This window comes from Anomaloglossus baeobatrachus, chromosome 6 (genome assembly GCF_048569485.1).
Source record: "Anomaloglossus baeobatrachus isolate aAnoBae1 chromosome 6, aAnoBae1.hap1, whole genome shotgun sequence".
NCBI lineage: Eukaryota > Metazoa > Chordata > Amphibia > Anura > Aromobatidae > Anomaloglossus > Anomaloglossus baeobatrachus.
The window spans coordinates 405,449,827-405,594,005 of record NC_134358.1 but is presented as its reverse complement, the minus strand read 5'-3'; the positions used below and the strand labels follow the sequence as shown (position 1 = coordinate 405,594,005).

At 50.9% G+C, this 144,179-nt stretch overlaps 1 protein-coding gene across 1 annotated transcript; it reads right to left on the bottom strand.

Annotated features, from left to right (window-relative positions):
* Positions 1-26,092: 26,092 nt before the first annotated feature.
* On the bottom strand, positions 26,093-142,394 carry CDK13 (cyclin dependent kinase 13). The gene is made up of 14 exons (XM_075315138.1): positions 141,112-142,394; positions 129,306-129,878; positions 107,168-107,332; positions 103,192-103,331; positions 74,780-74,950; positions 68,034-68,223; positions 60,276-60,332; positions 59,389-59,490; positions 34,286-34,363; positions 32,626-32,742; positions 32,374-32,505; positions 30,805-31,007; positions 29,734-30,183; positions 26,093-27,520 (listed from the first exon to the last, which is right to left on the bottom strand). The coding sequence occupies exons 1-14, from the start codon at positions 142,059-142,061 to the stop codon at positions 26,706-26,708; spliced, it is 4,143 nt and encodes a 1,380-aa protein (XP_075171253.1). The 5' UTR covers positions 142,062-142,394; the 3' UTR covers positions 26,093-26,705.
* Positions 142,395-144,179: the final 1,785 nt, after the last annotated feature.

The following is a 144,179-nucleotide window of genomic DNA, read 5'->3' as shown; positions in this document are numbered from 1 at the left end:
TGCCGTCATGACCTTGGCGAACACCCGTGGGGCTGTCGCCAGCCCGAATGGCAGAGCTACGAACTGAAGATGGTCGTTTCCTATCACGAAACGTAGAAAACATTGGTGCTCTGTAGCAATCGGCACGTGGAGATAAGCATCTTTGATGTCTATTGATGCTAGGAAATTTCCTTGAGACATTGAGGCAATGACGGACGCGGAGGGTATCATCCGGAACCGCCTGGCCTCCACGTGCTTGTTGAGCAGTTTTAGGTCCAGAACGGAACGGAAATAGCCATCCTTTTTTGGCACCACAACCAGATTGGAGGAAAACCGTGTCTTGTTCCTGAAGAGGAACCGGGATTACCACTCCTTCTGCCTGCAGAAGAGCATCTGCTCGGTGGGGAGGTGGGGACGTTCTGAAGAATCGAGTCGGAGGACGAGAACAGAACTCTGTCCTGTGCACGTGGGCACACTGTCCCTCACCCACCGGTCTGTGACCTGTGGCAGCTAAATGTCGCCAAAGGCGAGCGAGTCTGCCATCAACCGCGGATGCGGAGAGATGAGAGAGCTGAGAGTCATGAGGAGACCGCCTTGTAGCGGTTCCTCCGGCTGCCTTCCTTGGGCGTGATTGAGCCCGGCCGGAAGCTGAGCCCCTCTGAGGCTTTTCAGCCCTTTTGGACGAGAACAATTGGGACCTGCCCGAGCCTGGGAAGGACCGAAACCTCGACTGTCCTTCCAGGACAGCATTAATAGGGTAAGTCGCAATGCAGACATTGCGAGGTTAAGGACACCACCTGCGGCACAGATGTACATGTGCTCAAGACCAGCTGCGCAAGAACAGCTGAAAAGCTTAGGGTGCCCATACGGCTGTGAATGCCGGAGCAACCGACACGCCGATAGCCTCATAGACAGATTTCAACCAGAGTCCATCTGTCTGTCAATGGCATTTGTAAGTGAAGTCCCATCTCCACTGCAACTATGGCTCTAGCCGCAAGCCTGGAGATTGGAGAATCCACCTTTGGACCCTGGGTCCAACGCTTTACCACGTCAGGGGGAAAATGATAACGTGTATCCTTAATACGTTTGGAGAAAACGCTTATCTGGGAAGCGTGGTGTTCCTGGACTGCTTCTCTGAAGTCAGCGTGGCCAGAACAATACTCAATATACGTTTGAGCTACTGAAATGGGACTTCTCCTGCTGTGCTGACTCCTCCGCTGGGGGAGCTGAGGGAGAAAAGATCCAACATTCCATTGATGGACGCTATAGGATCATTCCTTATGGCGTCACCATCCGGTGTATCCGGAGTGAGAGCGGTGTCAGGATCAAAGTCCTGATGAGCTACGTCTGCCTCATCATACAGAGAGCCTCCTGGGACCCCCCCCCGGAGCACCGATTTTATTCCAAATGAGGGTGGCCAGGGAGCAATGATCCAGATTGCCCATGGCCTGTCCGGACTGCAAGTCTCTATCCCATTGCAACTCCGTCCCTGTCCTTGGACAGGGTTGAGAGGTGGTTCTTTTGGCCACGTCAAGTAGAGACCCCGGCTGACCAAGTGCTACAGGGGAGCATTGCACACAATGGAGTTCAGTGCCGTGGAACAGTATCACATGCAGTAAAAACAGCATCGAAAGCCTGTGTAGCTTATATGCTGCTGCCGACTTATAGAGCCAAGAATGGCGACCGTACAGTGCAATGTATATCATACAAGCATAAAGTACAAATGAACACAGCAGCACATGCAATACAAGCAGCATAGAAAGCCTGCTTTTCTGCTGCTGTAGACTAGCCATCTAGGGGAATATAGCCCAGAATAGCGACCATACAGTGCAATGTATAGCATACAAGCATAAGTACAAATGAACACTGCAACACCTGCAATACAAGCAGCATAGAAAAAAACCTGTGCCTCAGCACCCTTGCTTTTCTGCTGCTGTAGTCTAGCCATTCTATGGCGAATATAGCCAAGACTAGCGACCGTACAGTGCAGTGTATAGCATACAAGCATAAATACACATGAACACTTCAGTACGTGCAATACCCGCAGCCTAGAAAGCCTGTGCCTTAGCACCCATGCTTTCCTGCTGCTGATGTGTCGCCATCTAAGAGGGCATATAGCCAAAAATAGCGACCTATGCAGTGTAAGCACAAAATACAAATGGACAAAACTGCGGTATTTAGTGTCAGCCTATAAGCGGGTGTGTGGTCGCCCTAGTCCTGTACTGGTTGCCCAGAGTCCGAGTGTCGTCATCTAAGATCAGCTCGGCCTGCAGGAATGGCCGCCGGCGTCCTTCTCCAGCTCGTGTGAGTAGGGGCGGGCCGTGGGCGTGCCCCAAGTCAGAGCGGGAAACCGGCGTCCCACAGTGTCCAGTGAGAGGGCTGGAGCATGTAAATAAGGCTCCAGCCCTCGGCGCTGCTGATTGTACAGCGTCTCTCCCCTACCCTGATTGACAGGGTGGGGGCGGGAACGAAGCGGAGCTAGGCCGCAAAAGCCGGGGACTGGATTTATAAGCGCCGCCGCCGTAAAAGCGCGGTCGGCGCTAAGTCCCCGGCGCACTACAAGTCCCAGCCGCGCCGCCGCTCCCGGAGCGTCCGGCGCGGTAGTTCCCAATAAATAAAGTCACTCAGCTAGGCTGCAGTGACTGTAACCCTTTACTGTCCCCGGCGCACTAGCACACCCAGCAAGTCTGGAGTGTGCTGTGCCTGTGTGTACGGGGACACAGAGTACCTGAATGGTGCAGGGCCATGTCCCTGAACGGCACTCCCGCTCCACATCCAGCAGGTTCAATGGGTCTGTGGATGGAGCCCGGCCTCAGGGCTTTGGGGCCGGTAAGATCCCACTTCCTCAGAGCCCCTCAGGGGGATGGGGAAGGAAAACAGCATGTGGGCTCCAGCCGCCGTACCAGCAATAGGTACCTCAACCTTACAAACCACCAGTGGGGTGAGAAGGGAGCATGCTGGGGGCCCCATATGGGCCCTCTTTTCTTCCATCCGATATAGTCAGCAGCTACTGCTGACTAAACAGTGGAGCTATGCGTGGATGTCTGACCTCCTTCGCACAAAACCGAAAACTGGTGAGCCAGTGATCCCACTGGGGGTGTATAGCCAGAAGGGGAGGGGCCTTACACTTTTTAGTGTAATTGCTTTGTGTGGCCTCCGGAGGCAGTGCTATACACCCAATCGTCTGGGTCTCCCAATGGAGCGACGAAGAAATGGCCATCCATCAACGCTCACTATCCAACCTGATGGAACTAGAGAGGATCTGCAAGGAAGAATGACAAAGGATCCCCAAAAACTTGTTGCATCATTCCCAAGAAGATTCATGGCTGTACTAGCTCAAAAGGTGCTTCTACTCAATACAGAGCAAGGGTGTGAATAGTTATGACCAAGTGATATTTCAGGTTTTTCTTGTTAAATAAATTTGCAAAAATGTCTACATTTGTTTTTTTTCTGTCAAGATGGAGTGTAGAGTGTACATTAAAGAAAAAAAAATGAACTTTTTTTGAATTTACCAAATGGCTGCAATGAAACAATGAGTGAAACATTTAAAAGGGGTCTGAATACTTTCCGTACACACTGAATGACAAATGCATAATCTCTCCTGGGCTTCCAGTTACCTTGACACTTAACCTGTCTGGAATACTGCATCTCACAATGTGGAAATAAGAGGCATGGCACAGCACATTGGAAATGTTCGACCATTTTGTTAAGACCTCTTTTTGACAAGGTGTCCTACTGCTTCAAGATCCTCCACCTTTGTCAGGTATGAGAAAAACAAACAGTCTTCAATAGAAGAACAGCTTTCTTATATAAGGGGGTTTTACAACAGGAGGAGGCTGATTTCTGGTGGAAGAGGACCAGACCTATGAGACATTTTATGCACAGAAGTGCTAGTCAGTTTGTGGAGGAAAGCTGCAGTAACCAGAGAAAGTGGCCAACCTAGATACTGAAGAATCTGTCAGGAAGTTTGTTCTGACAGTCTTAACAAGAAAGTTTATAACTTTTTCCCTATCTTGTTCTGGGCTCTCTCTCAGTTGAGTTATGGCCACCTAAATTAAATTTGAACGTGTCAGTAAACAAGGAGCCGATAAAAGTAAAATGGTGAAAAACCTCTCATGAAACCCAATTGCAAAAATTATTTTTAACCAAAATGCATGCATGTAAGAAAAGCAAAAAATGTCTCAAAGGTGGTTAATCCTTTTAAAGGGTAACTGTACTTTCAAGTAACTTTTCACAATAAGCAGTCCTATGCGCGTACTTGAAAAATAACGCCATAAATGACCATAATATGATCGGTATCCTGCATTTTCACCAGTTTTCCCCCACTGTAGACTCTCTAATATTGCTATCTAATGCAGGCTGGTTGGAAGAGGCGAGCGGTTATAGCTTTTTTTTTTTTTTTTATTAAAAAAAACACAAATACCAACTGCAACAGCATAGAAGAAATTATATAGCGGAGCTGAGCTGTGAGGATGAGAGTCAGCTCTGAAGTGAGGTAAAACACTTGAGTGACTTGTGTGAGTCCGGCATTGCATCACCTGGCACAGCCGCACACTCTCCTGACAGGAGTGTCTCAGCCGCATAGAAATACCATATTTTTCGGACTATAAGATGCACTTCTTTTCCTCCAAATTTGGGGGGAAAGTGTGGGGTGCGTCTTATAGTCCAAATGTCAAAGCGGGGTACCTGCGGGTTAGGGAGCTGTGGGGGGAGGGAGCGGCTGTGGAGTGGGATCACAGGAGGCAGGGAAGGTCGCTGCTACAGGAAGCCGGCGGCTGGAGAAACCACGTGTGCCCACTGTTTAAAGTAAAGAAATATTCATTAGCTGCTCCCCGCCCACCTCTCTCCGCTCTCTTCAGTCAGTGACTAGAAAGCAGGAGTGAGGAGCAGCAAATCAATACTTGTTTATTTTAAACAGCGGACACACGTGGGTGCTCCAGCCGCCGGCTTCCTGCAGAGGCTGGGGAGACTGTGTCCGATGTTTAGGAGGCAGGAGCAGGGTGCCGCTGCAGTCATGTCTGGCCCGGAGGAAGTGCAGATCACTGCAGTGTCCGGGCTAGAGCACGGCATACCATCACAGCAGTCTCTGTGCTGAGTGCTCACATTGCTTTGGTCCTGCCTCTGCACTAGAAACAGTCTCCCGTAGCTGAACAAGGACCTGCAGTGATGTAATGAAGAGTTGGGGCCAGAGCAGCACAGAACAGCACAGTGCCCGCCTCTTCATTACATCACTGCAGGTCCTTGTTCAGCTACGGGAGACTGTTTCTAGTGCAGAGGCAGGCCAAACTGAAAGCTAGGTGAGCATCACATCTGTAAAAGTAAGGCAATAAATAATATAGTCTATAAAGGCATTACTGTACACCTGGATGGGGTTGGAGATATATATATTATATATATAAAATGACGTATCGGGTAGTCTAGAATGTGTATGTAGGTTAGCAGATTGAATAATAAAGGTAATGAATGGACTGGATGGGTTAGGTTTAATTTAGTATTCTTATAATTGTTTGTTTTAAAATGACAGACAACAGAAAGAACAGTTTTAATAGCTGAGTCTAATGTTTAATGATGTCCATGGCTTGTAATGAAAGAAGGCCATGAACAGTGTAAAGTTAAGTAAATATATGCTGATGCTGTGATGTGGTCCAATGCTGGTATGTGCCCCCATCGTGGTGCAGCCACCATCCTGACATGTGCCCCCATCCCGCGGGGTAATGTGTGCGGGGGGAAGGTGTATACATGCGGATGGCGGAGTGCGGGGGGGGTGTAGCTGAGTGGGGTAATGTGTGCGGGGGGTGGAGGCGAGCGGTGGGTATGTGTCGGCTGGGTTGCTGGTGTGGCCTCACAGGGGTGCAGCACTCACCGGGGAGTCAGGGCTCTGTGTGGGTGCGGGGAAAAGTGTCGGGCGTCGTCCTGTCAGCCCGTAGTTCGGGCTGTTCAGTTAGCCGAGCCGTTGGTCAAAGGCTCTTTAGCGCGACGGTTGTCACTGTAATGACGTCATTTTGGAGCAAGACATATGACATATGTTAATGTTTTGTAGTAGATTATTTTTGTTATGGGATATGTGTATGTAAATTAACTGTTTGTTTTGCAGAATTGTAAGAACATTGATGAGAACCTGATACCAATGGAAGACCTCTCGGATTTTCAAAGAGGCCAAATTGTTGGTGCTCGTATGGCAGGCGCTAGTGTAACAGAAAGCGCCCGAATCTTGGCGTGTCAAGAGGTACAGTCTCCAAAGTAATGACTGCATTAGAAAGAGAAGGAAAAACGTCCGCAGCAAAGTACAGGTCCGGCCGAAAGTCGAAGTTGACTGAGAAGAAGGGAATTTTGTTTACTTACCGTAAATTCCTTTTCTTCTAGCTCCAATTGGGAGACCCAGACAATTGGGTGTATAGCTTCTGCCTCCGGAGGCCACACAAAGTATTACACTTAAAAGTGTAAAGCCCCTCCCCTTCTGCCTATACACCCCCCGTGCCTCACGGGCTCCTCAGTTTTGGTGCAAAAGCAAGAAGGAGGAAAAGTTATAAATTGGTTTAAAGTAAATTCAATCCGAAAAAATTTCGGAGAACTGAAACCAATCAACATGAACAACATGTGTACACAAAGAACAACAGCCCGAAGGGAACAGGGGCGGGTGCTGGGTCTCCCAATTGGAGCTAGAAGAAAAGGAATTTACGGTAAGTAAACAAAATTCCCTTCTTCTTTGTCGCTCCATTGGGAGACCCAGACAATTGGGACGTCCAAAAGCAGTCCCTGGGTGGGTAAAATAATACCTCGTAATAGAGCCGTAAAACGGCCCCTTCCAACAGGTGGGCAACCGCCGCCTGAAGGACTCGCCTACCTAGGCTGGCATCTGCCGAAGCATAGGTATGCACCTGATAGTGTTTCGTGAAAGTGTGCAGGCTCGACCAGGTAGCCGCCTGACACACCTGCTGAGCCGTAGCCTGGTGCCGCAAAGCCCAGGACGCACCCCACGGCTCTGGTAGAATGGGCCTTCAGCCCTGAGGGAACCGGAAGCCCAGAAGAACGGTAGGCTTCGAGAATTGGTTCCTTGATCCACCGAGCCAGGGTTGATTTGGAAGCCTGTGACCCTTTACGCTGGCCAGCGACAAGGACAAAGAGTACATCCGAGCGGCGCAGGGGCGCCGTACGAGAAATGTAGAGTCTGAGTGCTCTCACCAGATCTAACAAGTGCAAATCCTTTTCACATTGGTGAACTGGATGAGGACAAAAAGAAGGTAAGGAGATATCCTGATTGAGATGAAAGGGGGATACCACCTTAGGGAGAAATTCCGGAACCGGACGCAGAACCACCTTGTCCTGGTGAAACACCAGGAAAGGGGCTTTGCATGACAGCGCTGCTAGCTCAGACACTCTCCGAAGTGATGTGACTGCTACTAGGAAGGCCACTTTCTGCGAAAGGCGTGAGAGAGAAATATCCCTCATTGGCTATTAAGGTGGTTTCTGAAGAGCCATCAGCACCCTGTTCAGATCCCAGGGTTCTAACGGCCGCTTGTAAGGAGGGACTATGTGACAAACCCCCTGCAGGAACGTGCGTACCTGTGGAAGTCTGGCTAGGCGCTTCTGAAAAAACACAGAGAGCGCTGAGACTTGTCCCTTAAGGGAGCCGAGCGACAAACCTTTTTCCAATCCGGATTGAAGGAAGGAAAGAAAAGTGGGCAAGGCAAATGGCCAGGGAGAAAAACCCTGATCAGAGCAAGAATATCCTCCACGTCCTGTGGTAGATCTTGGCGGACGTTGGTTTCCTAGCCTGTCTCATAGTGGCAATGACCTCTTGAGATAACCCTGAAGACGCTAGGATCCAGGACTCAATGGCCACACAGTCAGGTTGAGGGCCGCAGAATTCAGATGGAAAAACGGCCCTTGAGACAGCAAGTCTGGTCGGTCTGGTAGTGCCCACGGTTGGCCCACCGTGAGATGCCACAGATCCGGGTACCACGACCTCCTCGGCCAGTCTGGAGCGACGAGGATGGCGCGGCGGCAGTCGGACCTGATCTTGCGTAACACTCTGGGCAACAGTGCCAGAGGAGGAAACACATAAGGGAGTTGAAACTGCGACCAATCCTGAACTAAGGCGTCTGCCGCCAGAGCTCTGTGATCTTGAGACCGTGCCATGAATGTCGGGACCTTGTTGTTGTGCCGGGACGCCATTAGGTCGACGTCCGGCATCCCCCAGCGGCAACAGATCTCCTGAAACACGTCCGGGTGAAGGGACCATTCCCCTGCGTCCATGCCCTAGCGACTGAGAAAGTCTGCTTCCCAGTTTTCTACGCCCGGGATGTGAACTGCGGATATGGTGGAGGCTGTGGCTTCCACCCATAGCAGAATCCGCCGGACTTCCTGGAAGGCTTGCCGACTGCGTGTTCCGCCTTGGTGGTTGATGTATGCCACCGCTGTGGAGTTGTCCGACTGAATTCGGATCTGCTTGCCTTCCAGCCACGGCTGGAACGCCTTTAGGGCAAGATACACTGCCCTTATCTCCAGAACATTGATCTGAAGGGAGGACTCTGGCTGAGTCCAAGTACCCTGAGCCCTGTGGTGGAGAAAGACCGCTCCCCACCCTGACAGGCTCGCGTCCGTCGTGACCACAGCCCAGGATGGGGGCAGGAAGGATTTCCCCTTCGACAGAGAAGTGGGGAAGAAGCCACCACTGAAGGGAAGCCTTGGCTGCCCGAGAAAGGGAGACGTTCCTGTCGAGGGACGTCGACTTCCTGTCCCATTTGCGGAGAATGTCCCATTGAAGTGGACGCAGATGAAACTGCGCAAAAGGAACTGCCTCCATTGCTGCTACCATCTTCCCTAGGAAGTGCATGAGGCGCCTCAAGGGGTGTGACTGGCCTTGAAGGAGAGATTGCACCCCTGTCTGTAGTGAACGCTGTTTGTCCAGCGGAAGCTTCACTATCGCTGAGAGAGTATGAAACTCCATGCCAAGATATGTCAGTGATTGGGCCGGTGTCAGATTTGACTTTGGAAAATTGATGATCCACCCGAAACTCTGGAGAGTCTCCAGAGCAATGTTCAGGCTGTGTTGGCATGCCACTTGAGAGGGTGCCTTGACAAGCAGATCGTCTAAGTAAGGGATCACCGAGTGTCCCTGAGAGTGTAGGACTGCTACTACTGTTGCCATGACCTTGGTGAAGACCCGTGGGGCTGTCGCCAGGCCGAAGGGCAGTGCCACGAACTGAAGGTGTTCGTCCCCTATGGCGAAACGCAGGAAGCGCTGATGCTCTGGAGCAATCGGTACGTGGAGATAAGCATCTTTGATGTCGATTGATGCTAGGAAATCTCCTTGGGACATTGAGGCGATGACGGAGCGGAGCGATTCCATCCAGAACCGCCTGGTTTTTACGTGTTTGTTGAGCAGTTTTAGGTCCAGAACAGGACGGAAGGATCCGTCCTTTTTCGGCACCACGAACAAGTTGGAGTAAAAACCGTGACCCTGTTGCTGAAAAGGAACAGGGATCACCACTCCTTCTGCCTTCAGAGTGCACACCGCCTGAAGAAGAGCAGCGGCTCGCTCGGGGGGCGGAGATGTTCTGAAGAATCGAGTCGGAGGACGAGAGCTGAACTCTATCCTGTAACCGTGAGACAGAATGTCTCTCACCCAACGGTCTTTTACCTGTGGCAGCCAGGTGTCGCAAAAGCGGGAAAGCCTGCCACCGACCGAGGATGCGGTGTGAGGAGGCCGAAAGTCATGAGGAGGCCGCTTTGGGAGCGGTTCCTTCGGCGGTCTTTTTAGGACGTGACTTAGACCGCCATGAATCGGAGTTCCTCTGATCCTTCTGAGGCCTTTTGGACGAGGAGAATTGAGACCTGCCCGCGGACCGAAAGGACCGAAACCTCGATTGTACCTTCCGTGGTTGAGGTCTGTTTGGTTTGGACTGGGGCAAGGATGAGTCCTTCCCCTTGGATTGTTTAATGATTTCATCCAATCGCTCACCAAACAGGCGGTCGCCAGAAAATGGTAAACCGGTTAAGAACTTTTTGGAAGCAGAGTCTGCCTTCCATTCACGTAGCCACATGGCCCTGCGGACTGCCACCGAATTGGCGGATGCTACCGCCGTACGGCTCGCAGAGTCCAGGATAGCATTAATGGCGTAGGACACAAACGCCGACGCCTGAGAGGTTAAGGACACCACCTGCGGAGCAGAGGCACGTGTGACTGCATTAATCTGCGAGTGACAAGCTGAGATAGCTTGGAGTGCCCATACGGCTGCGAATGCTGGAGCAAAAGACGCGCCGATAGCTTCATAGATGGATTTCAACCAGAGCTCCATCTGTCTGTCAGTGGCATCTTTGAGTGAAGCCCCATCTTCCACTGCAACTATGGATCTAGCCGCCAGTCTGGAGACTGGAGGATCCACCTTGGGACACTGAGCCCAGCCCTTGACAACGTCAGGGGGGAAGGGATAACGTGTATCCTTAAGGCGCTTGGAAAAACGCTTATCTGGACAAGCTCGGTGTTTCTGGACTGCCTCTCTGAAGTCAGAGTGATCCAGAAACGTACTCAATGTACGCTTGGGAAACCTAAAACGGAATTTCTCCTGCTGAGAAGCTGACTCCTCAATTGGAGGAGCTGGGGGAGAAATATCCAACACCTGATTGATGGTCGCTATAAGGTCATTCACTATGGCGTCACCTTCAGGTGTATCTAGGTTGAGAGCGGCCTCAGGATCAGAATCCTGATCTGCCACCTCCGCTTCATCATCCAGAGAGTCCTCCTGCTGAGACCCTGAACAGTGTGATGAAGTCGAGGGAATTTCCCAGCGAGCCCGCTTAGGCGGTCTGGGACTGCGGTCCGTGTCAGAGAGCTCACCCTGGGACCTATGAGTCACCCCAGGAGCACTTTGCTGCTCCAACTGAGGGGGGCCTGGGGTCAATGATTCAACAGTGCCCGGGGCCCGAGTCACCGGTCTGGACTGTAAGGCTTCTAGTATCTTAGCAGACCATTTATCCATACTCTCAGACAGTTTGTCAGCAAATACTGCAAACTCCGTCCCTGTCACCTGGACAGTGGTAGCAGGTGGTTCCACCTGGGCCACCAGTAGCAGAGGCTCCGGCTGAGTAAGTGCCACAGGGGCCGAGCATTGCACACAATGAGGGTCGGTGGAACCTGCCGGTAGTATAGCCGCACATGAGGTACAGGTTGCAAAGTAAGCCTGTGCTTTGGCACCCTTGCTTTTTGCGGACGACATCCTGTTGTCTCCTCTGTCCAAGAGGGTATATAGCCAAAAATCAACAGTGCAACCGTACAGTGTAAATGTATAGCATATAAGCATATATATATATATATATGTACACTTCGGCACTCAGTGGGGCCAGCACCACAGGTGCTGCTTACCGACCGCTCAAAGCGGTTGTGTGATCACCAGATTCCCTGCCTGGGCCTCCCAGAGCCGTGTTGTCTCTCCTCTCCAGCGTCAGAAGTGCTGACAGGAATGGCTGCCGGCGTTCTGTGGGGAGGAGGGGGCCGTGGGCGTGCCCTAGAAAGTGCGGGAATCTGATGCCCCACTGTGCTGAGTGAGGGGGGAGGAGGATACAAAGTATGCTCCAGCCCTCAGCGCTGACGTCCTGTGCAGCGTCCCGCCCTTCCCCTGACTGGCAGGCCTGGGGGCGGGAATATGCGATACTAGGCCGCAAAAGCCGGGGACTAAAGTTATAAGCGCGGCCGGCAAATAAGCGCGGTCGGCGCGGTAGTCCCCGGTGCACTAACACACCCAGCAGTGCTGCAGTGTGTATGGCACAAGCGCTCCATGCGCGGTCCCCCACGGGGACACAGAGTACCTCATAGTAGCAGGGCCTTGTCCCTGACGATACCCGGCTCCTGTCCAGCAGATTCCCCAGGGGCTGCGGAGGGAGCACGGTCCCAGTGCCTGGAGACCGATTAGGATCCCACTTCACCCAGAGCCCATTAAGGGATGGGGAAGGAAAACAGCATGTGGCTCCTGCCTATGTACCCGCAATGGGTACCTCAACCTTAACAACACCGCCGACCAGAGTGGGGTGAGAAGGGAGCATGCCGGGGGCCCTGTTATGGGCCCTCTTTTCTTCCATCCGACATGGTCAGCAGCTGCTGCTGACTAAATTGTGGAGCTATGCGTGGATGTCAGCCTCCTTCGCACAAAGCATAAAAACTGAGGAGCCCGTGAGGCACGGGGGGTGTATAGGCAGAAGGGGAGGGGCTTTACACTTTTAAGTGTAATACTTTGTGTGGCCTCCGGAGGCAGAAGCTATACACCCAATTGTCTGGGTCTCCCAATGGAGCGACAAAGAAAGACCAGTCGGACTCTAAACCGAATTGTGAGAAAGCATCGCAAGACCATGGCTCCAAAAATCACTGCTGAGCTCAATGAACACCTACAGGGCCCAGTTTCCACGAAAACTGTTCGTCGGGAGCTGCACAAATCTGGATTCCACGTAAGAGCTGCAATTGGAAAACCGCTGCTCTCAATGACAAATGTGTCCAAGCGTTTAGAGTGGTGTAGAAACCTCAAGAATTTGTTTCTCGAGCAGTGGAAACGTGATATTTTCAGACGAATCATCGTTTACCCAATTTCCGACCTCCGGCCGAGTGTACGTTTGGAGACAGCCGAAAGAAGCCTTCCATCCAGACTGCCTTCTCCCAACCGTAAAACATGGCGGAGGTTCTGTGATGATCTGGGTTGCTATTTCGTGGAGATCCGCCGGGCCAATGATATCCCTTCATGGAAGAATTAACAGCCAAGATTATTTAGGTATTTTGGGCGACCAAGTGTATCCTATGGTTCAAGCACTATGCCCGGAGGGGTACGCCATCTTTTTGAGCATTTATGGTTGATTTCAGAGATTCAAGTTAGACATCGATTTCCGCCACCATCATCGCTCAAAGAACTGGAGGGTGTTTTAACAGCAGAATGGGCTAAAATTCCTTTGGAAACAATTCAGACCTTGTATGAATCCATACCTCGGAGAATTGAGGCTGTAATCGCCGCAAAAGGTGAACCTACACCTTATGAAACTAACTTTTGCTGATGTTTCCAGTTGTTTCCATTATTGTGTCCAACACACACACATATATATATTACACACACACATACACATATACATATATATTATACATATATATACACACCCCCATTCTGGGGGATATGGGTACAGAATTTGGGGATATTATTACCCCATAACAGTGTCAGCAGCAGACCCACCACCCACATAAGTGTGTCATGGCCACATTTTTCCACTTTAATTTTTCTTAGTTTTTTCCTCCTCAAAAGAAGGGAATTTTGTTTACTTACCGTAAATTCCTTTTCTTCTAGCTCTAATTGGGAGACCCAGACAATTGGGTGTATAGGCTATGCCTCCGGAGGCCGCACAAAGTATTACACTCAAAAGTGTTAAGCCCCTCCCCTTCTGCCTATACACCCCCCGTGCTCCCACGGGCTCCTCAGTTTTGGTGCAAAAGCAAGAAGGAGGAAAAAGAATTATAAACTGGTTAAAAGTAACTTCAATCCGAAGGAATATCGGAGAACTGAAACCATTCAACATGAACAACATGTGTACACAAAAAAACAGGGGCGGGCGCTGGGTCTCCCAATTAGAGCTAGAAGAAGAAGGGAATTTTGTTACTTACCGTAAATTCCTTTTCTTCTAGCTCCTATTGGGAGACCCAGACGATTGGGTGTATAGTACGTATAGTACTGCCTCCGGAGGCCACACAAAGCACTACACTAAAAAGTGTAAGGCCCCTCCCCTTCTGGCTATACACCCCCAGTGGGATCACTGGCTCACCAGTTTTAGTGCAAAAGCAAGAAGGAGGAAAGCCAATAACTGGTTTAAACAAATTCACTCCGAAGTAACATCGGAGAACTGAAAACCATTCAACATGAACAACATGTGTACCCGAAAAACAACCAAAAATCCCGAAGGACAACAGGGCGGGTGCTGGGTCTCCCAATAGGAGCTAGAAGAAAAGGAATTTACGGTAAGTAACAAAATTCCCTTCTTCTTCGGCGCTCCATTGGGAGACCCAGACGATTGGGACGTCCAAAAGCTGTCCCTGGGTGGGTAAAGAAATACCTCATGTTAGAGCTGTAAAACAGCCCTTCCCTACAAGGAGGCAACCGCCGCCTGCAGGACTCTTCTACCTAAGCTGGCATCCGCCTAAGCGTAGGTATGCACCTGACAATGCTTGGTGAAAGTGTGCAGACTCGACCAGGTAGCTGCCTGGCACACCTGCTGAGCCGTAGCCTGGTGCCGTAATGCCTAGGGCGCACCCACGGCTCCGGTAAAATGGGCTTTCAGCCCTGATGGAACCGGAAGCCCAGCAGAACAGTAGGCTTCAAGAATTGGTTCCTTGATCCATCGAGCCAGGGTGGATTTGGAAGCCTGCGACTCTTTACGCTGATTAGCGACAAGCACAGAGAGTGCATCCGAGCGGCGCAGAGGCGCCGTGCGGGAAATGTAGATTCTGAGTGCTCTCACCAGATCCAACAAATGCAAATCCATTTCATATCGATGAAATGGATGAGGCAAAAGGAAGGTAAGGAGATATCCTGATTGAGATGAAAGGGGGATACCACCTTAGGGAGAACTCCGGAATCGGGCGCAGCACTGCCTTGCCTTGGTGAAACACCAGGAAGGAAGCTTTTGGATGACAGCGCTGCTAGCTCGGACACTCTCCTAAGAGACGTGACCGCTACCAGAAAGGCCTCTTTCTGGGAAAGTCGAGAGAGTGAAACATCTCTCAGAGGCTCGAAGGGCGGCTTCTGGAGAGCAATTAGTACCCTGTTCAGATCCCATGGGTCCAACGGCCGTTTGTACAGAGGGGACAATGTGACAAACCTCCTGCAGGAACGTGTGTACCTGAGGAAGTGGTGCTAGGCGCTTCTGAAGAATACAGATAGCGCTGAGACTTGTCCTTTGAGGGAGCCGAGTGACAACCTTTTTCCAAACCAGATTGCAGGAAGGAAGGAAAAGTAGGGAATGCAAATGGGCAGGGAGAAACTCCCTGAGCCGAGCATTAAGAGAAGAATATCCTCCACATCCTGTGGTAGATCTTGGCAGACGTCGGTTTTCTAGTCTGTCTCATGGTGGCAATGACGTCCTGAGATAATCCTGAAGACGCTAGGATTCAGGACTCAAAGGCCATACCGTCAGGTTCAGGGCCGTAGAATTCAGATGGAAAAAACGGCCCTTGGGACAGTAAGTCTGGCCGGGCTGGTAGTGCCCACGGTTGGCAGACCGTGAGATGCCACAGATCCGGGGACTACGACCTCCTCGGCCAGTCTGTGGCGATGAGGGTGGCGCGGCGGCAAACGGACCTGATGTTGCGTAGCCCTCTGGGCAGCAGTGTCAGAGGGGGAAACACATAGGTAGCTGGAACTGCGACCAAACCTGAACTAAGGCGTCTGCCGCCAGAGCTCTTTGATCGTGATACCGCGCCATGAAAATCGGAACCTTGTTGTTGTGCCGAGACGCTATTAGGTCGACGTTCAGCATCCCCCAGCGTTGACAGATTTCCTGAAAACCGTCCGGGTGAAGATACCCTTCCCCTGCGTCCATACCCTGGCAACTGAGGAAGTCTGCTTCCCAGTTTTCCTGCGCCCGGGATGTGAACTGCGGATATGGTGGATGCTCTGTCTTCCACCCCCATCAGACTCCGCCGGACTTCCTGGGAGGCTTGCCGACTGCGTGTTCCGCCTTGGTGGTAGATGTATGCCACCGCTGTGGAGATGTCCGACTGAATTCGGATGTGTGTGCTTTCCAGCCACGGCTGGAAGGCTTGCAGGGCAAGATACACTGCCAGATTTCCAGCACATTGATTTGAAGGATGGACTCCTCTGAAGAGAGTCCTTTACCGTCTGAGAAGGGGGACGTTCCTTCTAGGGACGTCGACTTCCCATCCCATTGGCAAAGAATGCCACATTGGAGTGGACGCAGATGAAACTGCGCGAAAGTGACTGCCTCTGCATGAGTCGTGTTAAGGGGTGTGACTGGCCATGAAGGAGAGACTGCACCCCCGTCTGTAGTGAACGTGTCCAGCGGAAGCTTCACTATCGCTGAGGGAGCGTGACACTCCATGCCCAGATATGTCAGCGATTGGGTCGGTGTCAGATTTAACCTTGAGAAGATGATGATCCACCCGAAACTCTGGAGAGTCTCCAGCGCTACGCTCAGGCTGTGTTGGCATGCCTCTTGAGAGGGTGCCTTGACCAGTCGACCGTCCAAGGAAGGATCACCGAGTGACCCTGAGAGTGCAGGACTGCTCCCACTGCTGCCCTGAACTTGGTGAAAACCCGTAGGGCTGTCGCCAGACCGAAGGGCAGGGTTACGAACTGAAGATGCTCGTCTTCAATAACGAAACGTAGCAAACGTTGGTGCTCTGGAGCAATCGGCACGTGGAGATAAGCATCCTGTGTCTATTGATGCTAGGAAATCTCCTTGAGACATTGAGGCAATGACGGAGCGGAGGGATGCCATCCGGAACCGCCTGGCCTTCACGTGCTTGTTGAGCAGTTTTAGGTCCCCCACAATCAGATTGGAGGAAAAACCGTGTCTTGTTCCTGAAGAGGAACAGGAATTACCACTCCTTCTGCCTGCAGAAGAGCATCGGCTCGGTGGGTAGGTGGGGAAGTTCTGAAGAATCGAGCCGGAGGCCGAGAACAGAACTCTATCCTGTACACGTGAGACACAATGTCTCTCACCCACCGGTCTGTGACCTGTGGCAGCTAAATGTCGCCAAGGCGAGAGAGTCTGCCACCAACCGCGGATGCGGAGAGAGAGAGCTTAAAGTCATGAGGAGACCGCCTTGGAAGCGGTTCCTCTGGCTGCCTTCCTTGGGCGTGATTGAGCCCGCCTGGAATCTGAGCCCCTCTGAGCCTTTTGAGCCCTTTTGGACTAGGACAATTTGGACCTGCCCGAGCCTGGGAAGGACCGAAACCTCGACTGTCTCCCTCGGACAGCATTAATAGGGTAAGTCGCAATGCAGACATTGCGAGGATCAGGACGCTACCTGCGGCACAGATGTACCTGTGCTCAAGACCAGCTGCGCAAGACCAGCTGACATAGCTTAGAGTGCCCATACGGCTGCGAATGCCGGAGCAACCGACACACCAATAGCTTCATAGACAGATTTCAACCAGAGGTCTATCCGTCTGTCAATGGCATCTTTAAGTGAAGTCCCATCTCCACTGCAACTATGGATCTAGCCGCAAGCCTGGAGATTGGGGGATCCACCTTTGGACCCTGGGTCCAGCGCCTGACCACGTCAGGGGGAAAGGGATAACATGTATCCTTAATACATTTGGAGAACCGCTTATCTGGTAAGCGTGGTGATTCTGCACTGCTTCTCTGAAGTCAGCGTGGCCAGAAAAGTACTCAATGTACGCTTGAGATACTGAAATGGGATTTCTCCTGCTGGGAAGCTGACTCCTCCACTGAAGGAGCTGGGGGAGAGATATCCAACATGCCATTGCTGGACGCTATAAGATCAGTCACCATGGCGTCACCATCCGGTGTATCCGGATTGAGAGCGGTGTCAGGATCAAAGTCCTGATCAGCTACGTCTGCCTCATCATACAGAGAGTCCTCTGCTGTGACCCTGACTAGTGATGAGGCCGAGTGCCGCTCCCAGTGAGCTCGCTTAGGCTGTCTGGGACTGTCGTCCGTGTCAGAGCCTTCACCCTGGAATGCCTGGGACCCCCCCGGAGCACTGATTTTGTTCCAAATGAGGGTGGCCAGGGAGCAATGATCAAGATTGCCCATGGCCTGTCTGGACTGCAAGTCACTATCCCATGACAATCTATCAGCCGAAACTGCAACACCGTCCCTGTCCATGGACAGGGTTCACAGGTGGTTCCTTTGGCCACCTCTAGTAGAGACCCCGGCTGACCAAGTGCTACAGGGGAGCATTGCACACAACGGGGGTCAGTGGAACCTGCCGGTGGAACAGTATCACATGCAGTAAAAGCAGCATAGAAAGCCTGTGTTGCTTTTTTGCTGCTGCAGTCTAGCCATCTAGGAGCAAATAGCCGAGAATAGCGACCGCACAGTGCAATGTATAGCATACAAGCATAAAGTACAAATGAGCACTTCAGCACATGCAATATGAGCAGCTTAGAAAGCCTGTGCCTTGGCACCCTTGCTTTTTTGCTGCTGTAGACTAGCCATCTAGGAGAATATCGCCAAGAATAGCGACCGTACAGTGCAATGTATAGCATACAAGCATAAGTACAAATGAACACTTCAGCACATGCAATACAAGCAGCCTAGAAAAACTGTGCCTTAGCACCTTTGCTTTTTTGCTGCTGTAGTCTAGCCATTCTAGGAGAATATAGCCAAGAATAGCGACCGTACAGTGCAATGTATAGCATACAAGCATAAGTACAAATGAACACTTCAGCACATGCAATACAAGCAGCATAGAAAGCCTGTGCTTTAGCACCCTTGCTTTTTTGCTGCTGTTGTCTCGCCATCTAAGAGGGCATATAGCCAAAAATAGCGACCTACAGTGCAGTGTAAGCATAAAATACAAATGGACAACGTATTTAGTGGGGTCAGCACTTCAGGTGCTGCTTACCGCCCGCCCATAGGCGGGTGTGTGGTCGCCAGAGTCCTGTGACTGGCTGCCAGCTCGGACTGCAGGAATGGCTGCCGGCGTCCTTCTCCAGCTCGTGTGACGAGGGGCGGGCCGTGGGCGTGCCCCAGGCAAGAGCGGGAAACCGGCGTCCCACTGTGTCCAGTGAAGGGGGCTGGAGAATGCAAAGCAGACTCCAGCCCTCGGCGCTGACTTTCTGTACAGCGTCCCGCCTCTCCCCTGACTGGCAGGGCTGGGGGCGGGAACGAAGCGAAAACTAGGCCGCAAAGCCGGGGACTCGAGTAATAAGCGCGGCCGTCCTATGCACGGCCAGCGCGGAGTCCCCGGCGCACCACAAGTCCCAGCCGCGCCACAGTGTAAAAACACCTAGCAGCGGCCCGGCGCGGCAGTTCCCAATACATAAATTCACACAGCAAAGCTGCCGTGAATAATAGCACGAGCGCTCCGCGCTGTTGTCCCCGGCGCACTAGCACTCCCAGCAATGCTGGTGTGTGTGTGCGCGATGTGTACGGGGACACAGAGTACCTTAATGTAGCAGGGCCCTGTCCCTGACGATACTCAGCTCCATATCCAGCAGGTTCTCTGGGTCTGTGGATGGAGCCCGGTCTCAGTGCCTGGAGACCTGTAAGATCCCACTTCACCCAGAGCCCTGAGGGGGGATGGGGAAGGAAAACAGCATGTGGGCTCCAGCCTCCGTACCCGCAATGGGTACCTCAACCTTAACAAACACCCGACAAAAGTGGGGTGAGAAGGGAGCATGCTGGGGGCCCCATATGGGCCCACTTTTCTTCCATCCGACATAGTCAGCAGCTGCTGCTGACTAAAAACAGTGGAGCTATGCGTGGATGTCTGACCTCCTTCGCACAAAGCAGAAAACTGGTGAGCCAGTGATCCCACTGGGGGTGTATAGCCAGAAGGGGAGGGGCCTTACACTTTTTAGTGTAGTGCTTTGTGTGGCCTCCGGAGGCAGTACTATACGTACTATACACCCAATCGTCTGGGTCTCCCAATGGAGCGCCGAAGAAAAGGAATTTACGGTAAGTAAACAAAATTCCCTTCTTCTTTGTCGCTCCATTGGGAGACCCAGACAATTGGGACGTCCAAAAGCAGTCCCTGGGTGGGTAAAATAATACCTCATAATAGAGCCGTAAACGGCCTCTTCCTACAGGTGGGCAACCGCCGCCTGAAGGACTCGTCTACCTAGGCTGGCATCCGCCGAAGCATAGGTATGCACCTGATAGTGCTTCGTGAAAGTGTGCAGGCTCAACCAGGTAGCCGCCTGACACACCTGCTGAGCCGTAGCCTGGTGCCTCAAAGCCCAGGGCGCGCCCACGGCTCTGGTAGAATGGGCCTTCAGCCCTGAGGGAACCGGAAGCCCAGCCGAACGGTAAGCTTCGATAATTGGCTCCTTGATCCACAGAGCCAGGGTTGATTTGGGAGCCTGTGACCCTTTACGCTGGCCAGCGACAAGGACAAAGAGTGCATCCGAGCGGCGCAGGGGCGCCGTACTAGAAATGTAGAGTCTGAGTGCTCTCACCCAATCTAACAAGTGCCAATCCTTTTCACATTGGTGAACTGGATGAGGATAAAAAGAAGGTAAGGAGATATCCTGATTAAGATGAAAGGGGGATACCACCTTAGGGAGAAAATCCGGAACCGGACGTAGAACCACCTTGTCCTGGTGAAACACCAGGAAAGGGGCTTTGCACGACAATGCTGCTAGCTCAGACACTCTCCGAAGAGAAGTGACTGCTACTAGAAAAACCACTTTCTGCGAAAGTCGTGAGAGGGAAATATCTCTCATTGGCTCGAATGGTGGTTTCTGAAGAACCATCAGAACCCTGTTTAGATCCCAGGGTTCTAACGGCCGCTTGTAAGGAGGAACGATGTGACAAACCCCCTGCAGGAACGTGCGTACCTGTGGAAGCCTGGCTAGGCGCTTCTGGAAAAACACAGAGAGCGCTGAGACTTGTCCCTTAAGGGAGCCGAGCGACAAACCCTTTTCCAGTCCAGATTGAAGGAAGGACAGAAAAGTGGTCAAGTCAAAAGGCCAGGGAGAAAAACCCTGAGCAGAGCACCACGACAGGAAAATTTTCCACGTCCTGTGGTAGATCTTGGCGGACGTTGGTTTCCTAGCCTGTCTCATAGTGGCAATGACGTCTTGAGATAACCCTGAAGACGCTAGGGTCCAGGACTCAATAGCAACACAGTCAGGTTGCGGGCCGCAGAATTCAGATGGAAAAAAACGGCCCTCGAGATAGCAAGTCTGTTCGGTCTGGTAGTGTTCACGGTTGGCCGACCGTGAGATGCCACAGATCCGGGTACCACGACCTCCTTGGCCAGCCTGGAGCGACGAGGATGGCGTGGCGGCAGTCGGTCCTGATCTTGCGTAACACTCTGGGCAACAGTGCCAGCGGAGGAAACACATAAGGGAGCTGAAACTGCGACCATCCTGAACTAAGGCGTCTGCCGCCAGAGCTCTGGGATCTTGAGACCGTGCCATGAACATTGGAACCTTGTTGTTGTGCCGGGACGCCATGAGGTCGACGTCCGGCACCCCCCAGCAGCAACGGATCTCCTGAAATACGTCCGTGTGAAGGGACCATTCCCCTGCGTCCATGCCCTGGCAACTGAGATAATCTGCTTCCCAGTTTTCCACGCCTGGGATGTGAACTGCGGATATGGTGGATGCCGTGGCTTCCACCCACATCAAAATCCGCCTGACTTCCTGGAAGGCTTGCCGGCTGCGTGTGCCGCCTTGGTGGTTGATGTATGCCACTGCTGTGGAATTGTCCGACTGAATTCGGATCTGCTTGCCCTCCAGTCACTGCTGGAACGCTTTCTGGGCAAGATACACTGCCCGTAGTTCCAGAACGTTGATCTGAAGCGAGGACTCTTGCTGGGTCCACGTACCCTGAGCCCTGTGGTGGGGAAAAAAACCGCTCCCCACCCTGACAGACTCGCGTCCGTCGTGACTACTTCCCAGGATGGGGGTAGGAAGGATTTCCCTTTTGATAACGAAGTGGGAAGAAGCCACCACCGAAGGGAAGCTTTGGTCGCCTGAGAGAGGGAGACGGTCCTGTCGAGGGACGTCGGCTTCCTGTTCCATTTGCGTAGGATGTCCCATTGAAGGGGACGCAGGTGAAACTGCGCGAAAGGGACTGCCTCCATTGCTGCCACCATCTTCCCCAGGAAGTGCATGAGGCGCCTCAAGGGGTGTGACTGGGCTTGAAGGAGAGATTGTACCCCTTTCTGTAGTGACTGCTGCTTGATCAGCGGAAGCTTCACTATCGCTGAGAGGGTATGAAACTCCATGCCAAGATATGTCAGCGATTGGGCCGGTGTCAGATTTGACTTTGGAAAATTGATGATCCACCCGAAACCCTGGAGAGTCTCCAGGGTAGCGTCGAGGCTGCGTTGGCATGCCTCTTGAGAGGGTGCCTTGATCAGCAGATCGTCCAAATACGGAATCACCGAGTGACCCTGCGAGTGTAGGAGCGCTACTACAGTAGCCATCACCTTGGTAAAAACCCGTGGGGCTGTTGACAGGCCGAACGGCAGTGCCACGAACTGCAGGTGTTCGTTTCCTATGGCGAAGCGCAAGAAGCGCTGGTGCTCTGGAGCAATCGGTACGTGGAGATAAGCATCCTTGATATCGATCGATGCAAGGAAATCTCCTTGGGACATTGAGGCGATGACGGAGCGGAGGGATTCCATCCGGAACCGCCTGGTCTTTACGTGTTTGTTGAGCAGTTTCAGGTCCAGGACCGGGCGGAAAGACCCGTCCTTCTTTGGGACCACAAACAAGTTGGAGTAAAAACCGTGGCTCTGTTGCTGAAGAGGAACAGGGACCACCACTCCTTCCGCCTTCAGAGTGCCCAGCGCCTGCAGAAGAGCCTCGGCTCGCTCGGGAGGCGGGGATGACCTGAAGAATCGAGTCGGGGGACGAGAGGTGAACTCTATCTTGTAACCGTGAGACAGAATGTCTCTCACCCAGCGGTCTTTTATTTGTGGCAGCCAGGTGTCGCAAAAGCGGGAGAGCCTGCCACCGACCGAGGATGCTACTAGAGGAGGTCGAAAGTCATGAGGAAGCCGCTTTGTTAGCGGCGCCTCCGGTGGTCTTTTTAGGACGTGACTTAGACCGCCATGCATCAGAGTTCCTTTGCTCCTTCTGAGACCCTTTGGACGAGGAGAATTGGGAGCTGCCCGCGCCCCGAAAGGACCGAAACCTCGACTGCCCTCTCCTCTGTTGGGGTATGTTCTGTTTGGGCTGGGGTAAGGATGTATCCTTTCCCTTGGATTGTTTGATGATTTCATCCAGACGCTCGCCAAACAGCCTGTCGCTAGAAATTGGCAAACTGGTTAAGCGCTTTTTGGAAACAGAATCTGCCTTCCATTCCCGTAGCCACAAGGCCCTGCGGAGTACCACCGAATTGGCGGCCGCAACCGCCGTACGGCTCGCAGAGTCCAGGACAGCATTAATAGCGTAAGACGCAATTGCCGAGGTCTGGGTGGTAATGGATGCCACTTGTGACGCAGCCGCTTCAATTTGCGCCTGACCTGCTGAGATAGCTTGTAGCGCCCATACGGCTGCGAATGCTGGGGCAAAAGAAGCTCCGATAGCTTCATAGATGGATTTCAACCAGAGCTCCATCTGCCTGTCAGTGGCATCTTTGAGCGAGGCCCCATCTTCCACTGCAAGTATGGATCTAGCCGCCAGTCTGGAGATTGGAGGATCCACTTTGGGACACTGAGTCCAACCTTTAACCACGTCAGGGGGAAAAGGATAACGTGTATCCTTAAGGCGCTTAGAAAAACGCTTATCTGGACAAGCATGGTGATTCTGGACTGCCTCTCTGAAATCAGAGTGGTCTAGAAACATACTCGGTGTACGCTTGGGGAACCTGAAACGGAATTTCTCCTGCTGAGACACTGACTCCTCCGCCGGAGGAGCTGAGGGAGAGATATCCAGCATTTGATTGATGGACGCAATAAGATCGTTCACTATGGCGTCCCCGTCTGGAGTATTAAGATTGAGAGCGCCCTCAGGATCAGAATCCTGATCAGCTGTCTCCGCATCATCAACCAGAGATTCCCCCCGCTGAGACCCTGAACAATATGATGTCGAGGGAAATTCTAAGCGAGCCCGCTTATTCGGTCTGGGGCTGGGGTCTAAGTCATAACCCTCAGCCTGGGATGTATGAGATACCCCGGGAGGACATTGTTGGACCCACTGAGGGGGGTCAGGGGACAATGATTCAACAGAGTCCCTTTGCTGAGATACCGGCCTGGACTGCAAGGCTTCTAGTATCTTAGCCATAGTCTCAGAGAGTTTTGCAAACTCAGTCCCCGTCACCTGGACAGTGTCAACAGGTGGCTCCCCCTGGGCCCCTCTTAGCAGAGGCTCTGGCTGAATAAGTGCCACAGGGGCCGAACAGTGCACGCAATGAGGGTCAGTGGAACCTGCCGGTAGTGGGGTCATACATGCGGCGCAGGCAGCATAATAAGCCTGTGTTTTGGCACCCCTGCCTTTTGTGGGCGCCATGCTATTGTTTTCCCTGTGTAACACAATAGGGTATATAGCCAGAATGGACTGTGCTCATACAGTGTAGAGTATATACTATAAACAAATCATGTATCAATACACTACAGCACCATGGGGCTAGCACCAACAGGTGCTGCTTACCACCCGCTTTAAAACGGTTGTGAGGCCACCAGAGACCATGCCTGGGTCTCCCAGGGTTAATCCCTCTCTGCAGCGTCGGAGGAGCTGACAGGAATGGCTGCGGCGTCCTGACGAGAGGAGGGAGCCGTGGGCGTGGCCGAGAAAGTGCGGGAACTGGTGCCCGCACAGTGAGGGGGGGTGGAGTATGCAAATCATACTCCAGCCCTCAGTGCTGCTCGTTCCGTGCAGCGTCCCGCCCTTCCCCCTGCCTGTCAGGGCTGAGGGCGGGAGAAAGGGAAAACTAGGCCGCAAGTAAGCCGGGGACTCGAGTATAAGCGTGTCCGCCGTAAAAGCGCGGTACACGCCGAAGTCCCCGGCGAACTACAAGTCCCAGCCGCGCCACAGTTTCCCATGGCAGCGGCGGTTAGCGCGGTAGCCCCTACATATAAACACACTCAGCGACGCTGAGTGTGTAATGGCACATTTAACCCGGTCAGCGCCGCGGCCCGGTGCACTAGCACACCCATCAAAGCTGAGGTGTTGCCGTGCGCGGTCCCCACAGGGATACAGAGTACCTTCACGTAGCAGGGTCATGTCCCTGAACGGTACCCGGCTCCTATCCAGCAGTCTCCACAGGAGTTGTGGACGAAGCACGGTCTCAGTGCCTGGAGACCGATAAGATCCCACTTCGCCCAGAGCCCTGAGGGGGATGGGGAAGGAAAGCAGCATGTGGGCTCCAGCCTCCGTACCCGCAATGGATACCTCAACCTTAACAACACCGCCGACAAGAGTGGGGTGAGAAGGGAGCATGCTGGGGGCCCTATATGGGCCCACTTTTCTTCCATCCGACATGGTCAGCAGCTGCTGCTGACCAATCTGTGGAGCTGTGCTGTGCGTGTCTGACCTCCTTCGCACAAAGCAAAAAACTGAGGAGCCCGTGGGAGCACGGGGGGTGTATAGGCAGAAGGGGAAGGGCTTAACACTTTTAGTGTAATACTTTGTGCGGCCTCCGGAGGCATAGCCTATACACCCAATTGTCTGGGTCTCCCAATAGAGCGACAAAGAAACTAGGGTGTGTCTTATAGTCTGGTGCGTCTTATAGTCCGAAAAATACGTATATACAGCACACCCCCTCTTGTCAGGAGAGTGTGCGGCCGTGCCAGGTGATGCGATGCAAATCACTCCCAAGAGTGACTCCGGCCTTAGAAACATCATCGTAAAATTGACTTGTTTTTCTGCCTGTTTCCTCTCCCTGCTCCTCACTACTTTCAGAGTGTATGGTACGTTCAGGACACATGGAAAGACGTATCTGATAACTATGTGATGTCTGCTCAGAGAAATAGTCTTCCTTCCAAAGTTTAGATTCACCTGTACTATTGCTTTATGCAAAGTGTGTTGAAAGTACAGTTCCTTTTAATCTCATCTTAAAAAGAAAGAGTTGGCAAACTTAAGGGTATGTGCGCACGTGTGCGTATTACATGCAGTTACGCTGCGTTCTGCACCGCAGCGTAACTGCATGCGTCCTGCACCCCCTGCACAGTGTATGGAGATTGTGCAGGAGCAGTGCGCACATGGCATGTTAGAAGTCACTTCATTCGTGCGTTCTGCATGCTGTCTGTAGGGAGAGGCAGCATGCAGAGCGCACGAATCTGCCGGCACCATGCGCTTCAGAACGCAGCTTTTCAGCTGCGCTCTGAAGCGCACATTTTCGGTGCGGTGCAGAGCGCACACGTGCGCACATAGCCTAAAGGTGTGCAGGTATGCAGCCATTCATTACTCCACATTATGCGATTTTAAGAATGAATCACAGCTGAAGTGCAAGACTCATAACATTTCATGCAAGATCAGACTTATTAGCGTTTTACTCAACGTTTATTTCCTAATGCTTAATGGAAACCAAACAGTTGATAAAACGTTTGCATCACAAGGAAAATGTGTTAAGTTTGTTTTTTTTGTTGTTTTTTTTTGTCGGTAATGAGCACATTTCACAATGACACAGAAAGCTGTGAGAATTGACAGTGACCTTTGACTAAAGGTAGTACAAAGAAACAGATATCAAGGAAGTAAAGTACTGCCCTGGCGTTACCAAATATTGGTCCAAATGTACAAAAAATAAGCACGAATGTGCCAAATTCTTCAAAATTTCTGCAAGTGCGAGGGGACAAAACTAAAAGGATTTCCTTAAAATGAATATCCAACTAGAAATGAAGGTACAAAATAAAGATTTTCGCTAGCATGTGTAAATTATTCAGCTCTCAAACGCAGAATCAATTGCAGTTATCCCCATACCTCCCACTGTTTGCTGCTGTATTGCAAGACCATTTTTTACATAAAAATAAAGCTGTAGTCCAATTATCAAGTCTACTATACGGCTGCTGTAAAATGCAGCCATGATGAAAAGTAAAAAGTCATTCCAGATAGAAATATTTTGCCTGAGGGGGGAAAACGAAAAAAAAATAAAAATTAGAATGGTAAACCCCTCCCCCGACCTCTGACATAGGTGCCCATATGTCCTCCATGTCCTTGAGAGAAGGGGGGACCCTGGTGAGGAGACGCCCACGCCGGTCTGTGCATTATAGCGGGTAAACCAAGATGTTCTGGTACATTAGTGCTGAAGCCAAAATTAGGCATTTTTGTTGGCAAGTTACGATTGTCCAACCCTGCAGGGAGATTGCTTCCCAAAAGCATTGTTGGGCTCTGACTATACTCAAATCTGTGGTCTTTGTCACCACTGAACAACATGGAGCCAGCACTGAGGTAGCTGTCCCTGTAAGTGGTGGCAGAGTTACAAAAGGGCTCAGGAAAAGCCGGATGTGTCGGGAGCCGGTTACTGATGTGAGATGAAGTACTGTAGTTCTCGACAGGTTGATTTTCAAGATGTCCTTCCAAAACAGCTACACCAGGCACACTCGCAGCCATGTCGCTGCTGTATGTGGATGGCAGAAACGTTTGTCCAAAATTTTCAGTGCAGTCCGGTGCATTCAGAAAAGATGACCCCCCAGTGTAATCTGTACCAATGTTGTCCGGTTCCTGAGCCTGGTGATGAGCAATAATCTCTAAGAGTGCTGCCTTCACTTGTGCATGAGGGTCACCAGCAGGCATGCCGGCATTCGGTACCTGCTGCCTCTCTGTCCGGTAATCAAGGTCTTCCTCACACACAGGAGGGGGTTCTGGTGGCTCGGGAGGCCGCTGATCTGGAGGCAAGATGTGAGGAAGGTTTTGTTCATTTGGTAGATCTTTCAGAGTCGGCTCAAGACTGGCTTCACTGTCATCTTCAACTACATAAGAAAGGAAAACAAATTAGACACTTTTGTATGGAGATTTATCAAGCTAAAGCCAAGCGATTTGCATAAAAAATGGTCTTTCATGACTTACATGATATTTACTATGTGTTTTAGACACTGAGCATTTTTTTTTTTTTAAGTAAACCTAGACTAGACCATCTTCAGATGCACCAGATTTATCAAACATCAGGACTTTTTTTTAACCGATAAAAATGAAGGAAAATACATCCCAGCAAAGTCTATGAGAATCGTGACGTGCTGCGCACATGCGGCTTCATTTTTCCTTGCTTGTTTTGTTGCAGAAAAAAAAGAAGTTACATGTCAATTGTTTCTGCTTTCTTTCCCTATCTGAATACATAAGAAGCAGCATGGAAAGAAGCATGAAAGCATGAAAAGAAGCATGAAAAAAAAATTCACTGTGGGCACATAGCATAAATGTAGGACATTTTAAGAGTGTCTCGTTGATGCTTGCACGGCCTGAGAATTAGTGTTGATTAATATGCCAAGATATCGTATATCTAAAGCCATATTCAGACAAGGCAGAATTGCAGCATATATATGATTAAACACCACAAAGCCATGGCAATTCACAGTACTACAAACTACCCATGTGAATGAGGTAGTGAAAGGAGTTGTCCACTACTGGACTACCAAGCGTCCCAGTTAAAATAAAAAATAATTCCAGCCCTATTTCACGTGACTGCTTCAGCCAATCAGAGACCACTCACTGGCTGCAGCCTTTACAAAACCGTCAGAACAAACATGCTCTAACAGAATACTGAAGTGCTGCAGCCAATCTGTGTCCACTATTTGGCTGCAGTGGGAAAGTGACCACTAGGAAACATAGCGCCAACATCACAGGAATGGTGCCAGTCTGAGAGGAGGGTATATGTTTTTTATTTTACGTAAATGGAACCTGTCAGGTGCAGTATGCTCCCAGATCCACGAGCAATTCTAGGTGCATATTGCTAATCCCTGCCTAACTGTCCCAGCATCTAGTAGCATAGATAAAAAGATCTTTATTTCTAGTATTCTAAACATCCTTTAGAATATGCTAATGAGGCCAGCGACTAGTCGCAAGGGCATTACTTCCCTTGGCTAGTTGCCCCCCTTAGCATGTTAGCATGCCCATAGGGGAATACTAACATGCTAATGAATGTGCAGCGTCAGAGGCATGCTCGATCTCACCGCTCTCTGCTGCCACTGCGCCAGACGCTGGATTTCAGCTCAGTGCGCATGATCAGAAGTTTCGGACTTCCGGTATACCATGTGTACTATGAAACTGGGTGTACGCATTCCGGTTTCAAACTGGTGTAGCGGTGTAGGCATTCCGGCTTCAAACTGGCGCATGATCGGAAATCTGGAAATTTTCTGATCATGCGCACTGAGCCGAAAACCAGCAGTGGCAGCAGAGGTGAGCGACTATGCCTCTGACCCTGCGCATTTATTAGCATGTCAGCACCCTAACAGGGGCATACTAACTTGCTAAGGGGGCCGACTAGCCAAGGGAAGTAAGGCACTTGCGACTAGTCACTGGCCTCGTTAGCATATTATAAAGGATCTTTAGAAATACTTTTTCTATAGATCCCTTTATCTCTGCTAGTTTATACAGGGATGGTTAGGCAGGGATCAGCAATATACACCCAGAACTGCTCGTGGCTCTGGGTGCATATTACACCTGACAGGATCACTTTAATGCATAAATGCAGTTAAAAAGGGGCTGTCCGGTAGTGGAAAACTTCTTTACAACTCTATTCAAACTTAAACAAAAACAAAAGGATCTGCACAGAAATACTGATACAATGCCCATTTGAAAACGTGCAGAACGCTCACTATTTTGTAATAAAATAGATTTCTCAGGAGAATTCATGAGAATGTTCTGGAGAAAGCAGCCCAGGGAAAACCCTGTGGTAGCAGCATGTTATCCCTCAATTGGTGTGCCATCCCAGTGGGTTATATAGTGCACGTGAATATTTCTCCTGTTGCTGGGTATCCTGCTCTCTTACCTATCATACTGTAACAAACTCACAGAGTCTACCATGGGTGATCGCACTAGTCAGCTCATGGAACTGACCACTCAATCAGCAGGGCCTATATTTAGATATTAACAACGTACATAGTCTGAAAACTACATGATGTGTAGAGAAAAGGCTTGGCTTTAACCACATTTCTTCTATCATTACTGTACAAGTGGTCACATTACATACCAGTAGGCGATGGACTGGGAGGTCGTGGGGGCTTTAGGGTCTCCTCGTCTTCTTTATTCTCAGGAGCCACCTCTGCTACCTCCGCGCCATGTTTTAGCTCCTGATCTTTTAACAGCTGAGACAATAAGACTGCAAAGGTGCTTTGAACAGTTGTTTGAGACGCTTCTCCTGTCGTCTTGGGTAACGTCAATGCAGTTAAGGAGGCCAGCTCAGGAGCGGGTGCTGCAGATGGAAGAAGGGGCTCTTCTTTAGATTCGGATGCTTTATTACTTGAAGCTAGGATACCATCTGGAAGATTCAGATTACTCAGCTGCTGCTCAGTTTCAGGGTTCACCTTAATGTTCATAACCTGCGCAAACTGTGCCATACTGACACTGGTCTGAGACTGCAGTAAGTTCAGCAATATGGCCACTTGACTCTGAGTCAGCTGCTGACCACCACTTAAGAGACCTGGAAAAACAAGGCACAAATATCAATTATGATATAGTTTTAGTAACATGCTGACTCTCATCCTCTTCCACAATTTAATTCTTCAACATATATGTTATCTGCCCACAAAGTTACAAATACAATGTAATCCCCAAATCGAACGGTAGGCCAGATTTTTGTTTTAAGTACCACTTCCTTACTACATGCAAGTTTGCATTGGATTACAAATATTTTCTGCTAGCAATATCAAGCTACAGTAAGTGCTGAAGGAGGAAAAAAAACAGCAAACATTAGGCTATGTTCATATGTTACTTTTTTTCTGCAGCAAAAAAGCTGCTTTCAATAAAAGCAGGTTTGGCTGCCTTATTACTGCTTTTTTGGGGTCCTTTGTCTACGGTACAGGTTTAAAGTTCGTTTTGTTCCCCACAAAAGCAGCAAAAAAAAAAAAAAAAAGCAGCTAAGTTTTTGCATTCTCCTCCGAGAACTTCCAGCTGACGTCAGTAACACAAGATAGGCCAACAATAAAGAAAGAAGTGGACAATTTCTTTAAATTTCTTTATGATAAGGGTTATATAATTTTTTTTTTTAAGCATCTATATTGATCCATGTTGTTCCCACAAATACAGAACATCTTGTTCTTACCTAATCCAACACCAGGAAATCCCTGAGTTTTTTGAGAAGATGCCTGTGCGCCTTGGGGTGTGCTATTTCTGCTGTCATCCAGACCCACAGATAAGTCCTTTCTTGGTAGTTTTGGTGCTATTGCATCATCAACCAGGCCCATTTGTTTCTGCCTTCTTCGCTTCTTACTCCATAATTCATGGCAATCTTGCCAAAGTGGAAGGCTGCATATATATAAAAAATATAAAATAGTCACTATACAAATATACAACATTTTAATCTGAATTATGTATGAAATAAATGATAAAAGTTTAACTCCTTAATGACCGATAATTTTACAGCAATTATAAAAAAAAAGGCCTATTTTCTCAGTGCCACCGTTAGTAAAATGTTCCAGCAAGGCTCCCTCAGAGCTTAATGTGGCCCGTGACCCTCCCTCAGAGCTGAATGTGGCCCGTGACCCTCCCTCAGAGCTGAATGTGGCCCGTGACCCTCCCTCAGAGCTGAATGTGGCCCGTGACCCTCCCTCAGAGCTGAATGTGGCCCGTGACCCTCCCTCAGAGCTGAATGTGGCCCGTGATCCTCCCTCAGAGCTGAATGTGGCCCGTGACCCTCCCTCAGAGCTGAATGTGGCCCGTGACCCTCCCTCAGAGCTGAATGTGGCCCGTGACCCTCCCTCAGAGCTGAATGTGGCCCGTGACCCTCCCTCAGAGCTGAATGTGGCCCGTGACCCTCCCTCAGAGCTGAATGTGGCCCGTGACCCTCCCTCAGAGCTGAATGTGGCGCTTAAGGTTAGAAAGATTGGAGATCATGGAGCATGGTATAACTTTGTGGGGGAAGGGTATATAAGCCCATCAATATCACTTCAAAATACTGTAGAAGTGTTCTCCAAAACATTGCAGTTGTAAAATTCCATGATCAAATAAAATTTGCTGCTAAAAGGTTTATGGCTTCTAATAAAATAAAAAGACATTTGAAAAATAGTGCAGACAAAAACGAGACAGATGGGAAACGTTATTTTATTAACTTGTGTGGTACGAATATCTGGTGTAAGCGCACAAGAACTCAGGTGGAAAATTGCTTATTTTTATAATTTTTGGGTATTTTTCTATAGAAAAATATAATGACCTAAATTTACCACTAACCTAAAGTTATAATGGGTCACAAAAAAAAAGCAAATCTCAGAATCAGGACACGAAGAAGCTTTGCAGAATTAGTACCACAAAGTGATAAGTCAGTTTTGAAAAAAGGGGCTTGGGCAATGGCTAAATGGTGACTGGAAAAGTCTCAAAATGTGTTGGTTTTTTCAGTCACTTGTCACAAATTATTGCAGCTCACTTGTCAGACTGTGACTGGTCTATGATTTAGCTGCTCTGAAATAGCTGAATGATCGCACACTTTTGGTCATGTGAGATGTCCAAGAATTGCTGTTGGGACATTTCCACACAGGATTTATCCACTGCAAAGTTTCTACAAGAGCAGAATTCAATCTAAAGTGTGCAGATTTGATTTCAATAATGCTGTGGGTTTATAGGTTTTAACCTTTTAATTGCATCGCAATAATGAAAGGGAGTGCTAAGTGTTACTTACTCAGGTGGTGCCATTTTTGATGGATCTACATCTCGAAGGAACTCGCACTGCATGGCCTGCTCCGCTGTACACCGCTTGCTGGGATCCAGAGCCAGCATATGATCAAATAAATCTAATGCCGCAGTGGGTATGCTGCAAAATAAGGCAACGGCGTGTATTCTGTATTAATTACAATAAACAGCTTGTATGCCATGTGCTGTGACAAAATTAGTCTGTAAGAGATACAACGGCAATCTACAAAGCCACACTTACAAAACAAACTCTTCTCGGAGTTTTCGGCGATATTGCTTCTTTGGTTTCATGGTGTTGAAATATGGTAACTTTATCACGTCGGGCCATACAGCAGGACAAGGACTTCCACACATGCGGCTTTGGGAGAAAACCAGACAAAAAGAAAAAGGTAAGTGCTTAAATGGGTAATTGGGACCATTTTGTTTTTTTCCTATGGAGCTAAAGACTAATAGGCAGCTAGTTGCTAACTACCAGCCTGTTCTGCCCCATGCGGATCTCTGTCGGCACAGAGCTGTCACAAACCGCTCCTACAAGAGGCTCTGCGGCTCGCACTGAAATCACATTGACAGAGCAGCTGCTTTACTTCTGCTCTGGTGAAGAAGCATTAGTGCCGATTGACAGGTCTTTGCTGCGTAACTGCAATCCCTTCCCTCAATAAAACAAAAAACTGTATTCACGTAGTGGGAAGGGGTTCTCAAATTAATAGGTGGTTCAGGAGCGGAGCTCCCTCCATACATTGGCTATGTTATATACCCAGCGTTTGTCCCCAACAGATGCAGGAGTCACAGAGTTCCAGTCGCGTCTGGTAACTATTTAAATCTCTGACCATGGCATTTACATGAAATTGTGTGCCGATTCCTGTGCTTGCCAATGTAATGTGATCGCGGGGAATCAATGGCGTAGTATGACAGCACAGGGTCTGCTGAAGACCCCCCATTGCTGTCATCCTGATCCACCTGAGCAGCTCATCCGTGGGCTGAGCTTCATAGGCCGAGATCTTCACTATATACTGCAGTACTGTGCGACAGAAGTATATACTATGGTACAGTGGAACCTTGGTTAACGAGAACAATCCGTTCTGGGAGTGTGCTAGTAAACCAAGTTACTCGCCTAGCAAAGCAAGCGTTCCCATAGGAAACAATGGAAGCTCAGACAATTCGTTCCACAACTTGTTCAATGTCACAACCTGGTCCCCTATTGTGCCAACACACACACACCTACGCCTCATGTTCCATCGCCGGCCTCCTGGTTCTTGGAGTTCGCCGGTACAGGATGTGTATCGGGTAACCATCGCGACCGATCCGGGACGACTGCTGCCAGAGCGCTGATGTCAAAGGCAGGAGCCGCTTGCCTCTGATTGGTCAGCGCGCTGCCTTTGAGTAGCGGCTGACAGCGGAAGTTCCTCCATCGTCGCGATGGTTACCGATACACATCCTGCAGCGGCGAACTACAAGAACCGGAAGGCCGGTGATGGAATGGAAGGCAAGGTGAACATAGTGTGTGTGTTTGTGCGGACTACAAGAGTGGATTAGATGTACGGAACCGGAAGTGTGTGCGGTGAGTATTTTCTCGTTCAGCAAAGCATACTCTTAAAGGGAGTTATAAATTTACAGCAAGCTTTGCTCGTATAACGAAATACTCACAAACTGGGTTACTCGTTAATTGAGGTTCTACTGTATAAGTGATTAAACCATTGCAAGATCAAGTCTCATGAAGGGACTAAAATAGTGTAAAAAAAAATTGGAAATAAATAAAAATTATATATAATGTATAAAAGCTCTAATCACCCTCACTTGCAGCTTGATAGTGGAATAATATCATTCAGTTCACAAATGAATGACATACAACAGGTTTCTATACACAAGTGTTAAATATTTAAAAGACACTGTCACGCCCTCACCTTATGAGTTCAAGTTGTGCTAATTCTTGATTTGCTTGGAAGATCGGTTTCTTTGTAAACAGCTCACCAAGAATACACCTGTCAAAGTATGAGGATTTTTGTTACTCTGACCTTGCATATGGAGCGGTTTACTAGACATAATCATAAGCAATTAATACATTATTGATTTCCTTAAGCTGCCTGTCCTAAAGAATGAATACATGCACATCTATCCTATAATAGCTCAGATCTAGAGCGTTATGAAAAAGATTTAGGCAGGTGAGGAAAAATGCTGCAAGGTAAGAATACTTTCATAAATAGAAATAATAATTGTATTTTTATTTTTGCAATCAACATAAGGGAATAATTAAAAAAAAAAATAATAATTAGACTATATTTAGGGAGACCGCCCTTTACTTTCTAAACTGCATAAATTCTTGTAGGTATATACACACAGGTTAAAAGGAAGAAGGGAATTTTGTTTACTTACCGTAAATTCCTTTTCTTCTAGCTCTAATTGGGAGACCCAGACAATTGGGTGTATAGGCTATGCCTCCGGAGGCCGCACAAAGTATTACACTCAAAAGTGTTAAGCCCCTCCCCTTCTGCCTATACACCCCCCGTGCTCCCACGGGCTCCTCAGTTTTGGTGCAAAAGCAAGAAGGAGGAAAAAGAATTATAAACTGGTTAAAAGTAACTTCAATCCGAAGGAATATCGGAGAACTGAAACCATTCAACATGAACAACATGTGTACACAAAAAAACAGGGGCGGGCGCTGGGTCTCCCAATTAGAGCTAGAAGGAAAGGAATTTACGGTAAGTAAACAAAATTCCCTTCTTCTTTGTCGCTCTATTGGGAGACCCAGACAATTGGGACGTCCAAAAGCAGTCCCTGGGTGGGTAAAATAATACCTCATAATAGAGCCGTAAAACGGCCTCTTCCTACAGGTGGGCAACCGCCGCCTGAAGGACTCGTCTACCTAGGCTGGCATCTGCCGAAGCATAGGTATGCACCTGATAGTGCTTTGTGAAAGTGTGCAGGCTCGACCAGGTAGCCGCCTGACACACCTGCTGAGCCGTAGCCTGGTGCCTCAAAGCCCAGGACACGCCCACGGCTCTGGTAGAATGGGCCTTCAGCCCTGAGGGAACCGGAAGCCCAGCAGAACGGTAGGCTTCGATAATTGGCTCCTTGATCCACAGAGCCAGGGTTGATTTGGAAGCCTGTGACCCTTTACGCTGGCCAGCGACAAGGACAAAGAGTGCATCCGAGCGGCGCAGGGGCGTCGTACGAGAAATGTAGAGTCTGAGTGCTCTCACCCAATCTAACAAGTGCCAATCCTTTTCACATTGGTGAACTGGATGAGGATAAAAAGAAGGTAAGGAGATATCCTGATTAAGATGAAAGGAGGATACCACCTTAGGGAGAAAATCCGGAACCGGACGTAGAACCACCTTGTCCTGGTGAAACACCAGGAAAGGGGCTTTGCATGACAGCGCTGCTAGCTCAGACACTCTGCGAAGAGAAGTGACTGCTACTAGAAAAACCACTTTCAGCGAAAGTCGTGAGAGGGAAATATCTCTCATTGGCTCGAATGGTGGTTTCTGAAGAACCATCAGAACCCTGTTGAGATCCCAGGGTTCTAACGGCCGCTTGTAAGGAGGAACGATGTGACAAACCCCCTGCAGGAACGTGCGTACCTGTGGAAGCCTGGCTAGGCGCTTCTGGAAAAACACAGAGAGCGCTGAGACTTGTCCCTTAAGGGAGCCGAGCGACAAACCCTTTTCCAGTCCAGATTGAAGGAAGGACAGAAAAGTGGTCAAGTCAAAAGGCCAGGGAGAAAAACCCTGAGCAGAGCACCACGACAGGAAAATTTTCCACGTCCTGTGGTAGATCTTGGCGGACGTTGGTTTCCTAGCCTGTCTCATAGTGGCAATGACGTCTTGAGATAACCCTGAAGACGCTAGGGTCCAGGACTCAATAGCCACACAGTCAGGTTGAGGGCCGCAGAATTCAGATGGAAAAAAACGGCCCTCGAGATAGCAAGTCTGTTCGGTCTGGTAGTGTCCACGGTTGGCCGACCGTGAGATGCCACAGATCCGGGTACCACGACCTCCTTGGCCAGCCTGGAGCGACGAGGATGGCGCGGCGGCAGTTGGTCCTGATCTTGCGTAACACTCTGGGCAACAGTGCCAGCGGAGGAAACACATAAGGGAGCTGAAACTGCGACCATCCTGAACTAAGGCGTCTGCCGCCAGAGCTCTGGGATCTTGAGACCGTGCCATGAACACTGGTACCTTGTTGTTGTGCCGGGACGCCATGAGGTCGACGTCCGGCACCCCCCAGCAGCAACGGATCTCCTGAAACACGTCCGTGTGAAGGGACCATTCCCCTGCGTCCATGCCCTGGCGACTGAGAAAATCTGCTTCCCAGTTTTCCACGCCCTGGGATGTGAACTGCGGATATGGTGGATGCCGTGGCTTCCACCCACATCAAAATCCGCCGGACTTCCTGGAAGGCTTGCCGGCTGCGTGTGCCGCCTTGGTGGTTGATGTATGCCACCGCTGTGGAATTGTCCGACTGAATTCGGATCTTCTTGCCCTCCAGCCACTGCTGGAACGCTTTCTGGGCAAGATACACTGCCCGTATTTCCAGAACGTTGATCTGAAGCGAGGACTCTTGCTGGGTCCACGTACCCTGAGCCCTGTGGGGAAAAAACCGCTCCCCACCCTGACAGACTCGCATCCGTCGTGACCACCTCCCAGGATGGGGGTAGGAAGGATTTCCCTTTCGATAATGAAGTGGGAAGAAGCCACCACCGAAGGGAAGCTTTGGTCGCCTGCGAGAGGGAGACGTTCCTGTCGAGGGACGTCGGCTTCCTGTCCCATTTGCGTTGGATGTCCCATTGAAGAGGACGCAGGTGAAACTGCGCGAAAGGAACTGCCTCCATTGCTGCCACCATCTTCCCCAGGAAGTGCATGAGGCGCCTCAAGGTGTGTGACCGACCTTGAAGGAGAGATTGTACCCCTGTCTGTAGTGACCGCTGCTTGATCAGCGGAAGCTTCACTATCGCTGAGAGGGTATGAAACTCCATGCCAAGGTATGTCAGCGATTGGGCCGGTGTCAGATTTGACTTTGGAAAATTGATGATCCACCCGAAACCCTGGAGAGTCTCCAGGGTAGCGTCGAGGCTGTGTTGGCATGCCTCTAGAGAGGGTGCCTTGATCAACAGATCGTCCAAGTACGGGATCACCGAGTGACCCTGAGAGTGGAGGACCGCTACTACAGTAGCCATCACCTTGGTAAAAACCCGTGGGGCTGTTGCCAGGCCGAACGGCAGTGCCACGAACTGCAGGTGTTCGTTTCCTATGGCGAAGCGCAAGAAGCGCTGGTGCTCTGGAGCAAATCGGTACGTGGAGATAAGCATCTTTGATATCGAACGATGCAAGGAAATCTCCCTGGGACATTGAGGCGATGACGGAGCGGAGGGATTCCATCCGGAACCGCCTGGTCTTTACGTGTTTGTTGAGAAGTTTCAGGTCCAGGACAGGTCGGAAAGACCCGTCCTTCTTTGGGACCACAAACAAGTTGGAGTAAAAACCGTGGCCCTGTTGCTGAAGAGGAACAGGGACCACCACTCCTTCTGCCTTCAGAATGCCCAGCGCCTGCAGAAGAGCCTCGGCTCGCTCGGGAGGCGGGGATGACCTGAAGAATCGAGTCGGGGGACGAGAGGTGAACTCTATCTTGTAACCGTGAGACAGAATGTCTCGCACCCAACGGTCTTTTACCCGTGGCAGCCAGGTGTCGCAAAAGCGGGAGAGCCTGCCACCGACCGAGGATGCGGAGTGAGGATGCCGAAAGTCATGAGGAAGCCGCTTTGGTAGCGGCACCTCCGGTGGTCTTTTTAGGACGTGACTTAGACCGCCATGCGTCAGAGTTCCTTTGATCTTTCTGAGGCCTTTTGGACGAGGAGAATTGGGACCTGCCCGCGCCCCGAAAGGACCGAAACCTCGACTGCCCCTTCCTCTGTTGGGGTATGTTCGGTTTGGGCTGGGGTAAGGATGTATCCTTTCCCTTGGATTGTTTGATGATTTCATCCAAACGCTCGCCAAACAATCGGTCGCCAGAAATTGGCAAACTGGTTAAGCGCTATTTGGAAACAGAATCTGCCTTCCATTCCCGTAGCCACAAGGCCCTGCGGAGTACCACCGAATTGGCGGCTGCAACCGCCGTACGGCTCGTAGAGTCCAGGACAGCATTAATAGCGTAAGACGCAAATGCCGACGTCTGAGTGGTTATGGACGCCACCTGTGGCGCGGACGTGCGTGTGGCTGCGTCAATTTGCGCTTGACCTGCTGAGATAGCTTGTAGCGCCCATACGGCTGCGAATGCTGGGGCAAAAGAAGCGCCGATAGCTTCATAGATGGATTTCAACCAGAGCTCCATCTGCCTGTCAGTGGCGTCTTTGAGTGAAGCCCCATCTTCCACTGCAAGTATGGATCTAGCTGCCAGTCTGGGGATTGGAGGATCCACTTTGGGACACTGAGCCCAACTTTTGACCACGTCAGGGGGAAAGGGATAACGTGTATCCTTAAGGCGCTTAGAAAAACGCTTATCTGGACAAGCATGGTGATTCTGGACTGCCTCTCTGAAATCAGAGTGGTCCAGAAACATACTCGGTGTACGCTTGGGAAACCTGAAACGGAATTTCTCCTGCTGGGAAGCTGACTCCTCCACCGGAGGAGCTGAGGGAGAAATATCCAACATACGATTGATGGACGCAATAAGGTCGTTCACTATGGCATCCCCGTCCGGAGTATCAAGATTGAGAGCGGCCTCAGGATCAGAATCCTGATCAGCTGTCTCCGCATCATCAACCAGAGATTCCCCCCTCTGAGACCCTGCACAATATGATGATGTCGAGGGAAAATCTAAGCGAGCTCGCTTAGTCGGTCTGGGGCTGGGGTCTGTGTCAGAACCCTCAGCTTGGGATCCATGAGATACCCCGGGAGGACATTGTTGGTCCAGCTGAGGTGGGCCAGGGAACAAAGATTCAACAGAGTCCCTGTGCTGAGATACCGGCCTGGACTGCAAGGCTTCTAGTATCTTAGCCATAGTCTCAGAGAGTTTTGCAAACTCCGTCCCTGTCACCTGAACAGTGTTAGCAGGTGGCTCCCCCTGGGCCCCCCCTAGCAGAGGCTCTGGCAGAGCAAGTGTCACAGGGGCCGAACAGTGCACACAATAAGGGTCAGTGGAACCTGTCGGTAGCGGGGTCGTACATGCGGCGCAGGCAACATAATAAGCCTGTGTTTTGGCACCCCTGCCTTTCGTGGGCGCCATGCTATTATCTTCCCTGAGTAACACAATAGGGTATATAGTCAGAAATCAACTGTGCACCATACAGTGTAAAACATATATACCATAAACATATAATGTTACACTACTGCACAATGGGGCTAGCACCACAGGTGCTGCTTACCACCCGCTTAAAGCGGTTGTGAGGCCACCAGAGTCCCTGCCTGGGTCTCCCAGACTTTGTCCCCCACTGCAGCGTCCGAGGAGCTGACAGGAATGCGTCCTGAGGAGAGGAGGGAGCCGTGGGCGTGACCCAGAAAGAGCGGGAACTGGTGCCTGCACTGTGCACAGCGAGGGGAGTGGAGTATGCAAAGCATGCTCCAGCCCTCAGTGCTGCTCGTTCTGAGCAGCGTCCCGCCCTTCCCCTGCCTGTCAGGGCTGGGGGTGGGAGGAAAGGAACTAGGCCGCAAAAAAGCCGGGGACTCTAGTAATAAACGCGGCCGCCGTAAAAGCGCGGCCGCGTGGAAGTCCCCGGCGCACTACAAGTCCCAGCCGCGCCGCAGTATTTCCATGGCAGCGGCGGTCAGTGCGGCAGCCCCTATACATAAACACACTCAGCAACGCTGAGTGTGTAATGGCATATATTAACCCGGTCAGCGCCGCGGTCCCCGGTGCACTAGCACACCCAGCAAAGCTGGAGTGTTGCTGTGCGCGGTCCCCACCGGGATACAGAGTACCTCCAAGTAGCAGGGCCATGTCCCTGAACGATACCCGGCTCCTATCCAGCAGGCTCCACAGGAGTTGTGGATGAAGCACGGTCTCAGTGCCTGGAGACCGATAGGATCCCACTTCACCAGAGCCCTGAGGGGGATGGGGAAGGAAAGCAGCATGTGGGCTCCAGCCTCCGTACCCGCAATGGATACCTCAACCTTACAACACCACCGACAAGAGTGGGGTGAGAAGGGAGCATGCTGGGGGCCCTATATGGGCCCACTTTTCTTCCATCCGACATGGTCAGCAGCTGCTGCTGACCAATCTGTGGAGCTGTGCGTGCGTGTCTGACCTCCTTCGCACAAAGCAAAAAACTGAGGAGCCCGTGGGAGCACGGGGGGTGTATAGGCAGAAGGGGAGGGGCTTAACACTTTTGAGTGTAATACTTTGTGCGGCCTCCGGAGGCATAGCCTATACACCCAATTGTCTGGGTCTCCCAATAGAGCGACAAAGAAATAGTTATGAAGGTTGTTCAAACATCATGTAGAACTGACCACAGATCTTCTGTGGATGTAATCTTGTGTAAATCTTTGTCTCGCCATGTATTCCCAGTCATTATGGTGAGATCAGGGCTCTATGCGGTCCACATCATCACTTCCAGAACTCCTTGCTCTTCATTATGCTGAAGATACTGTAGATCTTCATGACATTGGCAGCATGTTTGGCTACAGATTTGTTCCGCAGCAGGACTATCACCTCAGACACCTCCCTGATGTTATTGTATGGTGGTTAATTATATTTATTTGCCTATATTCTTAAAGGAGTTGTCCGACATTAGCTTAACAAAAATTTTTGAGTTTATCTGTGCTGTATTGTCATATAAATCACACCTACATTGTTATTTTTTGTTTTCTAACTTTTGTTCCTCTTGAATTATCCCTTTATTCTCTGCAGCTTCTTGTTTACATTCTGATCCAGCAAACATGATAACTTCCTGTGCTGAACCTCAGTCAGAGCTGGCACTGCCCACCCCAGTGTCCAGCCCCACCCCAGTGTCCAGCCTCGCCCTCTGCCCGCCCCCTGCACACACATTCCCTGTCAGTATATTCTGCCCCAGCACCTGACCTGTTATCACTACAGCATTGCAAATAACAGCCCCACATCGGGCTCTGCACAGGCACACATATGGCTCTGCACCGCACAGGCACACATATGGCTCTGCACCGCACAGGCACACATATGGCTCTGCACCGCACAGGCACACATATGGCTCTGCACCGCACAGGCACACATATGGCTCTGCACCGCACAGGCACACATATGGCTCTGCACAGGCACACATATGGCTCTGCACAGGCACACATATGGCTCTGCACAGGCACACATATGGCTCTGCACAGGCACACATATGGCTCTGCACAGGCACACATATGGCTCTGCACAGGCACACATATGGCTCTGCACCGCACACATATGGCTCTGCACCGCACACATATGGCTCTGCACCGCACACATATGGCTCTGCACCGCACACATATGGCTCTGCACCGCACACATATGGCTCTGCACCGCACACATATGGCTCTGCACCGCACACATATGGCTCTGCACCGCACACATATGGCTCTGCACCGCACACATATGGCTCTGCACCGCACACATATGGCTCTGCACCGCACACATATGGCTCTGCACCGCACACATATGGCTCTGCACCGCACACATATGGCTCTGCACCGCACACATATGGCTCTGCACCGCACACATATGGCTCTGCACCGCACACATATGGCTCTGCACCGCACACATATGGCTCTGCACCGCACACATATGGCTCTGCACCGCACACATATGGCTCTGCACCGCACACATATGGCTCTGCACCGCACACATATGGCTCTGCACCGCACACATATGGCTCTGCACCGCACACGCACACATATGGCTCTGCACCGCACACGCACACATATGGCTCTGCACACGCACACATATGGCTCTGCAACCCCCCCCATCCCCATCGGGAACACATGTGGAATACATACTCACCCTTCCTCGGTCCCCGCCGCTCCTGCACGTTCGCACGCTGTCTGTGCTCTGGACATATCAGCACAGTAGTGACGTCACCGCTGTGCTGAAGAGAGCACAGACAGCCGGAGGGACAGTGATGAGAAGCAGAGCTGCGCTGCTTCTCATCAGCACTTTCAAATGTACCGGCATCTGTGATCTGTGATGCCGGTACATTTGAATGTGTAATCCTGAGCAGGGGCCCGGTGCTGGAGCTGACACCACGGCAGCTGCCGCCAGGCCCCGCCCCCAGGTCACGGACCCCACAGCAGTGCAGGGGGAGGTTACTGGAGAGTAAAAGAGGTGCGGGGGAATGTGTGGGAGGGTGCAGGGAAGGGGGCGGGGCTCATCGCACTGTAGCCGCCCAGCAGGGAGGCGACATGCTGTTTCCACATTTGCATGTCAACATGGCCCTGCCCATGTTGACATGAAATGACCGGAAGCCGCAAAATCGCGGCAGGAGCGGTCACATGACCGCTCTGAGCCGGGGGAGAGGGGCTGACAGCAGGGCAGGTAAGTGGTCTCTATCTACTTACCTGCCCCAATGTAGCCCAATAGGGTAATAAAAAAAAAAAGGTCAAAGAAGCCGGCTAACCCCTTTAAGTATTGAGGACACTAACAAGTGGGCAATGTTGAGGAGCAGTGGTAATCCAAAGAAATGTAGTGCAGCAGATGAAAGACATGGTGCTTGCTTCCATTCAAAAAAATGTCCATCAGTGCCATCAACTTAAAAGTGGCAGCAACCAATGAGACCCAGCTACACCTATCTACTGTTCAGAGACGTCTGGCCAGAATTGTGGCCAAAACCCATAACTTCAACATGGAAACAAGGCCAAATGACTAAACTATGTGAAAGAAGGGAATTTTGTTACTTACCGTAAATTCCTTTTCTTCTAGCTCTTATTGGGAGACCCAGACGATTGGGTGTATAGCACTGCCTCCGGAGGCCACACAAAGCAATTACACTAAAAAGTGTAAGGCCCCTCCCCTTCTGGCTATACACCCCCAGTGGGATCACTGGCTCACCAGTTTTAGTGCAAAAGCAAGAAGGAGGAAAGCCAATAACTGGTTTAAACAAATTAACTCCGAGTAACATCGGAGAACTGAAAACCGTTCAACATGAACAACATGTGTACCCGCAAACAAACCAAAAATCCCGAAGGACAACAGGGCGGGTGCTGGGTCTCCCAATAAGAGCTAGAAGAAAAGGAATTTACGGTAAGTAACAAAATTCCCTTCTTCTTCGGCGCTCTATTGGGAGACCCAGACGATTGGGACGTCCAAAAGCTGTCCCTGGGTGGGTAAAGAAATACCTCATGTTAGAGCTGCAAAGACAGCCCTCCCCTACGGGGAGGCAACTGCCACCTGCAGGACTCTTCTACCTAGGCTGGCGTCCGCCGAAGCATAGGTATGCACCTGATAATGTTTGGTGAAAGTGTGCAGACTCGACCAGGTAGCTGCCTGGCACACCTGTTGAGCCGTAGCCTGGTGTCGCAATGCCCAGGACGCACCCACGGCTCTGGCAGAATGGGCCTTCAGCCCTGATGGAACCTGAAGCCCCGCAGAACGGTAGGCTTCAAGAATTGGTTCTTTGATCCATCGAGCCAGGGTGGCCTTAGAAGCCTGCGACCCTTTGCGCTTACCAGCGACAAGGACAAAGAGTGCATCCGAACGGCGCAGGGGCGCTGTGCGGGAAATGTAGATTCTGAGTGCTCTCACCAGATCTAACAAATGTAAATCCTTCTCATACCGATGAACTGCATGAGGACAAAACGAAGGCAAAAAGATATCCTGATTAAGATGAAAAGAGGATACCACCTTCGGGAGAAACTCCTGAATGGGGCGCAGCACTACCTTGTCCTGGTGGAAGACCAGGAAGGGAGCCTTGGAAGACAGCGCTGCCAGCTCAGACACTCTCCGAAGAGATGTGATCGCTACCAGAAAAGCCACTTTCTGTGATAGTCTAGAAAGTGAAACCTCCTTCAGAGGCTCGAAGGGCGGCTTCTGGAGGGCAACTAGTACCCTGTTCAGATCCCATGGATCTAACGGCCGCTTGTACGGGGGAACTATATGGCAAACCCCCTGTAGGAACGTGCGCACCTTAGAAAGTCGTGCTAGACGCTTCTGAAAAAAGACGGATAGCGCCGAGACTTGTCCTTTAAGGGAGCCGAGCGACAAACCTTTTTCTAACCCAGATTGCAGGAAAGAAAGAAGGGTAGGTAATGCAAATGGCCAGGGAGACACTCTCTGAGCAGAGCACCAGGATAAGAATATCCTCCACGTTCTGTGGTAGATCTTAGCAGACGTGGGCTTCCTAGCCTGTCTCATGGTGGCAACGACCCCTTGGGATAAGCCTGAAGACGCTAGGATCCAGGACTCAATGGCCACGCAGTCAGGTTGAGGGCCGCAGAATTCCGATGGAAAAACGGCCCTTGGGACAGTAAGTCTGGTCGGTCTGGTAGTGCCCACGGTTGGCCGACCGTGAGATGCCACAGATCCGGATACCACGCCCTCCTCGGCCAGTCTGGAGCGACGAGTATGACGCGGCTGCAGTCGGATCTGATCTTGCGTAGCACTCTGGGCAAGAGTGCCAGAGGTGGAAACACATAAGGGAGCCGGAACTGCGACCAATCTTGCACTAGGGCGTCTGCTGCTAGAGCTCTTTGATCGCGAGACCGTGCCATGAAGGTTGGGACCTTGTTGTTGTGCCGGGACGCCATTAGGTCGACGTCCGGCCTTCCCCATCGGCGACAGATTTCCTGAAACACGTCCGGGTGAAGGGACCATTCCCCTGCGTCCATGCCCTGGCGACTGAGGAAGTCTGCTTCCCAGTTTTCTACGCCGGGGATGTGAACTGCGGATATGGTGGAGGCCGTGGCTTCCACCCACATCATAATGCGCCGGACTTCCTGGAAGGCTTGCCGACTGCGAGTCCCTCCTTGGTGATTGATGTATGCCACCGCTGTGGAGTTGTCCGATTGAATTCGGATCTGCTTCCCTTCCAGCCACTGCTGGAAGGCTAGTAGGGCAAGAAACACTGCTCTGATTTCCAGAACATTGATCTGAAGGCTGGACTCCTGCTGAGTCCACGTACCCTGAGCCCTGTGGTGGAGAAACACTGCTCCCCACCCTGACAGACTCGCGTCTGTCGTGACCACCGCCCAGGACGGTGGTAGGAAGGATCTTCCCTGTGATAATGAGGTGGAAAGGAGCCACCACTGCAGAGAGTCCTTGGCCGTCTGGGAAAGGGAGACTTTCCTGTCCAGGGATGTCGACCTCCCGTCCCATTGGCGGAGAATGTCCCATTGAAGTGGACGCAGATGAAACTGCGCAAACGGAACCGCCTCTATTGTCGCCACCATCTTCCCGAGGAAGTGCATGAGGCGTCTTAAGGAGTGCGACTGACTTTGAAGGACAGCCTGCACCCCTGTCTGTAGTGACCGCTGCTTGCTCAGCGGAAGCTTCACTATCGCTGAGAGAGTATGAAACTCCATGCCAAGATACGTTAGTGATTGGGTCGGTGACAGATTTGACTTTGGGAAGTTGATGATCCACCCGAACGCCTGGAGAGTCTCCAGTGCAAAATTCAGGCTGAGTTGGCATGCCTCCTGAGAGGGTGCCTTGACCAGTAGATCGTCCAAGTAAGGGATCACAGAGTGTCCGTGAGAGTGCAAGACTGCTACCACTGCTGCCATGATCTTGGTGAACACCCGTGGGGCTGTCGCCAGACCAAATGGCAGAGCCACGAACTGAAGATGTTCGTCTCCTATCACGAAGCGCAGAAAGCGTTGGTGCTCCGTAGCAATCGGCACGTGGAGATAAGCATCTTTGATGTCTATTGATGCTAGGAAATCTCCTTGGGACATTGAGGCAATGACTGAGCGGAGGGATTCCATCCGGAACCGCCTGGCGTTCACATGCTTGTTGAGCAGTTTTAGGTCCAGAACAGGACGGAAGGAGCCGTCCTTTTTTGGAACCACAAAGAGATTGGAGTAAAATCCTCGCCCCCGTTCCAGAGGGGGGACAGGGATCACGACTCCTTCTGCTCTTAGAGAGTCCACCGCCTGCAGCAGGGCATCTGCTCGGTTGGGGTGTGGGGAGGTTCTGAAGAACCGAAGTGGGGGCCGAGAACTGAACTCGATTCTGTACCCGCGAGACAAAATGTCTGTTACCCACCGGTCTTTGACCTGTGACAGCCAAATGTCGCAAAAGCGGGAGAGCCTGCCAGCGACCGAGGATGCGGAGGGAGGAGGCCGAAAGTCATGAGGTAGCCGCCTTGGAAGCGGTTCCTGCATTTGCTTTCCTGGGGCGTGAGGGAGCCCGCCAGGAATCTGAGCTCCCTTGTCCTTTCTGAGTCCCTTTGGACGAGGAGAATTGGGGCTTGCCCGAGCCTCGAAAGGACCGAAACCTCGACTGCCACTTTTTCTGTTGAGGTTTACTTGCTCTGGGCTGTGGCAAGGAAGAGTCCTTACCCTTGGACTGTTTTATGATTTCAGCCAATGGCTCACCAAACAGTCTGTCTCTAGATAATGGCAAGCTGGTTAAGCATTTTTTGGAACCAGCATCTGCTTTCCAGTCCTTTAACCATAAGGCTCTGCGCAAAACCACAGAATTGGCGGCCGCCATAGAGGTACGGCTCGTAGATTCTAGGACAGCATTGATAGCATAGGTCGCAAACGCAGACATTTGCGAAGTTAGGGACGCCACCTGTGACACTGCTGGATGCATGATAGCATCCACCTGTGCTAAACCAGCTGAAATAGCTTGTAGTGCCCACACGGCCGCGAATGCTGGAGCAAACGACGCGCCGATAGCTTCATAGACAGATTTTAACCAAAGGTCCATCTGTCTGTCGTTGGCATCTTTAAGTGAAGCGCCATCCTCTACTGCGACTATGGATCTAGCCGCAAGCTTGGAAATTGGGGGATCCACCTTTGGGCACTGGGTCCAGCGTTTGGCCACTTCAGAGGGAAAAGGATAACGGGTATCCTTAGAACGTTTAGAGAAACGCTTGTCTGGATGAGCGTCGTGCTTCTGGATTGATTCTCTGAAGTCAGAGTGGTCCAAAAAAGCACTTAATTTACGCTTGGGATACAGGAAATGGAACTTCTCCTGCTGTGCAGCTGCCTCCTCTGCTGAAGGAGCTGGGGGAGAAATATCCAACAGTCTATTAATCGCCGATATAAGGTCATTAACCATGGCGTCACCATCAGGGGCATCCAGATTGAGAGGGGCCTCAGGATTAGAATCCTGATCACCGTCCTCAGTCTCATCACAGAGAGACTCTTCTCGCTGAGACCCTGAGCAGTGTGATGACGTCGAGGGTCTTTCCCAGCGAGCTCGCTTAGGCTGCCTGGGACTGTCATCTGAGTCAGAGACTTCAGCTTGTGATGCTTGAGACCCCCTTGAAGTACGGATTAGTTCCAACTGAGGGGGACCAGAGAGCATAGCCACAGCAGTGTCCATGGTCTGAGGAACTGGCCTGGCCTGCAAGGTCTCCAGGATTTTTGTCATAGCCTCAGACATTTTATCAGCAAACACTGCAAAGTATGTCCCCGTCACCGGGGCAGGGTTCACAGGCGTCTCTGCCTGGGCTACCACCACAATAGGCTCTGGCTGACGAAGTGCCACTGGGACTGAACATTGCACACAATGTGAATCATTGGAGCCTGCCGGTAGATCAGCCCCACATGCAGTACAAACAGTGCACACAGCCCGTGCCTTGGCAGCCTTGCGTTTTGCGGATGACATGTTGCTGCCTCCTCAGAGCAGTACAGGGTGTCCAGCCAAGAAGCGACCTTACAGTGCACTATATAAATATATATCTATATATATGGTACCAAGCAAGAAGTACACTAATATATCACTGAGGCACTAGTGGGGCCAGCACTACTGTGCAGCTTACCGCCCGCTTAGGAGCGGTGTGTGGTCGCCAGAAATCCCTCTAGTCTGGGTCTCCCAGAGCCTGCTGCCTTTCCCCAGCCAGATCGCATGTGTAATGGCTGCCGGCGTCCTTGTGGAGAGGGGGGGCGGGCCCTGGGCGTACACCGACGAAGAGCGGGAAGTCTGCTTCCCCCTGTGCCTAGTGATAGGGCTGGAGCATGTAAATAAAGCTCCAGCCCTCGGCGCTGCCATTGAGCAGCGTCTCTCCCCTACCCTGATTGACAGGGTGGGGGCGGGAACGAAGCGGCGCTAGGCCGCAGAAGCCGGGGGCTAAAGTTAGAAGCGCCGCCGCCGTAAAAGCGCGGTCGGCGCAAAGCCCCCGGCGCACCACAAGTCGCAGCTGCGCCGCCGCTCCAGGAGCGGTCGGCGCAGTAGTTCCCAACATATAACGTCACTCAGCAAAGCTGCAGTGACCTAACCCCCAGCGTACAGCGCTACTGTCCCCGGCGCACTATAACACTCAGCAAGCCTTGAGAGTGTCCGTGCCTGCCGGGGACACAGAGTACCTGAAAGTTGCAGGGCCTTGTCCCTGAACGGCACTCCCGCTCCCAATCCAGCAGGTTCTATGGGTCTGTGGATGGAGCCCGGCCCCAGGGCTTGGGGGCCGGCAAGATCCCACTTCCACAGAGCCCTCCAGGGGATGTGGAAGGAAAACAGCATGTGGGCTCCAGCCTCTGTACCAGCAATAGGTACCTCAACCTTACAAGCACCACCGCGGGTGAGAAGGGAGCATGCTGGGGGCCCTATATGGGCCCTCTTTTCTTCCATCCGATAGAGCCAGCAGCTACTGCTGACTACAAACAGTGGAGCTATGCGTGGATGTCTGACCTCCTTCGCACAAAGCAGAAAACTGGTGAGCCAGTGATCCCACTGGGGGTGTATAGCCAGAAGGGGAGGGGCCTTACACTTTTTAGTGTAATTGCTTTGTGTGGCCTCCGGAGGCAGTGCTATACACCCAATCGTCTGGGTCTCCCAATAGAGCGCCGAAGAAATATAGGAACTGCTGTACACAAAAATGGCTGCAGATGCTCTGGACTGACAAGTCAAATGCAGTTTAATTGTTCAACGGCTGGATAGTACAATAACAAGTGTCTACAGACAACACTGAAGCATGGTGGAGTGCCTCAAATTTGGAGCTATATTTTAGCAAATGAGTTATGAATTGGGTCAAGATCAATGATGTCCTGAATGCTGAGAAATACAGACAGATCCTTATCTATTATGCAATATAAACAAGGAGTTCGGAAAGTGATGATATGGCCCACACAGAGTCCTGATCTCAACATCAAGTCAGTGTGGGATTAACATGGAGACAAATTGATGTGGACAAGCCTACACCCACAGATCTGTGGCTATCTCTCCCAGTTGTTTGGAATCTCCTCCCTGCCAAGTTCCTTCCAAAACAATGTGCAAGTACCGTATTTTTCGCTTTATAAGACGCACCTGATTATAAGACGCACCCCCAAATTTGGTGAAGGAAAAGAGAATTTTTTTTTAATGTTAAATGGGGTCCATCTTATAATGCCAGTGTCCCTTTAACAAATCATATAGGGTATATGTCCCTCATAGCCCCCCATCCTAAAATTAGCCCCCTTAATCTGGATATGGCCCCCTTATATTGAATATAGCCCCCTTGTGATGGCACACGTTCCCCTGTGCTGCCTATGGCCCCCTATGGATTGCATACATTCCCCTGTGCTGCCTATGGCCCCCTATGGATAGCACACGTTCCCCTGTGAAGCCTATGGCCCCCTATGGATAGCACACGTTCCCCTGTGCTGCCTATGGCCCCCTATGGATAGTACACGTTCCCCTGTGCTGCCTATGGCCCCCTATGGATTGCATACATTCCCCTGTGCTGCCTATGGTCCCCTATGGATTGCACACGTTCCCCTGTGCTGCATATGGTCCCCTATGGATTGCATACATTCCCCTGTGCTGCCTATGGCCCCCTATGGATTGCATACATTCCCCTGTGCTGCATATGGCCCCCTATGGATTGCACACGTTCCCCTGTGGTGCCTATGGCCCCCTATGGATTGCATACATTCCCCTGTGCTGCCTATGGTCCCCTATGGATTGCACACGTTCCTCTGTGCTGCCTATGGCCCCCTATGGATTGCATACATTCCCCTGTGCTGCCTATGGTCCCCTATGGATTGCACACGTTCCCCTGTGTTAGACAACGCCCCCATGCTGCTGCCCATGGCCCCTATATAGATCGCACAAGTTCCCCTGTGTTAGATATTGCCCCCATAGTGCTGCCCATGGCCCCTATATAGATCGCACAAGTCCCCCTGTGTTAGATATTGCCCCCATAGTGCTGCCCATGGCCCCTATATAAATCGCACAAGTCCCCCTGTGTTAGATATCGCCCCCAGGCTGCTGCCCATAGTAAAATAAAACCCTCTTTCCTTACCTCCTCCAGCGTTTATCTCCCTCCTGTATCCCTCCGTGCTTCTCTTCCTTACTTCCTGGTTCTCAGTGCGGTCATGTGATCGGCACAGCAGACCGAGATCTCTGCCTGCCTGATCACAGTGGAAGCAGGGACACGGGGAGAAACGCTGGAGGGGGTAAGTAAAGCTTTTTTATTTTAGAATGAGCAGCAGCCTGGGGGCCAAATTAACACAGGGGGGCATGTGCCATCACAGGGGGGCGCAGGGACAAATAATATGCACCGCTCCCCCAGCCCGTCACTGCGGTGCGATTTCAGCACCACCGGAGATTGACAGCGGCTGTGCATATTATATGAGCGGGAGCAGGAGATCAAATGCTGCCGCCGCAGCGTTCCCCTGCCCCCAGCACAGCGCTCCCAGCTCCCCTGGGCCCTGCAGTGTACATATACATACTATATATATATACACATACTAAATATATATATATATATATATATATATATATATATATATATATATATATATATATATATATATATATATATATATATATATATATATATATATATATATATATATATACATATATATATACATATATATATACATATATATATACATATATATATATACATACTAATATATATATATATATACCCCCCCCCCCCCCGTATATTCGGCTTATAAGACGCACCCCCTACTTTCCCCCAAAATTTGGGGGAACAAAAGTGCGTCTTATAAAGCGAAAAATACGGTATATATAGAAGAATTGATACCGTTTTGAAAGCAAAGGGCGGTCATATCAAAAATGTATTTGATTTCGATTTCCAAATCAGGGAGGATTTGTCCAAGCCGACATCCACAGTAGATCTGTTTGTAACAACCTCCCTGCCAACTTCCTTTAGTATCCACTTGTAATAAGGTTCAGGCTCCTAGTAGAGGTGAGGAAAATGTATTCCAGCTCTGGACTTCGTTAATTCACTGCTCATGGGGATTCACTGAAGAATTAACCAAACTTTAGCTATATTTTTTGTCTCAAAAATTCACCATAGGAAAATGTTCTATTGACCAGAGACGCAACAGAATGACGGATTGGTAAGTCCAATTTGAGCACAATCTGCTGTTCAGATTCTGTATAGTATTGGGTCTCACTTCAAAAGGTGGGATCACTCAAAATAAAGGATCTCGCCAGGTTCTGTGCTCACTCAGCTAAAAAGAAACACCTGTGCCCTTGTAATACTAAGGGAAATCATCTAATATGTACTAATTACATATATTTCAGGAAAGTCTGCCACTTTTTGGGTATGCACAGTTTAAGAGTATATCTGGGACTTTAAAAAAATAAATAAAATAAAGCGCTTAAGTACTAATAGGCAAGTAGGTGCGCTGTTCGCTCCTGCAGGCGATTCAGCTGCTTTTGCTGACAGCAGATTCGCATCCACTCCGCTCTGTAGACAGCAGACGTCATGCTGATTGACAGCCGGCTCCCTGCTGCCTAACTGGGTGAGGCGACCATCAGTGTGACGTCAGCTATCCTTCCATATCTATAGAGCAGAGCGGACAAGAAGCATCTGCTGTGTTGAAAAAGCCATTGTATCACCGGCAGGAGCGGTCAGCTCTGCACAGGCAATGAACAGCGCTGGGCACAACAGGCAAGTAGGTAGCAGCTACCTGCCTGTTACTGCTTTGTCACTTTTTTTCTTCTTTAAAGTAATACTATCAGATTCCCCACGCACCCAGAACCACAAGCAGTTCTGGGTGGATATTGCTAATCCCTGTCTAACCGTCCCAGGCTATAGAAGCATAGATAGAAGGATTTTTGTGTACTCACCGTAAAATCTCTTTCTCTGAGTCTTCATTGGGGGACACAGGACCATGGGTTATGCTGCTGTCACTAGGAGGCTGACACTAAGTAGACATGAAAAGTTAGCTCCTCCCTAGCAGTATACACCCCGAGCCGGAGGCGGGCTCAGATCAGTTTGTGCAGAAGCAGTAGGAGGAGTACCCGAATCACCATACATAAAACAAAGTTATAACTAAATTAATGCAGCCGTGCGAACAGGTGGTCTATGAACCCAAGACCCTGAAAATGGCAGGCAAATGCAATGAAAAACAACAACAACCAAGCAGGGTGGGTGCTGTGTCCCCCAATGAAGACTCAGAGAAAGAGATTTTACGGTGAGTACACAAAAATCCTTCTTTCTCTATCGTTTCATTGGGGGACACAGGACCATGGGACGTCCAAAAGCAGTCCCTGGGTGGGAATATCGAAGCACCGCCGCAGGGAGAATAAACAACGACCTCCCCCGGCGGGCATACATTACGACTGAATGTTGTCACCCTATTACAAGTGTGCAACTGCCGCCTGCAAAACCTTTCTCCCAAAAGCCGCATCTGCCGATGCTTGAGTGTGAACTTGGTAGAATCTGGTAAAGGTGTGCAGACTAGACCAGGTGGCGGCCTTGCAGACCTGATCGGCCGACGCCTGATGCCTAATCGCCCAAGAGGCTCCCACCGCTCGGGTAGAGTGAGCCCTTACCCCCCGAGGCGGAGACTTGTCCCGAATCCGATAGGCCTCAGATATGGCGGAACGGATCCATCTGGCAATTGTGGCCTTGGATGCCGCCTCACCCCTCTTGGGGCCCGAAGGAAGAACAAACAGACCATCCGACTTACGGAACGGCGCGGTCCTGGAGATGTAGATCCTAAGGGCGCGCACTAGGTCCAGGGTGTGCAGGGACCTCTCCAAGCTGTGGGAAGGTCCAGGACAAAAGGACGGAAGGACAATTTCTTCGTTTAGATGAAACGAGGAGACCACCTTCGGAAGGAAGGAGGGATCTGGCCGGAGAACCACTTTATCCTGGTGAAAAACCAGAAAGGGTGCACGACAAGAAAGAGCTGCCAGTTCTGACGTCCTTCGAATAGAAGTGACGGCAACGAGGAACACTACCTTCCAAGATAGGTGAGAAAGGGAAGAATCTCGCAGAGGCTCGAAGGGAGGACCCTGAAGGGACCCTAGGACTAGATTAAGGTCCCATGGTTCTAGAGGGCGACGATAAGGCGGGGCTAGGTGGGCAACTCCTTGGATGAAGGTCTTAACCTGCGGGCGAGAGGCTAGTGGCTTCTGAAAAAGAATTGTCAAAGCCGAAACCTGGCCTTTTAGTGTGGCTAGCGAGAGACCCGCATCTAGGCCGGACTGTAAGAATGCCAATAGCGAAGGAAGAGAGAAGGCGAGGGGAGAAGAAACTTTGTTCTCTTCGCACCACCTGAAGAAGACTTTCCACGTGCGGTAATAAATCTTTGAAGAAGAAGGTTTCCTGGCCTTAATCATTGTTTGTATCACTCTTGGAGCGAAACCAGCCTGAGCTAGAACCCAGGATTCAATGGCCAGGCCGTCAAACTTAGAACCCTTGAATTCTGATGGAAAAGGGGTCCCTGCTGAAGAAGATCGTGACGGTCTGGAAGACGCCAAGGGGTGTCTGCGAGGAGCTGAGTGAGTTCTGCGAACCATGCTCGCCTGGGCCAGTCCGGAGCCACCAGGATTACTGGTATTCCTTCCGCCTTGATCTTCTTGAGGACCCTCGGGATTAGAGGAAGTGGAGGGAAGATGTACGGGAGACTGAACTGGCCCCATGGCAGGGTGAGTGCGTCGACTCCTAACGCCAAGCTGTCGCGGCACCGTGCTACGAATTGCGGTACCTGACGGTTGAACCTGGAGGCCATTAGGTCTACATCTGGCACGCCCCATCTGCCGCAGATCTGGTTGAAGACTTCCTGATTGAGAGACCATTCGCCGGACGCGAGGCCTTCCCTGCTGAGGAAGTCCGCCGCCCAATTGTCCACGCCCGGGATGTGGACCGCTGAGATCAGAGAGTGATGACGCTCTGCCCAATGCAAAATCTTCCTGACTTCTCGCATCGCCCCGGCACTTCTTGTGCCTCCTTGGTGGTTGATGTACGCCACCGCCGTCGCATTGTCCGACTGGATCCTGATCGGGCAACCCTGAACTAGGTGCCGAAACTGCTGCAAGGCTAGCCGAATGGCCCTTATCTCCAGAATGTTGATCGGGAGAGAGCTCTCCCGCGGCGTCCAACGGCCCTGAGCTGTGTGATGGCGGAACACGGCTCCCCAGCCCTGGAGACTGGCATCGGTGGTCACTATTTTCCAGTGGAGCGGGAGGAATGACCTTCCTGATGTGAGATTGCGTTGATTGCTCCACCAGCTGAGTGAGTGGCGGGTCTCTGGCGAAAGAAGGATCCTGCGGTCCAGGGAAAAGGGAGATCTGTCCCATTCCTTCAGCAAGGCTAGTTGGAGGGGCCGGAGGTGGAACTGCGCAAAGGGAACGGCTTCCATTGCCGCTACCATACGCCCCAGGACTCGCATGCCGAACCTGATGGAAACTTGGCGCTGGCGCTGGAGAACGCGGATGCCTTGTTGCAGAGAGGAAATCTTTTCCTGTGTGAGGAAAACCCGACCTTGGGTGGTATCGAATACCATGCCTAAAAAGGTGATCCGCCGGCCCGGGGTCAGAAAGGACTTCTTTCGGTTGATCAGCCACCCTAACCGGGAGAGGGTGTCGATCGTGACCTGAACCCCCAGACGACAATCCTTGAACGACGAGCCTTTGATGAGCATATCGTCCAAGTACGGGATGACCATGACACCCCTGGAATGGAGGACGGACATGGCCGCCGCCATGATTTTCGTGAAGACCCTGGGAGCGGATGCGAGGCCGAAAGGAAGAGCCGTGAACTGGAAGTGATCCTCCGCTATCGCGAAGCGGAGGAACTGTTGGTGAGAGGTGGCTATAGGTATGTGAAGATAGGCGTCCCGAATATCCAGCGATGCCAGGAACTCGCCGATCTCCATGGACGCGATCACGGAGCGGAGTGACTCCATCCGAAACGGCCGCGACCTCACCGACCTGTTTAGCAGCTTTAGGTCGAGGACGGGGCGGGCGGACCCATCTTTCTTGGGGACCACGAAAATGTTGGAATAGAACCCTCTGAAACGTTCTGCGGGGGGAACTGGCACCACGACCCCGGCTTGAAGGAGGGAGTCTATGGCGTGAAAAAACGCACGCGCTCGTGCGGGAGCTTCGGGAGGACGGGAAAGGAAAAACCGATTCGGCGGCCTTGAGTCGAATTCGATTTTGTAGCCAGATGTGATGATCTCCCTGACCCAGGCATCCGCGGTCAGGGGGATCCACACATGCTGGAAGCGCAACAGACGTCCTCCCACTAGTCCGGCGCTGGAGCGCGCCGACCGCGAGTCACTTGGAGGAACGTCGGTGGTAACCGGAAGAGGATCTCGTGGGCTGGCGGGGGCGTGAACGCCAGGCGGGATTGGTCTTGAATGACGGGGTCTTCCTGTCTCTCGGAGGAGAGCGGCTTTTCCGCGGCTGGGGATTGGAGTTGAAGCTGCGAAAGGGGCGAAAACGAGCGGCGGGGCGCCGATTTAGGATGCGCTTGGGGCGCAATTGGGGGAGAGATGTACTCTTTCCCCCCGTTGCATCGGAGATCAACTTGTCCAGTCTCTCTCCAAAAAGACGTTCCCCTAGGAAAGGCAGAGAAGTCAGCGACTTCTTAGAGGCCGCGTCCGCGTTCCAGGAACGGAGCCAGAGTGCTCGGCGGATGGCCACGTTGTTGCTGGCGGCCTGGGCCGCGCAATTGGCAGATGCTAGGGCTGCGTTGAGCAGATACTCACCCGCGAGGGTAATCTGCGAGGAGATGAGGACCAGATCTGGATTGGCAGAAACTGCTCGGAGTCCGCCGCGTAGCGTGTCTGCCCAGGACATCAGTGCCTTCGCGACCCAAACCGAGGCAAAGGCTGGTGAGAGGGAAGTGCCCGCCGCCTCGAAGGCGGAACGGGCCAACCTGTCAATAGTACGGTCCGTGGGATCTCTGAGGGACGTACCGTCAGTGAGTGGAAGGACTGTGTGAGAGGATAGGCGGGAGATTGGGGGGGTCGACCACAGGAGAGCCCGCCCAGTCCTTTTTAAGATCCTCTGGAAAAGGATAGTGTAGATTAATGTACCTGCTGCTGGTAAATACCTTGTCTGGCTGCTGCCTGTGGGTGCGCAGCAAGTCGGCAAATTCCGGATGTCCGCTGAAAGTGCTCTGTGGCCGCCTCAATCGCTTAAACGAGACTTGGGTGCTCTGAGAGGAGACAGGGTCCACTTGTACCTTTAGGGTCTGGTTCACTGCCTCCACCAGGCTATTCACCATACGCCGAATATCAGCCGCCTGCTCAGCGTCCAGCACGGGTGCTGCATCGTCTTCATCATCGGAGCAGTCAGAATGTTCCCGGGAGGAATGATGGGACGGCCCTGGTGGTGAAGGTGAAACCTGCGAAGAGTCTGAAGAAGATACCTTACGGGTACGCTTCTGCGCAGCCGAGGAGGTCCCTGCAACGGGGCTTACTTGCTCCGGCGGCGGTAGCGTCGGGTCTGCAGGCGTCTGGGTAAGCGACGGCAGCAGGCGCAGTGCTTGCGCGATGGTCCGAGAAGCCTCAGAGAGGGACTCTACGGACTGGGACAGTGACGCTAGCCATGCGGGGGAGGGCGGGACGCAGGGGCCTGCAGCATCTGGCGCTGCGGTCTCAGAAGCGTCGGCCGAGGGGTCCTGCAGGTGCTGCGCGTTATCAGAACAGACGGAGCATAGTGGCTCGTCCTGGCCGTGGGAAAACTTGGTTTTGCAGGAGGAGCATGCAAAGAATAAGGCAAAGGGGGCCTGCTTGGGACGGGTGGACTTAGTATTAGGCATGGTGAAAGGATAACTCTCCCTGGTGCTGCTAGGAAGGAGACAGGAGAGGGTTAACTCGTCCCTAATTAAGGGAAAAACGCTGTCTAGTGAGGGCTACTCCTGAGGAGCAGAGCTTACCCCGGTCCTGTGTGCCGCCCACCAGCCCAGCAGAGGGATCCTGGAGGAAGGAGCTACCAGAGATGCGGTGCAATATGGAAACGCCGGCGCTGCAGCTTCAGAGAAACAGCAATATGGCGCGGGGACGCTGGAGCAGGCTGGGGGAGGAGCGCCGAATCGGCGCGAAGAAAACGAAAGTAACCGCCCCCACTCTCAGCCAGGGGGCTGCAGGGTGGGGGGAAGCTGGGCCAGACAAGCGGCGGTCACAGCGCTGCGGCGGGGGGCGTGGCTAAGGTGCAAGCGCGGCTAGGCCGAGACCGGGGACTAAAGTTAGGAGCCGGCCGAGGAGGAGGGCAGGGAGCAGGGAACGATCCTACCTGACTCGGCGGCGGAGGTCCAGCAATGAAAGCGGTGCAGGCAGGGCACCCAGCCCCTGCCTGTGAACAGTGCCCTCGCCCTGGGAGACAGCATACTCCGGGAGAGAGCGTGTAAAAGGCAGGGAAGTGGACGTCATGATGGGGGAAGGAGCCCCCAGCAGCAGAGAGCAGCGGTGAGGGCCCATCAAAACACAGCGCGCTGCCATAATCCATCCCTGCTGAATGCCCCTGTAGGCCCATTGGGGTGATACCTCCGGGCGAATCAGGGGTGCCCACGACAAACCTGCCCACACGAACACCCCCGGGAGTGGTACCAGCGGGGGCGAACGGGGGAGAGGGCCCAAGATCTCAAACCCCTGCGACCCTGGGGAGTGGTACCGACAGGGCTGCGAAGTAAGAGTGACGAAAATACCTGCATAGAGAAAAAGGCAGGTATGAGAGCGCTGAGCGGCGCCGAAATAGTAGAAAAAACGCAAAAAAACAATTGGCTGAGGGGGGCCGAGACGGCCCACATCAGCCTCCTACGACACTAAGCTAAAAACTGATCTGAGCCCGCCTCCGGCTCGGGGTGTATACTGCTAGGGAGGAGCTAACTTTTCATGTCTACTTAGTGTCAGCCTCCTAGTGACAGCAGCATAACCCATGGTCCTGTGTCCCCCAATGAAACGATAGAGAAAAAGAGATCTTTAGGCCGGTGTCACACTTGCGATTGCCTCGCGTGTATCTCGCGCGAGTCACCCGGCACGGACTCTCCCTCTCCTCACAGGAGCGTGTCGGTTGCATGTATCTCTATGCAGCTGAGACACTCGTGAGGAGAGTGTGAGTCCGTGACGGGTGATGCAACGCGAGACTCTCGCAAGTGTGACACCGGCCTTACAAGAAGTATTTCTAAAGATCCTTTATGATATGCTAATGAACACAGGGACTAGTCGCAAGGGCGTTATATTCCCCACCTAGTCTGCCCTCTTAACAGGTTAGCACACCCACAGGGGCGTGTCGACATGTTACTCACTACCTAATGCCCAGCGTCATATAGTGGGGATGTGCGTTCTTGTGTCTGTGGTCACCGCCTCTGACGCTGGTTTTCGGTAAGTGCGCATGATCAGACGTCCCAGCACTTCCGGTCATGCACACTATGAAGCCAGGTGTATGCGTCTTGGCTTCAGGTATGCACACCACTACTGATGACGCTAGCCACTGAATAGCTAAGAGGGCGGACTAGTCAGGAAAATAATGCCCTTGTGACTAGTCCCTGCGCTCATTGGCATATCATAAAAGGATCTTTAGAAGTACTTTTTTAAATATCTCATTATGTGGGCTAGTCTACACTGGGTCAGTTAGGCAGGGATTTGCAATATGCACACAGAACTGCTCGTGGTTCTGGGTGCATATTGGACCTGACAGGTTCCAGTTGAAGTCCCATATATAGCCTTTAAGTCCGACTACTACTAGTCATTTTATAAAAGAGGCATCTACTCACCCACAGCTCCAGACATCTATAGCTGGTGTATAACGTTCTTCTCCAAGCAATAATTCAGGAGGGCGATACCATAACGTAATGACCTTATTAGTATAAGGCCGGCTGAAAAAAGAAAAAATAGGCAGATTAAAAAAAAAAAATAAAATAAGAGTTAAGACTAATTCCAGCACAGACTAAAATGGAAGGATCACTTTGGTTCATTTAAGCAGAAATGAACTGTCATGTCATTTTTCTTAATTAACCTGCCCCAATGTCTTGTTACTGATGCAATGTGCATCAATTATAGTGTTTTCAAGCAAAAGTTCCCAGTATTTCCCTTAAAAATAAAAAAAACAATTTTATCACTAGGTGAAGGCATCATAGACCTTCTCTTTCAGTCATCGGGGTGGCGCTTTGTAGTGTTTCAGTCACGATCCTCTTGAAATTATGCACACCCTTCGCAGTCTGATTCATTGTCGGGACTGTCCGGACGTCATGGCAATCACCTAGTAAATCCCGTGCTTGCGTACTGACCATCAGCGCCCTGGGCATACGCACTGAATCTGGGTGTACGTTCCCAGCTTCATTTCATATACGTGCATGCTCAAAAACCTATGCACGTAGGCCGGACCATTCACAGCAATCAAGACTGCAATGGCGTGCATAGTTTGAAGAGGACCATGACAAACTCTACAAAGCGCTATCCCCATGACTGAAAGATAAGCTCTGTGATGCCTTTATCGAATGATAAAAAGTGGTTTGTTTGTTTTTCTAGATGAATACTGGGACCTTTTGTTTGAGAACACCATTGTCGTGAGGCACATTGCATCAGTAACATGGGCACAGTTTAATAAAGAAAAATGATGTGACAGGTTCCCTTTAATACTACTCAAAAGCTCAAAACTCACCTTTCTTCTGAACTGTACAGTCTCGCAAGTCCAAAATCTGCAAGCTTAATCTGCCCCCTTGTGGAAAAAAAATAAAAAGATTACACATAATGGGAGAGATTCGACACAGATACTGTCCTTTTTAAGTGTAATGAACAACTAGTTTTGTTCCCAATGGGAAAAAAGAGAATGTTACTTACTGTAAATTATTTTTCTTATAGTTCCGTATTGGGAGACTCAGACCATGGGTGTTTAGCTTCTGCCTCCGGAGGACACACAAAGTACTACACTTAAAAGTGTAGCTCCTCCCTCTGAGCTTATACACCCCCTGGTAGCCAGTCCTAGCCAGTTTAGTGCAAAAGCTGAAGGAGAATAGCCACCCACAAGTAGAACCGAGTAAGAACCGGAACAACCAGAGACTCTGTCCACGACAACAGCTGGTGATAACACACGGAACAAGAAAATTGCCAACAGGCAACAGGGAGGGAGCTGGGTCTCCCAATACGGAACTATAAGAAAAAGAATTTACGGTAAGTAACAAAATTCTCTTTTTCTTTATCGTTCCTTTGGGAGACCCAGACCATGGGACGTTCCAAAGCTGTCTCTGGGTGGGAATAAACAGTAAAAACTAAGAAGTAGGCAGAGCCTAACTTCACAAGTGGGCGACAGCCGCCTGAAGGATGCGTCTGCCCAAGCTCGCATCTGCCGAAGCATGAGCATGCACTTGGTAGTGCTTCGAAAAGGTATGCAGGCTAGTCCAAGTGGCAGCCTGACAGACTTGTTGAGCCGTAGCCTGGTGCCTAAAAGCCCAAGAGAGACCCTTGCGCCGCCCTGTGGTTAGCACAAAAAGAGAGGTGCACCGCCTAAGCGCAGCGGTGCGAGCCACATAAATCCGGAGAGCAAGCACCAGATCTAGAGTATGCAGCGCTTTCTCAAAGCGATGAACAGGGGCCGGACAGAAGGAAGGCAAGGAAATATCCTGGTTAAGGTGGAAGGGAGAGACCACCTTAGGAAGAAAGTCCGGGGTCGGACGGAGAACTACCTTGTCTTTGTGAAAAACCAAAAAAGGTGACTCCGAGGAGAGCGCAGCCAAATCAGAGACTCTCCTGAGAGAAGTTATGGCAACTAGAAAGGCCACCTTTTGAGAAAGACGATACAAAGAAACCTCCCCAAGAGGCTCAAAGGGGGGTTTCTGCAATACCGTGAGGACCAAGTTAAAGGTCCCAGGGATCCAAGGGCCGCCGATAAGGCGGAATGTTGTGAGACGCACCTTGCATGAAGGTGCGGACCTGAGCCAGCCGGGCGAGACGCCGCTGGAACAGCACTGATAGAGCTGAAACTTGATCCTTGAGAGAGTTGAGGGACAGTCCTAGCTGCAGACCGTAAAAAAGACAGAAGGGTCGGCAACGAAAATGGCCAAGGAGAATGGCCGGAAGAGCGACACCAGGACAAGAAAATTTTCCAAGTCCTGTGATAGATCTTGACGGAGGAAGACTTAAGGGCCCGAGTCATAGTGGAGAAGACTTCAGGAGGAATACCAGAAGCCGTCAAAATCCAGGACTCAAGAGCCACGCCATCAATTTGAGTGCCGCAGAATTCGGGCGGAAAAACGGACCTTGCGAGAGCAGGTCTGGACGGTCCGGAAGATGCCACGGCATCTCCACGGACAGTTGGAGCAGGTCCGGATACCAAGCTCGCCTGGGCCAGTCCGGTGCAATGAGGATGACTCGACGGCCCTCCATTCTGATCTTGCGCAGGACTCTGGGCAAGAGAGCTAGAGGGGGAAACACGTAGGACAGACGAAACTGGGACCAGTCTTGAACCAGAGCGTCTGCGGCGAAGGCCTGAGGATCGTGGGAGCGAGCCACGTAAACCGGAACCTTGTTGTTGTGACAGGATGCCACTTGCGGCAGATTGACTGAAACACTGCCGGGTGCAGGGACCACTCGCCACCGTCCACGGATTGACGGCTGAGATAATCTGCCTCCCAGTTTTCTACGCCAGGGATGTGGACTGCGGATATGGTGGACTTGGAGTCCTCCGCCCATTGAAGAATGCGTTGGACCTCCAACATTGCCAGGCGGCTGCGTGTCCCGCCTTGGTGATTGATGTAGGCAACCGCTGTCGCGTTGTCTGACTGGACTTGAATGTGCCTGCCCGCCAACAGGTGGTGAAAGGCTAGGAGAGCTAGAAGCACAGCTCTGGTTTCCAGCACATTGATTGACAGGGCTGACTCGGACGGAGTCCAAGTGCCCTGAGCTCTGTGGTGGAGATGTACCGCTCCCCAGCCGGATAGGCTGGCATCCGTGGTGACAATCACCCAGGACGGAGCCAGGAAGGAGCGCCCTTGGGACAGGGAGAGGGGTCGAAGCCACCACTGAAGAGAGGTCCTGGTCCGTGGCGACAGAGCCACTAACCTCTGTAAGGAGGAAGGCCGCTTGTCCCAACAGCGGAGAATGTCCAGCTGCAGAGGACGCAGATGGAACTGGGAAAAGGGAACCGCCTCCATGGAAGCCACCATTTGACCCAGCACCTGCATCAGGCGCCTGAGGGAATAACGGAGCGCACCGCTAGCCGGAGTGACAGCTGTTTGTCTAAGGGAAACTTCACAAGTGCCGGCAAAGTCTCGAACTGCATCCCTAGGTACGTGAGACTCTGGGTCGGAGTCAGAGTGGATTTGGGAAGATTGACAATCCACCCGAATTGGGCTAGGGTGGCGAGAGTGAGCGAAACACTCCGCTGACAGTCTGCGCTGGATGTACCCTTGACCAGAAGGTCGTCCAGATAAGGAAGCACTGCTAACCCCTGGAGGTGCAGGACCGCAATCACTGCCGCCATGACCTTGGTGAATACCCGAGGGGCCGTGGCTAACCCGAAGGGGAGAGCCACGAACTGGAAATGATCCTCTCCTATCGCAAAACGTAACCAACGCTGATGTGACACTGCGATTGGCACATGTAGATAGGCATCTCTGATTTCGATGGACGCCAGGAACTCCCCTTGGGTCATAGAGGCAATGACTGATCGCAGAGACTCCATGCGAAAATGCCGCACCCGGACATGCTTGTTGAGAAGCTTGAGATCCAGGATGGGCCGGAAGGTACCGTCCTTTTTTGGAACTAGGAAGAGATTTGAGTAAAAACCTCTGAACCGTTCCTGAGCGGGAACTGGGACAATCACTCCGTTTGCCTGCAAGGACGCCACGGCCTGCGAGAAGGCGGCGGCCTTGGAGCAGGGGGGAGTTGAGAGAAAAAATCTGTTTGGAGGGCTGGAAGAGAATTCTATCCTGTAGCCGTGAGATATGATGTCTCTCACCCACTGATCGGAGACTTGCATTAACCAAGCGTCGCCAAAGTGGGAGAGCCTGCCACCGACTAAGGACGTGGTTGGAGCGGGCCGAGAGTCATGAGGAAGCTGCCTTAGTGGCAGAACCTCCTGCGGTCTTCTGCGGACGCGCTTTTGGGCGCCAGTTGGATTTCTGATCCTTGGCTGAGTTAGCGGACGAGGCGGAAGGCTTAGAGGATGACCAGTTGGAGGAACGAAAGGAACGAAACCTCGATTGATTCCTACCCTGGGCGGGTTTCCTGGTCTTGGTTTGTGGCATGGAAGTACTCTTCCCGCCAGTACCTTCTTTAATGATTTCATCCAGCTGTTCACCAAACAGCCATGAACCAGCAAAAGGGAGCCCAGCAAGAAACTTCTTGGACGAAGCATCTGCCTTCCACTCTCTAAGCCACAAAATCCTGCGGATAACAAGAGAATTAGCTGAAGCCACCGCACTGCGGTGAGCAGCCTCTAGCATGGCAGACATGGCATAAGATGAAAAGGCTGAAGCCTGAGCAGTTAAGGTAACCATCTCAGGCATAGATTCCTTGGTGAGGGAATGCATCTCCTCTAGAGAAGCAGAGATGGCTTTGAGAGGCCACACTGCTGCAAAAGTCGGGGAAAACGCAGCCCCCGCAGCTTCGTACACAGATTTGGCCAGAAGGTCAATCTGACGGTCAGTGGAATCCTTAAGTGAGGTGCCGTCAGCCACCGACACAACGGTCCGGACTGATAGCCTAGACACCGGAGGGTCTACCTTTGGGGAGTGAGACCACTCCTTGACCACCTCAGGTGGAAATGGAAACCGGTCATCAGAACCACGCTTTGGAAAGCGTTTGTCAGGGCAGGCCCTGGGTTTGGTCACAGCGGTCTGAAAACTGGAGTGGTTAAAGAACACACTCTTCACTCTCTTAGGCGAGGTAAACTGATGTTTTTCTGCCAAAGAGAGTTGCTCCTCTGATACTGGCGGATTGAGATCCAGCACAGAATTAATAGAAGCAATCAAATCACTAAGATCTGAGTCACCCTCAGAGAAATCGATGGGATACATAGCCTCCGAGCCCCCAGTGAGGGCATCCTCCTCATCTTGAGAGTCAGCTCTTGAGGCAGAGCCGTGGGATGGGGAGGGGGAGGAAACCCTGCGCCTTCTCTTAGAAGGACGGGGTCTGGGATCAGATGATGAATCCTCTGTGAGCTCCGATGGACGGAGGTCAGAGGATAGGAGTCCTCTGTCAAGAGTATTAGAGGCACCCTGAGAGGGGGGTTGATGCATATTCATCAAAGTCCTGGACAAAAGTCCCATGGACTCAGCAAATGACTGGGATATGGACCTAGAAAAGGACTCTACCCAGGCCGGGGGTTCAATCACAGGTGCAGCAGCAGCCTGAGAGACCACTGGGGGTGAGACTCCAGGCTGTGGCACCGCCAAGTTAGAGCAACCATCACAGTGTGGATAAATGCTCGGCTCAGGCAGCAGGAGCTTACAGGCAGTGCATGCAGAATAAAGCTTTGGAGCCTTGCTCCTTGTGTGAGACATGCTGCTGGAGTGGGGACTTTGCAGAGAATGAACCCCAGGGAGAATATACAGAGGTCCACAACCGGAGACCGGCTGTGGCTTACCAGACCGCTGAGCGCGGTGTTGTGTGCCCTCCAGATCCCGAAGCCCGGTCCCCCAGAGCGCAGCACCTCAGCAGAGATGCAGAATGCAGGATGTCCCAGAGCAGAGTGAACTCTGCCTGAGAAATGGAGGGGGCGGGACTAGGGGCGTTCCTATAAAAGAGCGGGAACTGGAGGGCTATAGAGACCTGCCGGGAAGGAGGGACGCCCCAGCAGTGGGGAGTGTCCCTCCCCTGTGTAGAACGGCCGCCGGGAGGAGCCGAACCTGTCCCTCTGCATGAGTGACATGCGAGGGCAGGAAAACGAAACTAGGCCTCCGGCTAAGCTGGGGCCTAAATTTAAGCGGCGAGGCCGACAAGCAGGCACCATCGGCGCGGTTCTCAGGCTAAAGCTGGAGAACCCGCCGGAAAAGTTAAAAACAATCATATACAGCATACTCTCCCCTTACAATAAAGAACCGGGACCCCCAACATAAACGTCTCAGGTACTTAGCTGCTGAGACGCAGGGCCATGTCCCTGGGGATGAGTGCTCCGGTCCAACAGAATCCTCAAGGGGCTGTGGATGGAGACCGGACTCCTGCCAGGCATGGAGACCGTGCTGGCTCCCACTTCAAGCCAGAGCCCAGAAGGGATGGTGAAGGAGCGCGGCATGTAAGGCTGCAGCCTTGTAAATCAACCTTAACAACACCGCCGACACAGTGGGGTGAGAAGGGACATGCCGGGAGTCCAGACATGGACCCGCTTTTCTTCAAACTCTTTCCAAAAGTCAAACAAACAATCAGATGAGAATGCATGTGTGGATGTATGACCTCCTGAACACAAAGCGATAAACTGGCTAGGACTGGCTACCAGGGGGTGTATAGGCTCAGAGGGAGGAGCTACACTTTTAAGTGTAGTACTTTGTGTGTCCTCCGGAGGCAGAAGCTAAACACCCATGGTCTGGGTCTCCCAAAGGAACGATAAAGAAAGTTATTTTTTAGAATAATGAAATGCAGTATGGAATATACCACAATTTGTTAGATTGACCCATCAATAAATAAAAGTTAATATTTTAGAATAGAAATCCAAACATTATTTAGTGGTTTCCATTACATGTTAAAGGGCGTCTATCAACCTGAGCTAAATGCATATTATAGCCCCTATCTGGGGATAAAAACAAAACACCATTATTACACTAATTGCTGACTGTGTTTAGAATAATCAAAAGTTTAATAAAACATGTAAATGATTGTGCATGGTGCACTCTTGAGAGGCTCGGTGCTCTGTTTTGGCCACTGGATTTGCATGCCCGCTTCGCACCCTGGTGTTTGACAGCTCTGGCTTACCAGAGAAAGCTCAGCAATGTCACTCACTAATGAGATAGGGAAAAGGCATGCAAAACAAGTCGGTGGATTGGTGCACCGAGCCTCGGGGGGGTTTATAGTTTATGGAAAGCCCCCAAAACTGCCTTGATGAATTACTGTTAAATGGAACCTGTCACGTGCAAAAATGCTAGTATCCTGCAGATATGGGGTTAATCTGCAGGTTAACGGAATTCTGAACCTGACCTGCGCCTGCATATTGAGCCCCACTGTCTGGGAGGAATTTAACTTTATTCCTCCCAGCAGTGTTCGGTCATGGAGCAGCGCAGGCTCAGACACCGCTCTTTGTATGGAGAGCTGTGGCCTTAAACACGCCCCCTACACTAACTGACAACTTCCAATAACACAGAGCGGCTGTCAGTCAGTGTGTGGGGGGCGAGATAACAGCCGCTGCTCTCCATACACAGAGCGGTGATTGCACCCACACCGGTGCCACCCTCATGACTGAAACTGGGCTTACTGCGGGAGGAATAACGTTAATTTCCTCCCAGCAGCAGGGTGTAATGTGCAGGTGCCGGGCAGGTTCACGTTGCCATTAACCGGCAGATTAACCCCATATCTGCGGGTTAACAGACTTTTTCCAAGTGACAGGTTCCCTTAAAGAGTTTGTGCCTGGACTCCAGAGTAGGGAGTCAACTGCATCATATAGTACAAGCAATCAAACAATCGTAAGTTCAAAGCTAAACTAGATGTTTTTAAAAATATAAATACTAAGTCTTAAAAATAAATAAAAATTCTAATCCACCTTTCCCCTCCTCCCTATTAAATACAAAAACATTTGGAACCACTCCATCTGTAAGTCTGGTCTATTATCATGTGGTAAAAGCCATGAAGAGAAAAAAAAAAAATTATCAAAAATACTAGAGTTGTGTGTTTTCGCTTGTCTCTACACAAAAACAAAAGAAACTCCATTATGAAGCTTGGTACAGCTAATGACTTGGGCATTAGAGTCAAACTAAACCCAACATACTATTGTGGAATTGCGGGTTTTATTTTTGTAATTTTACCATACTGAGAATTTTTTTCCTGTTTTCGAAAATATTGCTTGGTAAAATGAATGGCGTCAGTGAAAACTACAACTCAGCCCACAAGAAGCAAGCCCTGATGACTATGCTGATGGGAAAATAAAAAATGATGGCTCTCGGGTGAAGGGGAAGAAGAAATGAGCACAAATTTACAGATAGACACGGCCACAAGTGTTGTGCATAGCACACTTGTTTTTACTTGTTTTATTGAGGGTTTTGGTTTTTTTAATGGAAGGCGTAATTCTCATACCACACTCTTCTGAGCCGTGCCGCTACTCTTCCGACATAAGAGGTACGTGCTCTAGCCTTCTGAATTAGGCCTTAGCTTGAGTCTAGCATTACAATTACCCACAAATAGTTTGTTTGGCTATTCAAAACTTGAGCAATACATAAAGCGCATGTGAATCTTGTAGAAGTATCTGAACACGTCCACAACAATGAAGATAAAATACCTGTTGTTTAGTAGAATATTTGAGCATTTAATGTCTCTGTGCAAAAAGTTCTTCTTGTGACAGTAGTCCAAACCTTCCATAAGTTGCCTCATAAAAGACTTAATGTGAAGCTCGTTGAAATGCACTAGTCCCGATTCCAGCAGACCCATCAGGTCATGGTCCATGTACTCAAACACCAGGTAAAACGCACCTTTAGAGGGTGAAAAACGGCACAAGTCAGTGAATGGTAGTATTACAGGCAAATTTCACAAATGGATGAAAAACATCCACAGCTACACACGCCTGACGGGATGAGTTATTGATGAGTGAGGGGGAGATGAGAACCAAATAATGGGGTATATTTTCTGGCACAATTGATCAATGAGCCTGAAGAGCATATCTACAAACCAAAACCATCCCTACAATGACTTGCAGCACAGTGTAATTCTTAAAAAAAAAAAATACTCGTCATACTGGTCACAGACAAGGTGACATGACAATATCCGTGCCTTATTACTACTACACTGCATTCGGACTCCAGCGATGTGCCACTTACAATCAGTTTCATCTGCTGCAGATCTAGCAGTTCTCTGAATGCTGAGCTCTTGTATAACCCCGCCCACACCACTGATAAAGGGAATTTTGTTTACTTACCGTAAATTCCTTTTCTTCTAGCTCCTATTGGGAGACCCAGACAATTGGGTGTATAGCTTCTGCCTCCGGAGGCCACACAAAGTATTACACTTTAAAAAGTGTAACCCCTCCCCTCTGCCTATACACCCTCCCGTGCATCACGGGCCCATCAGTTTTGGTGCAAAAGCAGGAAGGAGGAAACTTATAAATTGGGCTAAGGTAAATTCAATCCGAAGGATGTTCGGAGAACTGAACCATGAACCAAAAGAACAATTCAACATGAACAACATGTGCACACAAAAGAACAACAGCCCGAAGGGAACAGGGGCGGGTGCTGGGTCTCCCAATAGGAGCTAGAAGAAAAGGAATTTACGGTAAGTAAACAAAATTCCCTTCTTTGTCGCTCCATTGGGAGACCCAGACAATTGGGACGTCCAAAAGCAGTCCCTGGGTGGGTAAAAGAATACCTCGATAAAAAGAGCCGAAAACGGCCCCCTCTTACAGGTGGGCAACCGCCGCCTGAAGGACTCGCCTACCTAGGCTGGCATCTGCCGAAGCATAGGTATGCACCCGATAGTGTTTCGTGAAAGTGTGCAGACTAGACCAGGTAGCCGCCTGACACACCTGCTGAGCCGTAGCCTGGTGCCGCAATGCCCAGGACGCACCCACGGCTCTGGTAGAATGGGCTTTCAGCCCTGAAGGAACCGGAAGCCCAGAAGAACGGTAGGCTTCAAGAATCGGTTCCTTGATCCACCGAGCCAAGGTTGACTTGGACGCCTGCGACCCTTTACGCTGGCCAGCGACAAGGACAAAGAGCGCATCTGAACGGCGCAGGGGCGCCGTGCGAGACACGTAGAGCCGGACTGCTCTCACTAGATCTAACAAGTGCAAATCCTTTTCACATTGGTGAACTGGATGAGGGCAAAATGAAGGTAAGGAAATATCCTGATTGAGATGAAACGGGGATACCACCTTAGGGAGGAATTCCGGGACCGGACGCAGAACCACCTTATCCTGGTGAAAAACCAGGAAGGGGGCTTTGCATGACAACGCTGCTAGCTCCGACACTCTACGGAGCGACGTAACCGCCACTAGAAAAGCCACCTTCTGCGAAAGACGTGATAGAGAGACATCCCGCAGCGGCTCGAAGGGTGGTTTCTGAAGAGCCCTCAGCACTCTGTTAAGATCCCAAGGTTCCATAGATCTTGGCGGACGTTGGTTTCCTGGCCTGTCTCATAGTGGCAATGACATCTTGAGATAACCCTGAGGACGCTAGGATCCAGGACTCAATGGCCACACAGTCAGGTTGAGGGCCGCAGAATTCAGATGGAAAAATGGCCCTTGAGACAGCAAGTCTGGTCGGTCTGGGAGTGCCCACGGTTGACCGACTGTGAGGTGCCACAGATCCGGGTACCACGACCTCCTCGGCCAGTCTGGAGCGACGAGGATGGCGCGGCGGCAGTCGGACCTGATCTTGCGTAACACTCTGGGCAGCATTGCCAGAGGAGGAAACACATAAGGGAGTCGAAACTGCGACCAATCCTGAACTAATGCGTCCGCCGCCAGAGCTCTGTGATCTTGAGACCGTGCCATGAATGCCGGGACTTTGTTGTTGTGCCGAGACGCCATGAGATCGACGTCCGGCGTTCCCCAGCGGCAACAGATCTCTTGAAACACGTCCGGGTGAAGAGACCATTCCCCTGCGTCCATGCCCTGGCGACTGAGGAAGTCTGCTTCCCAGTTTTCTACGCCCGGGATGTGAACTGCGGAGATGGTGGATGCTGTGGCCTCCGCCCACAGCAGAATCCGCCGAACTTCCTGGAAGGCTTGACGGCTGCGCGTGCCGCCCTGGTGGTTGATGTACGCGACCGCCGTGGCGTTGTCCGACTGTATGCGGATCTGCCTGCCCTCCAGCCAGCGATGAAACGCCTTCAGGGCCAGATACACTGCCCTTATTTCCAGAACATTGATCTGAAGGGAGGACTCTGTCGGAGTCCAGGTTCCCTGAGCCCTGTGGTGGAGAAAAACCGCTCCCCACCCTGACAGACTCGCATCCGTCGTGACCACAGCCCAGGATGGGGGCAGGAAGGATCTTCCCTTCGACAGAGAAGTGGGAAGGAGCCACCACTGAAGAGAGGTTTTGGCTGCCAGGGAAAGAGAGACGTTCCTTGTCCAGGGACGTCGACCTCCTGTCCCATTTGCGGAGAATGTCCCATTGGAGTGGACGCAGATGAAACTGCGCAAAGGGGGCTGCCTCCATTGCTGCCACCATCTTCCCCAGGAAGTGCATGAGGCGCCTCAAGGGGTGTGACTGGGCCCCCTGTCTGCAGCGAACGCTGTTTGTCCAGCGGTAGCTTGACTATCGCTGAGAGAGTATGAAACTCCATCCCGAGGTAAGTCAGTGACTGGGTCGGTGTCAGCTTTGACTTTGGGAAATTGATGAGCCACCCGAATCTCTGGAGAGTCTCCAGAGCCACGGTCAGGCTGTGTTGACATGCCATCCGGGAGGGTGCCTTGACTAGGAGATCGTCTAAGTAAGGGACCACCGAGTGGCCCTGAGAGTGTAGGACCGCCACAACGGATGCCATGACCTTGGTGAAGACCCGTGGGGCTGTCGCCAGGCCGAACGGCAGTGCCACAAACTGAAGGTGTTCGTCCCCGATGGCGAAACGCAGGAAGCGTTGATGCTCTGGTGCGATCGGCACATGGCGATACGCATCCCTGATGTCGATTGATGCTAGGAAGTCTCCTTGGGACATCGAAGCGATGACCGAGCGGAGAGATTCCATGCGAAACCGTCTGGTTCTCACATGTCTGTTGAGCAGTTTGAGGTCCAGAACGGGACGGAATGATCCGTCCTTTTTTGGCACCACGAACAAGTTGGAGTAAAACCCGCGACCACGTTCCTGAAGGGGAACGGGGATCACAACTCCTGTCTTCAGAGTGTTCACCGCCTGAAAAAGTGCCTCGGCTCGCTCGGGGGGCGGAGATGTTCTGAAGAAACGAGTCGGGGGACGAGAGCTGAACTCTATCCTGTAACCGTGAGACAGAATGTCTGTCACCCATCGGTCTTGGACATTTCGCCACCAGGCGTCGCAAAAGCGGGAGAGCCTGCCACCGACCGAGGATGCGGTTTGGGGAGGCCGAAAGTCATGAGGATGCCGCCTTGGAGACGGTGCCTCCGGCGGCCTTTGGCGGACGTGACTTAGACCGCCATGAATAAGAGTTCCTCTGGCCCTTCTGTGGCCTGTTGGACGAAGAAGGTTGGGACCTGGCTGAGGGTCGAAAGGACCGAAACCTAGATTGAATTTTCCGTTGCTGAGGTCTGTTTGGCTTGGACTGGGGTAAGGACGAGTCCTTTCCCTTGGATTTCTTAATAATTTCATCCAAATCGCTCGCCAAACAAATCGGTCGCCGGAAAATGGCAAACCGGTTAAGAACCTCTTGGAAGCAGAGTCTGCCTTCCATTCGCGTAGCCACATGGCCCTGCGGACTGCCACCGAATTGGCGGACGCTACCGCTGTACGGCTAGCAGAGTCCAGGACGGCATTCATGGCGTAGGATGAAAATACCGACGCCTGAGAAGTCAAGGACGCAACTTGCGGAGCAGAGGTACGTGTGACCGCATTAATCTCAGACAGACAAGCTGAGATAGCTTGTAGTGCCCACACGGCTGCGAAGGCCGGGGCAAAAGACGCACCTGTGGCTTCATAGATGGATTTCATCAGGAGCTCTATCTGCCTGTCAGTGGCATCCTTGAGCGATGAACCATCTGCCACTGAAACTACGGATCTAGCCGCCAATCTAGAGACTGGCGGATCCACCTTGGGACATTGAGCCCAACCCTTAACTACGTCAGAGGGGAAGGGGTAACGTGTGTCATTAAGGCGCTTATTAAAGCGTTTGTCCGGAAATGCTCTGTGCTTCTGGACAGCCTCTCTGAAGTTAGAGTGATCGAAAAACGCACTCCGTGTACGTTTGGGAAACCTAAACTGGTGCTTTTCCTGCTGCGAATCCGACTCCTCTATAAGTGGAGTTGGGGGAGAGAGATCTAGCACCTGGTTGATGGGCGCTATAAGGTCATTTACTATGGCGTCCCCTTCAGGTGTATCAAGATTGAGAGCAACGTCAGGTTCAGAGCCCTGAGCTGCGACGTCCGCTTCATCCTCCAGAGAGTCATCAAGCTGAGACCCCGAACAGCGTGATGAAGTCGGGGAAGATTCCCAGCGAGCCCGCTTAGCCGGTCTGGGACTGCGGTCCGTGCCGGAGTCCTCCCCGTGAGACATAGGGGCCGCCCCAGGAGCACGCTGCGGCGCAGCCCGAGAGGGCCCTGGGGGCGATGATCCTACAGTGCCCGGGGCCTGTGTAAGGACCGGTCTGGACTGCAAGGCTTCTAGTATCTTAGCAGACCATCTGTCCATAGACTGAGCCATGGATTGTGAAAGTGACTCAGAGAGTTTCTCAGCCAAAACTGCAAACTCTGTCCCTGTCACCTGGATAGGGGCAGCTGGCGGTTCTACCTGAGCCGAGGGTCCCACCAGTGCCCGAGGCTCCGGCTGAGCTAGTGCAACAGGGGCCGAGCATTGCTCACAGTGAGGGTAGGTGGAACCTGCAGGTAACATAGCCGCACAAGAGGTACAGGTTGCAAAATAACCCTGTGTCTTGGCACCCTTGCTCCTTGTGAACGACATGCTGTTGTGTCCTAGGAGAGTGATCACTGAGGGTATATAGCCAGCAAAAACAATGCGGCCGAACAGAGAAAATGTATACAGATATCTCTATAAATATATACACTTCGGCACCCCAGGGGGACCAGCACCGGTGACCGGTGTGGCTTACCGACCGCCCAAGCGGTTGTGTGACCACCAGATTCCCTGCCTTGGGCCTCCCAGAGCTGCAGAGCTCGTTCCTGAAATCCTCCACCGGCAGAATGATGTAAAAATGGCTGCCGGAGCTCTCAGGGGAGGAGGGGGCCGTGGGCGGCGACTAATAAAGTGCGGGAATCTGGTGCCCCACAGTGATCAGTGAGGGGGGGAGGAGGACACCTAAAGTATGCTCCAGCCCTCACTGTCGACGTCAAGTCGACCGTCCCGCCCTTACCCCTGACTGGCAGGCCCAGGGGCGGGAGTTATGGTACTAGGCCGCAGAAGCCGGGGACTAAATTTAATACCGCGGCCGACAAACAGGCCCGGTCGGCGCGGTAGTCCCGGCCGTCATAAAAATACAGCAGCCGCTGCGGTGTCAGTGACACGAGCGCTCCATACACCGTCCCCAAGGGGACACAGAGTACCTTCTGGATGCAGGGCCTGTCCCTGATGATATCAAGTCTCCTGTCCGGCAGATTCCCACAGGGGCTGCGGAGGGAGCCCGGTCCCAGTGCCTGGATGACCGGATAGGATCCCACTTCTCCCAGCCTCTAAGGGATGGGGAATGAAAACGGCATGTGGCTCCAGCCTCTGTACCCGCAATGGGTACCTCAACCTTAACAGCACCGCCGACTTAGTGGGGTGAGAAGGGAGCATGCCGGGGGCCCTGGGGCCCTCTTTTCTTCCATCCGATATAATCAGCAGCTGCTGCTGACTAAAATGTGGAGCTTGTGTGCATGTGTGCCTCCTTCAACACAAAGCATAAAACTGATGGGCCCGTGATGCACGGGAGGGTGTATAGGCAGAGGGGAGGGGTTACACTTTTTAAAGTGTAATACTTTGTGTGGCCTCCGGAGGCAGAAGCTATACACCCAATTGTCTGGGTCTCCCAATGGAGCGACAAAGAAAGGTAGTTTTCAGTGTACACTGTCAATAGCTTAAAAGTTACCAGTGGTGTGGGGAGGGTTACACCGTGCTCACGAATATGACGGACTATACGGCAGGAGACAATGAGTCTTCTACTGATTATGTACGGTTGATAAAACGGAATTTTATGAAACTACAGCAAGCAGCCCAGTAAATAATACATCACTAGAATCAGTCTGTCGATACATCATTATGCTCTCAGATTTATTAGCAAAAACCTGCTGACAGATTCCTTTTATTGCGGAGTATATTTTCTTCACTCTACCAAGTCATTATATGAACATTGTGGAATTATATCAACTTTTAAAGGACTACTTCAAATATGTGCTAAAGAGACCAAACCTTTATCTTTCTTGAAGTCCACGGCATCCTCTTTGTCTGTGACTATCTCCTTCATGTTAATAATGCTCTGGTGTGTGAGCTGCCGAAGAATCTTAATTTCACGTATAGCGGTGATGGGGAAACCTTCTTTCTCATTGTCCAGGCGTACTTTCTTTAAAGCCACCATTTCTCCTGCACACAAAAAAACCAAATCTAGGCATTAATAACAGAGACCATGTTGGAGACCTCAATAACCAGAATATATTCAGAAGCAGTCCCGATAATAAATGGTGGCACTATTGCTAGACAGGTACAAGAACATATACACGAGCAAGATTATCAGCGAGATGCAGATTGATCATATTAAACTCTTAAGGACCCAAAAATTTTAGGTTTTTTTTTATTTATATTTTTGTTTTTTCCTTCCCTTGTTACATAGGTTGAAAAAAGCCCTGATCCATCTAGTTCAACCTTCCTCCACCTTGCCATTAAGTCATTTATAACAATGTTGTGTACTGAGGAAATCATCCAGCCCTTTTTTATAAAAGCCGTTATAGTATCTGCCATTACTGCCTCTTGTGGTAGGGCATTCCACAGTCTGACTGCTCTAACTGTAAAGAACCCTTTCCTATTTAGCTGCCGGAGTCGCTTTTCTTCCACTCGCAGTGTATGTCCCCTGGTCCTTAGTATCATCTTTGGAAGAAATAAGTCATGTGCCAGTCCTTTATATTGACCACACATGTATTTATACATATAAAGGTTATATGCCCACGTTGCGTTGTACCTGCAGAAATTTCTGCAGTGATTTGAACAGCACATGTGCGCTTCAAGTCGCTGCAGAAACAACGTAAGGAAAAGCCGATTTCATGCGCTCTGCATGTAGCCTCTCCCATAGACAGCAGGGGCTGCATCCAAAGCCGCACGAAAGTAGTAATATGTTGCTTTTTAGAAGGCAGCGATTTGGCAGCATGCAAATCGCTGCGTTCTAAAACGCAACGTGGGCATGGATTATGCACAATCTGCATAGATTGTGCTGGGGACGCAGGACGAATGCAGTTACGCTGCGGTGCAGATCGCAGCATAACTGTATGCAATACGCACACGTGGACACATAGCCTAAATGAGATCTCCTCTGAGATGTCTTTTTTTCTAAGCTAAACATATCTAACTTTTTCAACCTGTCATACAGGAGGCCTTCCATCCCTTGTAGTAGTCTAGTTGCCCGCCTTTGAACTGACTCAAACTTCTGAATGTCCTTTTTAAAATGTAAAGCCCAAAACTGGATCCCATATTCCAGATGTGACCTTACAAGTGATTTATAGAGGGGTAACAATATGTTGGGATCACGGGATCTAATCTCTCTTTTTATACACCCTAAAATCTTGTTTGTCCCCTAAAATCCCCTACTGTGTCACACTGAAAGACCTAGGCCCAGATTCATCAAGCCAGACTTTTTTCACGGCTCCTCATTTATCTGCACCCCAGATATAAATAAGACAATTAATATCAATCTTTTGCATGGAGAAATAAAAAAATTTCGTTCATAGTCGATGCATGAGAACCCTCAACAGTGTAATGGCAGGTGGAACAAAGTTAGTTCACGTAAAGACTACACAAGCTCCTATCACTAATTAAAACTTACGTTGGAAGCCCAGATTCCCTCCAACCAAGCATCACACACTTTCTATACATCCCATCCACCTCCCACCCAGTGTCACACTTGCTATGACGTCACTTTCTATACATCCCATCCACCTCCCACCCAGTGTCACACTTTCTATAGGGTCCCTCCACCCCCCAGCTGCTGTCACACACTTGCTATGGTGTCTTGATATCATCTACCCCTTATAACACCGTTGGTTGATAAATAGTTATTATGGTGCACTTTGTCATGTACTCGTTATGTCTCCAGCTGCTGTTATATACCTCTTATGGCACTTCTGAGTGTTACATATTTCCATGGCCACTATAGTGGTACATAGTGGTACATACTTACCTGTTGGGGGAAAGTTGGGGGTGCGTCTTATGGTCTGACTGTGGCTGCGGGGAATGAGGGTGCTGCAGTGGAGCGGGTCATCGGGGGCACGAGCAGGCTACTATAGCAGCCTGCCGTGACCACGTGTGCCCGCGCATTACATATGCACGCCCATCCTCCCGCCCATTTCTCAGCGCAGAAGCCGGCGCTGACAGGTGGGCGGGAGGACGAGCGGGGATGCGCGCATAGTAAAGAGCCGGTCCACATGATCACCCCTGGCAATTACAGCCTGGAGTGATCATGTGCGGCTGTATTCACTGCCCCCCGCACATCATTATCAGCGCGGGGTGCAGTGAATCAGTACACTAACCCGTCCCCGTGTGTGGAGCCGTTCCCCTGCAGCACGCGATGTCTTCCTGTCTGTGCCGGTCAGCTGATCTGTGCTGATCAGCTGATCGGCACAGACAGGAAGACATCGCGTGCTGCAGGGGAACGGCTCCACACACGCAGGTCAGCGGCGCAGAGAGGAAGATGATCGGTGCTGGAGGGAGTGAGGAAAAGGTGAGTATAAACGTTTGTTTTTTTTTCTCTGTGCTATAGGATACAGGCCATATACCAGGATGGTATATGAGCACGATGGGGGCATATAGCAGGATGGGAGTATATGAGCAGGCAGGATGGGGGTATATGAACAGGATGGGGGGTATATGAACAGGATGGATGGGGGGTATATGAACAGGATGGATGGGGGGTATATGAACAGGATGGATGGGGGGTATATGAACAGGATGGATGGGGGGTATATGAACAGGATGGATGGGGGGTATATGAACAGGATGGATGGGGGGTATATGAACAGGATGGATGGGGGTATATGAACAGGATGGGGGGTATATGAATAGGATGGGAGTATATGAGCAGGATGGATGGGGGGGTATATGAACCGGATGGGGGGTATATGAACCGGATGGGGGGTATATGAACAGGATGGGGGCTATATGAACAGGATGGATGGGGGCTATATGAACAGGATGGGGGTATATGAACAGGGTGGGGGTATATGAACAGGGTGGGGGTATATGAACAGGATGGGGTATATGAACAGGATGGGGTATATGAACAGGATGGGGTATATGAACAGGATGGGGTATATGAACAGGATGGGGTATATGAACAGGATGGGGTATATGAACAGGATGGGGTATATGAATAGGATGGGGGAATATGAGCAGGATGCTGGTATATAAGCAGGATGGGGGTTTATAGCAGGATCATATACAAGGCAGGAGGATCATTACCAGGATGGGGCACCTTAGTAGAGAATTTGGGGACATTACCCCCATAACAGTGTCAGCAGCAGATCCTCGCCCCATAACAGTGTGTCATGACCAAATTTTTTTGCTTAAAGTTTTATTTTCCTATTTTCCTCCTCTAAAACCAGGGTGTGTCTTATAGTCCGGTGCGTCTTATAGTCCGAAAAATACGGTAGTATGGCACCCCCTGCTGTTACATGCTTGTGCACACACACACACACACTTCTAGAATTAGTTACTATATTATATATAAAAAAAAAATGAATTGTATAATTGATTTACAAGATATTTACTAATTTATTTTGTTTATATGATGGCAAATTTGTTATTTTTTACTTTTTTTGTTTACAGAACAACAGGTTCAACAATGCTTACTAACCCATTTTCCTGTAATAGTTAAGTGGGTGTGTATCATTACCTAGTCATGATTCATGTGTGCATTTATCTGTGTATCTTCTAATCTTTCACTTGCATTCATTGTAAACTATATTTAGTAATGATGGGTGAGCAGTAAGGTGCTCGATTCTGGAATTGGTGAGTGATAACTATGATGCTAGAGTGCGCGGTCCTCGAGTCAAGCAGGTCAGACGGGCCCTACTCGAGTAATGACTATATAATGGAAGTCACTGATTGGGCATTTCGGCTCTCCGGCCACATGCAGCCAGTCATAAACGGAGCATTTTGGGGGTAAATGAGGGCTGGCTTGGGGGTTTTTTTTGGACACACTACATCCAAAAATGTTTTAAACCCCAGTGAGAGCCAGAGACTGTGAATCTCTCACTGGGGTGCCGGCTCCCATCATTCAGAGAAGCATGCCAGTGCTTTGTGGTCGTTCTTTCATGAATAACACATCAGAACACCGAGAGTACCCTGATGCTCGCTTGAGTACCGAGCAGTGCTCAGCATGCTCGACGAGCCTTAATCTTTACCACTGACTAAGAACCAGTTCAGTATTGGATTTTAATCTGATGAAATAAGGGATTACATTTTTTATTTTTTTTTTTATTTTTCAACATGAACTCCTCAGTATGAATGGATTGGTTCCCCCTCATCAGGACTGGTGATTTTCTCTCCAGCCACAGCTCTTCATGAATCTGGAGTGTCTGATGAGTCTTACTTCAGTCAGGGACTGGCGTCAGATTTCTGGTGTATGGACTGTCACAGCTCCTCATGAATTATACAAAGCTGCAGCCAAAAGTTGCAAAGTTTGAAGCAACTCCATAGCACCAAAGGTTTGTGACTGTTCAAAGCTTTTACAAAGAAGGGAATTTTGTTACTTACCGTAAATTCCTTTTCTTCTAGCTCTTATTGGGAGACCCAGACGATTGGGGTATAGCTACTGCCTCCGGAGGCCACACAAAGCACTACACTAAAAAGTGCAAGGCCCCTCCCCTTCTGGCTATACCCCCCCGTGGTATCACGGGTTCTCCAGTTTTAGTGCCAAAGCAAGAAGGAGGAAAGCCAATAACTGGTTTAAACAAATTAACTCCGAGTAACATCGGAGAACTGAAAAACCGTTCAACATGAACAACATGTGTACCCGCAAACAACCAAAACATCCCGAAGGACAACAGGGCGGGTGCTGGGTCTCCCAATAAGAGCTAGAAGAAAAGGAATTTACGGTAAGTAACAAAATTCCCTTCTTCTTCAGCGCTCTATTGGGAGACCCAGACGATTGGGACGTCCAAAAGCTGTCCCTGGGTGGGTAAAGGAATACCTCATGTTAGGGCTGCAAAACAGCCCTCCCCTACGGGGGTGTCACTGCCGCCTGCAGGACTCTTCTACCTAAGCTGGCATCCGCCGAAGCATAGGTATGCACCTGATAATGCTTGGAGAAAGTGTGCAGACTGGACCAGGTAGCTGCCTGGTACACTTGTTGAGCCGAAGCCTGGTGTCGTAATGCCCAGGACGCACCCACGGCTCTGGTTGAGTGGGCTTTTAGCCCTGAAGGAACCGGAAGCCCCGCAGAACGGTAGGCCTCTAGAATTGGTTCTTTGATCCATCGAGCCAGGGTGGCTTTAGAAGCCTGCAACCCCTTGCGCGGACCAGCGACAAGGACAAAAAGTGCATCGGAACGGCGCATGGGCGCCGTGCGGGAAATGTAGAGTCTGAGTGCTCTCACCAGATCTAACAAACGTAAGTCCTTTTCATACCGGTGAACCGGATGAGGACAAAAGGAAGGCAAGGATATATCCTGATTAAGATGAAATGAGGATACGACCTTAGGGAGAAACTCCGGAATGGGGCGCAGCACTACCTTGTCCTGGTGGAACACCAGGAAGGGAGCCTTGGATGACAGAGCTGCCAGCTCAGACACTCGCCGAAGCGATGTGATCGCAACGAGAAACGCCACCTTCTGTGACAGGCGAGAAAGGAAACTTCCTTCAGAGGCTCGAAAGGCGGCTTCTGGAGAGCAACTAATACCCTGTTGAGATCCCATGGATCTAACGGCCGCTTGTACGGGGGTACGATATGACAGACCCCCTGTAGGAACGTGCGCACCTTAGAAAGACGTGCTAGACGCTTCTGAAAAAAACACGGATAGTGCCGAGACTTCCCCCTTAAGGAAGCCGAGCGACAAGCCCTTTTCTAACCCCGATTGCAGGAAGGAAAGAAAAGTAGGCAATGCAAATGGCCAGGGAGACACTCCCTGAGCCGAGCACCAGGTTAAGAAAATCTTCCACGTTCTGTGGTAGATCTTAGCAGAGGTGGACTTCCTAGCCTGTTTCATGGTGGCAACGACCCCTTGGGATAATCCTGAAGACGCTAGGATCCAGGACTCAATGGCCACACAGTCAGGTTCAGGGCCGCAGAATTCCGATGGAAAAACGGCCCTTGGGACAGTAAGTCTGGCCAGCCTGGTAGTGACCACGGTCGGCCGACCGTGAGATGCCACAGGTCCGGGTACCACGATCTCCTCGGCCAGTCTGGGGCGACGAGTATGACGCGGCTGCAATCGGATCTGATTTTTTGCGCAGTACTCTGGGCAAGAGTGCCAGAGGTGGAAACACATATGTGAGCCGGAACTGCGACCAATCTTGCACTAAGGCGTCTGCCGCCAGAGCTCTGTGATCGCGCGATCGTGCCATAAATGCCGGGACCTTGTAGTTGTGCCGAGACGCCATTAAGTCGACGTCCGGCACCCCCCAGCGGCGACAGATTTCCTGAAACACGTCCGGGTGAAGGGACCATTCCCCTGCGTCCATACCCTGGCGACTGAGGAAGTCTGCTTCCCAGTTTTCTACGCCCGGGATGTGAACTGCGGATATGGTGGATGCTGTGTCCTCCACCCACATGAGGATTCGCCGGACTTCCTGGAAGGCTTGCCGACTGCGCATCCCTCCTTGGTGGTTGATGTATGCCACCGCTGTGGAGTTGTCCAACTGGATTCGGATCTGCTCTCTTTCTAGCCACTGCTGGAAAGCTAGTAGGGTAAGATACCCTGCCCCGATTTCCAGAACATTGATCTGAAGGGTGGACTCCTGCTGAGTCCACGTCCCCTGAGCCCTGTGGCGGAGACAAACTGCTCCCCACCCCGACAGACTCGTATCTGTCGTGACCACTGCCCAGGATGGGGGTAGGAAGGATCTTCACTGTGACAATGAGGTGGGAATAAGCCACCATTGCAGAGAGTCCTTGGCCGTCTGGGAAAGGGAGACTTTCCTGTCCAGGGAGGTTGACTGCCCGTCCCATTGGCGGAGAATGTCCCCTTGCAGTTGGCGCAGATGAAACTGCGCAAAGGGAACTGCCTCCATGGCTGCCACCATCTTCCCTAGGAAGTGCATGAGGCGCCTTAAGGGGTGCGACTGGCCTTGAAGGAGAGACTGCACCTCTGTTTGCAGTGAACGCTGCTTGTTCAGCGGAAGCTTCACTATCGCTGATAGCGTGTGAACTCCATGCCTAGATACGTTAGTGATTGAGTCGGTGACCGATTTGACCTTGCCAAATTGATGATCCACCCGAAAGTCTGGAGAGTCTCCAGCGTAACATTCAGGCTGCGTTGTCATGCCTCGAGGGAGGGTGCTTTGACGAGTAGATCGTCCAAGTAAGGGATCACCGGGTGTCCCTGAGAGTGCAAGACTGCTACCACTGCTGCCATGACCTTGGTGAACACCCGTGGGGCTGTCGCCAGACCGAATGGCAGAGCTACGAACTGAAGATGGTCGTCTCCTATCACAAAACGTAGAAAACGTTGGTGCTCCGTAGCAATTGGCACGTGGAGATAGGCATCTTTGATGTCTGTTGAGGCAAGGAAGTCTCCTCGAGACATTGAGGTAATGACGGATCGGAGGGATTCCATCCGGAACCGCCTGGCGTTCGCATGCTTATTGAGCAGTTTTAGGTCCAGAACAGGACGGAAGGAGCCGTCCTTTTTTGGAGCCACAAAGAGATTGGAGTACAAACCCTCGCCCTCGTTCCTGAGGGGGGACAGGGATCACCACTCCTTCTGCTCTTAGAGCGTCCACCGCCTGCAGCAGGGCATCTGCTCGGTGGGGAGGTGGGGCCGTTCTGAAGAATGGAGTCGGAGGACGAGAACAGAACACTGTCCTGTGCACGTGAGCACAATGTCCGTCACCCACCGGTCTGTGACCTGTGGCAGCTAAATGTCGCCAAAGGCGGGGGAGTCTGCCATCAACCGCGGATGCGGAGAGAGAGAGAGAGCTGAGAGTCATGAGGAGACCGCCTTGGTAGCGGTTCCTCCGGCTGCCTTCCTTGGGCGTGATTGAGCCCGGCCGGAATCTGAGCCCGTCTGAGGTTTTGTAGCCCTTTTGCACGAGGACAATTGGGACCTGCCCGAGCTTGGGAAGGACCGAAACCTCGACTGTACTTTTAGGACAGCATTAATAGGGTAAGTCGCAGTGCAGACATTGCGGAGTTACGGACGCCTCTGCGGTACAGATGTACATGTGCTCAAGGCCAGCTGCGCAAGAACAGCTGAAAAGGTTAGGTTGCCTATACGGCTGTGAATGCCGGAGCAACCGACACGCCGATAGCCTCCTAGACAGATTTCAACCAGAGTCCATCTGTCTGTGAATGGCATCTTTAAGTGAAGCCCCATCTCCAGTGCAACTATGGCTCTAGACGCAAGCCTGGAGATTGGAGAATCCACCTTTGGACCCTGGGTCCAGCGCTTGACCACGTCAGGGGAAAAGGGATAACGTGTATCTTAAAAAACGTTTGGAGAAGACGCTTATCTGGTAAGCGTGGTGTTTCTGGACTGCTTCTCTGAAGTCAGCGTGGCCAGAAAAATACTCAATATCCGTTTGAGATACTGAAAAGGGACTTCTCCTGCTGTGAAGCTGACTCCTCCACTGGGGGAGCTGAGGGAGAAAGATCCAACCTTCCATTGATGGACGCTATAGGATCATTCCGTATGGCGTTACCATCCGGTGTATCCGGATTGATAGCGATGTCAGGATCAAAGTCCTGGAGAGCCGCCTTATCATACAGAGAGTCCTCCTGGGACCCCCCCGTTCCAAATGAGGTTGGTCAGGAAGATTGCCCATGGCCTGTCTGGACTGCAAGTCTCTATCTTATGACAATATATCTGTCGAAACTGCAACTCCGTCCCTGTCCTTGGACAGGGATGACAGGTGGTTTCTTTGGCCACGACTAGTAGAGACCCCGGCAGACGAAGTGCTAGAGACCCCGGCAGACGAAGTGCTACAGGGGAGCATGCACACAATGGGACGGTGTCATGAACAGCATCCCATGTAGTAAAAACAGCACTGAAAATCTGTGTTGCTTTTTTGCCGCTGCCGACTAGCCATCTAGAAGTATATAGCCAAGATTGGTGACCGTACAGTGCAATGTATAGCATACAAGCATAAAGTACAAATGAACACTGCAGCACAAGCAATACAAGCAGCATAGAAGCCTGTGCCCTGGCACCTCTGCTCTTCTGCTGCTGTAGACTAGTCATCTAGGGGAATATAGCCCAGAAGAGTGACCATACAGTGCAATGTATAGCATACAAGCACAAGTACAAATGCACACTGCAGCCCATGCAATACAAGCAGCATAGAAAAAAACCTGTGCCCCAGCACCCTTGGTTTTCTGCTGCTGTAGTCTAGCCATTCCAGGAGAATATAGCTAAGACTAGCGACTGTACAGTGCAGTGTATAGCATACAAGCATAAACACAAATGAACACTTCAGTACGTGCAATACAAGCAGCCTAGAAAGCCTGTGCCTTAGCACACCTGCTTTCCTGCTGCTGATGTGTCGCTCTCCAAGCGGGCATATAGCGACCTATGCAGTTAAAATACACATGTACACACTGCAGTATATATTGGGGTCAGCACTATGTGTGCCGCTTACCGCCCGCCTATAAGCGGGTGTATGGTCGCCACCGTCCTGCCTGGTTGCCGAAAGTCCGAGCTCGGACTGCAGTAATGGCTGCCGGCGTCTTCCCCAGCTCGTGTGAGGAGGGGCGGGCCGTGGGCGTGCCCCAAGTCAGAGCGGGAATCCGGCGTCCGACAGTGTGCAGTGAGAGGGCTGGAGCATGTAAATAAGGCTCCAGCCCTCGGCGCTGCTGATTGCTCAGCGTCTGTCCCCTTCCCTGAGTGACAGGGAGGGGGCGGGAACGAAGCGGCACTAGGCCGCAGAAGCCGGGGACTGGATTTATAAGCGCCGCCGCCGTAAAAGCGCGGTCGGCGCCCAGTCCCCGGCGAACTACAAGTCCCAGCCGCGCCGCCGCTCCCGGAGCGTCCGGCGCGGTAGTTCCCAATACACAAAGTCACTCAGCAAAGCTGCAGTGACTGTAACCCTTTACTGTCCCCGGCGCACTAGCACACCCAGCAAGTCTGGAGTGTGCTGTGCCTGTGTGTACGGGGACACAGAGTACCTGTAATGGTGCAGGGCCATGTCCCTGAACGGTACTCCAGCTCCGTATCCAGCAGGTTCAAATGGGTCTGTGGATGGAGCCCGGCGTCAGAGCTTTGAGGCCGGCAGGATCCCACTTCCTCAGAGCCCCTCAGGGGGATGTGGAAGGAAAGCAGCATGTGGGCTCCAGCCTCCGTACCAGCAATAGGTACCTCAACCTTACAACACCATCAACGGGTGAGAAGGGAGCATGCTGGGGGCCCTATATGGGCCCTCTTTTCTTCCATCCGAAATAGTCAGCAGCTACTGCTGACTAAAATCTGTGGAGCTATGCATGGATGTCTGACCTCCTTCGCACAAAGCTTGAAAACTGGAGAACCCGTGATACCACGGGGGGGTATAGCCAGAAGGGGAGGGGCCTTGCACTTTTTAGTGTAGTGCTTTGTGTGGCCTCCGGAGGCAGTAGCTATACCCCAATCGTCTGGGTCTCCCAATAGAGCGCTGAAGAAAGAAAGCTGAGTGAAAACTTTGCTGAATCAGGCCAAAAGAGAGTCTCTGTTTTTCACCATATTGGAATATTTTATAGCCATCCTGTCCTCTAGAATCAAAATTAAAGGGGTATTCCCATCACCAAGATCCTATCCCAATATGTAGTAGGTGTAATAATAATAATAATAGCAAATGCCTCCAATGTAGTGTAGTTCTGATTCACTGTGTCACTTACCTCATGTTCAGGGCATTGCAGGGACTTAGGTATTCATCATTCCAACCACACATACAGTCAGCTAGTTGCTTGTGGTCATAACCATGGATACCTAACGTCCTGTAATGACCTGCACATGAGGTAAGTGACATAGTGAATCAAGAGAACTATTCTACATTTCTGATTGGAGATATTTTCTAATATTATTATTACTACACCTATTATATAATGGGATAGGATCTTAGAGATGGGAATACCCCTCTCAGGTAAAACACACTTTCATAATTCTTGGAAAGGGAACTAAAACAAACAAAAAAAACCCCCAGTATTTTACCCCTTAGGAACGAAGCTAGTTTTGTACTTAATGCCCAGGCCATTTTTTCCAATTCTGACCAGTGTCACTTTATGAGGTTATAACTCTGGAACGCTTCAACGGATCCTGGCGATTCTGAAATAGTTTTTTCGTGACATATTGTACTTTATGATAGTTATAAATTTAAAACGATATTTTTTGCTTTTATTTGTGGGGAAAAAAAAAAAAAAGAAGGGAATTTTGTTTACTTACCGTAAATTCCTTTTCTTCTAGCTCCAATTGGGAGACCCAGACACTTGGGTGTATAGCTTATGCCTCCGGAGGCAACACAAAGTATTACACTAAAAGTGTAAAGCCCCTCCCCTTCTGCCTATACACCCCCCGTGCATCACAGGCTCCTCAGTTTTGGTGCAAAAGCAAGAAGGAGGAAAAAATTATAAATTGGTTTAAAGTAAATTCAATCCGAAGGAATATCGGAGAACTGAAACCATTCAACATGAACAACATGTGTACACAAAGAACAACAGCCCGAAGGGAACAGGGGCGGGTGCTGGGTCTCCCAATTGGAGCTAGAAGAAAAGGAATTTACGGTAAGTAAACAAAATTCCCTTCTTCTTTGTCGCTCCATTGGGAGACCCAGACACTTGGGACGTCCAAAAGCAGTCCCTGGGTGGGTAAATAATACCTCATAATAGAGCCGTAAACGGCTCCGTCTTACAGGTGGGCAACCGCCGCCTGAAGGACTCGCCTACCTAGGCTGGCATCTGCCGAAGCATAGGTATGCACCTGATAGTGTTTCGTGAAAGTGTGCAGGCTCGACCAGGTAGCCGCCTGACACACCTGCTGAGCCGTAGCCTGGTGCCGCAAGGCCCAGGACGCCCCCACGGCCCTGGTAGAATGGGCCTTCAGCCCTGAGGGAACCGGAAGCCCAGAAGATCGGTAGGCTTCGAGAATTGGTTCCTTGATCCACCGAGCCAGGGTTGATTTGGAAGCCTGTGACCCTTTACGCTGGCCAGCGACAAGGACAAATAGTGCATCCGAGCGGCGCAGGGGCGCCGTACGAGAAATGTAGAGTCTGAGTGCTCTCACCAGATCTAACAAGTGCAAATCCCTTTCACATTGGTGAACTGGATGAGGACAAAAAGAGGGTAAGGAGATATCCTGATTGAGATGAAAGGGGGATACCACCTTAGGGAGAAATTCCGGAACCGGACGCAGAACCACCTTGTCCTGGTGAAACACCAGGAAAGGGGCTTTGCATGACAACGCTGCTAGCTCAGACACTCTCCGAAGTGATGTGACTGCTACTAGGAAGACCACTTTCTGCGATAGGCGTGAGAGAGAAATATCCCTCATTGGCTCGAACGGTGGTTTCTGAAGAGCCATCAGTACCCTGTTCAGATCCCAGGGTTCTAACGGACGCTTGTAAGGAGGGACGATGTGACAAACCCCCTGCAGGAACGTGCGTACCTGTGGAAGTCTGGCTAGGCGCTTCTGAAAAAACACAGAGAGCGCAGAGACTTGTCCCTTAAGGGAGCCGAGCGACAAACCCTTTTCCAATCCGGATTGAAGGAAGGAAAGAAAAGTGGGCAAGGCAAATGGCCAGGGAGTAAAACCCTGATCAGAGCACCAGGATAAGAATATCCTCCACGTCCTGTGGTAGATCTTGGCGGACGTTGGTTTCCTAGCCTGTCTCATAGTGGCAATGACCTCTTGAGATAACCCTGAAGACGCTAGGATCCAGGACTCAATGGCCACACAGTCAGGTTGAGGGCCGCAGAATTCAGATGGAAAAACGGCCCTTGAGACAGCAAGTCTGGTCGGTCTGGTAGTGCCCACGGTTGGCCCACCGTGAGATGCCACAGATCCGGGTACCACGACCTCCTCGGCCAGTCTGGAGCGACGAGGATGGCGCGGCGGCAGTCGGACCTGATCTTGCGTAACACTCTGGGCAACAGTGCCAGAGGAGGAAACACATAAGGGAGTTGAAACTGCGACCAATCCTGAACCAAGGCGTCTGCCGCCAGAGCTCTGTGATCTTGAGACCGTTGCCATGAGTGCCGGGACGCCATTAGGTCGACGTCCGGCATGCCCCAGCGGCAACAGATCTCCTGAAACACGTCCGGGTGAAGGGACCATTCCCCTGCGTCCATGCCCTGGCGACTGAGAAAGTCTGCTTCCCAGTTTTCTACGCCCGGAATGTGAACTGCGGATATGGTGGAGGCTGTGGCTTCCACCCACAGCAGAATCCGCCGGACTTCCTGGAAGGCTTGCCGACTGCGTGTCCCGCCTTGGTGGTTGATGTATGCCACCGCTGTGGAGTTGTCCGACTGAATTCGGATCTGTTTGCCTTCCAGCCACGGCTGGAACGCCTTTAGGGCAAGATACACTGCCCTTATCTCCAGAACATTGATCTGAAGGGAGGACTCTGTCTGAGTCCAAGTACCCTGAGCCCTGTGATGGAGAAAGACCGCTCCCCACCCTGACAGGCTCGCGTCCGTCGTGACCACCGCCCAGGATGGGGGCAGGAAGGATTTCCCCTTCGACAGAGAAGTGGGGAGAAGCCACCACTGAAGGGAAGCCTTGGCTGCCCGCGAAAGGGAGATGTTCCTGTCGAGGGACGTCGACTTCCTGTCCCATTTGCGGAGAATGTTCCATTGAAGTGGGCGCGGGTGAAACTGCGCAAAAGGAACTGCCTCCATTGCTGCTACCATCTTCCCTAGGAAGTGCATGAGGCGCCTCAGGGGGTGTGACTGGCCTTGAAGGAGAGATTGCACCCCTGTCTGTAGTGAACGCTGTTTGTTCAGCGGAAGCTTCACTATCGCTGAGAGGAGTATGAAACTCCATGCCAAGATATGTCAGTGATTGGGCCGGTGTCAGATTTGACTTTGGAAAATTGATGATCCACCCGAAACTCTGGAGAGTCTCCAGAGCAATGTTCAGGCTGTGTTGGCATGCCCCTTGAGAGGGTGCCTTGACAAGCAGATCGTCTAAGTAAGGGATCACCGAGTGTCCCTGAGAGTGTAGGATTGCCACCACTGTTGCCATAACCTTGGTGAAGACCCGTGGGGCTGTCGCCAGGCCAAAAGGCAGTGCCACGAACTGAAGGTGTTCGTCCCCTATGGCGAAACGCAGGAAGCGCTGATGCTCTGGTGCAATCGGTACGTGGAGATAAGCATCTTTGATGTTGATTGATGCCAGGAAATCTCCTTGGGACATTGAGGCGATGACGGAGCGGAGCGATTCCATCCGGAACCGCCTGGTTTTCACATGCTTGTTGAGCAGTTTTAGGTCCAGAACAGGACGGAAGGATCCGTCCTTTTTCGGCACCACGAACAAGTTGGAGTAAAAACCGTGACCCCGTTGCTGAAGAGGAACAGGGATCACCACTCCTTCCGCCTTCAGAGTGCACACCGCCTGCAGAAGAGCATCGGCTCTTTCGGGGGGCGGAGATGTTCTGAAGAAACGAGTTGGAGGACGAGAGCTGAACTCTATCCTGTAACCTTGAGATAGAATGTCTCTCACCCATCGGTCTTTTACCTGTGGCAGCCAGGCGACGCAAAAGCGGGAGAGCCTGCCACCGACCGAGGATGCGGTTTGAGGAGGCCGAAAGTCATGAGGAGGCCGCTTTGGGAGCGGTTCCTCCGGCGGTCTTTTTAGGACGTGACTTAGACCGCCATGAATCGGAGTTCCTCTGATCTTTCTGAGGCCTTTTGGACGAGGAGAATTGAGACCTGCCCGCGGTCCGAAAGGACCGAAACCTCGATTGTACCTTCCGTGGTTGAGGTCTGTTTGGTTTGGACTGGGGTAAGGATGAGTCCTTTCCCTTGGATTGTTTAATGATTTCATCCAATCGCTCGCCAAACAAGCGGTCGCCAGACAATGGCAAACCGGTTAAGAACTTTTTGGAAGCAGAGTCTGCCTTCCATTCACGTAGCCACATGGCCCTGCGGACTACCACCGAATTGGCGGATGCTACCGCCGTACGGCTCGCAGAGTCCAGGATAGCATTAATGGCGTAGGACGCAAACGCCGACGCCTGAGAGGTTAAGGACACCACTTGCGGGGCAGATGTACGTGTGACTGTATTAATCTGCGCCTGACAAGCTGAGATAGCTTGGAGTGCCCATACGGCTGCGAATGCTGGAGCAAAAGACGCGCCGATAGCTTCATAGATGGATTTCAACCATAGTTCCATCTGTCTGTCAGTGGCATCTTTGAGCGAAGCCCCATCTTCCACTGCAACTATGGATCTAGCCGCCAGTCTGGAGATTGGAGGATCCACCTTAGGACACTGAGTCCAGCCCTTGACAACATCAGGGGGGAAGGGATAACGTGTATCCTTAAGGCGCTTGGAAAAACGCTTGTCTGGACAGTCTCGGTTTTTCTGGACTGCCTCTCTGAAGTCAGAGTGATCCAGAAACGTACTCAATGTACGCTTGGGAAACCTGAAACGGAATTTCTCCTGAGAAGCTGACTCTTCAATTGTAGGAGCAGGGGGAGAAATATCCAACACCTGATTGATGGTCGCTATAAGGTCATTCACTACGGCGTCACCTTCAGGTGTATCAAGGTTGAGAGCGGCTTCAGGATCAGAATCCTGATCTGTTACCTCCGCTTCATCCTCCAGAGAGTCCTCCTGCTGAGACCCTGAACAGTGTGATGAGGTGGAGGGAATTTCCCAGCGACCCCGCTTGGGCGGCCTGGGACTGCGGTCCGTGTCAGAGACCTCATCCTGGGACCTATGGGTCACCCCAGGGGCACTTTGTTGTTCCAATTGAGGGGGACCAGGGGTCAAAGATTGAACAGAGCCCGGGGCCTGAATCACCGGTCTGGACTGTAAGGCTTCTAGTATTTTAGCAGACCATTTATCCATACTCTCAGACAGTTTGTCAGCAAAAGCTGCAAACTCCGTCCATGTCACCTGGATAGCAGTGGTAGCAGGTGGTTCCACCTGGGCCACCAGTAGCAGAGGCTCCGGCTGAGTAAGTGCCACAGGGGCCGAGCATTGCACACAATGAGGGTCAGTGGAACCTGCCGGTAGTATGGCTGCACATGAGGTACAGGTTGCAAAGTACGCCTGTGCTTTGGCACCCTTGCTTTTTGCAGACGACATGCTGTTGTCTCCTCTGAGAACAATCCAGGAGGGTATATAGCCAAAAATCAGCAGAGCGACCGTACAGTGCAAATGTATAGCCTATAAGCCTATATATATATATATATATATACACACTTCGGTACTCAGTGGGGCCAGCACCACAGGTGCTTCTTACCGACCGCTCAGAGCGGTTGTGTGATCACCAGATTCCCTGCCTGGGTCTCCCTGTGTTGTCTCTCCTCTCCAGCGTCTGAATCGCTGACAGGAATGGCTGCCGGCGTTCTGTGGGGAGGAGGGGACCGTGGGCGTGCCCAAGAAAGTGTGGGAATCTAGTGCCCCAGCATACTGAGTGAGGGGGGAGGAGGATACTAATGTATGCTCCAGCCCTCAGCGCTGACGATCTGTGCAGCGTCCCGCCCTTCCCCTGACTGGCAGGCCTGTGGGCGGGAATATGCGATACTAGGCCGCAGAAGCCGGGGATTAAAGTTATAAGCGCGGCCGGCAATAAGCGCGGCCGCGCGGTAGTCCCCGGCGCACTAACACACCCAGCAGTGCTGCAATGTGTATTGGCACAAGCGCTCCATGCGCGGTCCCCACGGGGACACAGAGTACCTCACAGTAGCAGGGCCTTGTCCCTGACGATACCCAGCTCCTATCCAGCAGATTCCCAGGGGCTGCGGAGGGAGCACGGTCCCAGTGCCTAGAGACCGATCAGGATCCCACTTCACCCAGAGCCCATTAAGGGATGGGGAAGGAAAACAGCATGTGGCTCCTGCCTGTGTACCCGCAATGGGTACCTCAACCTTAACAACACCGCCGACAAAGTGGGGTGAGAAGGGAGCATGCTGGGGGCCCTGTTATGGGCCCTCTTTTCTTCCATCCGACCTAGTCAGCAGCTGCTGCTGACTAAGCTGTGGAGCTATGCGTGGATGTCAGCCTCCTTCGCACAAAGCATAAAAACTGAGGAGCCCGTGATGCACGGGGGGTGTATAGGCAGAAGGGGAGGGGCTTTACACTTTTAGTGTAATACTTTGTGTGGCCTCCGGAGGCATAAGCTATACACCCAAGTGTCTGGGTCTCCCAATGGAGCGACAAAGAAAAAGAGAATTTTGTTACTTACCGTAAATTCTTTTTCTTATAGTTCCGTATTGGGAGACCCAGACCATGGGTGTTTAGCTTCTGCCTCCGGAGGACACACAAAGTACTACACTTAAAAGTGTAGCTCCTCCCTCTGAGCTTATACACCCCCTGGTAGCCAGTCCTAGCCAGTTTAGTGCAAAACCTGAAGGAGAATAGCCACCCACAAGTAGAACAGAGCAAGAGCCGGAACAACCGGAGACTCTGTCCACGACAACAGCCGGTGATAACACACGGAACAAGAAAATTGCCAACAGGCAACAGGGAGGGAGCTGGGTCTCCCAATACGGAACTATAAGAAAAAGAATATACGGTAAGTAACAAAATTTCTCTTTTTCTTTATCGTTCCTTTGGGAGACCCAGACCATGGGACGTTCCAAAGCTGTCCCTGGGTGGGAATAAACAGAAAAGAAGGGAATTTTGTTACTTACCGTAAATTCCTTTTCTTCTAGCTCTTATTGGGAGACCCAGACGATTGGGGTATAGCTACTGCCTCCGGAGGCCACACAAAGCACTACACTAAAAAGTGCAAGGCCCCTCCCCTTCTGGCTATACCCCCCCGTGGTATCACGGGTTCTCCAGTTTTAGTGCCAAAGCAAGAAGGAGGAAAGCCAATAACTGGTTTAAACAAATTAACTCCGAGTAACATCGGAGAACTGAAAAACCGTTCAACATGAACAACATGTGTACCCGCAAACAACAAAAAACATCCCGAAGGACAACAGGGCGGGTGCTGGGTCTCCCAATAAGAGCTAGAAGAAAAGGAATTTACGGTAAGTAACAAAATTCCCTTCTTCAGCGCTCTATTGGGAGACCCAGACGATTGGGACGTCCAAAAGCTGTCCCTGGGTGGGTAAAGAAATACCTCATGTTAGGGCTGCAAAACAGCCCTCCCCTACGGGGGTGTCACTGCCGCCTGCAGGACTCTTCTACCTAAGCTGGCATCCGCCGAAGCATAGGTATGCACCTGATAATGCTTGGTGAAAGTGTGCAGACTGGACCAGGTAGCTGCCTGGTACACTTGTTGAGCCGAAGCCTGGTGTCGTAATGCCCAGGACGCACCCACGGCTCTGGTTGAGTGGGCTTTTAGCCCTGAAGGAACCGGAAGCCCCGCAGAACGGTAGGCCTCTAGAATTGGTTCTTTGATCCATCGAGCCAGGGTGGCTTTAGAAGCCTGCAACCCCTTGCGCGGACCAGCGACAAGGACAAAAAGTGCATCGGAACGGCGCATGGGCGCCGTGCGGGAAATGTAGAGTCTGAGTGCTCTCACCAGATCTAACAAACGTAAGTCCTTTTCATACCGGTGAACCGGATGAGGACAAAAGGAAGGCAAGGATATATCCTGATTAAGATGAAATGAGGATACGACCTTAGGGAGAAACTCCGGAATGGGGCGCAGCACTACCTTGTCCTGGTGGAACACCAGGAAGGGAGCCTTGGATGACAGAGCTGCCAGCTCAGACACTCGCCGAAGCGATGGGATCGCAACGAGAAACGCCACCTTCTGTGACAGGCGAGAAAGGAAACTTCCTTCAGAGGCTCGAAAGGCGGCTTCTGGAGAGCAACTAATACCCTGTTGAGATCCCATGGATCTAACGGCCGCTTGTACGGGGGTACGATATGACAGACCCCCTGTAGGAACGTGCGCACCTTAGAAAGACGTGCTAGACGCTTCTGAAAAAACACGGATAGTGCCGAGACTTCCCCCTCAAGGAAGCCGAGCGACAAGCCCTTTTCTAACCCCGATTGCAGGAAGGAAAGAAAAGTAGGCAATGCAAATGGCCAGGGAGACACTCCCTGAGCCGAGCACCAAGTTAAGAAAATCTTCCACGTTCTGTGGTAGATCTTAGCAGAGGTGGACTTCCTAGCCTGTTTCATGGTGGCAACGACCCCTTGGGATAATCCTGAAGACGCTAGGATCCAGGACTCAATGGCCACACAGTCAGGTTCAGGGCCGCAGAATTCCGATGGAAAAACGGCCCTTGGGACAGTAAGTCTGGCCAGCCTGGTAGTGACCACGGTCGGCCGACCGTGAGATGCCACAGATCCGGGTACCACGATCTCCTCGGCCAGTCTGGGGCGACGAGTATGACGCGGCTGCAATCGGATCTGATTTTTTGCGCAGTACTCTGGGCAAGAGTTCCAGAGGTGGAAACACATATGTGAGCCGGAACTGCGACCAATCTTGCACTAAGGCGTCTGCCGCCAGAGCTCTGTGATCGCGCGATCGTGCCATAAATGCCGGGACCTTGTTGTTGTGCCGAGACGCCATTAGGTCGACGTCCGGCACCCCCCAGCGGCGACAGATTTCCTGAAACACGTCCGGGTGAAGGGACCATTCCCCTGCGTCCATACCCTGGCGACTGAGGAAGTCTGCTTCCCAGTTTTCTACGCCCGGGATGTGAACTGCGGATATGGTGGATGCTGTGTCCTCCACCCACATGAGGATTCGCCGGACTTCCTGGAAGGCTTGCCGACTGCGCGTCCCTCCTTGGTGGTTGATGTATGCCACCGCTGTGGAGTTGTCCGACTGGATTCGGATCTGCTCTCTTTCTAGCCACTGCTGGAAAGCTAGTAGGGTAAGATACCCTGCCCCGATTTCCAGAACATTGATCTGAAGGGTGGACTCCTGCTGAGTCCACGTCCCCTGAGCCCTGTGGCGGAGACAAACTGCTCCCCACCCTGACAGACTCGTATCTGTCGTGACCACTGCCCAGGATGGGGGTAGGAAGGATCTTCACTGTGACAATGAGGTGGGAATAAGCCACCATTGCAGAGAGTCCTTGGCCGTCTGGGAAAGGGAGACTTTCCTGTCCAGGGAGGTTGACTGCCCGTCCCATTGGCGGAGAATGTCCCCTTGCAGTTGGCGCAGATGAAACTGCGCAAAGGGAACTGCCTCCATGGCTGCCACCATCTTCCCTAGGAAGTGCATGAGGCGCCTTAAGGGGTGCGACTGGCCTTGAAGGAGAGACTGCACCTCTGTTTGCAGTGAACGCTGCTTGTTCAGCGGAAGCTTCACTATCGCTGATAGAGTGTGAACTCCATGCCGAGATACGTTAGTGATTGAGTCGTGACCGATTTGTTCTTGCCAAATTGATGATCCACCCGAAAGTCTGGAGAGTCTCCAGCGTAACATTCAGGCTGCGTTGTCATGCCTCGAGGGAGGGTGCTTTGACGAGTAGATCGTCCAAGTAAGGGATCACCGGGTGTCCCTGAGAGTGCAAGACTGCTACCACTGCTGCCATGACCTTGGTGAACACCCGTGGGGCTGTCGCCAGACCGAATGGCAGAGCTACGAACTGAAGATGGTCGTCTCCTATCACAAAACGTAGAAAACGTTGGTGCTCCGTAGCAATTGGCACGTGGAGATAGGCATCTTTGATGTCTGTTGAGGCAAGGAAGTCTCCTCGAGACATTGAGGTAATGACGGATCGGAGGGATTCCATCCGGAACCGCCTGGCGTTCGCATGCTTATTGAGCAGTTTTAGGTCCAGAACAGGACGGAAGGAGCCGTCCTTTTTTGGAGCCACAAAGAGATTGGAGTACAAACCCTCGCCCTCGTTCCTGAGGGGGGACAGGGATCACCACTCCTTCTGCTCTTAGAGCGTCCACCGCCTGCAGCAGGGCATCTGCTCGGTGGGGAGGTGGGGCCGTTCTGAAGAATGGAGTCGGAGGACGAGAACAGAACACTGTCCTGTGCACGTGAGCACAATGTCCGTCACCCACCGGTCTGTGACCTGTGGCAGCTAAATGTCGCCAAAGGCGGGGGAGTCTGCCATCAACCGCGGATGCGGAGAGAGAGAGAGAGCTGAGAGTCATGAGGAGACCGCCTTGGTAGCGGTTCCTCCGGCTGCCTTCCTTGGGCGTGATTGAGCCCGGCCGGAATCTGAGCCCGTCTGAGGTTTTGTAGCCCTTTTGCACGAGGACAATTGGGACCTGCCCGAGCTTGGGAAGGACCGAAACCTCGACTGTACTTTTAGGACAGCATTAATAGGGTAAGTCGCAGTGCAGACATTGCGGAGTTACGGACGCCTCTGCGGTACAGATGTACATGTGCTCAAGGCCAGCTGCGCAAGAACAGCTGAAAAGGTTAGGTTGCCTATACGGCTGTGAATGCCGGAGCAACCGACACGCCGATAGCCTCCTAGACAGATTTCAACCAGAGTCCATCTGTCTGTGAATGGCATCTTTAAGTGAAGCCCCATCTCCAGTGCAACTATGGCTCTAGACGCAAGCCTGGAGATTGGAGAATCCACCTTTGGACCCTGGGTCCAGCGCTTGACCACGTCAGGGGAAAAGGGATAACGTGTATCTTAAAAAACGTTTGGAGAAGACGCTTATCTGGTAAGCGTGGTGTTTCTGGACTGCTTCTCTGAAGTCAGCGTGGCCAGAAAAATACTCAATATCCGTTTGAGATACTGAAAAGGGACTTCTCCTGCTGTGAAGCTGACTCCTCCACTGGGGGAGCTGAGGGAGAAAGATCCAACCTTCCATTGATGGACGCTATAGGATCATTCCGTATGGCGTTACCATCCGGTGTATCCGGATTGATAGCGATGTCAGGATCAAAGTCCTGGAGAGCCGCCTTATCATACAGAGAGTCCTCCTGGGACCCCCCCGTTCCAAATGAGGTTGGTCAGGAAGATTGCCCATGGCCTGTCTGGACTGCAAGTCTCTATCTTATGACAATATATCTGTCGAAACTGCAACTCCGTCCCTGTCCTTGGACAGGGATGACAGGTGGTTTCTTTGGCCACGACTAGTAGAGACCCCGGCAGACGAAGTGCTAGAGACCCCGGCAGACGAAGTGCTACAGGGGAGCATGCACACAATGGGACGGTGTCATGAACAGCATCCCATGTAGTAAAAACAGCACTGAAAATCTGTGTTGCTTTTTTGCCGCTGCCGACTAGCCATCTAGAAGTATATAGCCAAGATTGGTGACCGTACAGTGCAATGTATAGCATACAAGCATAAAGTACAAATGAACACTGCAGCACAAGCAATACAAGCAGCATAGAAGCCTGTGCCCTGGCACCTCTGCTCTTCTGCTGCTGTAGACTAGTCATCTAGGGGAATATAGCCCAGAAGAGTGACCATACAGTGCAATGTATAGCATACAAGCACAAGTACAAATGCACACTGCAGCCCATGCAATACAAGCAGCATAGAAAAAAAAAAACCTGTGCCCCAGCACCCTTGGTTTTCTGCTGCTGTAGTCTAGCCATTCCAGGAGAATATAGCTAAGACTAGCGACTGTACAGTGCAGTGTATAGCATACAAGCATAAACACAAATGAACACTTCAGTACGTGCAATACAAGCAGCCTAGAAAGCCTGTGCCTTAGCACACCTGCTTTCCTGCTGCTGATGTGTCGCTCTCCAAGCGGGCATATAGCATCCTATGCAGTTAAAATACACATGTACACACTGCAGTATATCTTGGGGTCAGCACTATGTGTGCCGCTTACCGCCCGCCTATAAGCGGGTGTATGGTCGCCACCGTCCTGCCTGGTTGCCGAAAGTCCGAGCTCGGACTGCAGGAATGGCTGCCGGCGTCTTCCCCAGCTCGTGTGAGGAGGGGCGGGCCGTGGGCGTGCCCCAAGTCAGAGCGGGAATCCGGCGTCCGACAGTGTGCAGTGAGAGGGCTGGAGCATGTAAATAAGGCTCCAGCCCTCGGCGCTGCTGATTGCTCAGCGTCTGTCCCCTTCCCTGAGTGACAGGGAGGGGGCGGGAACGAAGCGGCACTAGGCCGCAGAAGCCGGGGACTGGATTTATAAGCGCCGCCGCCGTAAAAGCGCGGTCGGCGCCCAGTCCCCGGCGAACTACAAGTCCCAGCCGCGCCGCCGCTCCCGGAGCGTCCGGCGCGGTAGTTCCCAATACACAAAGTCACTCAGCAAAGCTGCAGTGACTGTAACCCTTTACTGTCCCCGGCGCACTAGCACACCCAGCAAGTCTGGAGTGTGCTGTGCCTGTGTGTACGGGGACACAGAGTACCTGTAATGGTGCAGGGCCATGTCCCTGAACGGTACTCCAGCTCCGTATCCAGCAGGTTCAAATGGGTCTGTGGATGGAGCCCGGCGTCAGAGCTTTGAGGCCGGCAGGATCCCACTTCCTCAGAGCCCCCCAGGGGGATGTGGAAGGAAAGCAGCATGTGGGCTCCAGCCTCCGTACCAGCAATAGGTACCTCAACCTTACAACACCATCAACGGGTGAGAAGGGAGCATGCTGGGGGCCCTATATGGGCCCTCTTTTCTTCCATCCGATATAGTCAGCAGCTACTGCTGACTAAAATCTGTGGAGCTATGCATGGATGTCTGACCTCCTTCGCACAAAGCTTGAAAACTGGAGAACCCGTGATACCACGGGGGGGTATAGCCAGAAGGGGAGGGGCCTTGCACTTTTTAGTGTAGTGCTTTGTGTGGCCTCCGGAGGCAGTAGCTATACCCCAATCGTCTGGGTCTCCCAATAGAGCGCTGAAGAAAACTAAGAAGTAGGCGGAGCCTAACTTCACAAGTGGGCGACAGCCGCCTGAAGGATGCGTCTGCCCAAGCTCGCATCTGCCGAAGCATGAGCATGCACTTGGTAGTGCTTCGAAAAGGTATGCAGGCTAGTCCAAGTGGCAGCCTGACAGACTTGTTGAGCCGTAGCCTGGTGCCTAAAAGCCCAAGAGGCACCGACAGCTCTGGTCGAGTGTGCTTTGATCCCCGGCGGGGGAGGCACCTGAGTACTCTGGTAGGCGTCCGAAATGGTCGATCTAATCCAACGGGCCAAGGTCGGCTTAGAAGCAGAGAGACCCTTGCGCCGCCCTTTGGTTAGCACAAAAACAGAGGTGCACCGCCTAAGCGCAGCGGTGCGAGACACATAGATCCGGAGAGCACGCACCAGATCTAGAGTATGCAGCACTTTCTCAAAGTGATGAACAGGGGCCGGACAGAAGGAAGGCAAGGAAATATCCTGGTTAAGGTGGAAGGGAGAGACCACCTTAGGAAAAAAGTCCGGGGTCGGACGGAGAACTACCTTTTCTTGGTGAAAAACCAAAAAAGGTGACTCCGAGGAGAGCGCAGCCAAATCAGAGACTCTCCTGAGAGAAGTTATGGCAACTAGAGAGGCCACCTTTTGAGAAAGACGATACAAAGAAACCTCCCTAAGAGGCTCAAAGGGGGGTTTCTGCAATACCGTGAGGACCAAGTTAAGGTCCCAGGGATCCAAGGGCCGCTGATAAGGCGGAATGATGTGAGACGCACCTTGCATGAAGGTGCGAACCTGAGCCAGCCGGGCGAGACGCCGCTGGAACAGCACTGATAGAGCTGAGACTTGTCCCATGAGAGAGTTGTGGGACAGTCCTAGCTGCAGACCGGACTGGAAAAAAGACAGAAGGGTCGGCAACGAAAATGGCCAAGGAGAATGGCCGGAAGAGCGACACCAGGACAGGAAAATTTTCCAAGTCCTGTGATAGATCTTGACGGAGGAAGACTTAAGGGCCCGAGTCATAGTGGAGAAGACTTCAGGAGGAATACCAGAAGCCGTCAAAATCCAGGACTCAAGAGCCACGCCATCAATTTGAGTGCCGCAGAATTCGGGCGGAAAAACGGACCTTGCGAGAGCAGGTCTGGACGGTCCGGAAGATGCCACGGCATCTCCACGGACAGTTGGAGCAGGTCCGGATACCAAGCTCGCCAGGGCCAGTCCGGTGCAATGAGGATGACTCGACGGCCCTCCATTCTGATCTTGCGCAGGACTCTGGGCAAGAGAGCTAGAGGGGGAAACACGTAGGACAGACGAAACTGGAACCAGTCTTGAACCAGAGCGTCCGCGGCGAAGGCCTGAAGATCGTGGGAGCGAGACACGTAAACCGGAACCTTGTTGTTGTGACGGGATGCCACTTGCGGCAGATTGACTGAAACACTGCCGGGTGCAGGGACCACTCGCCACCGTCCACGGATTGACGGCTGAGATAATCTGCCTCCCAGTTTTCTACGCCAGGGATGTGGACTGCGGATATGGTGGACTTGGAGTCCTCCGCCCATTGAAGAATGCGTTGGACCTCCAACATTGCCAGGCGGCTGCGTGTCCCGCCTTGGTGATTGATGTAGGCAACCGCTGTCGCGTTGTCTGACTGGACTTGAATGTGCCTCCCCGCCAACAGGTGGTGAAAGACTAGGAGAGCTAGAAGCACAGCTCTGGTTTCCAGCACATTGATTGAAAGGGCTGACTCGGATGGAGTCCAAGTGCCCTGTGCTCTGTGGTGGAGATGTACCGCTCCCCAGCCGGATAGGCTGGCATCCGTGGTGAGAATCACCCAGGACGGAGCCAGGACGGAGCGCCCTTGGGACAGGGAAAGGGGTCGAAGCCACCACTGAAGAGAGGTCCTGGTCCGTGGCGACAGAGCCACTAACCTCTGTAAGGAGGAAGGCCGCTTGTCCCAACAGCGGAGAATGTCCAGCTGCAGAGGACGCAGATGGAACTGGGCAAAGGGAACCGCCTCCATGGAAGCCACCATTTGACCCCGCACCTGCATCAGACGCCTGAGGGTATAACGGCGGGGCCTCAGGAGAGAGCGCACCGCTAGCCGGAGTGACAGCTGTTTGTCTAAGGGCAACTTCACAAGTGCCGGCAAAGTCTCGAACTGCATCCCTAGGTACGTGAGACTCTGGGTCGGAGTCAGAGTGGATTTGGGAAGATTGACAATCCACCCGAATTGGGCTAGGGTGGCGAGAGTGAGCGAAACACTCCGCTGACAGTCTGCGCTGGATGTACCCTTGACCAGAAGGTCGTCCAGATAAGGAAGCACTGCTAACCCCTGGAGGTGCAGGACCGCAATCACTGCCGCCATGACCTTGGTGAATACCCGAGGGGCCGTGGCTAACCCGAAGGGGAGAGCCACGAATTGGAAATGATCCTCTCCTATCGCAAAATGTAACCAATGCTGATGTGACACTGCGATTGGCACATGTAGATAGGCATCTCTGATTTCGATGGACGCCAGGAACTCCCCTTGGGTCATAGAGGCAATGACTGATCGCAGAGACTCCATGCGAAAATGCCGCACCCGGACATGCTTGTTGAGAAGCTTGAGATCCAGGATGGGCCGGAAGGTACCGTCCTTTTTTGGAACTAGGAAGAGATTTGAGTAAAAACCTCTGAACCGTTCCTGAGCGGGAACTGGGACAATCACTCCGTTTGCCTGCAAGGACACCACGGCCTGCGAGAAGGCGGCGGCCTTGGAGCAGGGGGGAGTTGAGAGAAAAAATCTGTTTGGAGGGCTGGAAGAGAATTCTATCCTGTAGCCGTGAGATATGATGTCTCTCACCCACTGATCGGAGACTTGCTTTAACCAAGTGTCGCCAAAGTGGGAGAGCCTGCCACCGACTAAGGACGTGGCTGGAGCGGGCCGAGAGTCATGAGGAAGCTGTCTTAGTGGCAGAACCTCCTGCGGATTTCTGCGGACGCGCTTTTGGGCGCCAGTTGGATGGAAGCGATCAGATGATGTGTCAGGTTCAAGGCCTGGTTCACATGAAACAGCAGCTGATTGTATAAACTGTTTTTATACAATCAGCTGATGCATCAGTGCAAAAAAAAAAAAAAAAAAAAAAGAAACCCTTCTGTGCAGTGTCGGACTGGCTACCGGAGGAATCTCCAGTAATGCCAGGCCTGGATTTAGGTACCTGCACTGCACTCCGGAGCTCTCACTTGAGCTCCAGAGTGCAGCCGAGACTGTACAGCGAGCGCCGAGTGACTGATTCCCCGGCACTTGTGATTCAGTTCATGGCAGCTGCAGACATCCCGGGCTAATCTCTGGTGCTCTCACCTGAACGCCGGAGATCACCGCGGCCTGTCTGCAGCTGTCATGAACTGACTGCAAGCGCCAGGGAATCAGTCACTCAGCGGTAAAATCCGGCGTCACCGCGAGACTTACGATCAGCTAATGCGTCAGGTGATCACCGCCAGGTCCTCACGGCCAGGTCATGCAGCTATCGTACGTGCCTGGGAGCCGGCACAAAGCCAGAGCGGGGGTGGCAGGACCGGGAGCTGACATGGCACCAGGAGTCTGCAGACAGGTGAGTGTGACATTTTTGTACTGTTCACTTTTGATTTAGCAGCCGCTTCCACCTCCTGCACGGGAGCTGACATGGCACCGGGCAGGAAATGGAAGCAGCGGTGGCGGTACTGGGAGGATTCACGCTTCTGTGTTTACTGACAGAAGGAATCTTCTTCCTGTACATGTCACTTTACTACCCACCCCTTGCATTTATAGCTACGTTTTTAGTAATAAAAACGCACTAAAACGCAGCTATATTTGCAATTTGCTGTTTTCATTGCGTTTTTGAACATCTCATTGAACTCAATGGGTGGAAAATGCAAAAAAAATTGACATGCTGCGTTTTTGTGGGCACCACCAAAACGCAGCTTAAAAAAAAAAAAAAACGCTGCGTGCAGACAGCAAAAACGAAAACTCAGACTTTGCTGGGAAAGCAAAGTCATGCATTTTTCTGAGCAAAAACGCACCCGAAAAACGCGCAAAAACGCAGCGAAAAAACGCACTGTGTGAACTTACCCCATCAGTGTGGGAATACTATTTTGTATGTCATTTTTAAAGGTACCGTCACACATAACGAGATCGCTGCTGAGTTACGGTTTCTGTGACGCAGTAGCGATCCCGTTAACGATCTTGTTATGTGTGACACCTACCAGCGATCAGGCCCCTGCTGTGAGATCTCTAGTCGTTTCAGAATGGTCTAGGCCATTTTCTTCAAAGGCGATGTCCTGCTGGGCAGGACACATCGCTGTGTTTGACACTGTGTGACAGGGTTACAGTGACTGCTGAGATCGTTATACAGGTCGCTACTGCGACCTGTATTGTTCCTGCATCGCTGGTAAGGTCTGACTGCGTGACGTCTCACCAGCGACCTCCCAGCGACTTACCAGCGATCCCTATCAGGTCGTATCGTTTTCGGGATCGCTGGTAAGTCGTTGTGTGTGACTGGGCCTTAACACATCCTTTTCTTGGACAATGTTTGCACTTTACTTTTATAATATGCAAAGTGTTAATAAAAACAAGTATTCTTACCAGTGTCTTTATCTCTGGCTTTGTACACCTGTCCATAAGTGCCTTCCCCGATGATGCCAATAATATCAAATTTGTCCACACAGCGCTTGCCCCAGTCTATTTCATTCTCATGGATTTCACCACAGCGAGGACCACAGATCCTGGAATACAGTTAACAAGAATTAAAAAACAAATACATTTGGGTTAAAATACAATTTGTAAATAATGTATAACAATTCAAGGTTCTGGATAAAGCCCGAGGTGCAAAACATTTCCTAACATTGAAGCTCAAGATGTGCAGCGTTCATACATGCCTGCTTACGGCATAATTTTACCGCAGAAACGAGGACATAAATGTACAGCATATTTATTTGTAGATTGAGTTAAGGTGCATGCAACTTTTCAAAACATAAGGCCACACAATGTTTTATTCTACATGCAAAGTGGCTGAAATGTTGTGGGCGTGATCGCAGCACTTCGAGTCTCCGCCTCCATGACTATTCCCTGCCTAGTCCATTTTCTTCTGCTTGACTGACCGTTTACTGGCTGTGTAGTAAAGCTACCGAGCTGTCAGTCAAGTAGAAAATGCTGGTGATTGCTGGGGAATAGAGCTAAGGAGACACAGGCTGTGAGAAGTGCTCTGATCATGTTCAACTTCTTCACTCCCCAGTCCAATTTTTTCAATTTTGACCAGTGTCACTTCAGCACTCAACTCTGGAAAGCGTCATCAGATCCCAGCGATTAGACTTTACAGTGGTAAATTTATGGGGTTTTTTGCATTTATTTGTGAAAATATTGAAAATTTTGCAATTTTCAAACTGTATTTTTATGACCTTAAACCAGAGAGTTATGTCACAAAAAATACTTAACATTTCCTTTGTCTACTTTATATCAGGACCATGTTTTTAATTTTTTTTTTTAGGAAGTTACACAGAACTTAAATGTAACAAATTTTTGTTTTTTAGGGACCACATCACATTTGAAGTGTAACAGAAAATACCAAAAGGGACTCCATTCTAAAAACTGAACACCCCTTACACTGCTCAAAACCACATTCAATAAGTTTATTAACCCTTTAGGTGCTTTACAGGAACTAAAGCAATGTGGAAAGAAAAAAGTTAAAATTTTAACTGCTAGCTCTGCAGCAGAGAAAGCATTGATTTTATTAAAATGACAACAAACAGCTCAGTAAATGACACATTGCTGGAATCAGGATCTCTGTCTCTACATTATGCTGCTCTCAGATGGGAGAGCAAAAACCTGATGACACATTCCCTTTAACACTAGAACTACTGGACTCGTGACACCTATATAGAAATACATGGTGCAAAGTAGTCAAAATGACTACCTCAGTAGTTCTAGTGTTAAAGAAAGCCTGTAAGCAGAATTTTATACCCCAAAATAATGGCACGTATCTAAGGCTCTTTAATGCAGAGTAAATTCTTAACTTTTTTGTACAAACCCATTTTGCCATTTCAAATAAACCCATGGCTGAAATTGCATGCTAATGAGCTCCAAGTGCAGTGAGGTGCACTACACGTACTGCCCTCCTGACGGTCTTTCTTTTCGCATGCCTTCTGCCCTTGACAAACCGATTACTGAAACATGAAAGAACACTAAGGCGCAAAATAGGGTCTTATCTGGTAAAAAATGGAATAAAAAGAGCGGTACGTTCACCTTTTCAAGTTGTGTGACACACAAGACGTGCTTAAAAGGGAACCTGTCACAAGTTTTTTTCCCTATTAAACCAAAAATGCCACCTTCTGCAGCTCCTGGGCTGCATTCTAGGAAGGGGCACCCTGTTGCTGGCCCCCCTTGCAGACCCCTAAAAACTTTATAAAATCTTACTGCTTCCTATGCAAATGAGTTTGGATGGACAGATGGGCAGGCTTTAATTTGGCTCCTATCCCCCCTCCTGCCGCTGTTCGCCGTCCCCCAGTCATGATTTACATACCCCCCCATCATCATCCACGCTGCTGGAGTCTCGCGCAGGCGCATTTCGCTGTGCCCCTATCATGGGGCTGAACATAAAGTTTCCCTTGCACGAGCGATCTAGTTGCACAGGCGCTTGATTATGGGCGGCGCTGTGTAGGACCTCACCAGCGTCATCCTCGTACCAGCCCATAATCTCGTGCCTGCGCATTTAGCTCTGCCTCTACCTTTATGCGCAGGCACTGGCCAATGCTTATCTGTATCATTCTCGGCACCTAGTATCCAGCTTTCTCTGGTACCGGAAATCGATAGGAGCCACTGAACACACCACGGAACACAAGAGGAGACGAGCACAGAAGAACACCGCAAAAAATACACAGCGAAATGTGCCTGTGCGAAACTCCAGCAGCATGGACGATGATGAGGGCGGTGTCATCCATGTAAATCATGACTGGGGGACAGCAAACAGCGGCAGGAGGGGGGACAGGAGCCGAATTAGAGCCCGCCCATCTGGCAAACCAAACTCATTTGCATAGGAAACGGGAAGATTTTATAAAGTTCTTTTAGGGGTCTGCAAGGGGGGCCAGCAACAGGGTGCACCTTCCTAGAATGCAGCCCAGGAGCCGCAGAAGGTGATACTTTTCGTTTAATAGGGAAAAAACTGATGACAGGTTCCCTTTAATAATGGAATGGCTACTGCAGATACACGGGTGCACAGGTAAGTGCTGACAATGCAGAAAAAGGGACAGTAGATGTGTTCACTCTGCGCTGCTGCTGAAGACTCTCCAAGGGAAGTCCAGGACACACCAGTGGAGGTAAGTGGAGATAAGTGGTTTTTATTCCATGCATTTCAAAGCCATTACAAACTTCTTCAGGAAAAAAGTAATGTGTTTTTTTTTCTGAAGAAGCAGCTTGTAATGCATTCCATAAAAACCCACTTCTCTCCACTGGTTCATCCTAGATCTTGCCTTGGAAAGTCTTCAGCAGCAGCGCGGAGTGGACAAGTCGTCTGTCCTCTTTCTGCAGAGACAGGAGGCAGGCAGCAGTTGGGGAATAAGGAGAGGCAGGAGGAGCTGTATGTGCACTTGCAGCTCATTAGCATACTTTCAACTATGGATTTCTCTAATACAGCAAAACCGGTTACTACAAGAAGGGTATGGATTGACAAACATGCCATTAGTTCCAGGAATAAAATCCTGATGACACGTTCTCTAAGATACAAATTGCCTGAGCTTTCTACAGTCCCTGTATCGCCTGCACAGTTCCCTGCAGGCTGTACGGCAGGTGTCAGGAACACCATGCAATTTTCTTTCTAACGTCAGAGTTATTACAACCAGAAAACAAAACTGTGTTTTGCTTCTCCCTGATTTCAAACAAGTGGAGTCTTAATATAGTACCTAGAATATAATATTGGAAGGGTTTGATGTTTAAAGGTCAACTGGCCCCTGTCCATATCTCCACGCCTTGCTCCATGTCCAGGTGATTGACAGGTCTCCACCTTATACACACACACATAAGGAGGGCTCTGTCCATCTAGGCTAGTGTGGCAGGGAAAGCAGGGGAGATCTGCCTAGGACTAGCCATCTGAGACACAGCCCCCAGCACGATTTCCAAAAGTGGCTTTTCTCTGAATTGTCGTAGCATTTTAGAACATACAAAGCAGCAATCGCACAGCAGAGGTCGATCTACTTATCTACTATTCATGTTGGGTTTTCAGTCGCTGGCTCAGTTACATGTCTGACTCCAACGGTGCCTGGTGGCCCATATGGACTATTATGGGGTCCCACACAATTTTGTCGTGGTGGTAATGTTTGGCAATTTCTGAAACAACTTTTTATACAGATCAGTGAAAAGATAAATCCTGTAGTCGGTTAGTCCATGCCAAGGACCAATCTCACCTTCATGGACACGGATTATGAAACAACTGTATAAAGTACAAAGACGATGACCCGGAAAGAGTCACTGTCTATAGTTGTATACAAGCAAAGCATCACATTTCCTATGGAGCAAAGTCTTCCTCAGCCCCCATGGATAAAACATATGTCTACAGTAGATTTTCTCATACTTAGGCCTTTTTCTGTTCTTTGCTTGCGCTTTCTTCCCCTCTGGGCTACAAGACATGTCTCCGCTTCCAGGGTAGACTGGTGGCAGTGGCAAGTCAGACAGTAAGTGCCGAAGTTTTCTCTCCACCTCCTTCTTGACAGACTTTCCTGGGATGCAGACTCTAAAACTAGGAGACAACAAGAAAAGGAGGGGGAATTAAAGAGGTATTAACTCTTACTGCTATACGTTCTTTGGGCATGAAGATCTAATAGCTTAACCTCCTAATACATACAGTGAAAGCAATTTAATGGTGTGCAGACATATACAGTATGTTACTAACATTAATATTAAGCTACTAACTGGGGAAAAAAAATCCCAAACATGTGATTTAAGCTGCATTTCTAGAGAAGAGCACAAATGGCCTCATTGGCAATTCCCCTATAGGCAATTCCTATTGCAGGCCCATACGCCGGCCATAACAGAGGCTTGGCGTTTCCTGTATAACTGTATAAAGAACGGTCACACAGACTAGGACCACCCATTGGACTAACCTCAGACAGCAGGGATTTCAATGAATGAAATAAAATTTATATAGAATATTTTCCTCAAAATTATTCTGCTTTATTTCTGAGCTACCATTCTCTTTAGGCGCTAAAATATATGCAAACAGTGAATATGTGAAATTAAAAGGAGCCTCTCAGGTCTATGCCCTCCAACCCAGCAGCACTCATACCTGTACTCGGAAAATCCCTATCTAGCTCCGTAGAAATTTATTCACTTATATAAATGCTGAAAAAAAATAAGAAACTGCGCTGTTCCTCTGCTAGTTAGGGCGTTGACTAGTCGAAGGGACAACTCCAACTCCTGGAAATCTTATTTATTCGAGCAGCTCATTATGGCCACGTCAGTTAGCCTTTGAAGCAGGGTGGACATTTTCCGGCTTCATTAGGCACACTGCGCATGACCAGAAGTTCAGATGACATGTCCATAAGACGTCTTCTGAACTTCCAGTCATGCGCAGTGCACCTAAAGAAGCCGGTAAATGTCCACCCTGCTTCAAAAGCGTGCTGACGTGATTGAAATGAGCCGTGTGCATGCGCGACACTTCCAGAAACTGGCGGTGACACCAGCTCGTGGAAATGATATCATCCCCACAGGGACGTGATAACATGGAAAGAGGGCCAACTAGTCTGGGGAAACCACGCCCAATCAACTAGTCAAGGCTCTAATTAGAATAGGAACAGTGTAGTTTATAAGTCGATTTGTAACCATTCATATTCGTGAATAGCATTATAGAGGGCTGGTGAGAGGGGGAATTTGTGCATACAGGTATGAATGCTGCTGGGTTTGAGGGCAGAGGGGACCTGACATGTTCCCTTTAATACTATATTACTGACATACAGAATGTAGTTAAAATTAAGGTACTTTACTCACAAACTGAAAAATTCATGGTTCCCTCCATCCACGGCAAGGCCACCTTTCTATAGAGGGCTCTTAACCATTTCTATGAAAACATGCAGAAATGGGCAGAAAAGATCCAGCACTAATTAAAAATAGCCTTAGGGACAATTAATTACATGACACTCGGATCAAGCTCTTATCAGAGTGTCAGCTTAGTGTGATCCCATTATCTCTCATGAGAGAATCGGAGCTCACTGTGCAGAGGATGGAGAACAAAATTTCTCATCTCCATCCTGGGAGTCAGTGGAAATCAGACAAAAGTCCAATGTCATCTGAGTGCAGTCCGATTATTTTCACACTCGTTAACTTGCATTGCTGAGCACAATCCGAATATCGGATCAAACTCAGACATGTGAGCAGCCCCTTAGACTAAATATTGGTCCAATTGTGATCCAATGTTTTCTTGGAGTGCACTGGGATTGCAAATACGGCTATCTACCCATACCCTTAGGCTGATGGGAGAAGTGCTCAGATATAAAGGAGGTCACCACATCCAACTGTAAACTAAAAGGAAAAAAAAAAAAAAACCTGACCCGCACCACCAAACAAAATAAAGCAAGTGTGAACAGGTGCAAGCTGTTGTGATTCTAATATGTACAAACCAAATAATTGGCCGATTTGAGCGGCAACTACCGTCATTTCATAAGTACCGTATTTTTTGTTTTATAAGATGCACCGGCTTATGAGAAGCACCCCATATGTAGAGAAAAGATAAGGGGGAAAAAAAAAACATGGCGTCCATCTTCTAATCCGCTGGTGTCTTACCAGAGAGGGAGCGGCAGCGGAGCGGAGTCACAAGTGGCAGAGGCGGAGTAGGGCAATGCTGCAACGGGTGTCCCAGATGCTCGCTGTGTGTGCGCTGAGGCAGGAGAGAGATCCAGAAACTGTCGGCGGTGCGGGCTTGAAAGAAATAAATGGCAACTCGAGTTGGCGAGTGCGCAGATTGAGTCATTGGCTCACTGACAAGCTGAGCTCTCATCTGCATACATCACCTCCAGGCGCCATTTTCCTTAACTTCGCTGCAGGGAGATCAATGGGCCGAAGGCGGCGCGTGCCAAATGAGATTTTAAGCCGAAAGCTTCATCTGTGTGCGCACCGACTCCGGGTGCCATTATTTGGAGCCCACACTGCCGACATTTTCAGAATGGCGGCCCCTACCTCCCCGAACGCACCACATCTCACAGCACAGCTCGCAGTGCACCACCTCCAGTAAGCCCGCAGCACAGCGCACCGCCCACAGTGAGCCCGCAGCAAAGCACACCGCTCACCCCAGTGCAAGTCTGTCAAATACTGTAAGGCCGAGGCCACACAGGGAACTACTGCGATCCTCGCATGACACTCTGCTCACGCTGGCAGTACAGCAGGAGCCGAGTGTCATTGCGAATGAGGTCAGATTGTGCGATCGGACCACAGCTGCGTGGGATGGGCCGGCACTGAGGAAGGGTGGACTGGCACTGAGGAGGGGAGGGATTTGTCTCCCTCTCTCCTCCGTAGCCGGCTATTGCCATTCTCGCTCTGCACTAGCTGTAAACCGCTGTACTGAGAGTGCAGTGCGATTTTTCTCTTGCCCCATAGACTTGAATGGGTGCTAGAGAAACAAGGATCACATTACAATCGCAGCATGCTACCACTGTTTTCTGGGTCCGATTAGGGCTGAGAAAATAATCGCTCATGTGTGCTGACACAGGATAATATTGGTCCGAGTGGAATGCGATGTTTTATCACATTCCACTCGCTCCGATTTTCATGCCGTGTGTCTTAGGCCTAAGTGGCTCACACTGAGTTGAGCACCAAGCGTACCCGAGCAAAATTATGGTCACGCAAGTGGTTTGCATATGTAAAGCACCTGAACTCCGTACCAGAACACTTTTTTTTGTACAGTCTGTTTAGAACAAACACAACCTCGGGTTCTCTCATCTCTAGTCCTATCCCCTTTGCAGAAAAGCATGCCCAAAGTATCATGCTTCCACAACCCATGCTTCACGGTTGAGACAGTGTTCATCTTTTACTACAAACATGGCGATTGGAGTGGATACCAAAAAGTTCTATTTTTGTCTTATCTGACCACATAACCACCTGCCTTGTCTCCTCTGGATCATCTAGATGGGCATTAATGAACTTCAAAGGTCCTTGGACATGTACTGGCATGAGAAGGGGACCTTCTGTGTGGAATTTTAATCCATGACAGCGTAGTGTGCTACTAATGGTAATCTTGCAGACTGTGGTCCCAGCTCTCTTCAGGTCATTGACCAGGTCCTCATGTAGTTCTGGGCTCATTCTGGATCTTTCGCTGAATCATCCTTACCCCATGAGGCGAGATCTTGGATGGAACCCCAGACCGAGTCAAACTGACAATCTTGTGTTTCTTCGATTTTCTAATAATTGTGCTAACAGTTGTAGCCTTCTCACAAGCTGCTTGCCTATTGTCCTGTTGCCAATCCCAGACTTCTGCAGGTCTACAATTTTGTTGCTGGTAAGAGGGGAGGAGATTGAGTTAACGTTCAAAGTATGTTTAGCCTGGTGTTAAAGATGGGCTGTGCAAAATTTCACCCAAATCGGTGAAAACTTATTAATTTAATTCAAAGGGCTACCACACACGATTTTCTGATAGATTGCATTACTGCTGTATTTCTGTTTACTTATCACATGTTCAATGTTTGCACATATCTTAGAGTAAGCGCTGCTGTATTCCTTGGTTTGTGTTCACAGCAGTTGCACCTGCTCTCAAAAGGCATTTGTTTTGTTTTTTTTTTTTAACTCAGTACATAACTTTCTAACCAGTCATAGGATGATTTTTTTTCTTGTTAGCATTACTCTTCTGGCAGGCTGCTTTGAAAGACTAGCTGAATTTTTTTTTTTTTTTTTATTGGTCTTATTTTTGGGGTCCATATGACATTAGGTTCCAAATTTTTGGGAGGTTTCATTGCCTTTTCCCATATTAGATAAAGTCTTGGCACGCAGATTCTCAATGGGATTTAGGTCTGGACTTTGACTATTCAAACACATGAGTAGCACTTTCTGCCGCATACCAGCAATGTCTCCTGCATGGCATGTGAATAAGCTGCTCTTCCTAGCTAAGACCAAAGTAGACGTTTTTGGGCTAAATGCAAAATGCTATTTGTGAATGAAAACTAACTGCACATCACCCTGAAAACACCATTCCCACCGTTACACATGGTGGTGGTGGTGGCAGCAGCATGCTGTGAGGATGCTTTTCTTCAGCAGGGACAGGGAAGATGAATGGAGCTAAATGCAGAGCAGGCCTCAAGGAAAACCTGATAGAGGCTGTAAAAGACTTCAGACTGGGGTGTAAATTCACCTTTTAGCAGGATAATGATCCTAAACATACTGCTAGAGCTACAATGGATGGTTTGTATCAAAGCATATTCATGTGTGCGAATGACCCAGTCACAGTCCAGACCTAAATCCCATTGAGAATCTGTGACAAGACCTGAAAATTGATGTTCACAGATGCCTCCATTGAATCTCGCTGAGCTACAGCTATTCTGAAGAATGGGCAAAAATGTCAGCCTCTAGATGTTGAAAGCTGGTGGAGACATAACCCAAAGAACATGCAGCAGTAATTGCAACAAACGGTCATCCTACAAAAGTATTGACTCGGGGGGCTGAATACAAATGCACATCACAATTTTCAGATTTATATATTTTTAGAACATTTAGAAAACCATGTATCAATTACTTTACAGTTTACAAATACTTGCCACTATGTGTTGGTATATCACATAAAATCCCAATAAAATACATGTACACTTGCGAGTGTAACGTAAAACAAGTGTGGAAATAATCAAGGGGCAAGAACACTTTAATAAGTGATGGGACAATCGCTGCTTAAATCTCCTACAAGGACTACGAAAAAAAAAAAATATGATAAATATGGAAAATTAAGAAAGAAAAAAAAATTAAAATCATCTTTTCTCCTATTAATAGAAATATTTTGTCACTAGAGTAATAAAAGCCTGGTCTATCACAATACACAATATTAAAATTGACAGATATGGCAAAAGTCAGAATGAAAAAGAAATCAATACACCAAAACTGTTTTAGGGTCGCCACACTCCCTAAAAAAATTCATTAATAAAAATATTACATGTGCTCTAAATGGGTATGGAAAAAAAATAATATATCAGCACGTCAAGCAGAAAAATAAAAAAAACATTACAAAATCAGAGAAAGTGGATACAAACATCTCAATTTTTTTCTTTCCATCAGTTAAATATTGGGATAAAAAAAAAAAAAAGGGAAGAGGAAACACCAGTCATACTCGCCAGGAAAATCATTTTTATCATTAATCCATGCCAACACCCCCCAATAATAAAAATCGAAAACATTGCAGTGTTGCATTTCTTTCACCATTTCTTACCACTCGGAACTTTTTTTTCCATTTTTCAGTATATTGGCAAAAATTAACAGTGACATTCAAAATTACAACTTGACCATCAAAAGAAGGGAATTTTGTTTACTTACCGTAAATTCCTTTTCTTCTAGCTCCAATTGGGAGACCCAGACAATTGGGTGTATAGCAATGCCTCCGGAGGCCACACAAAGTATTACACTAAAAGTGTAAAGCCCCTCCCCTTCTGCCTATACACCCCCCGTGCCTCACGGGCTCCTCAGTTTTGGTGCAAAAGCAAGAAGGAGGAAAAAATTATAAATTGGTTTAAAGTAAATTAAATCCGAAGGAATATCGGAGAACTGAAACCATTCAACATGAACAACATGTGTACACAAAAAACAGGGGCGGGTGCTGGGTCTCCCAATTGGAGCTAGAAGAAAAGAAATTTACGGTAAGTAAACAAAATTCCCTTCTTCTTTGTCGCTCCATTGGGAGACCCAGACAATTGGGACGTCCAAAAGCAGTCCCTGGGTGGGTAAATAATACCTCATAATAGAGCCGTAACGGCTCCGTCCTACAGGTGGGCAACCGCCGCCTGAAGGACTCGCCTACCTAGGCTGGCATCTGCCGAAGCATAGGTATGCACCTGATAGTGTTTCGTGAAAGTGTGCAGGCTCGAACAGGTAGCCGCCTGACACACCTGCTGAGCCGTAGCCTGGTGCCTCAAGGCCCAGGACGCTCCCACGGCCCTGGTAGAATGGGCCTTCAGCCCTGAGGGAACCGGAAGCCCCGAGGAACGATAAGCTTCTAGAATTGGTTCCTTGATCCACCGAGCCAGGGTTGATTTGGAAGCTTGTGTCCCTTTACGCTGGCCAGCGACAAGGACAAAGAGTGCATCCGAGCGGCGCAGGGGCGCCGTACGAGAAATGTAGAATCTGAGTGCTCTCACCAGATCTAACAAGTGCAAATCCTTTTCACATTGGTGAACTGGATGAGGACAAAAAGAGGGTAAGGAGATATCCTGATTGAGATGAAAGGGGGATACCACCTTAGGGAGAAATTCCGGAACCGGACGCAGAACCACCTTGTCCTGGTGAAACACCAGGAAAGGGGCTTTGCACGACAACGCTGCTAGCTCAGACACTCTCCGAAGTGAAGTGACTGCTACTAGGAAAACCACTTTCTGCGAAAGGCGTGCGAGAGAAATATCCCTCATTGGCTCGAACGGTGGTTTCTGAAGAACCATCAGCACCCTGTTCAGATCCCAGGGTTCTAACGGACGCTTGTAAGGAGGGACGATGTGACAAACCCCCTGCAGGAACGTGCGTACCTGTGGAAGTCTGGCTAGGCGCTTCTGAAAAAACACAGAGAGCGCAGAGACTTGTCCCTTAAGGGAGCCGAGCGACAAACCCTTTTCCAATCCGGATTGAAGGAAGGACAGAAAAGTGGGCAAGGTAAATGGCCAGGGAGTAAAACCCTGAGCAGAGCACCACGACAGGTATATTTTCCACGTCCTGTGGTAGATCTTGGCGGATGTTGGTTTCCTGGCCTGTCTCATAGTGGCAATGACCTCTTGAGATAACCCTGAAGACGCTAGGATCCAGGACTCAATGGCCACACAGTCAGGTTGAGGGCCGCAGAATTCAGATGGAAAAACGGCCCTTGAGACAGCAAGTCTGGTCGGTCTGGTAGTGCCCACGGTTGGCCGACCGTGAGATGCCACAGATCCGGGTACCACGACCTCCTCGGCCAGTCTGGAGCGACGAGGATGGCGCAGCGGCAGTCGGCCCTGATCTTGCGTAACACTCTGGGCAACAGTGCCAGAGGAGGAAACACATAAGGGAGTTGAAACTGCGACCAATCCTGAACTAAGGCGTCTGCCGCCAGAGCTCTGTGATCTTGAGACCGTGCCATGAATGTCGGGACCTTGTTGTTGTGCCGGGACGCCATTAGGTCGACGTCCGGCATGCCCCAGCGGCAACAGATCTCCTGAAACACGTCCGGGTGAAGGGACCATTCCCCTGCGTCCATGCCCTGGCGACTGAGAAAGTCTGCTTCCCAGTTTTCTACGCCCGGGATGTGAACTGCGGATATGGTGGAGGCTGTGGCTTCCACCCACAGCAGAATCCGCCGGACTTCCTGGAAGGCTTGCCGACTGCGTGTCCCGCCTTGGTGGTTGATGTATGCCACCGCTGTGGAGTTGTCCGACTGAATTCGGATCTGTTTGCCTTCCAGCCACGGCTGGAACGCCTTTAGGGCAAGATACACTGCCCTTATCTCCAGAACATTGATCTGAAGGGAGGACTCTGTCTGAGTCCAAGTACCCTGAGCCCTGTGGTGGAGAAAGACCGCTCCCCACCCTGACAGGCTCGCATCCGTCGTGACCACCGCCCAGGATGGGGGCAGGAAGGATTTCCCCTTCGACAGAGAAGTGGGGAGAAGCCACCACTGAAGGGAAGCTTTGGCTGCCCGAGAAAGGGAGACGTTCCTGTCGAGGGACGTCGACTTCCTGTCCCATTTGCGGAGAATGTCCCATTGAAGTGGGCGCAGATGAAACTGCGCAAAAGGAACTGCCTCCATTGCTGCCACCATCTTCCCTAGGAAGTGCATGAGGCGCCTCAGGGGGTGTGACTGACCTTGAAGGAGAGATTGCACCCCTGTCTGTAGTGAACGCTGTTTGTCCAGCGGAAGCTTCACTATCGCTGAGAGAGTATGAAACTCCATGCCAAGATATGTCAGTGATTGGGCCGGTGTCAGATTTGACTTTGGAAAATTGATGATCCACCCGAAACTCTGGAGAGTTTCCAGAGCAATGTTCAGGCTGTGTTGGCATGCCCCTTGAGAGGGTGCCTTGACAAGGAGATCGTCTAAGTAAGGGATCACCGAGTGTCCCTGAGAGTGTAGGATTGCCACCACTGTTGCCATGACCTTGGTGAAGACCCGTGGGGCTGTTGCCAGGCCGAAAGGCAGTGCCACGAACTGAAGGTGTTCGTCCCCTATGGCGAAACGCAAGAAGCGCTGATGCTCTGGTGCAATCGGTACGTGGAGATAAGCATCTTTGATGTCGATTGATGCCAGGAAATCTCCTTGGGACATTGAGGCGATGACGGAGCGGAGCGATTCCATCCGGAAGCGCCTGGTTTTCACATGCTTGTTGAGCAGTTTTAGGTCCAGAACGGGACGGAAGGATCCGTCCTTTTTTGGCACCACGAACAAGTTGGAGTAAAAACCGTGACCCCGTTGCTGAAGAGGAACAGGGATCACCACTCCTTCCGCCTTCAGAGTGCACACCGCCTGCAGAAGAGCCTCGGCTCTGTCGGGGGGCGGAGATGTTCTGAAGAAACGAGTCGGAGGACGAGAGCTGAACTCTATCCTGTAACCTTGAGACAGAATGTCTCTCACCCATCGGTCTTTTACTTGTGGCAGCCAGGCGTCGCAAAAGCGGGAGAGCCTGCCACCGACCGAGGATGCGGTTTGAGGAGGCCGAAAGTCATGAGGAGGCCGCTTTGGGAGCGGTGCCTCCGGCGGTCTTTTTAGGACGTGACTTAGACCGCCATGCATCGGAGTTCCTCTGACCTTTCTGAGGCCTTTTGGACGAGGAAAATTGAGACCTGCCCGCGGTCTGAAAGGACCGAAACCTCGATTGTACCTTCCGTGGTTGAGGTCTGTTTGGTTTAGACTGGGGTAAGGATGAATCCTTTCCCTTGGATTGTTTAATGATTTCATCCAATCGCTCACCAAACAAGCGGTCGCCAGCCAATGGCAAACCGGTTAAGAACTTTTTGGAAGCAGAGTCTGCCTTCCATTCACGTAGCCACATGGCCCTGCGGAGTACCACCGAATTGGCGGATGCCACCGCCGTACGGCTCGCCGAGTCCAGGATAGCATTAATGGCGTAGGACGCAAACGCCGACGCCTGAGTGGTTAAGGACACCACTTGCGGGGCAGATGTACGTGTTACTGCATTAATCTGCGCCTGACAAGCTGAGATAGCTTGGAGTGCCCATACGGCTGCGAATGCTGGAGCAAAAGACGCGCCGATAGCTTCATAGATGGATTTCAACCATAGTTCCATCTGTCTGTCAGTGGCATCTTTGAGTGAAGCCCCATCTTCCACTGCAACTATGGATCTAGCCGCCAGTCTGGAGATTGGAGGATCCACCTTAGGACACTGAGTCCAGCCCTTGACAACCTCGGGGGGGGAAGGGATAACGTGTGTCCTTAAGGCGCTTGGAAAAACGCTTGTCTGGACAGTCTCGGTTTTTCTGGATTGCCTCTCTGAAGTCAGAGTGATCCAGAAACATATTTAATGTACGCTTGGGAAACCTGAAACGGAATTTCTCCTGAGAAGCAGACTCCTCAATTGGAGGAGCTGGGGGAGAAATATCCAACACCTGATTGATGGTCGCTATAAGGTCATTCACTACTGCGTCACCTTCAGGTGTATCTAGGTTGAGAGCGGCTTCAGGATCAGAATCCTGATCCGATACCTCCGCTTCATCCTCCAGAGAGTCCCCCTGCTGGGACCCTGAACAGTGTGATGAAGTGGAGGGAATTTCCCAGCGACCCCGCTTGGGCGGCCTGGGACTGCGGTCCGTGTCAGAGACCTCACCCTGGGACCTATGGGTTACCCCAGGGGCACTTTGCTGTTCCAATTGAGGGGGACCAGGGGTCAAGGATTGGACAGTGCCCGGGGCCTGAATCACCGGTCTGGACTGCAATGCTTCCAGTATCTTAGCAGACCATTTATCCATACTCTCAGACAGTTTGTCAGCAAAGGCTGCAAACTCCGTCCCTGTCACCAGGACAGTGGTAGCAGGTGGTTCCACCTGGGCCACCAGTCGCAGAGGCTCCGGCTGAGTAAGTGCCACAGGGGCCGAGCATTGCACACAATGAGGGTCAGTGGAACCTGCCGGTAGTACAGCTGTACAAGAGGTACAGGTTGCAAAGTACGCCTGTGCTTTGGCACCCTTGCTTTTTGCGGATGACATGTTGTCTCCTCTGAGAACAACCAGGAGGGTATATAGCCAAAAATCAACAGAGCGACCGTACAGTGCAAATGTATAGCCTATAAGCCTATATATATATATATATATATACACACTTCGGTACTCAGTGGGGCCAGCACCACAGGTGCTGCTTACCGACCGCTCAGAGCGGTTGTGTGATCACCAGATTCCCTGCCTGGGTCTCCCTGTGTTGTCTCTCCTCTCCAGCGTCTGAATCGCTGACAGGAATGGCTGCCGGCGTTCTGTGGGGAGGAGGGGACCGTGGGCATCAGACCTAGTCAGCAGCTGCTGCTGACCAAGCTCCTTCGCACAAAGCATAAAAACTGAGGAGCCCGTGAGGCACGGGGGGTGTATAGGCAGAAGGGGAGGGGCTTTACACTTTTAGTGTAATACTTTGTGTGGCCTCCGGAGGCATAGCTATACACCCAATTGTCTGGGTCTCCCAATGGAGCGACAAAGAAAAAAAACAAAACAAAAAACATGACCCCTGTAATACGGTGAAGGATAGGTAAAAATGTATCAATTAAAATAGGCTGTGGTTTTACCAGGTTAATAATATTTATCCTAAACAATGAATGCTATAAAAAAAAAAAAATGAATAAAAATAAGGAGTAAAAATCGTTCCTTCAATTGATAGTGATAAAATGAACAGCTGCCTGAACAGAACTTTATCCACAGAAAAATGGAAACATTTATGGCTGACAATTTGTTTAACCCCCTTAAGGATGAAGCCAATTTTGTACCTTAAGACCGGGTCATTTTTTGCAATTCTGACCAGTGTCACTTTATGAGGTTATAACTGGAACGCTTCAGCAGATCCCAGTGATTCTGAGATTTTTTTCGTGACATATTGGACTTCATGATAGTGGTAAATTTAGGATGCTATTTTTTGCTTTTATTTATGTATATTAAAAATAAAAATAAAAAAAAAAAAAATTGGAAATGTGATGAAAATTTCGCAATTATCAAACTTATTTTTATGCCCTTAAACCCGAGAGTTATGTCACACAAAATAGTTAATAAATTACATTTTTAGGGACCACATCACATTTGAAGATGAATTTTAAGAGGCCTAGGTGATGGAAAATACCCAAAAGTGACCCCATTCTAAAAACTGCACCCCTCAAACTGCTCAAAACAACATTCAAGAAATCTATTAACCCTTCAGGTGCATTTGTAGGACCCATAAAAAGGTACCTAAACAGCAGAAATTCCCCAAAACTGACCCCATTTTGGAAACTAGAGCCTTCAAGGAATTTATCTACATGTTTGGTGGGAACTTTGAACCCCTGGGGACTTCACAGAAGTTTATAACATTGAGTTGTAAAAATAAAAAAAAAAAAAAAAATTACCACAAAATTGGTAATTCAACTAGATAGCTTTTTTACACAAGGGTATCAGGAAAAAAAAATGCACCAAAAAATGTATTGTGCAGTTTCTCCTGAGTTCGCAGATACCTCATATGTGGTGGAAATCAACTGTGTGGGTGCACCGCAGGGAAAGAGCACCATTTGACTGCAAATTTAGCTGGAATCATTAGTGGACGCTATGTCGCGTTTGGAGAGCCCCTAAGGTGCCTAAATAGTGGAGCTCCCATACAATTGACCCCATTCAGGAAACTAGACCCCTGAGGGGTTTTATTCAGGGGTATAGTAAGCATTTTGAATCCACAGCTACTTCACAAAAATGTTGCTGTAGAGCCAAATTTCTCTTTTTTAGGCTTTGTGCCCATGATCTGGCGACATTGCGTCTAGTATACAATGCCAGCCCTCCTGCAGAGATGTAAGTGTTGTCCACAGGAGCGCAGCTGCCCATGCCCACGATCCAGGTTCGGACTGCTGTAGACTTTAGGTCTATTCTCCACGCAGAGAACACTCTCTGAAATGGACTTGCACGCAGGTCAGTTTATGCTGCGGAAAAAAGAAGCACAGTGGGCATGGGATTTCTAAAAATCCTTCCAATGCACTGTACTGCACAACACACCCTTATGGACGCAGCGAAAGAAGGGAATTTTGTTTACTTACCGTAAATTCCTTTTCTTCTAGCTCCAATTGGGAGACCCAGACAATTGGGTGTATAGGCTATGCCTCCGGAGGCCGCACAAAGTATTACACTAAAAGTGTAAAGCCCCTCCCCTTCTGCCTATACACCCCCCGTGCTCCCACGGGCTCCTCAGTTTTGGTGCAAAAGCAAGAAGGAGGAAAAAAATTATAAACTGGTTTAAAGTAAATTCAATCCGAAGGAATAATCGGAGAACTGAAACCATTCAACATGAACATGTGTACACAAAAAAACAGGGGCGGGTGCTGGGTCTCCCAATTGGAGCTAGAAGAAAAGGAATTTACGGTAAGTAAACAAAATTCCCTTCTTCTTTGTCGCTCCATTGGGAGACCCAGACAATTGGGACGTCCAAAAGCAGTCCCTGGGTGGGTAAATAATACCTCAAAATAGAGCCGTAACGGCTCCGTCCTACAGGTGGGCAACCGCCGCCTGAAGGACTCGCCTACCTAGGCTGGCATCCGCCGAAGCATAGGTATGCACCTGATAGTGTTTCGTGAAAGTGTGTAGGCTCGACCAGGTAGCCGCCTGACACACCTGCTGAGCCGTAGCCTGGTGCCTCAAAGCCCAGGACGCACCCACGGCTCTGGTAGAATGGGCCTTCAGCCCTGAGGGAACCGGAAGCCCAGCAGAACGGTAAGCTTCGAGAATTGGTTCCTTGATCCACCGAGCCAGGGTTGATTTGGAAGCCTGTGACCCTTTACGCTGGCCAGCGACAAGGACAAAGAGTGCATCCGAGCGGCGCAGGGGCGCCGTACGAGAAATGTAGAGTCTGAGTGCTCTCACCAGATCTAACAAGTGCAAATCCTTTTCACATTGGTGAACTGGATGAGGACAAAAAGAGGGTAAGGAGATATCCTGATTGAGATGAAAGGGGGATACCACCTTAGGGAGAAATTCCGGAACCGGACGCAGAACCACCTTGTCCTGGTGAAACACCAGGAAGGGGGCTTTGCATGACAGAGCTGCCAGCTCAGACACTCTCCTAAGTGAAGTGACTGCTACTAGGAAAACCACTTTCTGCGAAAGGCGTGCGAGAGAAATATCCCTCATTGGCTCGAACGGTGGTTTCTGAAGAACCATCAGCACCCTGTTCAGATCCCAGGGTTCCAACGGATGTTTGTAAGGAGGAACGATGTAACAAACCCCCTGCAGAAACGTGCGTACCTGTGGAAGTCTGGCCAGGCGCTTCTGAAAAAACACAGAGAGCGCAGAGACTTGTCCCTTAAGGGAGCCGAGTGACAAACCCTTTTCCAATCCGGACTGAAGAAAGGACAGGAAAGTGGGCAAGGTAAATGGCCAGGGAGAAAAACCCCGAGCAGCGCACCACGACAGGAATATTTTCCACGTCCTGTGGTAAATCTTGGCGGACGTTGGTTTCCTAGCCTGTCTCATAGTGGCAATGACCTCCTGGGATAATCCTGAGGACGCTAAGATCCAGGACTCAATGGCCACACAGTCAGGTTGAGGGCCGCAGAATTCAGATGGAAAAACGGCCCTTGAGACAGCAAGTCTGGTCGGTCTGGTAGTGCCCACGGTTGGCCGACCGTGAGATGCCACAGATCCGGGTACCACGACCTCCTCGGCCAGTCTGGGGCGACGAGGATGGCACGGCGGCAGTCGGCCCTGATCTTGCGTAACACTCTGGGCAACAGTGCCAGCGGAGGAAACACATAAGGGAGTTGAAATTGCGACTAATCTTGAACTAAGGCGTCTGCCGCTAGAGCCCTGTGATCGTGAGAACGTGCCATGAATGCCGTGACCTTGTTGTTGTGTCGGGACGCCATTAGGTCGACGTCCCGCATCCCCCAGCGGCAACAGATCTCCTGAAACACGTCCGGGTGAAGGGACCATTCCCCTGCGTCCATGCCCTGGCGACTGAGAAAATCTGCTTCCCAGTTTTCCACGCCTGGGATGTGAACTGCGGAGATGGTGGAGGCCGTGGCTTCCACCCACATCAAAATCCGCCGGACTTCCTGGAAGGCTTGCCGACTGCGTGTTCCTCCTTGGTGGTTGATGTAAGCCACCGCTGTGGAGTTGTCCGACTGAATTCGGATCTGCTTGCCTTCCAGCCACTGCTGGAACGCTTTCAGGGCAAGATACACTGCCCTGATCTCCAGAACATTGATCTGAAGTGAGGACTCTTGCTGGCTCCACGTACCCTGAGCCCTGTGGTGGAGAAAGACTGCTCCCCACCCTGACAGACTCGCGTCCGTCGTGACCACCGCCCAGGATGGGGGGTAGGAAGGATTTCCCCTTCGATAATGAAGTGGGAAGAAGCCACCACCGAAGGGAAGCTTTGGTTGCCTGAGAGAGGGAGACGTTCCTGTCGAGGGACGTCGGCTTCCTGTCCCATTTGCGTAGGATGTCCCATTGAAGAGGACGCAGGTGAAACTGCGCGAAAGGGACTGCCTCCATTGCTGCCACCATCTTCCCCAGGAAGTGCATGAGGCGCCTCAAGGGGTGTGACTGACCTTGAAGGAGAGATTGCACCCCCGTCTGTAGTGAACGCTGCTTGTTCAGCGGAAGCTTCACTATCGCTGAGAGGGTATGAAACTCCATGCCAAGGTACAGTTAAGTCCAGAAATATTTGGACAGTGACACAATTTTCGCGAATTGGGCTCTGCATGCCACCACATTGGATTTGAAATGAAACCTCTACAACAGAATTCAAGTGCAGATTGTAACGTTTAATTTGAAGGTTTGAACAAAAATATCTGATAGAAATTGTAGGAATTGTACACATTTCTTTACAAACACTCCACATTTTAGGAGGTCAAAAGTAATTGGACAAATAAACCAAACCCAAACAAAATATTTTTATTTTCAATATTTTGTTGCGAATCCTTTGGAGGCAATCACTGCCTTAAGTCTGGAACCCATGGACATCACCAAACGCTGGGTTTCCTCCTTCTTAATGCTTTGCCAGGCCTTTACAGCCGCAGCCTTCAGGTCTTGCTTGTTTGTGGGTCTTTCCGTCTTAAGTCTGGATTTGAGCAAGTGAAATGCATGCTCAATTGGGTTAAGACCTGGTGATGGACTTGGCCATTTCAGAATGTTCCACTTTTTTGCACTCATGAACTCCTGGGTAGCTTTGGCTGTATGCTTGGGGTCATTGTCCATCTGTACTATGAAGCGCCGTCCGATCAACTTTGTGGCATTTGGCTGAATCTGGGCTGAAAGTATATCCCGGTACACTTCAGAATTCATCCGGCTACTCTTGTCTGCTGTTATATCATCAATAAACACAAGTGACCCAGTGCCATTGAAAGCCATGCATGCCCATGCCATCACGTTGCCTCCACCATGTTTTACAGAGGATGTGGTGTGCCTTGGATCATGTGCCGTTCCCTTTCTTCTCCAAACTTTTTTCATCCCATCATTCTGGTACAGGTTGATCTTTGTCTCATCTGTCCATAGAATACTTTTCCAGAACTGAGCTGACTTCATGAGGTGTTTTTCAGCAAATTTAACTCTGGCCTGTCTATTTTTGGAATTGATGAATGGTTCGCATCTAGATGTGAACCCTTTGTATTTACTTTCATGGAGTCTTCTCTTTACTGTTGACTTAGAGACAGATACACCTACTTCACTGAGAGTGTTCTGGACTTCAGTTGATGTTGTGAACGGGTTCTTCTTCACCAAAGAAAGTATGCGGCGATCATCCACCACTGTTGTCATCCGTGGACGCCCAGGCCTTTTTGAGTTCCCAAGCTCACCAGTCAATTCCTTTTTTCTCAGAATGTACCCGACTGTTGATTTTGCTACTCCAAGCATGTCTGCTATCTCTCTGATGGATTTTTTCTTTTTTTTCAGCCTCAGGATGTTCTGCTTCACCTCAATTGAGAGTTCCTTAGACCGCATGTTGTCTGGTCACAGCAACAGCTTCCAAATGCAAAACCACACATCTGTAATCAACCCCAGACCTTTTAACTACTTCATTGATTACAGGTTAATGAGGGAGACGCCTTCAGAGTTAATTGCAGCCCTTAGAGTCCCTTGTCCAATTACTTTTGGTCCCTTGAAAAAGAGGAGGCTATGCATTACAGAGCTATGATTCCTAAACCCTTTCTCCGATTTGGATGTGAAAACTCTCATATTGCAGCTGGGAGTGTGCACTTTCAGACAATATTATATATATAATTGTATTTCTGAACATGTTTTTGTAAACAGCTAAAATAACAAAACTTGTGTCACTGTCCAAATATTTCTGGACCTAACTGTATGTCAGCGATTGGGCCGGTGTCAGATTTGACTTTGGAAAATTGATGATCCACCCGAAACTCTGGAGAGTCTCCAGAGTAGCGGTGAGGCTTTGCTGGCATGCCTCTTGAGAGGGAGCCTTGACCAGCAGATCGTCTAAGTAAGGGATCACTGAGTGTCCCTGAGAGTGGAGGACCGCGACTACTGTAGCCATGACCTTGGTGAAAACCCGTGGGGCTGTCGCCAGGCCGAACGGCAGTGCCACGAACTGAAGGTGTTCGTCTCCTATGGCGAAGCGCAGAAAGCGCTGATGCTCTGGAGCAATCGGAACGTGGAGATAAGCATCTTTGATATCGATCGATGCAAGGAAATCTCCTTGAGACATTGGGGCGATGACGGAGCGGAGGGATTCCATCCGGAACCGCCTGGTCTTTACGTGTTTGTTGAGCAGTTTTAGGTCCAGGACAGGACGGAAAGACCCGTCCTTCTTTGGAACCACGAACAAGTTGGAGTAAAAACCGTGACCCTGTTGCTGAAGAGGAACAGGGACCACCACTCCTTCTGCCTTCAGAGTGCCCAGCGCCTGCAGAAGAGCATCGGCTCGCTCGGGAGGCGGAGATGTCCTGAAGAATCGAGTCGGAGGATGAGAGCTGAACTCTATCCTGTAACCGTGAGACAGAATGTCTCTCACCCAACGGTCTTTTACCTGTGGCAGCCAGGTGTCGCAAAAGCGGGAGAGCCTGCCACCGACCGAGGATGCGGTGTGAAGCGGCCGTAAGTCATGAGGAAGCCGCCTTGGTAGCGGCACCTCCGGCGGTCTTTTTAGGGCGTGACTTAGACCGCCATGAATCGGAGTTCCTCTGATCCTTCGGAGGCCTTTTGGACGAGGAGAATTGGGACCTGCCCGCACCCCGAAAGGACCGAAACCTCGACTGACCCCTCCTCTGTTGGGGTAAGTTTGGTTTGGCCTGGGGTAAGGATGTTTCCTTTCCCTTGGATTGCTTGATGATTTCATCCAATCTCTCACCAAACAGACGGTCGCCAGAAAAAGGCAAACCGGTTAAGCACTTTTTGGAAGTCGAATCTGCCTTCCATTCCCGCAGCCACAAGGCCCTGCGTATTGCAACCGAATTGTCGGCTGCAACCGCCGTACGGCTCGCAGAGTCCAAGACAGCATTAATAGCGTAAGACGCAAATGCCGACGTTTGAGATGTTATGGAAGCCACTTGCGGCGCAGACGTACGTGTGAGTGCGTCAATTTGCGCTTGACCAGCTGAGATAGCTTGGAGTGCCCATACGGCTGCGAATGCTGGAGCAAAAGACGCGCCGATAGCTTCATAGATGGATTTCAACCAGAGCTCCATCTGTCTGTCAGTGGCATCCTTGAGTGAAGCCCCATCTTCAACTGCCACTATGGATCTAGCCGCCACTCTGGAGATTGGAGGATCCACCTTGGGACACTGAGTCCAGCCCTTGACCACGTCAGGGGGGGAAGGGATAACGTGTATCCTTAAGGCGCTTAGAAAAACGCTTATCTGGACAAGCTCGGTGTTTCTGGACTGCTTCTCTGAAGTCAGAGTGGTCCAGAAACATACTCGTTGTACGCTTGGGGAACCTGAAACGGAATTTCTCCTGCTGAGAAGCTGACTCCTCTACTGGAGGAGCTGAGGGAGAAATATCCAACATTTGATTTATGGACGCGATAAGATCATTCACTATGGCGTCCCCATCAGGAGTATCAAGGTTGAGAGCGGCCTCAGGATCAGAATCCTGATCAGCTACCTCCGCTTCATCATACAGAGAGTCCTCCCTCTGAGACCCTGAACAATGTGATGATGTCGAGGGAATTTCCCAGCGAGCTCGCTTAGGCGGTCTGGGACTGCGGTCCGTGTCAGAGACCTCACCCTGCGATCTATGAGACACCCCGGGAGGACATGGTTGTTCCAACTGAGGGGAACCAGGGGGCAATGATTCCACAGTGCCCATGGTCTGAGATACCGGTCTGGACTGCAAAGCTTCTAGTATCTTAGCCATAGTCTCAGACAGCCTTTCAGTAAAAACTGTGAACTCCGTCCCTGTCACCTGGACAGTGTTAGCAGGTGGTTCCCCCTGGGCCCCCCTTAGCAGAGGCTCCGGCTGAGTAAGTGCCACAGGGGCCGAGCAGTGCACACAATGAGGGTCAGTGGAACCTGCCGGTAGTGTAGCCGTACATGCGGCGCAGGCAGCATAGTAAGCCTGTGTTTTGGCACCCCTGCTTCTTGTGGGCGCCATGCTGTTGTCTCCCCTGAGCAACCCAGGAGGGTATATAGCCAAAAATCAACCGTGCACTATACAGTGTAAAGTATAGCCTATAATCATATAATCTATAAGTACACTTCTGCACAAGTGGGGCCAGCACCAGAGGTGCTGCTTACCGGCCGCTCAAAGCGGTTGTGTGGCCACCAGAATCCCTGCCTGGGTCTCCCAGAGCTTGTCTCCCCTCTCCAGCGTCAGAAGAGCTGACAGGAATGGCTGCCGGCGTCCTGAGGAGAGGAGGGGGCCGTGGGCGTGCCCTAGAAAGTGCGGGAACTGGTGCCCCACTGTGCACAGTGAGGGGGGTGGAGTATGCAAAGCATGCTCCAGCCCTCAGTGCTGCCGTGCTGTACAGCGTCCCGCCCTTCCCCTGACTGGCAGGCCTGGGGGCGGGAAGAGAATGAGACTAGGCCGCAAAAGCCGGGGACTAGAGTTATAAGCGCGGCCGCCGTATAAGCGCGGTCGGCGCGGATGTCCCCGGCGCACTAACAGTCCCAGCCGCGCCGCATGTATAACAATGGCAGCGGCGGTCAGCGCGGTAGTCCCCAATACACTACACACCCAGCCACGCTGCAGCGTGTGATGGCACAATTGCGGTCAGCGCCGCGGTCCCCGGGGCACTAACACACCCAGCAATGCTGGAGTGTTTCTGTGCGCGGTCCCCACTGGGACACAGAGTACCTCAAAGTTGCAGGGCCATGTCCCTGACGATACTCGGCTCCATTATCCAGCAGAGTCCCCAGGGGCTGTGGATGGAGCACGGTCTCAGTGCCTGGAGACCGATTAGGATCCCACTTCACCCAGAGCCCTAAATGGGATGGGGAAGGAAAACAGCATGTGGGCTCCAGCCTCCGTACCCGCAATGGATACCTCAACCTTAACAACACCGCCGACAAGAGTGGGGTGAGAAGGGAGCATGCTGGGGGCCGTTATGGGCCCTCTTTTCTTCCATCCGACATAGTCAGCAGCTGCTGCTGACTAATCTGTGGAGCTATGCGTGCATGTCTGCCTCCTTCGCACAAAGCAAAAAACTGAGGAGCCCGTGGGAGCACGGGGGGTGTATAGGCAGAAGGGGAGGGGCTTTACACTTTTAGTGTAATACTTTGTGCGGCCTCCGGAGGCATAGCCTATACACCCAATTGTCTGGGTCTCCCAATGGAGCGACAAAGAAACACTGCATCCAAAACGCTGCAAACCCTGATCGTGGGCACACGGCCTAAAAAGCTAGTATGGATGGATGTCAAACACATAATGTATATAATGTCCCACCCCCCTGCATATTCTAAGATGGCACACTTTAGTGACTTTCATGTGGCACTAAAGGGTGTTTAGCCTTGTATTCAGTCAAAAAATAAAAAAAACAACGGGGGCCCCCCCTTTTTTGGTAGCTAGCTAGGGTAAAGCAGACAGCTGCAGCCTGCAGACCACAGCTGGCAGCTTCACCTTGGCTGGTGATCCAAAATGGAGGGCACCCCAGGCTGTATTTTTTAATTATGTATAAATGAATTAAAAAAAAGTGGGTTCCCTCCCCAAATTGGATCACCAGCCAAGGTGAAGCAGACAGCTGGGGTCTGGTTGTCTCAGGGTGGGAAGTGCCATGATTTTTTTGGCCCTTCCCAGCCTAAAAATAGCAGGCCACATCCACCCCAGAAGTGGCGGATCATTAAATGCGCCATTCCTGCTGCTTCACTGCAGCTCATCCTGTTGCCCTAGTGCAATGTCAAACAGGGTAATAAATGGGGCATCAAGCCCAGCGGTTAGTCTGTCAGATACCCGACATCACTGTCGTTAAAAAAAAAAAAAAAAAATTGCAAAAAATATGTTTCCCAACACTCTCTTTCACCTGTTGAAAGAAAAAATTCAGTCCGCTGTAATCCATTTTGGATTTTTGGTCCTACAACGATTCTGGACCTTTCAGAATATAGGGGGCATGCTCAGTGAACGTATCCCCTATTTTCTGAAAGTGCAGACCCTCCATATGAGGAGTGTGGCTGCAGTGATCAGTAAGAATACTGCAGCCACACTGCCCGGGTCCAACTGAAAGCAGAGTGACCTGCAGTAACCTCACATCAGAGTATGGGAGGGCACACTTGGGGAACGAATCCCCCATTTTCTGGAATTGCAGACCCTCCATGTGAGGAGTGTGGGTACACCCACTCTCCCCGGGTCCACTGCTTGGCAGTATGAGCGGCAGTGAGCTCAGCGTCACTGAACACAGGAAGCACAGAAAAGCATCTTTTGAGAAGGGGGGGATGTGGGGGATCGTAGTTGCACAAGGTACCGGGGACACCTGGGGTGGTTATAGGGGGATGACCTAGCTGGACCTGGGGAGGAGTTTTCTGTCGCATCTGTCATGGCACATGTGACAGAAATCAGAGGAGGATAAATGCGGCAGTCGTGCACGCCACTATCTTGGATTATCGAGAAGGGGTTGGGGGGATACTTTGGCTACACCAAGGGATCGGGGAGATTTATCTCCCATTTGACATGTTTGATCATGTCAGGTGGAAGATAAATCATTTTTTACCTGCGCCATTTACTGTTCTGTTTCTATATTAAAACGGCAGAGAGAAATAAGTACCCTCTTCTACCGCCGTTTTAATCCGTATGGCCATTGTAAAGGGGTAAATATTCCCACCCCTTAAAAAAAAAAAACAAAAACAAACTACCTTTTATATGGCTATGTCAATGGCAAAAAAAAAAAAAAAAAAAAAATGATGGCTCTTGAAAGGCAAAACAAAGGGAAATGGCTACAGAAGGAATACACATTGGAGAAGACGTACCTGTTAGCATCATTGGAGAGGGCTATGGGAAGAGGTAGTGATGGTAGAGTTGCTGGTGACAACCCAGAACTTTTAGCTTTCTCATTGCTTGTGGATGCCGCCTTGTGGACTTTGCTTTTGTCTTTTTGACTAGTGGCATCCTCCTTACTGGCGTCGGCTTTGCTTGGCTTTCCACTGGTCTTGGCTTTCTCTGCATTCAAGTTACTATCCACAGCTGGCGTCTGGGCTACTGCTTTGACTCTACCTTTGTCACTTTTTGCAGGAGACGGTGCACTGTCCACTTTTGTTTTCTTCTGCTCCTTGGCATGGTTTGCTTGTGGGGCATTGCTGGCAGCCTCTGAATGCCCTTTGGTGGGGGTGGAAGTGCTGGAAGCCTTTGCTAAGGCCCTGGCAGCCTCAGCTTCTCTAGCTTTTTTGTTCTTGTTTAGTTCTGCAGCGAGACTGCTCTTCAGGGTGAGAGTACTTGGTGAAATGCTAGACTGTCTACTTCTGGAGCGGGAGACTCTATGACGGCTTCGAGAACGAGACCGCCGTGCCTTGTAGGGACTTCTGCTCCGGGATCTTGCATTACGCCTGAGGAAAAGAAAGTGATCAGGCCACAATGCATACATGCAACCATCTTACAAGATGCCAGTTTCCTTATCTACAATTTATTCTTATAGCTGGGTAAGGAAGGCACATTTGTGAAATAAGGCTGGCATTTACCCACACAGATTGTAAAGCAGAGAATTGTATTTGTAGCACTTCTCTTAATGTCTTTGCACCCTTGTGCACATTTCTTTCTAATCTTTTCCCAATTCATTAATGCATTAGAGGACGCTGGGATTGGAGTGAAGGGGCATGTGTGTAACATGGAGAACATGACACAGCTTAGACATATGGAAATCTCCCACTTGTGAACAAAAGGAGCAGGCATCTCTGAAGAGCAGCGCGGGCCCCTTTGTTTTAGAAATCACATGGACTCTCAGTGCCAGGTCTCCATGTAAGGCCTCATTCAGACATTGTTTCGTCACGTGAGCAAAAAATAAAAATGGTCAGCGTGTCAGTTTTTATCATCAGTGGTTTTCACGTATAAATAAATGATACAACATCTATAGTTTACAATGTTAATCATCAACCCATAGACTCGTATTTGTGCTTTTCATCAAAGATGCCGGTAAAAAAGCAGACATCTCCATATTTGCACAGACGTGCAGTCTGCAAACACACACGGACATGACTGTTTACACCAAGTACAAGCGCTCGTGCATCATGGCGGGGCCTCACATTTTTGTGCACCTTCCGTCAATATGCCTCTATAAAGATTGCTGCCATCCACCTGTCGTCTCTGATTTTCACAGATCCATAGACTTGCATGGCTAATTTTTATCCACGATTCAGATCAAAAACAGACATGTGCTTGTGATTTTTAGGCCAATACACTGTCTGCAAAAAACAAAACAAAAATAACCCGTGGACATGTGAACGGCCCCATAGACGTTATGTCCCCATAGTGTATGTGTTCTGTGACAAACAGGAATGTAAGGCTATGTGCCCACGGGACAATGTACCCACAGATTTTGCAGCGGAAAACCCACGGATTTATCTGGATTTTCCAGATAAATCCGCAGGTTTCAGCAAGCACAGACAGTCCCCATGTTATCCTATGGGATTTGGGGAGTGCTGTGTCCATGCTGCGGTATGTGCGGCTGCGGAATATGCTGCAGATGTCCCGCAGCCGCACGTAACTGCATGTCAATATTTCCTGCGGAATTCCTGCCTTTCCACTATAGAGAGGTCCGCAGGTATTCCCACACTTGTCCCGCAGGTTTACCGCAACAAATGCTCGAATCCCACAGCAATGGATAGCTGCGGATTCCAGGCAGCAGCTGCGGTAAACCTGCGGAAAAGTCTGCGGGTTTATTGTCCTGTGGGCACATAGCCTTACACATACATAAAAAACAGACAACTATGTGGTCTTTAGTGGAGAGAAGCCTAATTTTTACAGAGCGTGGTCTTCATGATCCTCACTACATGTGCACCTCTATTTTTAAAACAGGCACAACTAACAATATAAAAAAAAAAAATCATTCCCCTACATTGCATGGAATGTGTAAAGGGAACCTGTCCTGTCCCTTCTGCTCTCCAACCCAACAGCATTCGTACATGTATTGCTAAACTCCCTGCCTAACCAACCCTTTATGTTTGTCACTTAATTCCACCTGCTTTTTTTAAAAGTATGAACTCCGTTTTTGTTATGTTAATTAGGCCTTTGACTAGTCACCTGCCAAGGGGCGTGATAATGTTTAGAGGGACCACTAGTCTGGGGAAACTTAATGCCCTTCCACTAGTTAAAGGCCTACTCTACATAAGAATAACAGAGCATAGAAATACTTTTTTTTTTTTTACAAAAACATGGATTTAAGTGACTAACATTATACAGAGTCGGTAAGGCAGAGAATATACCATATTTTTCTGTCTATAAGACGCACTACCCCCCCCCCCCCAAATTTTGGGGGAAAGTGGAGGGTGCGTCTTATAGTCCGATGGCTGCGGTGCGGTGGTGGTGGAGCGGCTGAAGGGACGTGCCGTGGTGGTGGAGCGGTTCATCAGAGGCAGGAGCAGGATGTAGCAGCGCTACCCTGATCACATGGGCCCGCTCATTTCATATGCATGCCCATCGTCCCGCCCTTATCTCTCAGCCCTGAAGTCGGCGCTGACAGGTGGGCGGGATGATGGGTGGGGGATGTGCGCATACTAAAGAGCCGGGCCGCATGATCACCCCTGGCAACTACAGCCTGGAGGGATCATATGCGGCTGTATTCACTGCCCCCCGTGCACCATCATCAGCGCGGGGGGCAGCGAATAAGTACAGTATACTCACCGTTCCCCTGCAGCATCGCGGTGTCCTCCTGTGTGCCAGCTGATCTATGTAAAGAGCGGTGAGCACAGCAATGACGTCATCCCTGTACACACGGCTCCACACAGGTCAGCTGGCACACAGACAGGAAGCAAGCGATGCTGCGTGGAGTGAGAGGCGAGTATACAGCGGGAGTCCTCCAGCTGTTACCGCAAATCCGTCCGCGTCTGAAGTGACCGCGAGATCCGCGGAGACTTCAGTCAGGTGCTGTGCGGTGACAGCTGGAGTCACCGCTGATCCCGGCGGCTCACTTCACTTGCGGCCTGACCCTCACAGAGCGCGGTCGTGTTCTATGACCGCTCTCTGTGATTGTCAGATGTAGCAGAGCTGGACGCGTCGTGGGACATCGTGTGGATTACATCGGACCTGGGTGTTTTAGGGGTTAATGAAGTGGTGAAAGAGGGTGTTTTTTTGTCTTATTTGAAATAAAGGATTTTTATGTGTTTACTTTCACTTAAGCCTGCTTTACATGTTACGATTTTGCATACGATATCGTATGCAATCGTAACCGCCCCCATCGTATGTGCGACACGTTCAATTTGTTGAACGTGCCGCACAAACGATTATCCCCCGTCACACGTACTTACCCGTCCATACGACCTCGATGTGGGCTGCGAACGTCCACTTCCTTGAGTGGGAGGGACGTTTGGCGTCACATCGACGTTACGTGGCAGCCAGCCAATAGAAGCGGAGGGGCGTAGATGAGCGTGACGTAAACATTCTGCCCACCTCTTTCCTACCGCATTGCCGGCTGGAGCCGCGGGAGGCAGGTAAGTTCTGTTCAATGTTCCCGGGGTGTCTCACACTGCGATGTGTGCTGCCTCGGGAACATTGAACAACCTGACGTGCAATTCGTCAGGATTCAACGACGTGTATGCTATGAACGTTTTAACGTTCAATCGCACGTAGCTGTCACACACTACAATGTAACTTACGATGCCGGATGTCCGTAACTTACGACGTGACCCCGTCGACACATCGTAAGATATATTGTAGCGTGTAAAGCGGGCTTTACAGCTTAGTGGTGAGGGGGTGTCTCATAGACGCCTGCCATCACTAAGCTAGGACTTAGTGGCAGCTATGGGCTGCCATTAACTCCTTATTACCCCGACTGCCACCACATCAGGGCAATCGGGAAGAGCTGGGAAAAGTCCCAGGACTGTCGCATCTAATGGATGCGGCAATTCTGGGCGGCTGCTGGCTGATATTTTTAGACTTGGGGGGGGCTCCCAATAGCGTGAGTCTTCCCAGCCTGAGAATACCAGCCCCCAGCAGTGAGACTATATCTTGGCTGGTTATCAAAACTGGGGGAACCGCACGCTGTTTGTTTTTTGTTTGTTTTTTTAATTACCCCCATACAGTGTCAGCAGCAGATTCTTGCCCCATAACAGTGTGTCATGACCACATTTTTTGCTTAAAATTTTTATTTTCTAATTTTCCTCCTCTAAAACCAGGGTGCGTCTTATGGTCCGAAAAATACGGTATAATATATTATATATATAGCGGTATGGGTGACCTAACAGGTTCCCTTTAATATTGAACTTCTTGCTCATAGCATCACATCATATAACCAGCTACATTAGTTACCTGTTTCCTCTCCATGACCCAGATTGTTCTAAGACTGACGACAGTGGGCATTATACAACTACAGTTACTTGCTGAGTAATTGCCTTGTCCTACATATCACATGTAAGATAGTTAGGCAGGCACGTGACTTGTTCTGGGCTACATACATTCTGGGATATACAGTATATTCCATACACACAGAATGTTCCTCTGATGGACTACTCTCATAGTTTGGGCTTTAGCTGTCACTGTCTGCACATACAGAAGCAGCTGTTAGACACTGCATTTAGCAGCAGCTAGTTCACCTGTTAGAACTGATAGACGTCTAACAAAGTATAACTGTGCAAAAGTAGAAGAAATTTGGAAAACTGTTGAGTTTTTGATGCTGCAGACGTTCTGCACCTTAGTTTACTTGTGTTTTTATCATTGCGTTTTGACAATGAGTTTTTTGTCTCCGTTTGGTATGTCATGCTTTAAATAAAGCTATTTTGTTTTTGAAACTTCCAGTTGACATTCTAAGGTGCGGATTACTTGCATTTTTGATGCATTTATTCGTCGTAAACACACTAAAAGTGTGGGTTTTTTAACCTGAGAATTTTCCGCATCTATTGCATGTCTATGAGGAAATTCCGAAAAGAAAATGCAGAGTGTCCGCAAAAGAAAGTGACATGCTGCGGCTTGGGAAAACGCACCGCAGGCCAGTTTACACAGCACAAAAAAGAAGCTCAATGGAGAAGAGATTTTTATTAATCTCATCCACTTTGCTGGAATTGTAAAACGATGCGTTTTTGATGCAGTGAAAATACTCTGTCAAAAAGCGATAAAAGCTCATTGTGGGCACCAAGCTTAAGATGTGCATTATATCTAAATGCTACCTCAATATCAAAAATGGTATCCATCTCAGGAGACTACTGGATAATCTTCGATGGGTTGTCCACTACTAGGACAGCCCCTTCTGATTCCACGTTTCCCCCAGGTAAAATAACAGCCTATTCTCCTCTCCTGTACCAGTGCCCTTACAGCAATGCAGTGACTCGCGGTGCGGCGGCTCACGTGGGGATGTGACCTCATGCGAGCCCCACTTCCTATCAGTGCCAGCTTCTGTCTCCCTGCCTTTGGATCAAACGACAATCAATACGAGTCTCACTTTCTGTTGATTCTAGAGCCAGAGAGGCAAATCTAGCACTGAATGAAAGCAGGTCTCGAGTGACATCACAATCCAGCATTAGCCTCGGCCCCGCTGGAACGGCGCCGGTATGCAAGGTCAGTATGGGCCCAATTATAGAGCAGGCTCTGTACAAGAACTGACATTTCTGGCACTAAGGTTTCCATCTTGGTAGTTACCTTGATGGCATTTTCCAGTGGAACCGCTACTCTTAGACCCATAGTAACTGCTGCTTGCCTGGAGTCCAATGACCTGAGATATCAAAATACTTTAAGGGGTATTCCAGTTATAAGAAGGTAATATTTGCACAGTGTAGGTACCTTTTAAATTGTTGTGGTTCAATTGCTGGGATCCCAGTCAATCAACAGAGTTGACCTGTGCCCCATGACTTTTGCTATATTCAATTTGTGCCGATGACAGCTGAGCACCACACTCAGCTATGTTCGGCAGTCTATTAAAGAGGATGTCCACTCCTTGGACAACCCCTACCCATTCCCCTTATTCGGCCCCATAAAGCTGAATAAGCCTATATTCCTCTTTGTTGTGGCCACGGTTCAAGCGATGTCTGAAGTCGTATTCCTGGGACCCATGTGACACTTATGACACGTGAGCGCCCCGACCAATCAGCACTCAGCATCTGTCTCCCCACCTTTGGACATTTGAGCAGGATGTGAGCGCTGTGCTGACTTCCTGCCCAAACGTCCGAAGGCGGGGTGAAGGAAGACAGCACTGATTGGTTGCAGGGCTCGCGTGTTATAACAATGTCACATGGGCCCCAGGAATGTGACTTCAGACATTGCTGGAACTGTGGCCACAACGAAGAGGAGTATAGGCTTATTCAGTTTTATGGGGGCAAAGAGGGGAGATGATTACGGGGTGGCTAAGTAGTGGACAACCCCTTTAATTTCATTTGGAGCAGCAGCTAGCATGCACAACTGGTATAAGGAACACCGGTCCCCTGTTATTGTGATCTTAGAATAAACTGCCTAATGACAGCAGCCAGTTTGCTTCCATTTAAAGGGCTTGTAAACTATTAGGACAACCCCTTCTTAATCATTAAGTTTCCCCCATTAACATAACACCTATAGCGACCTCTGGTGCTAGCGCTGTTCCTGGCTCTCCCAGGGATCATTGTCATTTCATACACTCCAGGCAGACAATCAGTGGTCACTTCACGGTCCAGTCCTTTTGACAAATTAAAAGGACTGGTCAGTGAAGTGGCCAATAAGTGACCATTGATTGGCCTCAGGGATCGCATAACAATGTCACACAATCCCCCGGAGTTCAAGCTGAAACAGCGCCAGCATCGGATGAGAATATATTATTTTACTGCAGGGAAACAGGAATTGAGAAGAGGTTGTTCGAGTAGTGCATAACCCCTTTAACTTATAATTACTTCCCTGGTGCACAGCTTGGTATGTGACTCCATAAGTCTTTAATTACTCCAAATATCTCCATAGCCAGCCAAGCTAGTTTTATAGTGAACCTGCCGCAAGCTCCACCCTTACCATCACTGTACTATACGAGGTAAACAGTTCGGGTCATAAACACCTCTGCTGACGCCCATGGTAAAATCACAACTTTATAAGGATGAACAAACTGAAGCCATAAGACTGTTGTCGCTCTAGACCACCGTATCATTCCTTTAGTATTCCCACTCTGACATCCTTCCCAGCATGTCAGCGCTGGTGTAGATCAAAATGTCAATCAAGGCAGTGGGAGTGCTAACCGTGAGGAAGACTGGTGCGTAATTTAATTTCTCAGTCCTAGTAAAAGCAGATCTTCAACGGATGTTCACAAAGCCATTTATGAGTGCAATAGCTTCATGGCCATGGTTAAAGCACCACTCCAGCATATTCTCTCCTAGCACTGGGGTGGCGTTTTAAATATAAGCCCGCTGTCATATTTACCCGGCACCACTCTCACGTGTCCATTCCAGCTAGACGGCTCTCCCCAGTACCTCTCTCGCGTGCCCATCCCATCCACATGGCTCTACCCACAGCTCCCTTAACCTTCGTCCGGCTGAATAGGTACAATTGTAACTATTCAGTTTTAAAATTGCAATACATTTTTTTTTCCCAAAAGCCGTAGAGGGCTGAAATTTTGTGACATCTCTGCGGTTTTGGTCCAGAATATATTGGCCAAATTTCAATAAAATATCTCCACCCCCTTCCGATATAAGGGGTCGCTGTTAACGTTGTAAAATTATGCAGCCTGACGAAGGTTAAGGTCACTTTACACGCTTCGTGGGTACCCGCCCCCATCGGTTGTGCGACATGGACAAATCGCTGCCCGTGGCGCACAACATCGCCCAGACCCGTCACACTACTTACCTGCCCTGCGACGTCGCTGTAACCGGCGAAATGCCTCCTTTCTAAGGGGGCGGTTCGTTCAGCGTCACAGCGACGTCACAGCTACGTCACTGAACCGCCGCCCAATAGAAGCGGAGGGGCGGAGATGAGCGGGACGAACATCCCGCCCACCTCCTTCCTTCCGCATAGCGGGCGGGAGGCAGGTAAGGAGAGGTTCCTCGTTCCTGCGGTGTCACACGTACCGATGTGTACGCTGCCGCAGGAACGAGGAACAACTTCGTTACTGCTGCAGTAACGATATTAGAGAATGGACCCCCATGTCACCGATGAGTGATTTTGCACGTTTTTGCAACGATGCAAAATCGATCATAGGTGTCACACGCAACAGCATCGCTACAGCGGCCGGATGTGCGTCACAAATTCCGTGACCCCAACAAGATCGCTTGAGCGATGTCGCAGCGTGTAAAGCGGCCTTTAGGCCATGATCACACATTGCATCTTAACCACAAAGATGCAGCAGTTTTAAAAATGTGTTTTTGCCGCATTTTGCCATATGCATTTTTTAAAGTCAAATCTATTGACTGGAAGGGCTCAAAAACGCTGGGAAAAAAATGCAAAAACAATTGAAATGCTGCATCTTCAAAAACGCAGCCAACAAAAAAAGATGCACAGGGCGGACAGCAAAACAGAAATCTCACTTTGCTGGGAGAAGGAAATGCATGCAATTAGGTGGATCTTTTTGACCTAAAAAAACGCACTAAGGCCTGTGGCACACATCCGTGCCGCTGGCACGTGTTTGTCATTTTTTACACGTACCAGCGGCACTGAGACACGTTAACCAATGCTACCCTATTGTAGCAGGCACACACACGTAAAACCACACGGAACATGTGTGTGTGCGTTTGTACGTGTGTGCGTTTTTCAAAGCGCTGACATGTCAGTGTTTTCTCCCGCAGCACGGGTGTCACACAGCCCGCACCCGTACCACACGGGTGTAGTGTGGATGCGGTCCCGTGTGACACGCGCCGGCGAAAACACACGTGTCAGTGAAAAAAAAACAAAAAACATTTACTCACCTTCTCCAGCCCTCCTGTCTCTGCCGCTGCTGCCTCTTGCTCCCGACCGCCGCTCATTATTCTCATTGAATATTCACTTCACTGCCTGGCAGCAGCAGCAGCGGGGAGACGGGAGGGCTGGAGACCGAGGATCAGCACCACGGACAGCAGCGCGGACAGCAGGAAGGCCCAGGTGAGTATAATAATTACCGGTTCTACGTGTGCTATCGCGGATAGCACACGTAGAACACACGTGTCCCGCACGTACCAGAGACACGTACTTACCTGCACGCAACACGCAGGGGAAATACGTGTCTCTCGGCACGTGCGTGATTTTCACGTGAATGTGGCAGAGGCCTAAGGCTGCGTGCGCACGTTGCGTACTGCCGTGACAAATATTCTGCTGCGATTTGGCAGTGCATGTGCGCTTCAAATCTCTGCAGAAACACTGCGTAATGAATGCAGTGTGTCTGCAGAATAGATGCCGATTTCATGCGCTATGGCTGCTGCCTGTCCCATACACAGCGGGAGCTGCATCCAAAGCGCACCAAATAAGTGACATGTTGCTTCTTAGAACGCAGCGATTTGGATCAAAATTTCAGCATGCAAATCACTGCGTTGAAATAAGCATCGTGCGCACGGATGATGCACAATCTACATAAATTGTGCTGGGGACGCAGGACGCATGCAGTTACATTGCAGTGCTAAGCGCAGCGCAAACGCATGAAATTACGCAACGTGCGCACATAGCCTTACAGGTCTCTCTATGGACACACGAGGGAGAGACCTGTCAATCACCTAGAGGATATTTCTCTAAAACACTGGTGCGCTTAAGAGAAAGCTATACCTAGCGGCAATCATGCGCCAACTCCTGCTACCTGAGGCTCGGGCAGCACGAATCACACCACAGATTAACTTTAAGGGAAGATCTACTTGATCACATCGGTCATATTTTCTTGACAATTCCTTGCCCGACCATAGGTCTTGTGGTCTGTACTACGGTAGCATCATCATACATGCCCAAGGTCATTATACGGCCAATATCGGCCACCTGGGCTATAGCAGAGCAGCTGTAATGAGATCACGATCCTGGCAGCACATTACCGGGATGACATCTTGTCAGTGACGGAGCCAAGTGCTGTCATCACGCCCATTGGCTAGCTGCACCGTCACTGGCACAATACAGAGTGCAGCTCTCATACACAAAGTACCCTACGATATCTGAGAGGATGGGGGTCAGACACCAATAATCAGAGGGATGGCATATTCTGGAAAAGCTGGGTGATGGGCATTCAGTCCTGTCAGGGACCGTTCACAATGGTTTTCAGCACAAACTTGGCACCAAGTTCCTAGAAACCATTGGTGAAGCGGGAGATCCAAACCACAATTTCATAAGCGACGTCCTCCCCCAAGCTGGCAGCTCAGGGCACTAGCCATGCGGCAAAACATGGCCGGCCAGGGGTCTCCACACTGTGACCTCCCCTTGTGCCATAGGACCTGTCACCCAGCTTTCCCAGGGTGGGATAAGCTCCAGCATGGTGGGGGTCTGGGGTCTCCTCACACTGTGACCTCCCCTTGTGCCACAGGACCTGTCACCCAGCTTTCCTGGGGTCAGATAAGCTCCAGCATGGTGGGGGTCAGGGGTCTCCTCACACTGTGACCTCCCCCTGTGCCATAGGACCGGTCACCCAGCTTTCCCGGGATCAGATAAGCTCCAGCATGGTGGGGGTCAGGGGTCTCCTCACACTGTGGCCTCCCCCTGTGCCACAGGACCTGTCACCCAGCTTTCCTGGGGTCGGATAAGCTCCAGCATGGTGGGGGTCTGGGGTCTCCTCACACTGTGACCTACCCCTTGTGCCGTAGGACCTGTCACCCAGCTTTCCTGGGGTCGGATAAGCTCCAGCATGGTGGGGGTCTGGGGTCTCCTCACACTGACCTCCCCCTGTGCCGTAGGACCTATCACCCAGCTTTCCTGGGGTCGGATAAGCTCCAGCATGGCGGGGGTCAGGGGTCTCCTCACACTGTGACCTCCCCCTGTGCCGTAGGACCTGTCACCCAGCTTTCCTGGGGTCGGATAAGCTCCAGCATGGTGGGGGTCTGGGGTCTCCTCACACTGTCACCTCCCCCTGTGCCATAGGACCTGTCACCCAGCTTTCCTGGGGTCGGATAAGCTCCAGCATGGTGGGGGTCTGGGGTCTCCTCACACTGTGACCTCCCCCTGTGCCGTAGGACCTGTCACCCAGCTTTCCTGGGGTCGGATAAGCTCCAGCATGGTGGGGGTCTGGGGTCTCCTCACACTGTGACCTCCCCCTGTGCCATAGGACCTGTCACCCAGCTTTCCTGGGGTCGGATAAGCTCCAGCATGGTGGGGGTCTGGGGTCTCCTCACACTGTCACCTCCCCCTGTGCCATAGGACCTGTCACCCAGCTTTCCTGGGGTCGGATAAGCTCCAGCATGGTGGGGGTCTGGGGTCTCCTCACACTGTGACCTCCCCCTGTGCCGTAGGACCTGTCACCCAGCTTTCCTGGGGTCGGATAAGCTCCAGCATGGTGGGGGTCTGGGGTCTCCTCACACTGTGACCTCCCCCTGTGCCATAGGACCTGTCACCCAGCTTTCCTGGGGTCGGATAAGCTCCAGCATGGTGGGGGTCTGGGGTCTCCTCACACTGTGGCCTCCCCCTGTGCCACAGGACCTGTCACCCAGCTTTCCTGGGGTCGGATAAGCTCCAGCATGGTGGGGGTCTGGGGTCTCCTCACACTGTGACCTCCCCCTGTCCCAGCCATGGCGCCGGTCTGTGCCCAGGACTCACCTGCTGGCAGGGCTGTACGGGCTCCGGGACCGGCGCCGGGCGGGAGACGTGTCCGTCCGGTCGTAGTTGGGGGAGCGGCGGCCCGCTCGGTGCCCGCTGTATCCGGGGCTGGGGGAGCGGGCCGGGCTGGCGGATTTCTTGCGGTGGTTCCCGGGGGGAGACGCCCTGTACGCCCGCTGCCCCCGGTAGGCCTTGGGCGGCTGCGTGCCGTGCGCCGCCGCCTCCTCCCGCTTGGGCCTGTAGGAGGCCGCGGGCCGCAGCTCCGGCCTCTTCGTCTCCTCCTGAGGCCTCCAGGTCGGGGCGAGCAGCAGCGGCTCCGGCAGTAACAAGCTCCCTATGCCCAGTCTGCCTCTGCGGAGGTCGGGGCGGCCTCCCCCGGTCCGGGCGTCCTCTCTGTGCCGGGGCCCCGGCTCCTGCCTCTGGGAGCCCCGCTTCCTCCTCCGGTCACCTTCCCCGGCCGGGCGCAGGAGAGAAAACGGGGCCTGCTGCAGTCCAGTAGGGGAAGGGCATCTATCCGAGGCTGGGGACGGGATGAGGCCTAGTCCCGGAGTGAAGTGACCCCCCGGGCCGTGCTCGGCCTCAGACAGGGCGCCCTCCGACAGAGAGCTGACGTCGTCGTATTCCACAGTGCTGGCGGCCAGAGTCCCGACCCTCCGCAGCAGGTCCCTCCGGCGCCGCTTCTTCCTGTCCCGGTGCCGCTTCGCCTGTTCCCGGGGCACGGCCGGGACCTCTCCTTCCTCCACTAGGCCCATATTGGAGGCCAGCGCCTCCTCCTCCTCCCGCAGCCGGCGCCTCCTGCGCTTGTGCCGGTCCTTCCTGCGCTTCTTCCCAGAGGGATCCCTAGGCCTCTGGCGGTGCCCGGACACTGATGAGGCCGCTGAGGAGGAGGTGGAGAGCGCCGGGCCGGGCGGCTGAGTCCCCGGCATCGGGGGGCACAGAGGAGTGAACATCCCCCTGCGCCCCCGGCTCGCCTCTTCCCGGCTACCTGTTGTGGCCTGTGCGCGCAGTAAGTTGCTGAGATCCCGGCGGGGCCGCTCCGCGCGCACACGACTCAGGAAATCACAGGGTCAGTCCGCGATCAGCCCATGGTCCGGCACTCCCGATCATCCGCCGCCCGCACACTATGCGAGGAGAAGCAGGAGGCAAAGTCTCTTCATGGTGAGGACTGGTGATTGGCGGCTGCCCAGGAAGAGAAGTCACCCAGGCCCGAAACAAGGAAGTAGAGCCGGCTCCATGGTCTCCAGCCCATCCACACATACACCTCCCACCTCAGCACATGGCAGGGAGGGGACTGGCCATCACATGCTGGAGGTGGCACCTGCCCGGCACTGATTTACCCCCGGGGAGACATAGCTGCTGCTCATGTTAGCCTGCATATCTGCTCCTCTCATCGGCCTCCTTCATATCTGCTCCTCTCATCGGCCTCCTTCATATCTGCTCCTCTCATCGGCCTCCCTCATATCTGCTCCTCTCATCGGCCTCCCTCATATCTGCTCCTCTCATCGGCCTCCCTCATATCTGCTCCTCTCATCGGCCTCCCTCATATCTGCTCCTCTCATCGGCCTCCCTCATATCTGCTCCTCTCATCGGCCTCCCTCATATCTGCTCCTCTCATCGGCCTCCTTCATATCTGCTCCTCTCATCGGCCTCCTTCATATCTGCTCCTCTCATCGGCCTCCCTCATATCTGCTCCTCTCATCGGCCTCCTTCATATCTGCTCCTCTCATCTGCCTCCTTCATATCTGCTCCTCTCATCGGCCTCCTTCATATCTGCTCCTCTCATCGGCCTCCCTCATATCTGCTCCTCTCATCGGCCTCCTTCATATCTGCTCCTCTCATCGGCCTCCTTCATATCTGCTCCTCTCATCGGCCTCCTTCATATCTGCTCCTCTCATCGGCCTCCCTCATATCTGCTCCTCTCATCGGCCTCCCTCATATCTGCTCCTCTCATCGGCCTCCTTCATATCTGCTCCTCTCATCGGCCTCCCTCATATCTGCTCCTCTCATCGGCCTCCCTCATATCTGCTCCTCTCATCGGCCTCCCTCATATCTGCTCCTCTCATCGGCCTCCTTCATATCTGCTCCTCTCATCGACCTCCCTCATATCTGCTCCTCTCATCGGCCTCCCTCATATCTGCTCCTCTCATCGGCCTCCCTCATATCTGCTCCTCTCATCGGCCTCCCTCATATCTGCTCCTCTCATCGGCCTCCCTCATATCTGCTCCTCTCATCGGCCTCCTTCATATCTGCTCCTCTCATCGGCCTCCCTCATATCTGCTCCTCTCATCTGCCTCCTTCATATCTGCTCCTCTCATCGGCCTCCTTCATATCTGCTCCTCTCATCGGCCTCCTTCATATCTGCTCCTCTCATCGGCCTCCCTCATATCTGCTCCTCTCATCGGCCTCCCTCATATCTGCTCCTCTCATCGGCCTCCTTCATATCTGCTCCTCTCATCGGCCTCCTTCATATCTGCTCCTCTCATCGGCCTCCTTCATATCTGCTCCTCTCATCTGCCTCCTTCATATCTGCTCCTCTCATCAGCCTCCTTCATATCTGCTCCTCTCATCGGCCTCCCTCATATCTGCTCCTCTCATCGGCCTCCTTCATATCTGCTCCTCTCATCGGCCTCCTTCATATCTGCTCCTCTCATCGGCCTCCCTCATATCTGCTCCTCTCATCGGCCTCCTTCATATCTGCTCCTCTCATCGGCCTCCTTCATATTTGCTCCTCTCATCGGCCTCCCTCATATCTGCTCCTCTCATCGGCCTCCTTCATATCTGCTCCTCTCATCTGCCTCCTTCATATCTGCTCCTCTCATCGGCCTCCTTCATATCTGCTCCTCTCATCGGCCTCCTTCATATCTGCTCCTCTCATCGGCCTCCCTCATATCTGCTCCTCTCATCTGCCTCCTTCATATCTGCTCCTCTCATCGGCCTCCTTCATATCTGCTCCTCTCATTGGCCTCCTTCATATCTGCTCCTCTCATCGGCCTCCCTCATATCTGCTCCTCTCATCGGCCTCCTTCATATCTGCTCCTCTTATCGGCCTCCTTCATATCTGCTCCTCT

Excerpts from the sequence above, each read along its gene's own strand:
- CDK13 (XM_075315138.1), bottom strand. The coding sequence starts at position 142,061 with ATGTTCACTCCTCTGTGCCCCCCGATGCCGGGGACTCAGCCGCCCGGC. Across the intron at positions 103,332-107,167 it reads AAGAACAGAAAAAGGCCTAA|GATCTGTGGTCCTCGCTGTG; the intron begins GTATGAGAAAAT and ends ACTGTATTCCAG. Across the intron at positions 32,506-32,625 it reads CTCCGAGAAGAGTTTGTTTT|CATACCCACTGCGGCATTAG; the intron begins GTAAGTGTGGCT and ends CTTATTTTGCAG.